Genomic DNA, 139,466 nt, shown 5'->3' with positions numbered 1-139,466 from the left:
AATCTGGCAGGCCCAATATACCTGAAGGGTGACTCCCTGGAAGCCCAGGGAAACAGAGCAGCAGACCAAGCAGTGAGAAAGACAGCCATGGGGGAAGTTCAACCTTCATGTCCACTAGTACTAACTCCTTCACCTGAGCTGCCACAAAAATCTCACTACACTGAGGAAGACCTGCAGCTAGAAGCCAGGAAACCACTAGAGACACTCCCTTAGGGAGTGTTAGAAGATCACTGCATCCTCCTCCCAAGAAGGCTGGGTAAAGAAACTTATGACAACTCCACCAAGGAACTTACTTGGGCAAAGCCCAATTGTATCAATTCCTTACTTGTACATTCTACATTCCCAAGCTAAAAGAAGCAACCCAAAATGTAGTATGCAGATGATCAAGTAAACTCTTGAACAGAACCCACCCCAGGTACGAATCAAACATCTCCAGGGAATTTGGGGGAGTAGACTTTATAGCATTAAAACCAGGAAAGTATGTTATAAATATTTACTAGTCTTTGTAGATATTTACTCAGACTGGAAGAAGCTTTCCCTACAAAAGGGGAAATAGCCTAGGGGGAAGTGAAAAATTGGTGACAGAAAATTTTCCCCTGATTCAGCCTGTCTTTGGATAATGGCCCTGCTTTTATAGCAAAGATAACTCAAATTATTTCCCAAGCTCTAAAAATTAGTTGGAAAATTCATTGTATTTATAGACTTCAGAGTTCCAGTCAGGCAGAATGAATGATTCGGTAACTTAGGAAACATTGACTAAATTAATAACAGACGCTGGCAGTGATTGGGTGGCCTTTTTGACTCTTTGGTGAGCTCATGTCATTCCCTATCATTTTAAGTTTACCCCTGTGGAAATATTGTTTGGAAAACTACCTCCTATTGTCCCAAATCTTCAGGAAATAGAATTAAATGAAATTGGTAACCATAACCTACTGGAGGCCCTCTACTAATATGGCCATGCTGCTTCTTCCCTTCTTTTATGTTTCCTGTTTCCCTCATTTATCTTACCTGCTTCTGGTTCTTCAGTGTATGGCACTTCTCCCTACTTCCTTATCCTTTTTCTCTGCCTGACCCTTAGTTTTGATGATGCAGTAGTGCTGATGAATTCAGTTCTGTACACCTGATTACATGAATCAGTAACTCCTATCCAGATTTCACCCCATACTTTGTCTCCTTTTTTTCTTCACAGTCATTTTTGTCTTCATTTAACCTGCTTTATGAGTGATACCATCAGCATATACAGAGCAACATTTGTGACATACGTATATAGTAAAGTGTATATTGTTCATAAACATTGGCTACTAATTCCCAATTGTTTTTCTCATAGTTCCTTTTATTTAATATAATTTGCTGTGTTAAGCAGAAAGCCATATATTTGTTCACTTCCTCATTTAAATTCCATAAAAATCCTTTAGGCAGGTAGTCCTGTCTTTCATACTATAGTACTGTACTTTGGTTACATAAATCCAGAGACCCAGATTCAAAGGTATTATTGTTACTCTTTAGATTTTAAAATCAGTAACTTTAGGTAATTATTATACAGTTAGGAACAATAACTACAGGTATCAGGAGTGAGTATCAACACTTCTGAGGTTTTAAAATAGTATATGAATCTACATTCTCATAATGTGTGACCAGTTAAATGGAAAACCAGGCAAGCAAAGCTTTTTGAAAATACTTTTTTATTATGAATTCAAAGGTGTCATTCAATTTAAGTAACTATTCTTGCTATCAACTTCAGTAATAAAAGTATTAGAAGTACTACAAAGTAAGGAAAACCAACAATATAAATATATATAAATATTGTATTTACACTTCAGGAAAATGTTAGTAAATTTGTGTAACCTCTTCTCCCACATTTACTAAACAAGAGCAGTATTACTAATATCTAATTCTCCATTTGGCAATTTTATTCTAAAATATAGTTCACTACTTTGTTGCCTGAATAGGCATGAAAAGGACAAACATACCATCTCATACATTAAATAAATGTGTGAGTGAATCTTTTATACAGTCTGAAAACACATTTTTCTCTTTAACTAAAAGTGAAACAACTAAGAAGACAATTCAAACATAATTCTGGTACTTACCTAAGCAAAAGATCACAAAGAAAATTATATTCCTGCTATATCTGAAAATCATCCTAAAGAGTTTGCGAAAAATCACTGCAATCTTGTAGGCAACAAGAAAATACAACAAAAACTTCAACAATTTCCAGGGGATACAGGTCATCTGACTGTTACATATTTTGCACACATATAGGTAAACATTCTTTTTCTATAGGAATAAATAATGGAGCATTTACTATTTATATCTGCTGCTTAAGAAAATGTCTTTATTAACTGATGTTTATTGAACATTATGGTGCTTGTGCCAGTCCTAATGCTTGAACTCAGGGACTGAGTGCTATACCAACCCCTGACCCCCTCTCTCTAAGTTATTAGCCCTGTACCACTTGAGGCACAACTACACTTCTGGCTTTTTGGTAGTCAACTAGAGTGAAAAGTCTCATGACCGACTTTCCTGCTGAGGCTGGCTTTGAATTTAATACTCAGATCTCAGTCTCTGAGTAGTTAGAATTACAGAGTCACAGGTACCTGGCTTAATGTTAAGTTTTAATGTGCCTCTAAAGTAAATGTTACACATTCTGAAAGTAAAAAACGGTTTGAATTCACTGGGAGAACCTGATATCTAAGAAGTAAAAAATAATAGAGGAATATCTTGAAAACAGCTATTAAAAAATATTTTTACCTCTTACATTGATGTTTTATCATTTAATATATCATTAAATATAATTTTTCTTTGTTTTAGCCTTTTATTTTGACATAGTAGTAGGATGAAGTTTAATGTGTTTCTGGAGGGTGCTGGTGGCTCACGCCTGTAATACTAGCTAATCAGGAGGCTGAGATCTGAAGATCATGATTCGGAGACAGCCTGTGCAGGAAAGTCTGGGCTTGAACTCTGGCCTGGGTGCTGTCCCTGTGCTCTTCAACTCAAAGCTAGCGCTCTACCACTTGAGCTAAAGCACCACTTCCAGTTTTCTTGTGGTTTATTGGAGATAAGAGTTTCACAGACTTTCCTTGCCCAGGCTGGCCTTGAACTGTGATACTCAGATCTCAGCCTCCTGAGTAGCTAGGATTACAGGCGTGAGCCAACGGTGCCCGGCTCATCAAAATATATATATTTTTTGTCTGTCATGGGGCTTGAACTCTGGGTCTGGGCGCTGTCCCTCAGCTCTTCAGCTCAAGGCAAGCACTCTACCACTTGAGCCACAATGCCACTTTCGATTTTCTGGTGGTTTATTGGAGATAGGAGTCTCACGGTCTTTCCTGCCCAGGCTAGCTTTGAATCAGGATCCTCAGATCTCAGCCTCCTGAGTAGCTAGGATTACAGGCGAGAGCCACCGGAACCCAGCTCAAAATATTTTTTTAAACACAAAATAAATATTAAATCATTTATTCTCAAGAAAGAAAACTGTGAACTTAAATTATTGCAACATTAGTAGTATTTTTTGTTTCTTTTGTATGTTCTTCACCCATTGTATAACCTTTGTTTTCACTGTATTTGATTCCAGAGCTCTGCATGTTGTTTATGCATTTTTCTATTTGGGAAGGTGAAAGGTAACAAAATGCTGAGATAACAATACAGGTGGACCAGTTGTAACAATAAGATGTACAAGACACTGTTGAAAACAGTGTACAGGGGTGTAGTTGTGGAGGTAGGAAGGGAAAGGATGGTGGGGGAAACAAAAGGAGGAGATATCAATGCTTGATAGGAAATGTACTCATTACCTTGCCCATGTAACGATATCCCCTCTTTACATTATTTTTACAATAAAAATATATATGCTAATAAAAATAATTATCAGTTGAAAGTCCTGTAACCAACATAAAAATAAAACCAGGTGATAAGCACATTGTTTATGTTGCTTTTTTGTCTCTTCTGTCACCAGCTCAAGCTAGTCACTGATTTCCAATATCATTTCCAGAAAACAATTAGAATGTTAAGGTCTTTGTACTTCTGTATATACTTGTGTTTTTTAATTTCTTGGTGCTGGCAGTAAAGTTTGAACTCAGGGTCCTGCATATGCTGAACAGGTACTCCCACTATTTAACTATTCAGCCAAGCCTTTTTTGCATTTGTTATTCTCAACATAGGGTTTCAGTTTACATTTGTTAGGAAATGGAAAGACTTGGAAAAAATTATATTAAGTGAAGTAAGCCAGGCCCAAAGAAACATAGGTCCCATGGTTTTCCTTATTTGCAATATCTAGTATATGAATGAGTCAAGCAGAAAAGGTCAGATAATGTGATGTTAGGAAAATGAACCCTTAGATATATATGCAAATTTTTTTTCTTTCATGCGATTGTTTCTAACACATTTATAAGATTATCTCTTTGTTGCTTTGTATGTCCCTCCCCCACAGTATAACCCCTGCTTTCACTGTATTTGATGTCAGTATAATTTGTGGAGGGGAAGGGGAAAAACAAATCGTTTAAATAATGATACAGGTGGACCCATTGCAACAATGAGATGTACAAGTCGTTATGTGGAAAAATGAACTTTACAACTTTGGTGGGGGACGATGGGATGGGGGGATGGGGGGATGGGAAGGGATGGGAAGGGTAAACAAAGGAGGAGGCTACAATGCTTGGCAAGCAATGTACTCATTATCTTGCCCATGTAATTGTAACTCCTCTGTACAGTATTCTCACAATAAAAAAAGATAGGGTCATATGTCCCCCTTGTTGCTGAAAAGGCAGGCCATACCATGACATCTAGTTATTAGTCAAGATGAAATCTCATATTTTTTTTTAAATGGATTGCCTAATTTTTACTTCCCAAGTGATAAGATTTACAGGATTGAGCCATTGCTCCCGGTCTTGTATTCACTGTTTATACTGCCCTGTGTTGCTTGTATTGATCTTAATTACATCATTAATGTATTCATAAAGAGTACAAATCTTCCTTGCCCAAGATTGCTCTTGATACAGTTGCTCAACTGAAGTGTCTCAAATTTTTAAGTATATATGTTAATTTTGAGCTTCTGCTCTTATGCTATATAAATCAGAGTTCCTGTTTGATATACTGTATATCTATTTCTAGTCACCATTTTTAATTGCATATACATTTTGTCTCCTAATTCCTAAACAGGGCTCTCTGATTATGTGTCAAATTCAATTACTCTACAGGAAAACTACATTTTCTTCAAGGTGCTCCCTCAAGATTTCCAAATGAAATTGGAACTTCATATTTTTGAAATAGACCTTCTATTTATTTCCTATTAATTTCAACATTCTATTGGTTGCCCAGCTTTGTGATAATGGAACTGGACCCTATATGCTTTATTCTATGGCCAGGTGGTGCAATATTCAAAATTCAAGTGACCAAAGGCCACTTCAAAGACGTTGCAATAGAGACTTTCCTCCTAAGGGTCAGGTTTCTGTTTCCTTCAAAAGTCTGCCTTTGAATCTGCTTGAGTTCCCATGACACCTCCCTATTGCTGACAGGAAGCATTGGACCTAAAAAGTCCTTAATGGGTCATTCAAGAACTTTAATGGCCGTTAAAAAAGCTATTCCCTCTGCCCCAGCCTAAACCTTCTGGCAAGTTTCTATGACACTGAAAGGCTAAGTGTTCCTATGCCAAACTCTTACTTACCAATAAGACCTGACTCCCACTTAGGTTGGGGATGGAAGGGTACATACCTTCTATTAGCTTAGTTCCTTCCTTGTTCACTTTTCTTAGGTCTCATTTGCTTAGTACTGTATTCCTAGCTATGTTGAATGATTGCAGAACAGAAAGTCTAAGCCTCCCAGGGGAAAAGAAATCTAGGAGGCATTTCCAAGTAACTAGAGGAGACAAGAGGCCTGAATTAGCTATGAGCAAGCAAGCCTACTATTTTGATGCACCTGAAGTTTGTGTGCCAATTATTTGTCACAAACAAAGAGGCTTCATACTTATTATCTTAGTTATTTCATGGTAGAAAGTAGGGCAATTGTGTTTCAAAAGCAGCCAAGAATAGGCTAGGAAGGAAGCTCAGTAGTAGAGTGCTTGCCTTGCATGCATGAGGCCCTGTGTTCAATTTCCCAGAACCACATAAGCAGAAAAAGCTGAGGTGTGCTGTGGCTAACGTGGTAGAACACTAGCCTTGAGCTGAAGAGCTGAGGGACAGCGCCCAGGCCCAGAGTTCAGGCTCCACGACTGATAAATAAAAATAAAAACAGCTGAGGAAAATGTTAGCAAACTAAGTCAACTAATTAACTGGATGAGTTAGTACATGCTTTTGGTCTCAGCTACAAATGAAGATGTCCTATGTTCAAATCCCAATAGTGCCAAAGAGAAGGCGAGCAGGGCAAGCTCTCTCTCACTCTTATCTATCTATCTATCTATCATCTATCTATCTATCTATCTATCTATCTATCTATCTATCTATCTATCTATCTATCTATCTATCTATGATAATAAGCTTGATACAGTTTATAAGTTCACAGATTCCTTAATGAAAAATGCTTACGACTGTTGGGTACAAGTGGCTCATACCTCTAATCCTACTTAGGCTGAGATGGCAGGAATGTTCATGAGACCGATGGTCTAAAAACTACCAAAAGCTGAAGTGGAGAGGTGACACAATGGTGAAACACTAAGATAAAAGGTACAGACAGCACCCAGGCCCTGTGCTAAAACCCCAGAACTGGCCAAAAAGAAAAGCTCATGGGAATTTTCTAATTTCTTACATCCTGGCAAAATAAATCCAAACACGAATTTTACCAAAAGTTGTTCATCTAGAATATTAACACTTCATAACACATAACAAAATGAGACAAGAAAACTACCATATTCTGGAAGCTCTATGTATGCCCTCAGACTTTCAGCTGCATTTGCTTTTAAAATTACATAACTTTGTTATCCTTAGAAATAAATAATCTTAAAAGTGCTTTTAGCAAATACTATCAATTGTTTCTTTTTCTTGTTTTTTTTTTCTTTTTGCTTATGTGGTGCTGAGGAATCAAACCTAGGGTCTCATGCATGCAAGGCAAGCGCTCTACCACTGGGCCACCTTCCCAGCCCCAAAGTGATACTTTTATACATAGTTATGCACCTCTAACTAATGAAAACAGAATGGATTTTCTCTCGTTTGTACTTATTGAAGGCTATGATTATTTACTTTAGTAGGCATCTTAAATTTGTAGCACATATTAAACAAGAGTTTGAATCATAACTCCTTCAATGCATGTCTCAATGTTTCACTGCCACACCAAGATTTCAATATATTACCTTTTTGGAAGTCCCAGAAGTTGAATTCAGGGACTTACACTTAGGAGGCAGTCTACAACTTTACACCCATTCCCAACCCCCGACTTTTGATTTATGTGTGTCCTCTATTTTAAAACTTAGTAAGTAATGGACCGGGGCCACTGCAATGTCTAGCTATAATGGCAGTTAACCAGAAGGTTGAAGCAGGAGGATCACTAAAGCCTGTATGTCCAAACACACACACTGGGAAATATCTTGAGATAATTTATCCCCACTCCAAGTAGAAGACAGCTGAGGTCTAAAGAACAATAGAATCCATGGTTTCCTTATTTGCAATAACTAGTATATGTCCAGGACAAGCAAAAAAGGTCAAAAGCTATGCACATATGACCATATAACCTGATGCTAAACAAAATGAACCCCAAGATAGCGACATAAGATTTTTATCTTTGTTGCTGTTGTTTTTAATAGTTACAATGTACTATGTAATTTTTTTGTTTCTTTTGTATGTTGTTCCCCCATGGTATAACCTGTTTTCACTGTATTTGATTCCAGTGCCCTGCATCTTGTATATATATTTTTCTAATTTGGGGAGGGGAAGGGAAATAACAAAATGCTGAAACAAGAATACAGGATGACCCATTGTAGCAATGAAATGTACAAGATAATATGTTGGTAATGAACTTTACCATTTCACAGGGGTGGGAAAGAGGGAGGAGTTGGGGAGGTGGAACAGGAAGGGACGGTAGGGGAGAAACACAGGAGGGGGTAATCATGCTTGATAGGAAATGTACTCATCACCGTACATATGTAACTGTAACCCCTCTGTACAGTAACTTTACCATAATATATACATATATGTATATTTAATAGAAAAAGAATAGACAGCTGGGGACCAGTGGTACATGATTGCAAATTGTACAACTCACACAAAAAGGTAGAAAAGGACCAATACATGAGTTGCAACTCAACTATGATAGAAGTATAATGTTTGCATATATTCAAAGATCAGTATTACAAATTTTAAAAACATTATAGAAATGCTTATAGAACAAAGGGAAAAGATGAGGTGAAAATTAATTATGTATGCTATATGTATAAATGGAAATGTCATAATGTAACCTTTCATAATCAATATATACAACTTTGGAAAAATAAGAAAGATGGCTTTGTTTATAAAATTAATGCACTCATTAAGAACATCACCATGAACTACGATGCTCATTTTAGAGAATGTAAAGAGTATTAAGAAAAATGGACAACTTAACTGCTTTATGAGAACAACAATAAAAATGCCAGCCATATCAATCTTATATCACTCTATGATGTAGGAAACTATCATTCCTAATGTGTCATATGGTTAACACAGACTTTTCAAATAAATGAGAAAAGAATGACATGATTTATCTAAATCTATTAGAGATGATTATTGCTACTGCATGTTTTATTTAAACTAATAGAAACAAAAATATTTTCCCAGAATCTCATGTAACACTAACAACTTTGGAAATTACTGTGAATAAAAATAATCTTGTGTCTTCAAGTTCAAATGGCTTTTAATATATATTCATGTCAATATGATGTAAAATCATATGGGATAGAATTGGTCACAGATGTGAATTCCATTACTTATGAAATATTAGTGACTTACTAAGTAATTAAGGCACAGTAAATTTTACCTAATAGTAACATAGACCAACTATTATAATGGTATTTATTCAAATCTATAAAAGGCAATTTATTGTGCATTAATTAAAAATATAAATAATAAATAACATTTAGATGTATCTTTTCTTTGCCCATTTTGGTAGAATTACCCATCAACAATTTGGAGATGAAAGGGAAATCCAAAGCAGTACGTCCCCAAGATGAAGTTCATCTTCGGCCATTCCCAAACTTGTGCTACAAAGAGAAATCTTCTTTCACACAATAAAGAATCATTTTTTAAAAGAATAGGCTATTATTAGGGGTGTAATTCAAAGTGAGTTCAGTTTGTCTACTATGCACAGTTATGGATTCAATCCTCAACAATAATAAAAAAGATTAAAGCAAAAATTCAAAAAAATTTTGAGTTCCAGGTATATTTTAGATATGAGACCCTTGTCCGTTGTATGGCTAATGAAAATCTTCTCCCAATCCGTGGGCTTTCTATTGATCTTGCTAGCTATGTCCTGTGCCATGCAGAAGCTCTGCAATTTCATGCAATCCCATTTGTCCAAACTTTCTTTGATTTGTTGTGTTTCTGCATCTCTATTAAGAAAACTTCGGCCTGTGCCAAGGAGACCTAGGGTTTCTCCTATTCCATCCTGTAATGTTTTCAGAGTGTCTGCTTTGACTCCGAGGTCTTTGATCCATTTGGAGTTGATTCTGGTGCAGGGTGATATACAAGGATCTAGCTTTACTTTTCTACAAGTGATTAACCCCATTAGCCAGCATCATTTACTGAAGAGGCTGTCTTTCTTCCATTCTAATTTTTAGCTCCCTTATTGAAGATTAGATGGCTATAGGTCTGTGGGCTGGTCCTCAGGTCTGTTCTTGTGCCAGTGCCAAGCTGTTTTGATTATTATAGCTTTGTAACAGAGTTTGAAATTTTGTGTTCAGATTCTTTCAGCTCTGTTCTTTCTGCTAAGGATCGTTTTTTGCTATTCGGGGTCTTTTATTAAGTTCCATATGAATTTTTGGATTGCCTCCTCTTCTTCTTTGAAGAATAAGGTTGTTAGTATAGCTCATAGTATGAAACCTGATTAGATACATGACCACTTTTTTCTAATTCCTTGCCAGTATAAAATTACAGAAAAATTGCAGTTCATACTGAAATGAGACCAAGTAACACAATTGATCTTTAAGATATTTCACTATCCAAATACATAAGAATTACCATCAAAAACAAACCATTCGATCTATAGAAATATAGGTCCTACCATTGGCTGAGTGTTTGTGTTGCAGAATACTTACATTAAAATCAACCCTTGCCTGGTGCCAATGACTCATGACAGTAATATTAGCTTCTCAGGAGGACTGTTTTCAAAGCCAGCTAAAGGAGGGAAGTCCATGAAATTCTTATCTTTGAATAACCACAATCTGGAAATGGAGCTATGACTTAATTGCTAGAACCCTGATCTTGAGCAAAAATGCTGGGGGCAAATACCAAATGCAGAGTTCAAGACTAGAACCTGCAAAATAAACAAGTCAATAAATAATAAAATGAAAGATAATCCTAATTATGAATACAAATTGCAGAATGTTGGTGGCTCATCTAGGTAGGAGACAATGACCTTAGGATCACCTTTTTAAGTCAGCCTGGGTAGGAAAGTTAATGAGGATTGCATCTCAAATTAATGAGGACTAAGGTAGAAATAAATCTGTGACTCAAGTGGTACATAGCCTTGAGGAATGCCCTGAGTTCATGCTCTACTACTGGTACAGAAAAACCAAAAAACAAACAAAGAAAGTATGCACATTGATGGGTCATTAAGAAAATCCTCATAAATGGAGTTTGTGCCCTTACAAAAAGATCTTAGAAAACACTTCCATCATTTTTAACATGTCATCACTCAAGTAACTATGATTCAGAAAGCAAGTCTTCACCACATATCCTCTGTCATCACTGATAATAGTTTCCTAAAGTGTGGTATGCTTTTCTTTATAAGCTACCATGCCTATTTTGTTATGCCAATCCAAATATGGTAAGATAGTATCATTAATTTGAAGAAAAATGAATCATCAGACTCACTTGTGTATTGATCATATATATCATATGACATATAAGATATATATACAATATATATCCTATGATTATTTATAATGCATATCTAATGATCATATATGTGATATATACACCCATATATATACTATATATAGAATACATATTTCCTATACAGAACTAAAAAATAGAAGCTGAGTTATAAAATCAATGTACATTGACTTCTCTAGGAGTTTCTGTAGCCTCTTTTCATCTAAAACAATGACTAGGCTATTTTAATCCTTATAGCAAACATTTAATTCACTTCAGACCACTTATTTTATAGACTTCTTTTATCTTATGTTTCCACAGTGCTACATGCCTAATAATATTTCTGGCAGGAATACAATAGTGATGGAGAAAATGATAATGATGAAGGATCTTCTGACTTTACTTTCTATATCACCATGTAAATTACTCTTGTATCAAGTTTAGTAAACATCACAAAAATTTTCTTCCTCTTATTTTAAATAAAATTACTTTATATAATTTTATTGTTTTACAGAGTGTTTACCAGTTCATTAGTCAGGTATTGAATACATTTCTCTTTTTGAACAATGTCACTCCTTCAATTTTAAAAGAAATTACTTTTATAGCAAACCCATAATAAGCAAAATAAAGGGCTAGGTTAGAGGACCTGAGTTCAAAGGCCAGTACTACCAGCACCAGCAACAAAAAGAATCCATGAAGTAAAGAAAATCCATATATGCACCTTTCCCTCAGCTTTACTCTTATATGGAATAACTTCCTTACATCATCAAAACACATTGCTTCCAATTGTTTATTTCCCAACATTTTAAATACTTATGTATTCTCTGAAGTAGGGAGCAAAATTCAGAATTAGTTTAACTTTAATCAAAAATCAAAAGGCTTCTAATTGTCCATACCTAACATGTTTATTACCTATACATACATACTGAAGGAATAAAAAGGTTTACACAACATTGGTTTGTTACAAACAATATCCAAACATATTGCTTTCCAGGCAAAGTAGTGGCAATTCTAGTTAATTAACCACATAGAGTGGGAGGACTGTGATTTGAGCAAAGTGTAGACAAAATGTTATCTAGATCCACCTCTCAATGAAGAAGCCAGGGAGTAGGGACATGCTGTATGCTATCAATGGAGTCAACATCGGTAGAATGATCCAGGCTACACCTGACAAAAACACTAAAATCTACCTGAAAATTATCTAAAGGGAAAAAGAGTGTGACACAAAGGTTAGACCATCTATTGAGCATGTGCAAAATCTTGAGTTCAAACAGCTGTACCAGCAAGCAGAGCATATAATGATTCCTGTCACTCCTTTCTAAACGTTCTGATTTTCTGCTAGAATTCTGAGGAAGGAGAGGCATTATAAAACCTTTGTTTCAATGTAACCTTTTAAGCTGTGCTCAATAATAATAAATCCTATGAGAATAAATCCTAACAGAATCATAGTAAATTTTATTTATGAAAAGATAGACCAAGAAAAATAATTATCTCCTACTCTAAGATCCATCTTTCAGGGACATACATTTTTTTTTTATTCAAGAAAGACAGAGAAGTTTTTACTTACCAATTTCTACCACTCTGTATTTTCACCATTGTATTTCTACAGCATGTAAACAATCAGGCAATATCTTAGGACAAGTGTTTTTCTCATGACAAGATATCGCTGTCACTATAAATATTTCAGTATCTATTCATTCTCAATAAATTGACTGCACTTTTATGCTTAGCTTTAAAACATCAGTGTTCCATTTAAAAATAAACCCTACTAGTCAGGTGGCTCTCACTTGTATTCCTAGGTACTCAGTAGGTTGAGAGCTGAGGGTTCAGCATCAAAGCCAGCCCTAATGGTAGATTTTATAAAAATCTTTTTTTTGTCAGTCATAGGGCTTGAACTCTGGGCTTGGGTGCTGTCCCTCAGCTCTTCAGCACAAGGTGAGCACTCTACCACTTGAGCCACAGAGCCACTTTCGGTTTTCTGGTGGTTTATTGGAAATAAGACTTTCATGGACTTTCCTGCCCAGGCTAGTTTTGAACCACAATCCTCAGATCTCAGCCTCCTGAGTTTACACAACATTGGGTTACAGGCATGAACCACTGGCTCCTGGCTCTATGAGACGGTTATTGGAAGGGTTATTACAAATTCACACCATTGGCTTGTTTATTTCCTCAATCATATACTCTATTTTATATATGTGTGTGTGTGTGTGTGTGTGTGTGTGTGTGTGTGTATATCACACACATATTTATATATACATATATATATAGAGAGAGAGAACATGTTTAGCTCAGAGTTTAGGTAAAGTGTGATGCCAAATTGTATTCCAGTCTAAGTCCAGAAATACCCTAAAACACAACAAAAATATATATTCATTCCTATAGCACAATTCAAAGTTGCTTTAATTTTTCAGGACACTGGCTAGGACATATTAACTTCCTTCTGGACCATGAGGTAAAAACTGTTTCCTACCACCTCTTTCCCAGTACCATGCTGAGAATTAGATAAGAATACTCACATGACACCATGTTACCAAAACCAAAATTATTCAGAGACATTGGTAGAACTTTGTGAAAGCAAAGACTTAGGTAGATGGAAGGAAGATGGGCAATGGTGATATCTGTCATGGAAACATATGCAGGAACAGGGTATTTAAATTCACCCTGCATTCTGTCTGAGTATCTCTGGACAGTAACCTTGTTTCAGTAGAATTAGCTCAGGCTTAATCTGTTTTTCACTGCTGTTTGGACATTCACATTTAGCCACAGTTCTCAAATGTACATGTGTGAAGTTAGTGTGTAGATACTTGACAAGATTTGCTGCATGTTCCAGCTACCCATGAACTCACCCTTTCTCTTTGCTCCTTCTTCAGGTGCTTTCATCCTCTTATATTAGTACTAAGTATTGAGCCACAAGTCTTTTCTGATGATCTCACACAGGTCTTTTGTGATGATGAAGGCTGACAGGAGAAGGAGAGGACAAAAATCACACACAGATTTTGCGTGTTAAGCCTTCTTTCATGTGTGTCACTTAACTGAAAAAGAAAAAACAAACCACAAGTCCTCCACAAAACTCTGGAAGAACAGAGTCTGAAAAATATTTTGAAATTATGAACTGCCACCTGTTGGGTCTTCTCCAACAAGGTCCGAGGAGAGGTAAGTGCAAAGTGTGGCCGCTCACCCATTCCCCAGCCTCCCTTAGCCCGGGAGACAATCAGACATAGCAGGGACCAAGCAGGAACTTGTTTACTAACATGGAGCATCCCCTTTCTAAAGCAAAAGACTGCGTGGGAGGAGAGGAAATGGAACCAATCACTGTAAAGGCCATACCTTATCATGCACCTAAGCTTCCATGAGTTGTTTACACACTGAACATAAACAAATCCCGTTCTGCCCACTCAACTTCCTCTCAGGGCCATCTTTGCTGCCTGTGTTCCCCACAGATTTCCCCACAGCCACCCATTTACCAATCTGTTGTACCAACAGAGAGAAAAGTTCTCAGTCAAACTTCTGTGCCAAGTCATACATTCAGTGTATCAGTTGAAAATAATATAACTCTGCAGCCACTATTTATAGAATTTCTGGGTCCATATCTCTCTTTATTCACCAGGGTTAGAGTTTCTATGTCTACTTTAGAAGCTTTGGTACATTAGTCTTCTCAGCCACCACAGTGGTTAGCATCCACAGCTCTTCTGTGCATTCTACTTACTTAATAAGCAGTTTTAGGATACAAAAAGCTGAACTCTCACAAAAAGCTCTACAAAGACATTTTATTCTTCTTCTTTTATGTACAGGAAATTCTGGCAGAAGAGTTTAAGTGGCTTTGTTGTGCTCAGAGGTCACAAGGAAGTTTTATTCCAGAGCTTGGTTCTCATAAACACTATACCATAATATATGGACTCATATTTCCATCTCTTGAAAATCCCCCAATGACAAATCTAGCGTTGAATTTTATCCTCTGTGCCCTAGCCATGACACACAATACCTGCTCATTTGCAAAAATATTTAAAAACCAGACATAATAAAATGGGTATATGGCTCATATAGGGAGTTTATTGAATAGGAAAGGGAGAGAGACACTTTGGGGGGGCATGGAAAAGAAACAGAGAAGGAGAAAAAGACAGAGAAAGAGAACCAGATAATCAAAGACATAGCATGATAAGAAATAAGGAAATCAGAAAATGTAAGAGAGAGATTTATCATTTTTTTTACCCAGGGTGATGCAGCTCACTCCCTATAGAGGAAAGTTTTCCTCTATAGTGCCAGTGTAGGTGCTGACATAGACATATATCTGCTGAATTCTTCCTTACTTAGGATTATTCTAATATTAAGCCAGGTGCCAGTGGCTATGCCTGTAATCCCAGCTACACAGGAGACTGAGATCTGAGAATTGCTGTTCAGAGACAAAAATATTTTAAGATCTAAGTGTTTCTAGGAATCATTTGGGGTTGCTTATGCATAGTATCATCCACTGTATTTTGATTCCAGAGCCATGCATCTTGAATAAAATTTATTTAATTAGCAGAGATGAAGGAGAATTACAAAATGCTGAAATAAAGAAATAGGATGACCCATTGCAACAATGATACTCATAAAACACTATGTTGGAAATGTAATTTACAATTTGAGGGGAGGACTGAGAAAAGTGGAGGAGGGAAGGGATATTTTAGGAAAATAACAAAAGAGTGGGTACAATGTTTGACAAGATATGTACTCATTACCTTATACATATAACTGTAACCTCTCTGTACAGCATCTTTACAATAAAATTTAAGAATGTGAAAAATGTATTATTTTGCCTTAGTTTCATTATATTAAAATTAATCAAGCCATCACATTGTGATGCATAATTATTAGTAAATTAAAATTATGTTTATTATTCAATTAAAATTTCATATGTATGAAAAGTAACTAATAATATTGTTAATATAATAAGGAAGAGGCAATATGGGAATACATGGAATTGGATATCTAAAATTTGCTTTGAGTATATTGATTCTTGTGTGTATGGCAGTACACACATATACATACACACATATGTGGTTTCTCCTTCCTGAAATGATGCTTATATATTTGTAAGCATCATAATATCATAATAATACCAAAACTCAAAGAAGCTCCAAGAATATTTCACTTAATCAAATGAAGCATGAAAGGGAGGAAAAAAGAATTAGAAAATGATTAGAAAATTAGAAAAGGATTAGAAAATGAATTTTATATGGTGCACTAAGAACCATCATAATTATATTGAGTATAAATGGTTAAATTCTCCATGTAGAAGACATAAAATAACAGAATGGATAAAAACCCAATTATATATTGCTTATCAGAACTTATTCCTCTCTAAAGACACAAGAATATGAAGTGAAGGAATAAAACATTCCAGATAAAATGAATTGGTACTAGAATGCCAGAACATATTAAATAAAATTAAGTCAAAAGCAGTATAAAAACACCAAAACTATTTAGTTATACATATAAACACAAACTTACACACACATATACCAACCCCCCTACCATTCCACATCAACTAAAAGGAATTACAAAATACAATGTAGTAATAGTTGAAGACATGTTACAATACTGTATTGTGCCAATAGATAAATTAGATTAAAAAAATCAATAAAGAGCAGAACTAGATTGTACCCAAAACAAATAGATCTTTTATACATTTATTATAGATTTTATTCAATACTGAGAAAATACATTTGTCCCCACAGCACATGAACCATTCTGTTGGATATATTAATTTTGGCCATAAAATAAATCTCAATGAACCACTAACAACTGAAACTATTCCAACTTTTGCCAGTCTAAGGGCTTGAAATTTGAATGTAGTCTCTCAGGGTTTTTATGCTCAAGGCTAGCACTCTACCATTTGAGTCACAGTTCCACTTCCACCCTTTTGTAGTTAATTGGAATTAAGAGTCTTATGAACTTTCCCACCTGAGCTGGCTTTAAAAGTGATTATCAGATCTCAGCCTCCTGACTAGCTTGGATTAAAGGCATGAATCACAGGTTCTCAGCTATACCAAATATCTTTAATAACCTGAGTGTAAAAAATTAGTGGTAAGCCCAGGCACTGGTGGCTCACACCTGTAATCCTAGCTACTCAGAAGGTTGAGATCTGAGGATTGAGATCGAAAGCCAACCCAGACAGAAAAGTCTGTGAGACTCTTATCTCCAATAAACCACCAGAAAATTGGAAGTGGCACTGTGGCTCATAGAGTGCTTGCCTTGAGCTGAAGGGATAGTGTCCAGCCCCAGGGTTCAAGCTCCATGACTGATCAAAAAAATTAGTGGCAAATAACATGTCAATTAATATACCAATTTAAACCAACCAATGGGCCAAGGGAAAAAAATCAAGGAATAAAACTAAAACTTATTGTTGGACAAATGATAATGAAGACAAAACACACGAAAACCTATGGGCTACTTCAAAAGCAGTAGTAAGAGGGAAGTTAATAGAGATTAGCCCCTGTGAAAAAATTACAGATTTCAAATGAACAATGAATAATTACATCTAAAAGAACATGACAAACAGAAACTCAAACCCAAACAACAAAAAGTATTCAAGGTCAAAGTCAGGCAAAACAAGATAGAAAACTAGATCCACCCAAAAAACTTTGCCACAGCACCACAATCAGAAAAAGAATTATGACCCACATTGTGGCACACAGAGGTCAGTGCAATATACAGAGTCTAGTAAAAGACAGAATTTGACACCAAACAGAAAACAGGTAGAGGCTAGGTGTCATCTAGAAGGACTGAATCCTATAGACTTGCAAAATAAAAACAATGTAGGATGATAATATCAGCTACTGGAAAGAGTATAGTAAATGGGATTCTCCCACAAAGTATTTAAAGCCAACAGAAAAACAAAAGCATCAGTGAGCTGCACAGATTCATGGTCTATCATCCTAGAAAACAATACTTTAAAGAGACCCAAGGTTCACACAATAAGTCCTAAAGAAGTAGCCTCCTACATAACTTGTCTTGGTCCCTGAAACATAGTAGGGAGTTACCTTATTCTTAATACTAAACCATGGGAAATGAGAAACATGAGACTCATCACTTGTGTAGCAGAAAGACACATCTGCATATGCTTTTACTTGCTAATCAGGTGATCAAACACCCAAGTACTGACAGTTTAAGAAAATGGGGACTTGGATGTACATGGTGATACAGGAAAACACCTTTCTGTTTGGGGATGTACTCAATACCTACTAAGAAAAATGAACTGTCTGTATGTGAATTTGGATGGCAATTGAACCAGAGATTGACAGGGCACAATAGTCAAGATCACTCAGTGACCATGTCTGGCTATCACTTAATGTGATTGGACTGCTTTCTACATTGTTAAGACTCCAGAGATTGATTATGGAAATGCAGCCACTTGGGTCAGGCATTTACCTTGCCCATACATAATCCAGCAGCATCCTTCATTCAATCTAGCTACTGGAGAAACTTAAACAGTTCCAAAATTTTCTGAATTGCCATATCTGCACATACCTAGAGAACATACCTAGAGGACATTACATTAGCAATACTAGTAGCAAAGACAAAATCAGCCTTCAAACAGTGCTCCATTCAAAGCATAGCAGTTAACTGAAAAAATCATTAGCTTAGAAAAAAGTGAACATCTTATTACTCTGTGTCAGTGGAGGAAATTATGGGTTTCCTTTCTTCTCTACTGTTATGATGGCCATAATTTCTCATCCTTCTTATTTATTATCTATTATTGCTACTTTTATACTTATCCAGATTTTCAATTATGACTTATCCCAGATGTTCTCTCCTTTGTTCTACAAGCCCTTTTCTTTCCTTTCCTTTATGGACAAACAGTTGTGGTAACTTTTAAGTCATTTAACAAAGCACTTTATGGTGATTTTTTTTAATGACTTTGATGCACTTCTCTTCATGTTTGGTAGTGTAGATGGAGACTCAGGAAGACTGTTCACTGAAGACAATCCATATAATACTGAAAAGCTGGAAACATCCCAACAAATAAAACAAATGACATCAAACCCAGGATGTATACAAAGGAAGACAATGTGAATCCCCCGAAAGTCCGTAAGTGAATTTGAAAATACCTGAATGATTGAAATGCAAGGAAATGATCCCACTAAATTGTGTAACTTGTTCTGATATTATTTCAAGACACAATTTTTTAACTTTTGTTTGAAAATTGTATTTTAAGCTAATGTACTAACTCTCAAGTAATAATTTTCCTACTTTGTGAAGAGTTGTTTTTATTTTTTTCTTGCAGTAAAATTAAGTATTCAACTGATTCTTGGATACTGTTCCATATTTCTCTGCATGAGCTATTGTTTTCTTTTTCTGAAACAGACAGCTGTACTGATGGTCCTTCTAGTATTCAATGTCTAACTTCCAAATATGGAAAGAAGAAAATGACATTAGGGGGAGAAGTATGAGTGTTTTACATTTCCAAGTCACTACATTTGCAATAAAAGCATTGGAAGGGTGGCTGCTGCCTCTTTCCCTCTCTGTAATAAGAAAAAGAAACATGAACCAGAGTGTCCTTGCCCATCCTGATTCCTGAAACCATGCAGTTATTCCAAGAATAGACACACAGCTAGCTGCATGTCAGGGGCTGAGGGAAGAACGATGAATAGCTGATGCTGGTTAAAGGGTTGTAATGGACCAAAATGAAATGTAGTTTATTAATGAATAATTGTTAATTGTAGGCTTTAATATCCTAAATTCAGGTATAATAGTAAATTACTACCGAGAATTTTAACATTACCAAAGAGAAAAAAAAAAGACGATCTATGATACTCAAATTGCATGAAGTACTCAACAGTTTAATTCATCTGTAAAAACATCTGACTTATGCTAAAAGTATGCTGCTTTGTAACAAGCCTAGGATTTTGTCACCTTTAATTTGCCCTAGAAACTCTATTTTTTATGGGAAGGATGTTTTTCACAAAATTAAGGACTAGCAAACATGAAGATTAGAAAGCATTTTAAACACAACTCAAGAGGTGTGAGAATGGAAAGGTCCTTCAATCAACTGTGTAATGAGAAGAAACACTATAAGGTCAATGTATTTGTGTGCATTTAATCATAGTTGGTCAAACCAGTTGCAATAAATCTAGAAATAAGCTGAGTTTTCAGAAATCATTTAGAATAGACTATGCCATTGAAAATGGTTTCAATGTGGGAAGACAAAATTCTGATGGGTTTTACTCTAACCATCTTCTTGAATCTCTGTATATTGTCTGTATCTTAAAACTATAATTTCCTGAATATATTGATTACAACTGTAAATGTTCATTTTATTTCAATAGCTCAGTGGACTTATCACTGTCAATTCTGGCTCTCAGAGAAAAAGGTTTTTAATTTTTCCAATATAATTTATATTCTTTACTTTTCTCCATGCCTGGTATACTTCAATTACATGTTAGTGTAGCAGCCCACCAAGGGATCTTGTCACATGTCCCAACTGCTGTAACATGAAGTTGTTGAGATTCCCAACTATGGAGTACCAGAACTCAGAGTATTTCTAAGTGAAATTGGGTATGTTGTGAGAAACGGTGGGGATGAGGTTGTTGCCACTGAGCCCCATTTGCCTACCTTGGTATATAAAACCCTCCATCTTGTTTTGGGTACAGGGATCCATCGTGCTATATAAGGCAGACTCATACCTGTAATCCAAACTACTCAGGAGGTTAAGATCTGAGGATCATGTTTCAAATCCTGCTGGGAAGATATGTCCCTAGAACTGATCTCCAATTATGTACAGAAAAAAATCCTAGAAGTGGGCCTATGGCTCAAGTGATAAATTGTGCTAGCCTTGAGCAAAAAATCCCTCACAGGGTCCAAGCCCTGAGTTTCAATCCCAAGACTGGATACAAAAAGAAGTTACTTCACAGGTTCATTTTTACTTGGCAATGTTCTTAATTTTTAATAATTATTGTTTCTTCTGCTAAGCTTCCATATGTCCCCAAACCAAATCTTATGTTTATTTCCTTTTAGGTATTTTGATATAAATGCAATCATATCTCCCATTACTGGGACACTGTTCTTTTTAAAGTGTTTAAAAATAAATGGATGAATTATCTTGCTATATGCTATAATTATCTGTCCTTCTATGACCTTTCTCAGACTGCTGCTCTGGAAGACAGGAGGTCTAGCAATCCTATGAAGAAGAAATATAATATGGTTGAGGAAGATGATAGTGTGAAAGGTGCTTTGTCTTACCATGTCCCCGCAATGTGTTTACCAGTATTGAATATATGTAGAGGCAGTGATACCTTTCAGTCTACCAAAGATTTAAAGGCCTCTATGTATAAACCCCTATCCAGGTTCCATGCATGGAATGAAGGCAGGTAGGTAAGCCTGCCTAGAGAGAGATCTGAAGAAGCTAGAGTATACATACAAGAATGAACATAAATGCAAAAACAATGTGCCAATTTCTAAGTGAGAACTTTACACAGAATTCATTATTCATTCCACCAGAACTTATATTCTTCCTTTTCATTGGGGAAGCTATAAAAATGAATTAATACATACAAAAAAATCTATCATGTCTCTACAGGTAATTAATTCAAATTCAGTTAAGGAAAGTATAGAGTCTCAACTCTTCCCCTAACATTAGGGTTGCCAGCTGGAAATAGAAAAAGCAGGGGGAGGGACTGCCCCAATGACCTTGTTATTATCTGTATTTCTCAGCAGGAAGGAAAAAAGAACAATCACTGTAGGTGAACAATCACCCACATTCATAGGTATAATCTTATTTATTCTTGTCTTGGACCTGGACAAGTCCATGCCACTTGTGTGGGACCACAAGTTTGGTCAAGTGTCACCATAGCTTACATAGTAGGGTCTTGTTCTTGATAGGGTCTTGGCCTATTATGGAATTTCACTAAGAAAATGACACACAACAGAGAGGTAACCCTTTATTATGAATTCAAGTTCTGAACAAGCAGAAAGCTCACAGACTTTGAAGTAGACTGAGGATTCAAGGTAGATCAGCGTATGATGTATTGTACATAAGGAACCTCGATGTCCTCTCCACTCTGGTTATTGCAACACAGCTCAAGGACCAGGGTCCGTACATGGCGGCCCAGCTCTTGCTTCGAAACAGAGCTCACAATCTGGGTAATCCTGAGTTAGACAGAAGATGAGGGGAAAAAATAAAAAAAAGGAATGACAGTGAACATTGGGTGGTACAGTTGGGTGCTCAGGATATCACACAAAGCCTCTTCCTCCCTGCCCAGATACCAACTCACCGCTGATTCAACCTTTCCTTAAGCTTGGTGGCGGGCATAAACATGGAATAGAGCATAGACACACCCTGGGATAGCATGGTAATCTCTAATTTGTGCTCCCTCTGGGGAGAGGAGGAAGAAAGGGAATAGTGGTGTCAGTGAGCTGGAACAGTATACAAGCACCAGATGAGTGGTAAGTAAAGGAGAATGGAGCCTTACCTTAAAATACTCAAGGAACTGTTTCAGGGTCATCTCCTCACCATCAGGCTGCATGCCTTGTACTTCAAAGCGATCCCACAAAGTCCACTCATGGTCATAATACTGAGGGACAAAAACATACAACAAATTGTTACCCTAAATGGCCCTCACATCTTATGAATTAACCACACAGCCCTTTTCTTTCTCAAAAATCTTTTCATTTCCCCTATCTTACTGCAACCAAGTAGGAAAAAATCTGTATACCAACCAGCAAGGTAATATATCCATCCGAGTCCTTATGTGTTCTTATCACCTACCACTTGCATTACATTTTCAAATCACAATGACCTTCCTTCTTTTGAAAACACAACAGTCATAGAACTACTTTCCATAAAGGTTTCAAAGGCATGATATGATTAATGAACTGGGCTCTACAAAACAGTACCAATTTACACAGTGTCTCATGTCCTAATCTTGGACTTAGAACTGGTTAACTTTTCTCTTTCTCTCTACACCAAATTCTAGAATGATAGTTAACATGGGAAGTTTCTATGCTGACAACATCCCTACCTGGTGATTCGGTGGAGGAAGGGGTGTAGAGAAGCTGAAGAAGGGCAGGGCCAAGTTGATGAAACTGTTTTTATATGACTCAAGCTGTTGATGTCCTTGGACCACTTTGTACAACTCCAGACACACAAGGCCAACTATAGCTGCTGTGGTGGTTGCAATGGCAGGGATGATCTTCCCTGCAATCAGCTTGCTCTGTGTGTGAGAAAGAACAGGAACAGCAGAGATGGAGATTCAGAGTGGACAGGGTCTGCAGGGTTTGGTAAAAATGTGGGAAGCCCCAGTGTGGGAGAAGGAGATCTAAACTGCCTTTACCTTATGCCGGTCTGCAGGGGAAATGTCATAGTTCTCTGCCCGGAGGTTGGATGCAGCCAAAATGAAATCCATATGGAAGTTACTGTCATCATCCTGTTAGAAATAGGAAAACTCACCTGAGAAAATACTTCTCTAGCCATTTGAGAAGAAAATTATCTACCTCCTCCATTATATGTAAACACATTGAACAACTTGGCTCTACCACAGGACCAAAATCTTGGAAAAAGCCGAGTTACACACCCCCCTTTCATTCCAATACCCCTCTTCAGCACCTTTTCAAAATCAATAGGGTACATCTTGAATCTAGGGAGCATAACTGGACTTGGAAGGGTCGCCATGAACTTTTCCAGGTAGACATCATCTGAGGAATGGAAGTATTTTACCATTAGCCTTGACAAAACCAAGCAAGTGACTAAGGTAAAGAGACTCTGGGTATAGCAGGTATTCAGCAGATAAAGTTTGCAAAAGATAATAGAGAGAAGGATAGAGACAAAAACCACACAACCAAAAGGACAGCAAGAGGTAGTTTAGTTGTCAGAATCACAAACAGATGCTAACAGGAGGATCTGTGGAAGAGAGATTATAGAAGCATGTAGAATTTTTCACAGGGGCCAAGAGGATTCATTAACACATTAAATACAATATATACATACAGTAGAATACTATTCTGCCTTACTAGGAAAGGAACTTCTTACACAAGGAATAATGGTATGTACAAAAAATCAGTAGGGAGTATATATCTTGGCAGCTGTCTAGGCACAACTGTGGCTACTTGACTACATGAAATAAGCAAGACACACAAAGGAAAAACCTTGTATGATTTTACTTACATGCCATATACAGATTAATGAAACTATTTAGATTAATAGACACAGAAAGTCTGTACAAGTTGCCAGGGACTCATCAAAAGTTAAGAGATGTGTTGCACAGAAAATGTTAATACATTTAACATGAATGGAAACACACAGAGTTAATATTAAGATGGTAAATCATACATTTTTTGACTGCAAAAAATAAAGAATAAGAAAAATAGAATGAAAATGAGAGATGGGATGGGAGACCTTGAAGAAGTTAACAGAGGGAAATAAGACATGGGAAGTTAAGTCAAGTTTGAAATGGAGACTAGAAAATGTGAAAGACAATTTCAGGTATATTCAAAGAAAATATAAACAAAACATTGGAATGAGATAAATGTGAAAAGTTCTTTAGTGAAAAAAGTAGAAGAGCAGCACGGCTAAGGGAATGAATTTTTACTCAGCAAAATACAGAGGAAAGGAAACGTGAAGATTTATGTATTGAAGTGACATAGGAAGGACTATTAGGGGACTAGATACTTGAAAAAGGAAATGTTGGAAAGCGAAAAGGTCAGAGTTAAGAACAAGAGATAAGGAAATAAAAGAAAACATGGCATGATACATAATGGAAGAGAAAGTGGGATACAGAGTTGAGCAATGAGATAGAGCATAATACCATGTGTAAGGTATACAGATAGGCAAAGCTGAGGTAGGTATGCAAATACCAAGTAAGCTATCAAGCAAGATATCAGGCAAAGCCCTGGCAGAAATCGTCTTCCTTTCCCTTCTGGGAAAAAAAGGCAAGAAGAAACACAGGAAAGGAGACCTAAAGAGGCTAATGCAAATATGAAAAGGGAGTAACATGCCAAATGGGTGCATTCATGACTTTAATTCCAGCACCTGGAAGTCTAAAGCTGGAGGATTCTAGGTTTAAATCAGCCTGCAACTGAAAAATTAAGTTTCTGTTTTCCTGAAATCTTACAGAGGAAGAAAACAGTGACAGTTTGCCTCAACTAACTTGATCCTGATTTTAAATACTTTATACATCTCCACAATATATAGAAGATGGAGGTTCCAGAGAAGGATATGCCAGTAAATATTGGCCAAAGGGTCACAAAGTGTGACCAATGGCAGAGGATACTGAGGAGGCTTAAGACAGGTAACAGGTAAGACAGGTAACAAGCAGCTTGATTATTTCTGTATATCTGTATGTCCAAACACTCTCACCAACAGAAGCACTGGCACTCTGTTGCTCCTGGTCAGAAACATGGATCTTGATGTCAGACTTGGGAGTAAACTTGGGGACTTGAAGGGACTGTAGGAGGGTGGCTACAGCAGTGCGGTCCTGAGAACCTGTCAGTCCATACATTTGGGCAAACAGGTTGGCAGCAGCCATCACATAGTCCAGATGCAGGGTCTGGGGGAGAAAGCAGCATTTACATATACCAACCTACACAAGCAATCTCTGCCCCCTTATCACCCATCCAAATCCCACTGAGGAGACTTACATTGTTCACATCAAAGATGAGTGGATGGGGACAGCGTTTGGGCCCAGACCAGAATAGTGTTCCTGAGCTTGAAAGCTACAAGAATACAAAGATGTTGGGGAGAGGTTGTGTTGTTTCTGGTTTTTGGTTCTTACAGGTTATCAGAGAGAAGACTCTAGGAATCATGACTTATCATCTGGCTCTTCAAAATCCAAGCTATTTCTAGCACTTCACACTGGGTCAAACATAGTTTGTTAACAAACTTGCAGACTTGTTAGGTTAATCTTAACAGATGTAAATTTATCCTCACAAATCTATAAGATCAACAATCATCAATGGATATACAAGTTCCCCTAGGCTCAAATGCACCTGAAACTTGAGTCTACATATGTAATTGTTCTTTTATCTCAAAAATATCTCAATTGTAACATGTACAGCTCTATTAGGAAAGACCCAGCCCACCCTAACATGAATTGGAAATGGGGGACAGGGCAGGCAAAACCTGTATTTGATCAAAAAAAGCAAAACTGGGTATTTACAGAAAGCACTAGCTTAAATAATCACTGACTTGCAGAGGGTGTCAGTTTGATAATCTGGCAGAAGACATGCTGAAAGCTTAGGTTAAACTTCCTCTTTCCAGAAAATTTCTGTCACAAAGAGACCCAAGAAACAGTACCTGGTTAGGAGGGAAGTTGTACAGCAACTGCTGGATGTTTTCAGAATATTGGGTGTGCCAGTGATGGTAGGCCCAGGTTACACAGTCAGACCAGCTGTGGGGCAACTGTAGCACCAAGCTACGCTGCACAGCCTCTAACACTTCCAAAGGTTGGTTCCCTGCCAAATGCAGTGTCTGATCCATAAACTTAGGGTCCCTATTAGGTTTTTGAGAAAGAAAGCACATACAGGATTATTCAATAGGCAGCACTTGGGGGAAGAAAACACTTTTTCCAACAAAAGCCAGTCTTAACCCCAAAGAACTCCATGAAGGAAAAATGCTAACATATGATTAGATGAAGCTAGCATTCTCCTGACACCAGAACCAGACAAGAATACAAGAACAACAATAGACCTGGAACATGTTCTCTGACAAAAACAGACACAAACCATGTCAACAAAGTACTGGTGAAACAAACACATTGACAAGATCATGTACCATGACCTATTTGGGAGACTGTTTCAGAGATGCAAAGTTGGTATAATATGCACAAGTCAATAAACATAGTTCCAACAAATAAAGAGAATAAAGTGCAAATATCACATGATCATAACAATTCTTGCAAGAAAAAAAGCGCTAAAGAAAGTAGAAATAGTAGAAATATACCTGCATGCCATTATTATGATAAACCTACAGGCAACAGCATTCTACACTGAAGAAATCACTGAAACCAATTCCTCAAACCCCAAAATGAGATAAAGGTATTTCTTCCCTCCACTCTCCCAATATTCTGCTTGAATTATTAGCCAGCTCAACAAAGCAAAAGAAATACATAAAAAGAAATAGGATGGAAAGAAGTCAAGTCAGTGTGCAGATAAGACTCTACATACTTGTGTCTCTAGATGCTCCTCCACACCCATTATCCTGAGATTAGGCCTTCTCATGGTGTCTTTTAAACATTAAGTAGATCTATCATTTTCTTTGATTTGTCTTAAACTGTTCTTTGTTCTTGATATCCCCTATGACCCAGCAATCCCACTATAGCCATCAGCACAACGATGTTTATCACAGCATTATTTACCATAGCTCAGATATGGAACCAACTTTTATGTCTCTAAGTAGATGAATGGATCAAGAAAATGAGGTATAATATACATATACAATGGAATTCTATGCCTCCATCAGAAAGAATGAAATTGCCCCATTTGTTAGGAAATGGAAAGTTTTGGGGAAAAAGCCAGGACAAAGAAACGTAGGTCCCATGGTTTCCCTTATCTGCAATAACTAGTATATGTCTAGGACAAGCAGAAAAGGTCAAAAGCTATGTACACATGATAATATAGGCTGAAGCTAAGCAAGATGAACCCCAAGATAGGGACACAGATTTTATCTTTCTTGGTGGTTTTTTTTTGATATACTAATAATGTACTATGTGAATTTTTTGGTTTCTTTTGTATATTCTTCCCCCATGGGAATATACACACAATGGAACTCTATGCCTCATCAGAAAGAATCACATCATCCCATTTATTAAGAAATGGAAACACTAGGAAAAAATTATACTAAAGGAAGTTAGCCAGAACCAAAGAAACATAGGTCGCATGGTTTCCCTTATTTGCAATAATTAGTGTATGTTTAAGGACAAGCAGAAAAGGTCAAAAGCTCTGTACCTATGACCATATAAGATGATGTTAAGCAAATGAACCCCAAGCAAGATAAGGACACAAGTGTTTTTTTTCTTTCTTGCTGTTGTTTTTAAGGTATTTGTAATGTACTATGTGATTTTTTGTTTCTTTTGCATGTTATTCCCCCATGGTATAATCCCTGTTTTCACTGTACTGATTCCAGTGACCTGTGTCTTGTATGTACATTTTTTCTAATTTAAGGAGAAGAGAAAAAATAAAATTCTGAAACAAGGATACAGGTTGACCCATTCTAAAAAAATTTCAAGACAGTATGTTGAAAACAACTTTACAACTTCCAGGAGGGAGGAGTTGGGGAGGGAAAGAATGGTAGGGGAAAAACAAAAGAGGAGGTAACAAGGGGAAAAAAAAGGAGGTAACAATGCTTGATAGGAAAAGTACTCATTACTGTAAGCTCTCTGTACAGTATTTTTACAATAAAAATTTTAAAAGACTCTATACATTACAGTGGCCACCAAATGAAAGCTCCCTACATCCCATAGACACTTCCAGCACAGTTCTAACAAAGTTAATATATGAAAATCAGCAGCATTGATACATACCAAGAACAAACAAGGCTGAGAAAGAAATAAGGACAATTCTCACAATAGCCTTAGAGAAAACAAATACCAAGAATCAACTTGACTAAGGAGGAAAAGGCATTCACAACAAAACTGAAAAACTCCAGAAAGGGCAGAATTGAAGACACAAGAGAAACAAAGACCTGCTATGTTCATAGATTGGCAGAAGTAGATCAAATGGCAGACTTCCTGCCTACCAAACAGGGGTTTCTGATTTTAAACCAAGTATTACCAAAAGGAAAAGAAAACTGAAGTAAAAGAATAAATTAAACAAACAGGAATTAAAAGAAAATGTACAATGTCCCATACACACCTGCAGAAATGGTCAACATTCCTAGCCATAAAAAAATGCACACCAAAAGAACACTGAGATTCAATCTCACCCCAGTGAGATGGCTAACTAATCCAGGAAACAAACAACAAATGGTTTCTAGGATGTGGGATAGAAGAACTATCATATACTGTGGGTGGATATGTAAATTAGTGTTGTCTCTGTAGACACAGGTATCAAAGTTCCTTGAAAAAAAAAGCACAGCTGCTGATGGCATTTGCCAGTAGTCCTAGTTTGTTTCCTACTCAGGAGATGCCCATCAGAAAAAACCTGCAAGACTCTATTTCAAATTCACCAGGAAATGGCTTGACCAGAACAGCACTATGCCTGCCATGAGTAAAAAAAAACAGATTTTGAGTTCAAACTGTAGTACCAAGGCCAATACCTGTGCTCATGTGTGTACACACGTGTGCATGCATGCATGCGCGTGTGCACGCACATACACACACACACACACACTCCTAGAAACAGAGCTACCATGTGATACCACCTGACACACAACTCTATACCATATGAGTACGTGTAAGTTAGAGTACCAAAACCAAGCTACAGTTAATCAGCCTATGTGCCAGCAACTGATAAATAAAAGAAAATATATATAATTCACAACAGAGTATTATCTTGTCATAAAAAAGATTGAAAATAACACTTTAATAAAATATTACTACTACAGTTGTAATAACTATTACTACAATTAATGAAACTTTGAGTGTAAAACAGAGAGAATGAGGAGGCAGTAGGAAAAGAAGGGTGACAGGTGGCAAACAAAAGTAATGCACACACACAAAACACCACAGACACACATGTATACACAGATACATGTATGTGTTAAGATATAAGTGTATGTACATACACAGATGTACACATACACGAATACACAAATATGGTGTATAGATGTGTCTGTATAAACATATGTATAAATTTCTACCTGATGACAGAATAACAGTTACCTTTTAAAAAGGTAGGGAGGCTGGAAGGGGTTAAGAGAGTATAATGGGGAGGAGTGAATCTGCTCACAGAACTTTCTATGGGTATGTGATACTACTGTATAAAATTATAAACAGAAAATAAAAATGCCTACTTCTGAGTGTGTCAAGGATAAGGAAAAAGTTATGAGGACATACATGAGGTAATGGTTGACAATTTCTGCCGGCTTCTTGAAGAGTCCTTCAAACTCATCCCGAGCCCACTGCAGACAGAGCAAACAGCACACCAGCTGACAACATGTTTCCATAGGTATCCGAAAGATCATCAGTGAACATGGAGGAAGAGCACACAGTGCTTCTGGGTGGGAGAGATGACTAAAACCTCCCAAACACAGTCCCCCAAATTTCCCTTGTATTTCACCTAAAACCTTTAAAAAATGGCCTGTACTTGCATAAGTATGTGTGAAAACTTCAGTAACTGTTTTGCCTCAAATTACTTAATACAAAATGGAAAAATTATAAAAGTTAAAATAATGCCATACACACTTGCTATTCCTGCATTGTGTGTATAAGACAAAACAGTTATCTTCATGGGGCTTGGTTTAGGTTTCTGAGACATACATGAACACTGAGGCTGGCAGCCTCTTTCTAAACTCTGGATATTCAGGCTCAATTCCAATTCTCCACACAGAACCTGCCTTTGTGACTTCAGCAGGCACTCAAAAAAAAAACCTGGTCTTAGTATTTCAGGATAACACCTGCCTAGTACATTTTCAGCAACAGTGAAATCAAAATATGTACATAATAGTGTAGGAAATCCTAAAACAGTAAAAGTTATCTAGACACCACAATGTTTGCTATTTGTGAAGATGAGATCTGGAGCTAGCACAGCTATTTTATGACCCCGTTTCAGCAAATATCTGGGTGTGATGGTACATTGTGACTATACAGCTAAGGTAGAAAATGGAGGCAAAATTGAGACCCTGCCTCAAAACTAAGTTGAACAGGCTGAGTGCCAGTGGCTTACGGCTACAATCCTAGCTACTCAGGAGGACTGAGTGCTGAAAGCCAGCCTGGGCAGGCAAAGTCCGTGAGATGCTTATCTCCAATAAACCACTCAGAAAACTGCTAGTGGTGCTGTGGTTCAAGTGGTAGATCACTAGCCTTGAGCTGAAGAGCTGAGGGACAGTGCCCAAACACAGAATTCAAGCCCCATGACCAACAAAACAAAACTGATCTGAACAAGAGTTTTGGTTGGAAGTGGACCTCAACACATGCCTCCTAAATAGAGAATCTCCAGTTCATGGCCACCAAAAAAAGAGAATTCAGAAATTTGTTTTTAGCTTAAAAAAAGTACTCCATGCATAGATACATTCTCAATTTTCAATCTGGTCACCAGGGGCTCATACCTGTAATCCTAGCTATGCAGGAGGCTTAGATCTGAGGATCTGGTTTAAGGCCAGCCTGTGCAGGAAAGTTCATGAGACTCCATCTTCAATAAACTACTCAGAAAAAGCCAGAAGTGGCACTGTAGCTCAAGTGGTAGAACACTAGTCTTGAGCATAGAGAGGCTCACCTTGAGTGGCACATAGCCCAGGACTGGCAAAAATGGAACATTCTCAATTTTCATATATGCAACGAATTTTATCCTTTACATATTTTCAAAAATGAAAAATGAGGCAGACTGGGAGTGTGGCATAAGAATGAGGTTAAAATGACAACCTATTATAACACAGACCCAAGTTGAAACCCTAGTACCACTAAAAAACAAATTTCTAAAATTTAATATGCTACTGGAATCTCAGAAGTTTGGACAATAAAATTCATATGATACCTTCATTGCTACACCTGATTGAAAAAGCATTTGGTGACAAAGATATCATCTATCTATCAATTCAATGTCCACTCCCAAGATTGTTTACCTGCAGGGTGTGCTCGATAGCATTGGGGAAGTTCTTCAGTGTGCAAATAGGGACAGACTTCTCAGGTGGGTCCTGGCTAGAGCTGTAAGACTCAGTCAGGTAGGGGATGATCACCTGCACATTTCCTTTGGTGCCCAGAGTACCAGATTCCAACAGAGGCTTACGATAGTACACACAGCGGCGGTCCATGTATAAGCCTTCAGGGAAGGGACAGGAAGCATGGCATACAAACAGGAGGAACATTTGGATGAGACAGAAAGGCAATAATTCCCCAGTACCCTCTTACAGACATCTGCCCTTATTCTTACCCACCAACCACCAAACTTACGTGCATCTACGTTGTCCAGGGCATTGGCCACACCATCCAAGTTTTGGAAAAAGTCATCATCATAGACATGCTCTGTGTCAGGGCCCACGTGGTTCTGATGACTCATCACTCTAATGAGGGGGTTAATCTGGCGCACTGCTGCTGCGGCCGTGTCAGACTTTAGTTTCTGGGTGGTAACAAGGGAACAGACATTTTTCCCATGTAACCACATACATACACACTTACTCTGAGAACAGTTTTACTTAATGATGACTCCAAGCTTAGCAGGCTCCTGAGTAAGAGATGACAACACCTGAAAACGTCACAAGACTGCAGCTATGAAAAAGGTGGCAGGAGAAAACAAAAGGAAACAATTCACACAATTATGAATCAATGGATCAGACTCATGGTACAAATTATTTCTTGTTTCTATTTTAGTTAATGCCCCTGAGAGTTGAATTAGGTTCACCCCAAGAAAACTAAGTGAATCCTCTCAGAGCCCAAGTCATCTTCATCTTATCAAAAATGTCCACTGGTTCCCACCATTATTTAGGGTATCATCTTCCCTCAAATGTCCTCTTATTCTCCTCCATCCAGGTGTTTGAGCAGATGCTTTTTCCCAAGCAGTCTCTCTTGTCCACAACTGCATAGCAGTACCCTCCATGGTACTTCAACTGTTGTTTTCTCATTTATTGGAATTTAAAAATAAGTTTGTACCTGGTCATCATATTTATCTATGACAGCAGTCAAACAAATCTTAAGGAAAACTTCATGTGTGTGTGTGTGTGTGTGTGTGTGTGTGTGTGTGTGTGTGTGTACGCGTGCACGCACACATGCTGGCCCTGGCGCATGAATCCAGGGGCAAAAGGCTTCCTTCCTTAATGCTAGCACTCTACCATTTAAGCCACAACTCCACTTTTGGCTGTTCGGTGGCCAACTAAAGATAGGATTGCACCAAGTTCCCACCACAGGAATGCACTAAACCAGGATCATCAGATCTCAGCCTCCTGCATAGCTATGACTGTAGGAATGAACCACCATCACGTTTCAGAAAGTGCTTTAGTTAAATGCATTGTAGAGCTTGATTTTTGAAAAATGCGAAATTGAAACATAAGACAGGAGAAGCACAAAAAACATAGACATACTCTGTATGTTCCCATGTCTATGCACACATGGGAACAACATGATTTAATTTGGGTACTGTTTACCAGGATAAAGACAATGGAATGGAGTAGATCAGGAATTGAGGGAGTAAATTTTCAAAATGCAGTGTAACTATGTATGAAGACTACACAAAAATCTTAAAGAGGTTGCTGACCAATGGAGGTGTAGAGGTAGGAATTGAGAGACCTATGAACAGAATTATTCTGGTTAAAATATAACATATGGAAATAAGATGGTCAAAGCCCTTTGTACAACAACTGATATGCCATTTAAAATAACAAGAAAGGAAAACAAACCTCCAACAGGCTCTTGGGGTGGGATACCACTGAGAGGTAGGAGGACAAAAGGGGCATGGTAAATGATAAATCTGATGATCAAAAAAGGTCACAAGACCTTCTTTGAAACTACCTAAAGTATTTTTTAGGAGAGGTGGAGGGGACAAATAAGGATGATGAAGGAAATCAGTGCTGACAAAATATATTACATGCATGTAAGGAAATGGTGTTTGTAGAACTAAACTATGCTAATGAAATTAGCATATACACATTTGGAAAATAATACTTCACTGATTTATGGAGACTTCCTATACTTTTCTTCTAATTGACAAGTGGATTTTGAATGAGAAAGCACTCACCATCTTTGGCCAGTTGTGTATTGTTGGAAGTGGGGTTAGAACATGGAACCTGCATGAGCAGATACAACATGCAAGGAAAGACCCAGCTCTACTGGCTTTAGTTATATTTCACAAAAAGGCTCAAAGACAGGCCTTGACCACCATGCTCCCATCTGTACTCAAACTTTCAAGTTCCCACTATGCCTTATTCTTGCAGGTATGAGTCTCTCTAACTTTTTACCCTGGCTGGCCTCAAACAAAGGTCCACTAGCTTGGGTGACACATTTGAGCCAGTGGATCTCCCAACCTACATGAAATACTATCATCATGTGGAAAAGAGTTACCAACCACAAGACTCAGGATACACTTTGAGAGCTTCACAGTCACTATGCAATCTTCTCATGAAAAGAAAGCCAGGAAACTTCTTTTTGGCTCCATTACATATTCTAAATGTCTAGAGTCTAAAATATGGAGTATAAAACAAATCAAGGGAAAGTAAAAGTAACATTCCCTAGAAAATGCTGTCACAACCTTGTCCCATACTCTCACATTAGTGTCCAAGAATTGAAGACAACAGGTTGCGAGAAAAGGAGTTATGAAAACTGACAAATTCAAGAACATAGAAAACTAATCACTAAACATCCATCTAATTAGAGACTGGAAGGCTGAGAAGAAATGGAGTAAAGGTCAAAAAACAAAAGAAAATCTGTTATAAAGAAAAAGGTTGGGAAATGAAAAAGGAAACTAGAACTCCATCATCTCATCACTTACTGTGACATCCCAGGGACGGAAGAGGAACTGTCGATTCAGATTAGACTTCTCAATGGTGTCCATGTCTGTAACTGTGATTTGACCATCTTCCCCACAGCCTAGCCCAATCATGGCAAAGTTCTTGAGTAGCTCACAGCCAAGAGCACCTGCACCCACCTGGGAAATAAAAGTCTAGTTAGACTGAGTGAAGACAACACAAGGCCTCCCACTATTGTTCTCTTCCACTGTATATGTTCCCAGCAGGTGAGAGGATCAAGTGGCATAGATGCAGTTCCTTGGGACCGTAAAAAAAGTATGGTTGCCTGAGACAGAAGTCATCATACAGGAGAAACCATAGGATGTGTCAGCCGTTTCCCCAATGTTCACAGACAAAACTCACATGATCAACTATAATGACACCCCCAAGAATGACACCCCCAAGAATCAAGACCAGCGCCCAGAAAGAATAGTCAGGGATAAGAAAAGATAAAGGTAATGAAGGTCCAATAGTGTCATTCACCAGGAAGTACTTCTGCTTGCCCAGCTTCTCTTGCAGGTCTGACCCAAACACAGCCACTTGTCCATCATAACGGTTCTGGCGCTGGTTCATGTGAAAACAGGCAGTTTAGATAAAATCTTCCCCAGAGATGTTACCTCCAATCACACTGCTTCTCCCTGACATACCGGCAGACACCTGTCTTCCATGAAGGCTGCTCTGTCCTCAGGGAGACATTCAAGGGCATCAAAATATAGCCACTGCCTGATGGGCATGAATTTTCCAGAACAGGCCTGTGGAAGGAAGGCCATCCAGTCAAACAGACCCAGGTAGACAACAAGTCATGGAGTCATTGGGGCTCTTGAGTAACATCAAGCCATGCCTTTCCCCATATGTGCTGACCTTCATGACCTCCTGGGCAGCCAGGCCTCCAATGAAGGCATTCATAGGTGCTAAATCCCCAGCAGCTACATAAGACAACTTCCGGATGAGGTCTTCATCCAGATTTTCCTGCTGGACTGCTGGTGGGGCTTGAGCATTCACAGCTTGAGCTAGGGCTACTAGTTCTGTTGCATCTCCCTAGTGGACAAGAAGGATCATGAGAGAACCCAGAACATTACCATGGCAGGAAGGCGGGAGGAAAGAGAAGCACAAGCATGATAAATTTCAAGCCAGGGACCCTGGATGGCTCACCTATCCAACTACTTACCTCATTGTGGGGCCTAGGTGCCCTGCTATGCTGAGCACAGAATTGATGGAGAGCCTGGAAGCCAACATGCAGATGAGCTGGGCGAGAATACTTAGCAAAGTCTGTTATCACAAAGTCTGGCTCTGCCAGTGAGGCTCCTAAGGACTTCTGTGGAAAATGAGATATCATGGCCAGATGTGTAAAAACAAAAGCAAAACATCTGGAAATGCATAAAATTCCAGCTTGCCTGCCAATCCTTAAATCCCCATACTCACAAAAGTAATCTTCTGAGACACTTTGACTTGACTGACAATGCCTCCACAAATATAGTCAGAGAAGTTAGAGGTGTCACAAATACTAAAGGTGTAAGGACCTGGGGAGTAACAAAATGTGGAGAGACAACTGGTCAGTCCATGCAGTAACACTTCTACCCTCACAAAACCAGGAGCAACTTCAAGACAAGAATTAAATAACAAGCTATTTTGTCCTACGTGATGCAAGGAAATTCTTTAGGCCAAGACATTTCAAAGCATCTCCCATCTGAATGTATGCCATACCTTTAACAACAGTGCTAGTACTCAGGAGGTTGAAGCAGTGGTATATTGAGGTATATTGAGTTCAAGCCCACTTGGCCTATCCAGTGCCATGCTGTGCCAAACCTTCAAATCAACCAACCAACAAAAAAGGAAGCATACTGTCTGTCAAGGTACAGGGTCTACATCAAAACCCCAGTATCACCAAAAATAAGAACAGAAACAACAGGATAGAAACAAATACTCTCCCTCTGCTGTGAATCTAGGCCAACACCCTCAGAGACCCTTGCAGCCTGGAGTATTTTCTGGGTTCGAGCTTCTTCCTTCTCCAAACTGATGTTATGTCACTTCAGAACTTGTGCCTACAAGACTATTCTGCTCAGATGCAAAGAGGCCTTTACCCTTGCTGCAATGACCCTTGCTACTCAGACTCTTCACTAATGAAAGCAGTAACTCTCCATCATCCCAAGTTGTCCAAACATAACTCAAAATTCTGACCCAGAAACTGAATTTTCTAGACTGTATCTTAGATCTTATCTCTGCTTTCCCTCACCTCAGTTTCCAGAGACATGCTTCCTTACCAACATCTGGTGTGAAACAAAAAAACCTATGGCTTTCTCTTTAGCTCCAGGTTTTACCCAACCCGGACCCCAAAGTAGCCCTTTTAATCTCAAGGCTTATATCAGACCCAGACACACTTAATAGGCAAGCCTGTCTCAGAAGTCCTCACTAACTCTTGGGTACCTTACTTACTTCAAACAGCTAGTACAGATTGGACCTCAGATTTCCACTATTGGTTATTATCTTTCCACCTTAGGAACTATGATGCAAAAACAACTTTCCTTAGTTAACAGGAAGCATAATAACAGAAGCCCAAGATACAGAATCCTGAGATGGTAAACAAGATTAGTTGAAACTGCTCCCACATTACTGTTGAGGCACAGAAAGCAGGAAGGAGGAGAAAGTCAAGTGAACTCTCTCAGGTTGAGACTTACCAGAGACCAAAGAGTTCAGAGGCTAAGAGATATGAGTTCACAGAACTCAGCACCATAGAACAAAAGTCAGGAAGGCCAGTATAGGGACCCTAACACTAAAATAGCCACCTCACAAAACAGCTTGAACCATGGCGTGGTGGGTAAGCCTGGTAGGAATGAAGTTCAAAACCCCATCATTGGCAGGTATGAAGTTCAAAACCCCATTATTTCCAAGAACTAAAATGCTCAACAATAGCAAAAGAAAAAGGAAACAGCACCAGTACACTTGTATGATTTTTGCATCAAGCTGGTTCTTACTTGTGTTGAGCTTTGGAGGATGTGGTTTCTTCTAAAGCCTTCTTTGAACTCAAAACCTGTCCATCTAGGATTCTTTACATTTGGTCACCAATTACACTCCCTGTAACTGGTAGTTCAATATGTATCTGGTTCCAACCTTAACACGTTCATGGCTTTCTATGCTTTCTTGTGCAGTTAAAATGTGTTTGCAATACTTGTTTTCAAATTCTTTTCTATTAAATTTCATACAGTCAATGGGATTAGAAGACTTAAATCACTACATTAAATCTGACACAACTAATCATTCCAAACACCAACAAAAAGGAAAGAAACCTAAAACAATTGACGAATATGCCAGAAAGACATTACGCATGTTGTGTAGCAGAGAGAAAGCAGTTATGTTTTAAAAACAGAACCAAACAAAAATTTATCAAAACTAGATACAAAGTAAATCCACATATATGCCTCTATTTATGGTAAATGAAGAAACCACACAGGGACACACCAAAGTCATAATACTGGCAACAATTATAATTACAGAAGAACAAATTAAGAAAATAAACACAACACTAGCAAAATTTTAATAAAGCAATGAAGGAATGTAATTGTCAACCTGGAATTCTTTTTCTTTTTTTTTTTTTTTTGCTGGTCAAGGGGGTCTGAACTCTGGGCCTGGGCACTGTCCCTCAGCTCTTCAGATCAAAGCTAATGCTCTACTACTGGAGACACAGTGCCACCTTTGCCTTTTTTTCTGTTTATGTGGTGCTGAGTAATCGAGCCCAGGGCCTCATGAAAGCAAGGCAAGCACTCTACAACTGAGCCACATTCCCAGCCCCTAAACTGGAATTCTATTATACCCAGAAGAAAGCTCCAAAGAGAGAGAAAGAGAAGTGAAAGAGGCAAAATAAAAGCAACATAAAAGGCAAATAGCATAAAACTAAATACAAATATAAATGCAAAAATAAAAGGCAAAATAAAGAACAATATTAAATCTAAAAGAATTATCAGTAAACCCATAAGATAGAAGTTAAAAGTTACTGTTATAGCAAAAGGAATTTTTCCAGACATAAATCTGGGTAAATGCAAAACAGCTAAATATGAAAATAATTGGGGTGTGAGTACAATACTTATGAAAAACCTGGTTATAAAAAGTTAATTTTTCACACTAAACAATAAAGAAGCAAATGGAAACACTTTGTTGTAAGGTCCTTTTATAACAGGATTTGCCTATTCAGCCTTCTTCCATAAAACACTTGTCCAATACCAGATATGTATGAACCTCAGTAAAAAAATAAAATAAAATGATTGAAGTGGTAAATGATTGCCATGTACAAAGCAAAGACAAACTTTACTGATTTTGAAGCAAATACTCTAAAAGAATGAAGCTAACAAAATTAAAATACAGAAAAGAAGGAAAACACTAGTTGCCATAAATTGTTTCTCTACTTCTTTTGGGGTGGGGGTAATTTCCCACGATTCCATCTTTTACATTCTACCTTAGATTCCAAAAACACACACTTCTCTCTTGGCCTCTGGGACTTTCCAAATCCAAGGACAAGGATCCTCTTGTTCTATCAACTATATCTCACCCCTACAGCTTTGGCATACCCAGCACTGTGATCTCTGTGGGATGGAGGCCATTGAGTTCACTCATTCCTTTCACTTCTGTGAATGACACGAAGTCGCCACTCTCAAACCCATGCCGAGATTCATCCAGGCAGGTGACAACCCCAGGATTATCCTGCTTGGAAAAGGAGTAACATTTAGAGGCAGACAAGGTCAAAGTGCCTATGGACAGAAAAGATGGGTCACCAAACACCCGCTACAAGAAGAACTCCCAGAACTGGCTTCCTTACCTTGGTGATCATGGAAACCATTGCACTGAGAGGCTGCTCCCCAGTGGAATCTACCAGAATCATTTCCTTGCCAAAGTCACAAAAGAGTTGCCTGCACGGGAAGGTAATAGGACTGAAACATGAGATCCTTCACAAGGCACTCTCTGGCCCTTCAAAGCACAGTGAACATTTGCATAATGTACTCAGCTATAATCAGCAGGAATCAGATGGCTCCCATCATGAACAAGTTTCAACAAGCAGAACTGGAAACTGGCTAGCCTAGGAAGAGGGCCTAGTGGGAGCTTGGCTTTGGGATATGGCAGGGGATGAAGAAAGAAGCAAGAGGAAAAGATACTCACCCAAACAGGCCCCAGGTGTCTGCCACCACCAGCTTAATTCCATGGTTATGACAGATCTCACCCACCTGCAGCTGATACTCCAGAGGTGTGTTAGTGAGAACCACTACCTATAAAGACAGTAGGCTCAGGCTTAGGATCTAACAATGGAGTGAAAGGGAATGACAGACTAAAGAGAAAGGCTAACAGTAAAAGGGGATGTGATGAAACCAACACCCAGATTCTCAACCTTCATCCAATATGGAAGCCTCAATAAGAAAGAAAAAAAATTAGTCTCCCACAGATAAAGGATAACTTGAAGAACAGAGCCTGAACATCACTTTGGTATATATGAACTGCCAGCCACTTACCAACCTGTTGAAATATAAGAAATGAAAATTCACAAACTCATGGGGTTTCCTCCCAATATATATTACAAATGTGTTCCACTTCTTAAGAAAATACCACTTCATATATATGTGAAATTTGTCTCCATATCTGATTCAAGGTGAGAGTTTCTGTTTTAGAAGCTTTGATGCATTTGTCCTCTTTAATACCACATGGTAGAGAATAAGCACTCAGAGTTCCTCTATAAATTCCACTTACTTAATAAAAACCTATCAGACATAACCCTCACAAAAGCTGTACAAGGAAGATTATTTTATCTTTCCTGTTGTATGGTCAGGAAATTCAGGCAGAAGAGTTTAAGGGACTTTGTCATGGCCATGTGATTATAAGAGCTCATGACTACAAATCAAAGCAGTATGGCTGTGGAGCCTGATTCCCATAATGACCATGCCACAATGTATAGACACTTTACATGCATCTCTGAGAAAATGTATGAATACCCTAAGCCAAATCAAAGAAAATTTCATCTTCTATGTCCTAGCCAGACACAAAGACATTACATTGCACAAATCTTTTGATGTCAGACAATAGATAGAGATGTGGCTCATTTTGTAGGGAATAGAAAAGGGAAAGAGACAATTCCACAAAGGCTGCGGGAGAGACTGAAGGGGACAGGAGATGAAGACGGTAAGAGAGAGAACACCAGACCATCAGAGATAGAATGAGAGATTTATAATTCCTTTAACAGAATGATCTTCAGTACCTGAAAACCAATGAGGAAGTCTTCCACCAGGGGCCCAGTGTAGGTGCTGACAGGCACATAGCTGTTGAGTTCAGCAAGACGGGGCTGTGATACTTCAGCTCGATTTTTACCAATGTCCTCCTCTCGAAGGTAGAACTGAGGGTAGTAAAAGGAAGGACTAAGTTAGGTGAAATGGATCTCATTATAGGCTATCTCTCTGGCAAGGGGAAAGGAGCCACAAAAAGAAGTACCTGAGAGGACAGGTCAATCCACTGGGCAGTGCCCTGGTCATGCAGGGTGACAGCCTTGACCCCTGCAAGGATGATATTCTTGGCAATTTCAACACCCAGACCCCGGAGACCGGATACCAGCACACTGGATGACTGGAGATGCTTCATTGCCTCATGACCCAGTACATACCTGCATAAATGGAGACCTCTATATGAGGATCAACACTGCATCCTCCCACAGGCTAATCCCATACCTGGCAACACTTACAGCTGCCGAGAGTAAAGACCTTCATCAATGTGTGTTTCACCAGCTTTTGGCATTTCCTAGGGATGCAGAGAAACAACTTCAGGGAAGGTAAGTGGTAGGTGCTGGGAGAGATGGACAGAAGAGGAGGGGAGGGGTAGAGCCCACCACCCAACCAACCATTCCACCACAGAAAGACACTCACTTTGGCTGTTACAGAGGCCATTCCAAACATCACAGAGCATGCAGTACAGCACTCAGAACCCAGCTGGAATCAGGTTCAAAAAAATCAATGTTTCTTAGAAAGCAGTGTGCAGGGCATCTGGAGTGTAAGGGAGGATCACAGTTGAGGCACACAAGAGCAGGCCCTTTCTGTGAAAGAAATTCTAGGAGATGGGAGATTAATTAAAATCCACATCCCAGGGGTTCAGTAACAAAACACTAATTAAACCCATTATTAAGCTTATGTTTCTCTGACCATTCTGAACCCATTGTGAAAGTTGCCATGAAAAGAGGCGGCAGGGCCCAGATAAAGTTTTGAAGGTTGAGACTAGAAGTAGTAGGCTAGGGGATGGTCTCTAGAAATTGCTAGGAGTGACAGTGGGTGGATTATGTGCTCAAACAACTCCTGTTTTATATCTGGTCCTTTGGGGTGGTTAGGCCACAGGGAGATATTAAATGTTATCTGAGAACCATGAAAGGCAGAAAAAACTGCATTAGAATAAATGTTGAGTGTATTTCCCTATAAAACAAATTTTGACGAATTTGGACTTCTGGTATATCAGCTATACTGGGAGAGGCAGACCAACATCCATGGTGTTGAGACTTTCAGAATTTTCTATATAAATTACTCTTCTGAGAAGTAGAAAATTTAGAAAAGTAAATTTTCATGGAAATCATCTAGACAGAAAACCTGGACCCATAAAGGCCCTTTAGGACAAACGTATCTGAATAAGCAAGTTCTGAGGGAAGAGAATAATGACAAATATAGTCCATGTCCACATTGTCCTTCTCTTCTTTAGTTTTGTAGACTGTGTAGGAAGGCAGGAGAGGGAGTGATATCTGAGCTAAACAGTCAAAAGAGCTTGTTTGTAGTAAAAAGACAAATGAGGGCAAGTAGATCGCTCAAATAGTTATCTGTCACTCTGGGAAAGAAGAAAACAAGCACTGGAGGATTGCTTGTTTGTGCTCTTACTTTGCTGGCTGTATGTATCCCTGTCACGACACTTTAAGGCATCTCAATTGCCCAAATTAATGGTGTGATCTGTGATATTTAAATTAAGTTCTCTGTTTTGCTCTAAACAGGTCCACCCACCTTCCTCCACTCACATGAGGATCTTTAAAGGCACAAAACAAGGACCAAGTAAGTACGTGGCTAACCAATGCTCCTGATAACCAAACCAACTGATTGTGAGAATTTCACATTAGGCCCATGAGTGTGGGGAGGTTCTGAGTGTCCCTGTTGTGACTGAAACTGCAAGCTAACCCTGGGGCAGGCTGTTGCAAGGTTCCCAGCATGTGTTAAAGATCTTCAGAAAACTAAAGCTAGATCCTTATATGTCACTTTGCACCAGAATAATCTCTAAATGATTAAAAGTACTCAAAGTAAAAACATTACAGAAAGGAATAGGAGAAACTCTAGAGTTCCTTGGCACAAGATGAAATTTTCTTAATAAAGTACCGGAAACGTAACAAATCAATGACAGGTTGGACAACTGGGATTGCATGAAACTACAGAGCTTCTGCATGGCAAAGGACATACCTAACAGTATCAGTAAAAGGCCCATGGATTGGGAGAAGAGCTTCACTAGCCATACAACAGACAAAGGTCTCATATCTAAAATATACTTAGAACTCAAAAAATTAAATCTCCCAAAAACAAATCCTCAAAGAAACTACTGCCCAATAAATAAATGGGCTAAAGACTTAAAGAGAAACTTCTGTGAAGAGAAAAGAAGGATTGGCAGTAGACACATGAGGAAATACTCCACCTCCCTAGACCTAAAAGAAATGCAAATCAAAACAACATTGAGATACCACCTCACCCCAGTTAGAATGGCTATAATCAAGAACTATCATAACAATAGATGCTGGAGGAGATGTGGACAAAAGGGAACCCTACTGCATTGTTGGTGGAAGTGTAAACTTGCTCAACCACTTTGGAAAGTAGTATGGAGGTTCCTCAAAAGACTCCACATAGAGCTCCCCTGTGACCCAGCAATCCCATTTTTGGACATTTACTCAAACAATCACAAACTAGGCCATACTGAAGCTACCTGCACAATTGTTTGTGGCATCATTATTCATCATATCTAAGATATGATGCCCCTCAGAAGATGAATTTGTCAAGAAAACCTATCCATCTATGTATCTATCTAGAATTCATATGCTTCTATCCCTCCAAGAAAAAGAGTGACATTGTCTCATTTGTTAGGAAATGGAAAGACTTGGAAAAAATTAAATAAGCTAGGTCCAAAGCAGTATAGGTACCATGGTTTCCCTTATTTGCAATAAATAATCTACGTCTCATAATCTTACCAGACAAGTGAAAAGGTCAAAAGCTATATACATATGACCATGTAAGATGATACTAAGTGAAATGAGCCCCAAGATAGGGACACAAGGGGCTTTATCTTTGTTGCTGTTGATTTTAATGTATTTATAACGTACCATTTAATTTTTTTTTGTTTCTTTGGTATGTTCCTTCCCAACAGTAAACCCCTGTTGTTACTGTATTTGAATTCGGTGTCCTGCATGTTGAATATATATTTTTGTAATTTGTGGAAGGGAAGGGAAATAACAAAATGCTTACATAGAGTTACAGGTTGACCCACTGTAACAATGAGATGTACAAGACACTATGTTTAATACTAAGTTTGCAATGTGTTGGAGGAAAGGGATTGTAGAGGAAAAGCAAAACAGATAGAAAATGTACTTATTACCGTTATGTAACTGTAACCTCTTTGTGTGTGTACAGTACCTTTACAATAAAAAATACATAAAAAATTTAAAAAGATTCCCAGCACATCCGTTAAGCAAGAAAACTATGACTCTGGGAATTCAAATGGTTAGTGAGACGAAACTCATGTCCTTAGTTCCCAGTCCTGGAACACTCACATCCCCTTCCCCACTGTGATACAGCAGCGTGGGAACCGCCACAGCGGACTCAGTAAACACTCAGGCCCCTCCCTCAAACCCCTCCCAAAGCCCCTCGCTATGGTTTGCATGCGGAAAAAGGCCCTTGGTTACCGCGGTCGCCGTGCTGAGGTAACTCACACCCAACTGGATGCCACCATGTCCCTAATCTTCTCCCCGGACACTGCACCACCCATCCCACAACTACCCAACCCAAAACTGTGGCCTAGGCTTACCCCTCTGCGACCACCGCACGACTGTGGTGGTCCCTTACTCGGATAACGCCTCTTGAGCTCTCTCCACAACGCTCCACCCGCGTCAAAATGGCGGCCTCAACTTCCGTTGACGCAGGAAACTCAGGAAGCCGGAAGCCAGAGGCAGAAGATCCAGCCCACTCCTAAATCACTTATGACAGCGATTCGCCTCACGTGACTCGGTCTGTAAAGGCGGGGCTGGTAGGAATGAAAGGACTGGGCGGCACTCAAGTGCTCCTTTCTAAGTATTGTTGACATTACAAGATTGTAAGTTGATTCACGACTGAAATCATAGTGAGTTTTCTTGCAGAAAATAGTATTTGTTGTTGGGGCTGGCATGGTTGCTCTTGCCGCTTCCTAGGCTATTCGGGAGGTGGCGGTCAGGAGAATTCCAGTGGGACTTGGCAAAATTTAGAGAGGCCGCACTTTTCCCCTTTCATCAGACCATGCTGACAGGCATGCTTGGGATCACCATTAACAGGGAACATAGTAAGATTGCTGTCCCCAACCGGCACCTGGCAAAAACACTAAACTCTGTAGGACAGACACTGGGGACAACACCACCCATCATCTTCAATAACATTTTTTTTTTAAAGAAACAGAAGAGAAACATGATGGTGTGTCTCCAGCACAATAAAAATCTTCAGAGGTTGAAATATCTCAAGTTCCTGGGACCAATGGGACTTGAACCCACAATCAGTGAAAGTAGTCACCAACACCTGGTCAATCGGGCTAGTCATCTTTATTACATATAGGGTGATTGACCCATTATGGGTACAGTGAAGAACAGCCTTGAACTCAGATAACTCAGGGAATATAAAGGCAAAAACCATAGAGTCCTCTTGTAGGTGCTCAGTGGTAATTTCACAATTAGCAAGGAAGCAAGTTTGCTCTTCTTCTGTAAATAGTGATTACATTTTCAATAATCAACACAAAGTTCTCATCTTGATCCTGTCTGTTGCCAATTTTGGGGTTTACTGATATTGACCACAATACACTCAATCTATCCATAGTTTTTACCTGTTAACAAATCTCAGTAACTTGGTGTTTAAACGAGTTAATGATTTACTCAAGACTTTTTCTCTGAGTTTTTCCGTTTTTTAATTTTTTAATTTTTTATTGTGAAAATACTGTACAGAGGGATTACAGTTACATGGGCAAGATAATGAGTACATTTCTTATCAAGCACTGTAGCCTCTTCCTTTGTTTCCCTTTTAATGACTAATCTGGAGGTTTTCTTCTAAAGTGAGATTATACTTTTCAAGTTTGGCCTTATTAAGCAATAAAAGCTAAATGCAATCATAATTAAAAAAAAAACAGACATTGTGACATTGGTGGTTATCTTAGTAGACTGCTGACCTATTGTTACTTGCTTTGCAAGTCTCAGTAAATGTCAAGCCAATTTTGTTCCTCTTTTTAATTTTGCAATTATTATTTTTAGGTCCGGGACTTAATTACCTCAGTAAATTTCCTTCTTCCTTAGTCTAATACTCTGTTGGTCTAATCTTACCTGGTCCTAACAAGTTAACTCAAAAAATAAAAATAAAAATAAAACAGGAAAGAAAATAGAGGGAAAGAACAAACGTGCATCTCCCTAATGATAGTGTGAAATTGGCCATGATGCTCACTAATTATTTATAGCACATTGTTTAAAATTCAGCTACCACTTCCTGTAGTTAGTACCCTGCCTTTCTTCTCAGCTAAGTAATAGACAACTTTGTTTCCATGGTCAGGAAGCAGTGTGAAATACAAAATAGTAGCTTTGGGGGGAAATAACAAATGAAATCCCATCACATTTCAAAAAGTTCTGGCTGCCTATACAATAAACACCAGCTATCAAATTTTAAAGCGAAATTCTTACCCAATTCACAGATGAGCCACTTCATAGTTTTCTCAGTTATAGTGTTATAGTGTTCACGTTCTTGTAGGAATAAATGATGTTTTTCCCCACATGCTCTTTTTCCTGATTCTGTGTGTTTTTAGGGAAGAAGGAAATGCCACATGATAGCACCATGATCTTGGATTTCCTGGACTCTACATTTGTGAGGCATTAATGACTGCTGTGTCTCAGTTTGTCTATTACATGGAGGAAAAAGTGACCTAGATATTCTTTCCTACTCTTTGGCAGCTTTCGTTCCTTAGCTCAATCTTCTATTTCCAAATATATCACTTCATATTGTTAGTGTTCCCTTATCCTTGGACTTTGACTCCTCTTGCCACCTATATATAAGAACCAATTTCTGGCCATTTTGTCAACACTTTTCACATCTTTATATTCCACTTGAAAACTACATTTTTCTACATAAGGCAATGTCCACATAGTTTAGGTTTAGAAGTGGAGTTTGGGGAGTAGTTATTTAGCTTTCAACACTCAGAAAAAATACAGCACTAAAATGTCTTCTGAATTTACATAGCACTTACCTCTACCCTTGCCTTTTTCCTTCATCCAGTAAATTGCTATCATTTGCTACAATCTCCTGTTCTTGTCAATAAGTTCTTTAGTTTTGAATGATTGTCTTAATTTCGCATCTCTTACATTCCTAGCTTCTTTCCTTCTTGCCTTTTCTTTCCTTTCTGCTTTCCTTTATTTTTTTCTGTGAGTCCTATAGTTTGAACTCAAGGTCTGAGCACTCTTTCTGAGCTTTTGTACTCAAGTCTTAATCCACAGATCCACTTCTACCTATTTTGATTGTGAATTGAGATAAGATTCTCACAGACTTTCTTGGCTACGCTGGGCTTCAAATTGTAATCTTCAAATCTCAGCCCCTAAGGAGGAATATAGGTGAAAATCATCAAGGCTCAGGCTGGCTTTTATTTTCAAAAGGCAGTATGATGAATGTAAAATAACATGCTTGTGTGACTATTTTACACTTTCAGCACTTTGTTATTTCTGGCTTCCCTTGTTGCTAATGAAAAAGACCATTGAAATTCCTTGTTTCACTGGTTTTGTCTCTCCTTTGTCTGGTCTCTAGCAGTTTATTACAAAACTTCTTATCTTGGAGCTTTTTAAGCCTCTTCTTTGACTTTGTCAAAATGAGGAGAGTATATGTGTATACATCTTGTTGCTTTCCACTCCATCTAGAGAGTTTCCTCTCATTGTATCTTCAACTTACAATTCTATTCCTGTGATTATTTTTGCAAACAGACAAAAGCTCATTGGATCAGTTCTGAGTCTTGTCAACACACCTTGTATAGTAGATGGCAATATCTTCAAAATGTCAGGCAATACACATTTGGAGAAATGCAGGACCTAAAGCAATTCTCTTTTTTCTTTGGTGGCGGCAACCTGCCGCTGTTGGAACAACTGTGATCATTTTTCAAGGCAACTGTAAACCTGTAATGACAACTAGATTTAACGTCTTTAAAAAGATATGGAGTTCATCTCTATCCAGATATTTGTCCATCATAAAAGCTTCCCCAGTTGGTCTGAACACCTCTTTAGGTTTCTGAAATTTCCTGCAAAGATGATGAATCATTTTGCCAGCCTTCCCATTATTTTCATGATAAGGAAAAGTTTTAGATATCATTACCACACTCTGTTCACCAGTGAGATTTTTACCAAAAGATATCTCAGATTAGAAGTGAACCTGGGATGATCTCAGCTCCATTTCACAGCAATGATTTCTGTCTACTGTTTACTATCTAGTCATCTCACCTCTTGCAACTTCAGTTTTCTGTAAATGTACAATTAATCTGAAAAATAGGACTAATAATAGTAAAATACTTGGTGGTGCATGACTAATGAGTTTGTCACCTGATAATGAAAGCAATTTACAGAAGAATTAAGGAATATATTTTCTATGAGGCAAATTGGGGTCTTAATACAAGAAAACCAGAACTTGCTGACATTTTTTTAAAACAGTGGCTGTCCTGAAAGCTGAAAATACAAGAGGTGCTCTACATAATTTGTTGTCAAGTATAGTGATTAGTGGCTGGCTGAATTAAGGCATCTTATTTGAAATCAACTGGGCACAGGTCTACCTCCTGGGACATTTTGGGGAATCAGGAGAGGCTCACAGATGTCTACAATGATGCTGTGTGTCCAAAGTTCCTCAAACATGCCTGACATGCCTGACATCAGATAGTATAATATCTGACTACATTTGTAGTAGGCAGTTTCATCTTTTAGGAGAGTGAGCTGTGCCTGCACTTCAATTCCTCATTAATATTTTACTAAGGTTTTGTTTTCTTTGTGGTCTCTTCACAAAACAATTACATATGGTGCAGACATACCAAATTATGATATATATTTCAAGTAGAAGAGATGATAAAACTCAGTAACCTTGTTGGGGTGTATGTGATTATAAAGCACAGCTTTTGATACCTAACACTAAAGATATAAGCCTAGAGGAAATATCAAACAGGATATAATTCCATGCAATAGAGCACTTTGATTACATGTACTTCAGTTGTGGGTTCATTCACTGTCTTAAAAACTTACTACATATTTCCTCATATCCAGGCAGTAAACCAGACTTGTTTAAATGGATCAATCTTGCCTACTACAAATGTAAACTATTCTTGTGATTTAAATTCCTTTTCCAACACCCCCTCATTGGCATTTTTTTGTGCCATTGATCTATTCAACCATTTTTCAGGTGCATTTTCTTGGGTTTCATTTAGCTAAACTGAAAGAAATTAATCAATATATGTAAATATGTTGCTATTCTCTTCCAGTAATGCTAATTCAGTATATTTTACAGCCATTCTTTTAATTTTCAAAGGTGGAAAGATGATACTCACTCAAAGATGACTTTCCTCTCAATTATGTTAATATGTAAAAAGCCAAATGGTTTGATTCAGACCTTAAGCGGTCAGGTCTCAACACCATCTAATATCACTTTATTATGTAAAACCAACCTATTGCTCCTTTTGTTGACAATGTTCTTTGCAAAGCTTAAAAAATGGCACTCCACTCTTCCACTGTATTTGGAAAAATAGAGTAATCTAGAGATCATCTTATACTTTGAAATGGACAAGTGGGAGATAAAGTGAGGACAATCTCAGACTTGTAGATGTCTCTGAACAATTTCTTTAATGCCATCAAATTAGTTTGTGAATTCAAACTTATCTGTCTTCTTGGTCTTATCAAGCCACAACACATAATGTCTCTCCATTGTACCCTATGCTTTGTCTCAGAATAGAGGCAGAAAAGTTTCATTGTTGTCTGTTGGTGGCTTTATGCTGAGCTGACTCTCCTGGGCATTATGAAATTCTAAATCTTGGGCTGTGTGAAGGATGATAAGTTACCTTATGTTGGTTTTTTGTTTGTTTTTGGATGAGTGACGGGCTTGATTTTTGTTTATTGTTTTCATTCTTACTTGGAACTGCCTGAATGACATAATCTCATATGTTCTCCATCACAGGGGTAGAAACAATGACCTAGTCCCAGTGAAATGCAGTGCTTAAAGAATTACATAGGCAATGACAGAAGTGGCTAGAAAGACCACATTCCTTTTTAATTGGGAAGGTACCCAATAACTATCCACATTCCAAACAGATTACAATAGTATTCCTTTTTTGTAGATTACATCACTTTTTAATCTTTATAGATTAATCTGGTGGCATACACAGGATGAGACATCTCATAATACCTTACTTGTCTCCCTTTCCACATTAAGCTTTCTGTGTTTGAATCCAAAGGGCTTGTATTTTTAGTAAGGATTATCCTAGGAAAAATAAATTTCCATTGCAGATGAGTTAGAATGGAAGGACATGAAAGCTACTTACTCTACTTAATTGTTTCTTAATAAAATGATATTATAGGTCCTTCATGCTTTGTAGGTCCACAAATATGAGCCCAGATTATCAAGATTAGTATATGGATTTTTCTGGTGCTGTAACTCCTAATATACCAAGGAGAAGAAAAGAACTCCGATGGCACAGATGATATTTCCTCAGTTTCTAAATTGTCCCTCCTCTCCACTTTAGACATGATAGCAGTATTCAAAAGTGCTCAATTTCAATCTCTTCTCAATATTCATATATAGAGACATATATAAGGCATACTATGAGAGTAATTTTCTTCTGAAGTTTCCACTAATATGTTTATTTCCTTTGAATATATATGTATATACATATGTATATATACATATATATTATATTAAGTAAGGAGGTCAGGTCTGGCTGGCACCATATTGCCCACATGGTGGATGGTGGGTCTGGCATGTTGTCTTCATGCTGTGGAAAGGAAATGTCCCTGCTTCCCAGCTGATGAGCATGCCCAGAACCCTGGTGAGAGGGTGGGCATTTGGGTTATAGGTTACTGAACATGTCAGTCCAGTGCCAGAACTAGGAATTTACTGTGGACCTGGCCCCCCTGCCTGGACACTATTTAGGCCCATCCATCAAAACACCATGTCACATATGTGTCTGTGATAGAGTACTGTTTCCTGTCTCCTGGCTTGTCATTGGTCAAGATGCCATTCCAATTCAGCTCTCCATCAGAGCTGAGTTTGTTTGTTGGTATGTTTTTCTTTCTTTCCTTTCTGGACTGTTTACTAACCTTGTTAAGTGTATTTGGGGCTGTAGGTAGGCCTTTGTAACAACTAGTGGCCTGGCACTAGTGTTGTAATAAAGACTCCAATATTCCATCTTCCAAAATGTGGCTACTGGGATAATTCCATCTTACAACATATGGGGGCTTATCTGGGATCCCATTGCCAAGGGGTAAATCTGGGTTCCTTTAATTCACTGGCAGATGGCCTAGGTGGGCCAGCTGCCAAGTGACAGAAATTTCTATAGGGGAGGCATGCCTGCTGAGATGTTCCAGGGCTCTGTGGTCTTTCTGCCACTCAGAAAGCCAACTTGTTGATCCCAAACATGCCATCCAAAGATCTTTCTGGAATCAATTAGAAATCTTCCAAAAGTATGTTCCTATTTCTCTGCCACGTATTATAAGTTTATATGTGAAAGGAATCCTTCACATGTGTCCTGGGGACCACGTGGAGGCAGGCAGCCACAGGAGAAAGATTATTTAAAGGTTTATTAGAGGAGATATAGTTCCCCAGGAGAGAGAGCACATGATGTCTGTCCCTATTAATATAGCAGGTGAGTCTGGGGGCAGGAAGTGAGATGGGTGCTCAGGGGGGTCTGGGCAGAGAAAGGGAGTGGCCAACTGTATGGTCGGAAGTTTAGTCCTGGGAGGAGCTCTGGTCTGGGTGGAGCTGAGGGCCAAAGGTGGGCATAATGCTTACCACGTTTTCTGAAACCTGGAGACCACCTGGAAATTGAAGAGGTAAGGGGAAGAGACATGTTCAAGACCTACCCTTCTTCTACTCACCCTGTGTGAGGCTGAGAAATTCTGGTGGTGCTAAATGGGAGTGTTTCACTCAGCAGACACTCATACTGTGGAGACTTCTGCACCCTCTGTTGAGAAAATATGTGGATCAACTTCCCACCAAGAGTGATTTCATACAGTTCTAGTTCTGTACATGGTTGTGTTGGGGTTCAACTCACTTCAGTCAGCTTTTTCTGTGTTTTTCTTGGTCTTGGATCTGTGGGAGGTGGAATCAGAGCATACTATGTGGTGTGTCCCCTGCTGCAAGGAGGCAGTTGGGAAAGTAAGGCAGCTCAGGACCTGCTTAAAAACAACTACATAATCTTAGCAGTTTAAAAAATGTGAAGTGCTCTGGGCTAAAATTGGCAAAAGAATTACCAGGTCAGGTGAGATATTAGCTTGATGTAACCTCTATCTTCATCAAACAGCAGGTATTCACAAGTGCAGTTGATATGTAAAATGCTGTAGACAATTGGACAAAAATACAGGTGAAGTATTGGGAGGGCTCCAGGGAATTCCCACCAACCATTCTTCAATAGAAATATTCTTCAATACAAGTATTAGCCATATGCTAATATGGCTGTGTAGAATAAGCAATCCCTGGAGAGATATTGCTTAGCTAAAGTAATTTGTTTAAAGTTTGTCTTAAAAGATCTCTTGCCATTAAAAATTCACAACAATATATGGATGGTATTAATTTTGGGCACATTTTTTGTGCCAAAACTAAACCAAGAAGAGTTAAACCAATTTAACAGAGCCATATCAAGCACTGAAATAGAAACAGTAATATGAGAACTCCCATCTAAGAAAAGCCCAGTACCTGATGGATTTACAGGGAAATTCTACAAGGTCTACAAAGCAGGACTCACACCAATACTCCTCCAACTCTTCAATGAAATTGAAAGAGAAAGTTCACTATCAAACTCTTTTTATGAAGCCATCATAAGACCCATTTCTTTGAGGAACATTGATGCAAAACTTCTTAACAAAATTTTGGCCAATTGACTTCAACAATTTATCAAAAAAATCATACACCAAGATCAAACAGGATTCATTTCAGGGATGCAAAGCTTGTTCAATATATGCAAATCAATTAACATAATCACATCTTCAAAGAACAAGGATAAGAACCACATGGATATCTGAATATATGGAGAAAAAGCATTTGAAAAGATCCAGCATCCCTTTATGATGAAGGCTCTGGAAAAATTAGGAATCCATGGAACATTCCTCAATACAATATGACAAACCTATAGCCAGCATTATACTTAGTAGTGAAAAACTAAAACCATTTCCTCTAAACTAAGGAATGAGACAAGGATGTCCACTCTCTCCACTTCTCTTGAATTTAGTATTAGGATGTCTAGCCACAGCAATAAGACAAGATGCAAACATAAAAGGGATTCAAATAGGGAAAAATGAAGTAAAATTCTCCCTCTTTGCAGATAACATGATCTTGTATTTAAATAATCCCTAGAACTCCACTCAAGCTGATTCAAAACTTTTGCAAAGTAGCAAGTTATAAAATTAACCCCCCAAAATCAATGGCTTTTCTGCATGCCAACAATGAGAAAAGCGTGGCTGGAAAGCAACTCCATCCATAATACTCCACAAAAATAACATATCTAGGAATTAACTTAACCAAAGAAGTGAAGGATCTCTATGATGAAAACTTTAAAAACCTGAAAAAAGCAATCAAAACTGAACTTAGAAATTGGAATAACCTCCCATGCTCCTGGATGGAAAGGATCAAAATCATGAAAATGGTGATACTTCCCAAGACGATCTCCAAATTCAATGTGCTACCTATCAATATTCCAACCTCATTCCTCAAGGAAATGGAAGAGGCAATCCAAAAATTCATATGGAACAATAAAAGACTCCGAATAGCAAAAATGATCTTTAACAGAAAGAACAGTGCTGGAGGAATATCAATACCAAAAACAGCTTGGACCTCAGGACCAATGGATTAGAATTGAAAACCCAGGAATGAACCTACAGACATATAGGCATCTAATCTTCGATAAGGGAGCTAAAACAATAGAATGGAAGAAAGACAACCTCTTCAGTAAATGTTGCTGACAAAATATGTTAATCACTTGTAGAAAACTAAAGCTAGATCTTTTTTATCACCCAGCAACAGAATCAACTCCAAATGGATCAAACACCTCAGAGTCAAAGCAGACACCCTGAAAACATTACAGGAGAAACCTTAGGTCTCCTTGGCACAGGCCGAAGTTTTCTTAATAGAGATGCAGAAACACAACAAATCAAAGAAAGGTTGGACAAATGGGATTGCATGAAGTTGCAGAGCTTCTGCATGGCAAAGGACATAGCTAGCAAGATCAATAGAAAGCCCACCGATTGGGAGAAGATCTTCACTAGCCATACAACGGACAAGGGTCTCATATCTAAAATATACTTGGAACACAAAAAATTAAATCCCCCAACAAGAAATCCTCAAAGAAACAACTGCCCAATTAATAAGTGGGCTAAAGACTTAACTAGAAACTTCTCTGAAGAGGAAAGGAAGGCCAATATATACATGAAGAAATGCTCATCCTCCCTAGCCGTAAAAGAAATGCAAATCAAAGAAATGCAAAAGAGATACCACCTCACTCTACTTAGAATGGCTGTAATCAAGATCTCTAATAATAGATAGGGATACAGGTGGACCCATTGCAACAATGAGATGTACAAGTCATTATGTTGAAAATGAACTTTACAACTTTCATGGAGGGGTGGGCAGGTACAATTGGATGGGGGGCAGGTGGAGGATGGGAAAGGATAGAAAGGGGAAACAAAGGAGGAGAATACAATGCATTATCTTGCCCATGTAATTGTAACTCCTCTGTACAGTATTTTCACAATAAACAAATGATATATATAAAAAAGAACTCTAATAATAACAGATACTGGAGAGCATATGGGAAGAAGCCTTACTGAATTTTGGTGGGAGTGTAAACTTGTTCAGCCACTTTCGAAAGTAGTATGAAGCTTTCTCAAAAGACTCCACATAGAATCCCCTATGATCTAGCAATCCCACTTTTGAGCATTTACCCAAATGATCGCAAACTTAATGAACATACTAAAGCTACCAGCACAACTATGTTTATTGCAGCATTATTTACCATAGCTAAGATGTGAAACCAACCCAGATGCCCCTCAGTAGATGAATGAATCAAGAAAATGTGGTATATATACACAATGGAATGACATTGCCCCATTTGTTAGGAAATGGAAAAACTTGGAAAAAATTATATTAAGTGAAGTAAGCCAGGCCCAAAGAAACATAGGTCCCATGGTTTCCCTTATTTGCACTAACTAGTGTATGTCTGAGTCAAGCAGAAAAGGTGGTTAGGGAAATGAACCCTAAGATATGTATTCAAATGTTTTTGCTTTCATTCAATTGTTTATAGTATATTTATAAGATGTTTTCTTTGTTGCTTTGTATGTCTCCCCCACATGTCTCCCTCACTGTATTTGATGTTGGTATAATTTGTGTAGGGAAAGGGAAAAAACAAATCCTTTAAACAGGGATGCAGGTGGACCCATTGCAACAATGAGATGTACAAATCTTTATGTTGAAAAATGATCTTTACAATTTTGTCTGGGTTGGTTGTGGGGAGATGGGAAGGGATGGTAAGGGAAAACAAAGGACGAAGCAACAATGCTTGATAAGAAATGTACTGATTTTCTTGCTCAAGGAATTGTAACCCCTCTGTCAGGTATTTTACAAGAAAACAAAATTATGAGCCAAAAAAAAATTAGTGTACTGGAATAACCTGGAGTAACATGTCCAGTATTTAATAGGTATGTAGGCAAAAGAAGCTTGTTGGTGAAAATCAGATGTTTATGTAACTGTTCCTATGGCTCCATGTACAGTTATAGTAACTAGGCCTAATTAATATATCAAAAATGCTTCTTTTATTTTTCTTTTTTGTTTTTTTGTCTGTCCTGGGGCCTGAACTCTAAGCCTGGGTGCTGTCCGTGAGCGCCTCAGTTCAAGGTGAGCACTCTACAACTTGAGACATAGCACTATGCCATTTTTCTAGTGGTTAATTGGAGATATGTCTCAGAGACTTTCCTGCCTGTGCTGGCTTTGCACCAGATGTCAGCCTCCATGTAGTTAGTATTATAGGCCTGAGTCATCAGTGCCAGCCTTCTTCTTCTTTTTTCTCCTCTTCTTGCTCCTCAGCTTGCTCCTCTTCCTCTTCTTCTTTTAATAGGTGACTCTTAAAAGCTCCTTTTTTTAAAACGGTTTGGTTTCTTGTTAATTTCAATTTTGTACAGTAGCCACTTTGAATCCTGTTCTATAAGAATTAGGAAAATCCATTTGTAATATTATAAGAGAAGATAACGATACCCTGCCCTCTGCAGAATGTTGAGTAAATCAAACTACTGTTCTTTCTGGAACATGCAGCTGAAATTGGGCTTACGGATGAATTACACCATTTCTGCAGGCAGCAAGGCTTCTATGGGAAAGCCTTTGGGGCTCACAAAGAGAAGGGGACTGAGTGAGACCCCAAAAACAAGATGTCTGTGCTGCTGATTGGGTGTGATCACCTCCTGCTGGACATCAGGCCTTACTGCAGGCTCCCTCACTGGTGGGCACAATGGGAATGGAAAGCCATGGGTATGGCCTGTTTCTCTGGGTGTCCAAGATGCAGTTTGCTAGACAGTAGGGCTGGAGGAAATTACATCTGAGGCAAATAAGTGTCTGCACAGGAAGCCATTAAGGAACAAGGTCTCTTTTGGCTTGGCTCAAAAGTCCTTTTCGCTGGACACTGGTGGCTGATGCCACCAGTTATCCTAGCATCTCAGGAGGCTGAGATCTGAGGATCCTGATTTGAAGCCAGGAAAAAGAATAAAATTCTTTTTTGTTTTTTTTTGTTCCAGTCATGGAAGCTGAACCCTGGGCCTGGGCTTTGACCCTCAGCTCTTCAGCTCAAGGCTGGCATTCTACCACTTGAGCCACAGAGCCACTTCCGGCTTTTTTCTTTTTGCTTATGTGGTACTTAGGAATCAAACCCAGTGCCTCAGAAATGCAAGGCAAGCGCTCTACCACTGAGCCAAGCTTCCCAGCCCCTAGAGTAAAATTCTTAATTTCCAATCAACCACTAAAAAAAGCGATCCTGAAGTGAAGCAGTTGAATTTGAGTGGTAAAGCCCCAGGCTTGAGTTCATGTGACTGCTCTTACTTGCATTCCTGCATCCCACAGGGTACTGTGCTAGCAACCCTGTGTGTGTTTGATGCCGATGTTGTGCCAGCATCCAGGGAGATGGTGAGGCAGTATACAAGCCTTCTGCTCACCAGGGACCCCTGGGCTCAGCAGACCTTCCGTGTGGAACACTCACCCAACCAGACGTTGGTTCAAACAAACAACAGCTCAGTGCGGGCAACCCTACACTACTACAGTAAGTAGTTGTTGGGATTTCCTGTGTGGTCACACAAAGCCTTTATGTACTATATACATGGGAGTGCATGATTATTCATTCTTACAGTGGGCTGTGAGACCTGTTAACATAGGCACGTGTGTGTCTATGGGGTTGTGTGGTTGTGTGTGTAGAGGAGGTGTGTGGGACTGTGGCCTGGGGGAGGGGACAATCCTGGACCACTGAGACTTGGTCATCATCTTGCCAACCTGCCTCCACAGAGCTAGTTCTCCAGCGGACCCTCCCCATCTCAGAGAGCCGAGTCTTATCATTGGCTGTGCTCATCAATGACTCTGACTTCCAGGGCCCCAGATCAGGGGTTGTCATCCTCCATTTCAATGTCTCTGTGCTGTCTGTCAGCCTGTACCTGCCCAGGACCTACTCCTTTTCCCTGAGCAGGATGGCTCATCGTTATGCTCAGGTGAGCCTGGGGTCCGCTGCATACCTGGGGTCCCAGTAATTCCAGTGGTATTCCACTCTATTTGGCAGATTGCAGGCAGGGCAAGGAGGGGGTGAGAAAATGCCCCATAGCCAATGTCCCTGCATTAGCCCACCAAATACAGATTAGCCCAAGTATAGCCATGGGCACAGGGACAAAGAGGTAGCGGCCACGGTGCCACCCTTATGCAATTGGGGTCCCTTCCTTTTAGGAGAGTGACCATCCCCTCTGAGCTACTTGTTATTCCCAATGACAAGATTTTTTTTGACCCACCTGATAGCAATGTGGGGCTGGGTGTTCCACATAGCTACTTATGGTACTGAGATCTGAGGACCAGAATTCAAGCCAGCCTGGGTAGGAAAGTCCATGAGACTTGTAGTTCCAGTTAACCATCTAAAACTTAGAAGTGGGACTAAGACTTAAAGTGGTAGAGTGCTAACCTTGAGCAGAAGAGCTCTGGTACAGTGTGCAGACCCCTAGTTCAAGCTTTATGATCAATTGAAAATCACACAAAAATAATGCTGGATGAATTGATACAGTCCTACTTGGAAAGATATTCTTGTTTAGATTGTTAGGTGAAAAAAGTCATTTTCACAGCCATTGATCTTGAGTCACTCTAATTTGGACAAAAATAAATCTTCTTTGGTGAGAATTTCTAGCAGAGAAGGTGAGTTCTTGCAGTTTTACAATCTGTAAATACATTTGCTTGAGAATTTACAGTGTATTCGTGTGTGAGTGTGTGTGTGTGTGTGTGTGTGTGTGTGTTGGTACTGGGGCTTGAGCTCAGCCTGGGCACCACCCTTTAGCAATTTTGCTCAGATCTAGCACTCTACCAGTGGAGACACGATTCTACTCCCAGCTTTTTGGTGGTTAGAGATAAATTTCAGGGACTTTCCCGCTCAGACTGGTTAGAATTGTAATCCTCAGCTCACAGTCTTCTGAGCAGCTACTGGCATGAGAACTAGTGCCTGGCTGATGTATTTTTATTTGTCTTTAGAATATATTGATTAAAAATGATAAGTACAAAAGGCTTAGAATATAGCTCAGTGGTGGCACATATCTAAAATATGTAAAGCCCTTGGTTTCATCCCTAGCATTGCTATAATAAAGAAGCGGAGAAACAAGTCATAAAAGTTTATAAAAGATAATGAAAGGAGTGGACATAAAGCTCAGTGGCAGATTTGCCTAGCATGTGCAAGATCCTGAATCTGATTCCCAGCACCACCAAAGAAAAAGTTCGATCACAGCAACATCATAATGCATTAATTCTGTGCAGTGGTGGCTCATGCCTATAATCCTGGCTACGCAGGAAGCTAAGATCTCAAAATTAGGGTTCAAAGCTATGCCACGCAGGAAAGTCCAAGTGACTCTTATCTCCAATAACCACTAAAAATTTGGAAGTAAAGTTGTGCCTCAAGTGGTAGAGCACCCACCTTGAGTGAAAAAGTTCAGGGACAGTGCATAGTGCTGAATTCAAGCCTGACTACCAGAACAAAAAGTTAAAAAGATAAGAAAATCAGAAACCAGGAGGCAGTGGTTCACACTTGCAATCATAGCCTTTTAAAAGAGTGAGATCTGAAGGTTTGTGACTTGAAACCAACCCATGTAAAAAAATACATTCCTCAAGATTACATTTCCAGTTTTTTGGAAATTAACTATGAAAAACTAGGCTGGAGATGTTGCTCAAATGGTAGAGCACCAGCTCAAAAAGAAACTGAGGAGAGGAAAGGATACTATGATTCTACCCCATTGCCCACATCCACTCACTAATGGAGAACATTTCACCATTAAAGACTCGTCCTTAGGTATTTTTCTTATTTTGCTTTCTGAGTTTCTTTGCAAATTCAGCAGGTGAAACTTTCCAGACCACAGCCTTTGGTGTGGTCTGGAAAGAGTCTCACAGACTTCCTGCCCTCTCTGGCTTCAAATCTCAATCCTCAGATTTCAGCCGCCTGTGTACTAGGGTTACAGGCCACTGGCTCTGTCTCTGAGCTTTTTGCTCAAGGCTAGCATTCTACCACTTGAGCCATAGCTCCACTTCCAGGTTTTTGGTGGTAAATTGGAGATAAGAGTCTCACAGACTTTCCTGCCTGGGCTGGCTTGAACCATAATCCTCAGATCTCAGCTTCTTGAGTAGTTAGGATTACAGGTGTGAGCCATGGCTCACGTGGCTCTCATGGCTAGCACCTGGCTCTTAATTATGAAATGGCAATGCTTAACTCCAGTGATCAAGTGGAATGGAAAGTCCAAAAAGCGCAGCTTGAGGGCTGGACATTGCCAGAGGAAGAAGCCTGTGGGGAAGTGGAGCTGGGGCTCCAGCCTTGCATGAAAAAGCTAAGGAACAGAGCCCAGGCTCTGAGTTCAAGCCCTGGCACACACACTCACATGTGTACAGACACACACCCACACACAGCCCATGGCTGAGGCCAGAGGTTGGGTGGTTGGGGACAATGACCTAGGCAGTCCTGGGTGGCAGGACTAGGAAGGCAGGTGGGATGGACAATTTGCTATCCAGGGGGACTCAGATCTCCAGACCAAGTTGGAGTGTGGGTGGGGACAGTCTGGTAGCTTTTGGAGAGCCTCTCCAGCCACTGGCTAAGCAGGGGGTGCTCTGTAACCACTTTCCACCCCAGATTGGAAAAGTGTGTGTGGAACATTGTCAGGAATTCAGCGGAATCCAATTGCAGTACAAGCTTCACGCCTCCAACACCAGCTGCAGAGCCCTGGGTGTGATCACCTCCTCAAAGGACATCTCAGGGACGCTGTTTGTGAATGACACTGAGGTGCTACAGCAGCCCGAATGTGGGGAACTCCACTACACCTACACTGTGGTGGCCACCGACCGCCACACCCGCAGGCAAGCGCAGGCCTCACTCATCATTGCTGTGCAGGGGACATGTGAGTTCTGGGTGTCATGGAGCCATTCTGCCCCTTCCCCACATTCCCCCCAAATCTGGCTGTTTCCACAAGTGGGAAAAGCGTTGCCTATAAAACAGCCTTGCTGGGAAGATGGCATTATGAGGCATCTACCCCGAGAAAGCCCTTTGGCAGACATCCCACTTCTTACCACCCTGCCAGCGGTCTTTACACATGCCTGCCTACAGGCTGCTAGCTGCAACTCAGGCCTCTAGCTGGGCTCTGTGGATCACACCTGTAATCCCAGCTATTCAGTGATCTCAGCCTGGGCAGGAAAAGCTGTGAGACTTATTTCTATTTAACCACCAACAAGCTGGGTATGGAGATAGGGAGATGTGGCTTAAGTAGTAGCATGCTGGCCTTAAGTAAGAAGCTTAGGGAGAGGGCTCAGGCCCTGACACACAAGACAGACAGACAGACAGACAGACAGACAGACAGACACACACACACACACACACACACACAACTACCACCATCAACAGAAAACCTAAAGCCTCTGGCTAAATTTGAATTTCAGAAAAAATAGAAACAACTTATTGGTACAGGTTGAGTATTCTTAAATCAGCAAATCCAAACTCTTTGAGATGCTCTAAACCCTAAAATTTCCCAAGTGACTCTTAAGTGGAAAATTCCAGACTTTCAGGCAAGTAACAAATTGCAGATGCAGGAAAGCTGGATGCTGGTGTCTCCGTCCCATAATCCTAGCTACTTAGGAGGCTGAGATATGAGCATCAAGGTTCAAGGACAGCTTGGGTAGATAAATCTGAGACTCCTATCTCCAGCTTCCAGTAAAAAGCTAGCAGTGGAGCTGTAGCTCAAGTGGTAGAGTGGTAATGTTGAATGAAAAAGAAAGCTTAAGGGACAGCCCCAGTCCCCGTGTTCAAGCCCCCAGAACTTGAAAAAGAAAGAGAGAAAGGGGCTGGGAAGGTGGCTCAGTGGTAGAGTGCTTGCCTTGCACGCCTGAGGCCCTGGGTTTGATTCCTCAGCACCACATAAGCAAAAAGAAAAAAAGCCAGAAGTGGCACCATGACTCAAGTGGTAGAGCACTAGTCTTGACCTGAAGAGCTGAGGCAGAGCATCCAGGCCCAGAATTCAGGATTTTAAAAAGGGAGAGAAAGAAAGGAAAGATGGAAGGAAGGGAAGAAGGAAAAGAAGAAAGGAAAGAAGTAAATATCGACAAGGTAAAAGACAACATGCCTCTGTTTAAACAAGCACAGAGCAAGTGCTCATTGATTATCTGAAATTCAGGATACTGGTAACCCTATTGAATGTCTTTCCCTGACCCTGATTTTTATTCTTTCTCCTGTGTTTAAGTGTGACCCTGATACCACACCCTAAGTCCAGTGTTCTCAAGTCAACCGTAATCTTCCCAGGACTTAGCATTTTGGGGGTCATGTGGCTGCAGCACCCCCCCCCATCTCTGGATGTTGGGCGCAGACTGGCCTGTGACCCTTGCTTGGCTGTCTTCCCCAGATGTAGCTGAGGATATTGGCTGTCCCCTGTCCTGTGCGGTCAGCAAGCGGCAATCTGAGTGTGAGGACTGTGGCGGCCTTGGTTCTCCAACGGGCAGATGCAAGTGGAGGCAGGGAGATGGGAATGGTGAGGTAAAAGGAGGCCATGGCTGGTCACCAGAAGCAGGGAGGGTGGCCAGTGAACTGGGAAATGCCCTTCTCCCATCCTGTTGCTCCTTGGACCTTGTTCCCTGTGGGTCTAGTGCCAACAAAGGGGGTGGGGTGCATGGTCCCAAGGACTAGTGCCATCTTGGAACTATAGTTGCCCTGAGTTGCATTCACTGCAGGCTTGGAAAGGTTGGGGTATATAGAAGACCAAGTGGCTTATCCAGAAGCTTCTAGGCCAGGGGACATAGCTTTGGGCACAATGGACCATTCCATAAGAGTAATCACTGCTGTGGAGATCCTGAACCAGGGACAGTCTTTTTTGTATATTTATTTGCTTATGTTTCAGTACTCATCTTGGGACTTGAACTCAGGACCTACGTGCTGTCCCTTAGCTTTTTTGCTCAATACTGGCACTCTACTGTTTGCACCACAGCTCCACTTCCATCTCTTTGCTTGTTAGTTGGAGCTAAGAGTCTCATGGATTTTCTTGCCTGGGGTTGGCTTCAAAGCCCAACCTTCAGATCTCATACTCTTGCATAGCTAGGATGATCGTGCTGAGCTAGAGGTGTGACTTTGACACTATTTCAACCCCCTTGAGCTTCCTTGATGGAAGACTGCCCATACTGATGTATCATCCACTGCTGGACAAGATTTGTGGGTTGTGTCTCTTCTTGGGGTTGGGTTTCTTTTCCCTTAGGGGAGCAGAGCTGGCTGGAGATGCCATCAGACAGTGTAACCAGGGCAGGACAGGCCCACGTGGGGCGACAACCTGTTGTGTTTTGTCCCATAGGGATCACCAGGAATTTCTCTACCTGCTCCCCCAGCACCAGCACCTGCCCTGACAACCACTGTGATGCCGTGGAGATCCGGGACATCAACATCTGCCCTCAGGACTGTCTCCGTAAGCACCCCTAGACTGTGGGTAGAGCATTCTATCTCTCTGGATACAGCCAGAAAGGCCACATCAATTGTTTGTGTGGCATAAGTGAAGCTTGGGTGTGACTCAATGGTAGAGGACTGTTAGTGCATAATCAGCCCGGCCTGCAATTTTTTTTTAAATTTTTATTATTTTGCCAGTCCTGGGGCTTGAATTCTGAGCCTGGGTGCTGTTCTGAGCTTTTGTGCTCAAGTCTAGCTCTCTACCACTTTGAATCACAGCTCCACTTCTGGTTTTCTGGTGGTTAATTGGAATTTTCCTGCTCAGGCTGGCTTTGACCCATGATCTTCAGATCTCAGCCTTCTGAATACCTAGGATAAGAGGCATGAGCCACTGATCCCCATGGGACCTTTAATCTGAGTTACTAAGAAGGCTGAGAGCTGAGGATCATAGTTTGAAACCAACTCTAGCAGGAAAATCCATGAGACTCTTACCCACAATTAACCAGCAAAAAGCCAAAAGTAGTGGGCTCAAGCCAAAAGGGCTCAAGTGGTAGAGCCCTAGCTTTGAGCAAAAGAGCTAAGAGACAGTGCCCTGCCGAGTGCAAGTCCCAGTATGGCGCGCGCGCGCGTGCGCTCGCACTCACACACACACACACACACACACACACACACACACACACACTCACAATGCTGATAGTTCCTTGAGCATATGTGAAGCATAAGTTTTAATTTGGAAAGTGGTTCTGTGCCCCGTAAAACAATGAGGCCTGCCTGGAAGCCTGACCTCTGCAGTATCTGCATGGCCCACTAGTGCCCATATTCTATTGACACACTCAAGTCCACAAACCCCTTACTATCGTATCACCCCTCTTGGATCCCAAGAAATCACTTGTAGTCTCTTCTGGACAGTCTGTGGCTCCCCCTCCGTGGCTGAGTAGCCAGTAGGGATGGAATGGTGATGACCTCTGGCCAGGGGATCTGCCGTGGCTGCCCTCCAAGGGGCAGAGTGGCTGGTGCCTCCTGGCAATACAGCCCTTTTAGTCTAGGAGCCCTGAGTTGACAGGTCACTCTAGCTGATGAACAGGCCCTTATTTGTTCTCAGGTGGCAGCATTGTTGAGGGGCATGAGCCAGGTGAGAGCTGAGGGATTAAAGCTGGCTATGGCATCTGCAACTGCTTCCCAGAAGAGAAAAAATGCTTCTGTGAGCCTGAGGAACACCAAGGTGAGTGGGGAATAGCAGCTAGCACAGTGTCCAGCCTTCCCTGAGTGCTAGGGAGATGTGCTGCTACATCCAGAGGCCATGGAGGGAGGGAACAGCAAGGAGGTGGTCCCTTCTTCCTTATGGCCCCATTTCCCCATTGACATAGCCCCTGGAGAAGATTGGGTTCTTCAGACTAATTGCTGGTCTAAGGTCTCAGAGATGAATTGGCCAGGAGTCAGGCACTGATAGTGCACACCTGTAACTCTCAGGAGGCTGAAATGGGAAAATCATGATTCAGAGCCAGTGTGGAAAGTAACTCCCAAGAAAGGACTTATCTCTAATTAGCCACAAAATACAGGAAATGAAAGTGTGTTATCAAGCAGTAGAGTTCTAGCCTAGAGTAATATAAGCCAAGCAAGAACCAGGGCCCTGAGTTCAAACCCAAAGAGAGAGATACACACACACACACACACACACACACACACACACACACACACACACACACACACACACACACACACACACACACAAATATGAATTGCTTTTGGGATTGTAATCTTTTTGTACAACTATGTAAAAATAAATTCTTTTTAAAATAAAAGAATTGGTCAGGAAAGCATTCTTCCTCCAAAGGACTTCTTCCCTAGTCAGACTGTCCTTGTGCCAAGTTGCTTGCCGAGCCCTGGGCACCATCTGACACCACATCTTTCCTGCTAGAGCCAGGGCAGCATGTGCGGTAGGAGGCAAATGGTGCCAACATGTAGCCCATGTCCAGGGGCCCTCTCTTGATATCTGAGTTATCATAGATCCTTTATTTCTCTCCTCCTACCTTCTATGAAGAAACTTCTAGATATTTGGAACAATATCTAGACCCACCAATTTCAGCCTTCTGGAAGCATCTGATGGATGTTACTGGCACCCTGCTTCTGCTGTGTGACCTCTCTGGGCTGCCCAGCCTTGCTGGGCCTCAGTTTCCACCACTAGACAGCACTAGCGAGCTTTGTAGGATAGAATGCACTCAGTGCCTGGAGCCAGTAGGTACCCTTAGCTGGCTCTCTGGGCATCAGGCCTTTGAGGGGCATATGTCAGGCTATTGTACCTTGCCAGATGCTCCAGCTGGAGGCCCACTGTGTGATGAGCTGTGCTTCATGGTGATCGCCACCACCGTCCTGTTCTCCTTCATCGTCTCCATCCTGCTGTCCACCTTCTGCATCCATTGCTACCACAAGCATGCCCACAAACCACCCATCGCCTCAGCCGAGATGACCTTTTTCAGGCCCACCCAGACCTTCCCCATCAGCTACTCTGCGTCTGGTGCCCACCAGCCCTCACTGGACTCCATGGAGAACCAGGTGTCTATGGACACCTTCAAGATCCCGGTGAGGGTCCCCCAAAAGCCCTAGTACAGGGAGAGTCAGAGCAAAGATTGTTGAGTGAGGCACTGGTGGCTCACATCTGTAATCCTAGCTACTCAGGAGGCTGAGATCTGAGTATCATGGTTTAAAGCCAGCCCAAGCAAGAAAAATCTGTGACACATCTCGAATTAAGCACGTGAAAGTGGTGCTGTGGTTCAAGTGTAGAGCACCAACCTTGAACAAAAGAGGTTCAGAGATTGTACCCAGGCCCTGAGATCAAGCCCCAGGAGGGGGGAAGAAAGGAAGATGGAGGGTGGGTTGACCAGGTTTTCTTGCCAACTTGAGGCAGGCCTGTAGCCCTGCCAAGGGAACTTTGAGGCAGGGGGCTGGGGTGTCCAGAGTGAGAGGTCAGTGATGGGTCATCATTTTATACAGCACTGGGGTGGGGAACTGCATCCTATCTGGCAGGAGAGTTGATAACAGAGAACCCTAGCCTGGTAGCTGAGCAGTCAGGACCCCACAAAACCCCTGCACATTGTCTTCTCCAAGGCCAAAGCTCTTGGGGTAGGAAATGAGCAGGAGAGACCTGAATTTTGTGGTTGTTCCTATGTGAAGGATTTGGGGAGATGTGAAGCCAGTGGGGCTGGCAAAAGGCTGTCCCAAAAGACTGGCACTGGCTCAAATGTTGGCAGCTCTGGGCAAAGTAATACCCTGGGCATGAAGAGAAGTCTCAGCCAGCACCCCAGGGGGTTGTTCCCCCCCCACCCTATGGGGCTGTGCTGCTATAAATGAGTGCCTTGGAGCCTACGGGTCCTAGGCCTTCTGAGCCTCCTTGGGCATTCTCCTTTCTTCTCCCCTGCCAGATGGGCTGGGCCCTTCATTGTCCTACTGAAATGGAAGTGGATATGCAGGATCTGGGAGGGGCCTACGCATGGAAAGAATGGATTTCTTATCTGAGTACCCATGGCTCATGCCTGTCATCCTTGCTATTCCGGAGGGTGGGATCTGAGGATTGCAGTTCAATGTAGCCTGGGCAGGAAACTGGTGAGACTCATCTCCAATTAATCATCCAAAATCTAGAAGCTGTAGAGCACTGGCCTTGAGCAAAAATGTGCAAGAGTAGTGTCCAGCTCCTGAATTTAAGTCTCAGGACTAGCATAAAGAGAGAGAAAGAGAGGGTGTCGGGGAAAGCAGAATAGATGTGTAGTCTAAATAATCCAAGCTATCATCTATATGACTACATTAAAATATAAAATATTCCTCCCTAAATTCATCTTTCCGCTTAAATTCTTGAAGTCAAATTTCAGTATGTGTTGGGGTGTGTATTTGTATGGTTTTGTTTCTTGGGTACATGAACAGGTTATAAAAATGCAATTAAAATAAAGGCAGAAGAAAAAAATGGAGCTGTCAACTGGGTGTGGGTGTATGGCAGATTGAGGTTTGATGCCAGCCTGGGCAGAAAAGTCCATGAGACTCTTCTTGAATTAGCCAGCAAAAAGCAGAAGTGGAGGTATGGCTCACATGGCAGATCACCAACCTTGATTGGAAATCCAAGGAAGGGCACAAGAGCCTGAGCTCAAGCTCCAGTACTAATGCGCCCTGACATGCGCGCACACACAGACACAGACACACACACAGACACACACACACAGCCCCCCCCCCCCCCACACGAATCACAAGGCCTAAATTGAGTAGGACAGACTGTGCTGGAAGTTTTATGTGGCCTTAGCCCTAAAGATGCTCACCTAAGATTAGAAGACAGTTGGGATTGCTTGCAGTTGTAATGCAAAGGCTTAGGGCAGCCTCAGCCCCAGGGTCTATTCCAGTAATGCTTTGATGTTGGCCATTGCCACGTCCTGTGGAGTTTTGCTGTCTAGTCCCTGTTACCAGAAGCAGCTGGTCGACACAGCTTGCCTCTGGGAGGACTCAGAATCTTCCACAGCCCATAGTATGAGGTAAGGTTGCACAAGCAGGCTAACATCTGAGCATGGAAACAACACCCCTTCCTCTGCCACAGAGGAAGCCTTCTGACCACACCTGCCAGCTCTAAGTCTTAGTTCTGACTGAACAACTCAACCTGTTTCTCTGATTTATGTGCGTGTGTGTGTGCGTGTGTGTGTGTGTGTGTGCGCGTGTGCGTGTGTGTGTGCGTGCGCACGCGCGCATGTGCGCACGCACCTGTATCCATACTAGGGATTGAATTCAAAGTCTAGGCTCTGTCCTTTAGCCTTTTCACTCAAGGCTGATGAGACATACTCCACATGTGGCTTTTTGATGTTTTTCTGGATATGAGTATCACAGAGTTTCCTGCCTTGGCTAGCTTTAAACCATGACCCCCCTCCACCCCCGATCTCAACCTACTGAGTGTGAATTGTGTCATATTTTTAAGACACGCAAGTAGATGTCATTTGTTCATGATTAGTGAGGCCCTGGGCCCAATAGAGTGGTACTGACAAGGTGACTATTGACTTCTGTTATTGGTTCTGATGGAGTGAGAGACAAACTAAGGGTGACCCATGAACCCATCGCACAGTGGTGCGATGGCACCACTGTGTAGAAGAGGCCATCCCCAGACCACTTGCATAATACAGAGCATGGCCACAGCCTGGGTCATGAATCCCTAACAGACCAGATCTGTGATTGGGGAGCCTGGGAGAGCCATAATGAGCAGGACCTCAAGGCCCACACCCAGCTTTGAGGACACTGTGGAGTAACAGGCATCTGGTCCAACGCCAGTAGAGCAGATGGGAGGGCTCTTACAGTCTTGAATTCACATACATGGCAATATTCAGAGCAGTCATGATGACCTGTGGGGCTTAGCCAGAATGGTGAGGGGCATTGAATGTCAGCAAGAATCTGGACCAGAACCTGATGAGCCGCATATGCAGGATAGTCAGAGGCAGGCTCAGCTACCTACATTCTACAGGTGGGGACTCGCAAAATGGTCAGTGATACCTTTCTTTGCAGGAATACAGTCAGGGAGGGGTGTGTGTGTGTGTGTGTGTGTGTGTGTGTGTGTGTGTGTGTGTGTGTGTGTGTGTGTGTGTGTGTGTGTGCATTGGTCTTGGGACTGGAATTCATGGCCTGGGCATCATTCCTAAACTTTTCCACTCAAGGTTAGCACTCTACCTCTTGAGCCACAGTTCCACATACAGTGTTTTCTGTGGTTAATTGGAGATAAGAGTCTCTCAGATTTTCTTGATTAGGCTGCCTTTGAACTGCTCTCCTCAGATTTTAGCCTCCTGAGTCGTTAGAATGATAGGCATGAATTACAGTGCCCAGCCTATGCACTAAGAGACCTGTTGGAGTCCACTGGAGAGTCAGGACACAATATGTCTTAGTCTGCATGAGACGACATGGGTGCTGCTAGGTGACCCTTGCATCCCACAACTTGAAACCAGATTGGCTCAGGAACTATCCAATGAGAATAACTGGGGACAGTTTGGGCTCTCAGCTGTTCCCAAGGGAAGAATGTCACTTCGCTGCCCTCAGAGCTGGCCTGGTGAACTCAGTCATCAGTAAGATGGTGGTGGTTTTCTGTGTACTCGCATCTTGTCAACAACATCTTCTCAATTGTACCCATTATCCTTTTCTTCCCCCTTCTCCCTCCCCAATACAGGAAGATCCAAAGTGGGAGTTTCCTCGGGAGAACTTAGTTCTTGGGAAGGCTCTGGGAGAAGGCGAGTTTGGAAAAGTGGTTAAGGCAACCGCCTTCCACCTGAAGGGCAGAGTGGGGTACACCACAGTGGCTGTGAAGATGCTCAAAGGTACCATCCAGATGTGGGAGCCCCCAAGGCAGGGAAGGGGCCAAGCTCCTGCTGCATGTGCAGCTGCCTCCAGCTGCCACACCTGCCTATAGTCAGTGATCTTGGGGTGGCTTCCTGGTGCTGTAGCCTCTCAGAAGGTGCTGGTGTAGGGGGATGTGCTGTTGGACTATATTTATGAAGAACTCAGGACTTAAAATTTTAGCCCTTAATTTATTTTTGTTTGGGTTTTCTTTTTTGTGTTCGGGTTTTGTTTACTTCATATTTTTGCCACTCCTAGGATTTGAACTCAGGGCCTGAGCTCTGTCCCTGAACCTCTTTGTTCTGAAGGCTAGCACTCTCCCCCCCCTTGGGCCACAGCACCACTAACAGCTTTTTCTGAGTGGTTTATTGGAGATAAATGTATCATGGACTTTTCTGCCCTGGCTGGCTTTAAATCTCAATTCTCAGATCTCAGCCTCCTGAGTAGCTAGGATTATAGACTTGTGTCATTGGCACCCAGCTGCTTTTGTGTTTTAGTTGTCATTGCTTGGGTGGTTTTTTTGTCATTCTTTTTTTTTTTTTCTAGTAGTGAGACAAACTCAGAGTTTGAGTGCTGTCCCTTAGCTTTTTTTACTCAAGGGTGGTACTCTACCAGGTGAGCCATAACTCTGCTTCTGGCTTTGGGATAGTAATTGGAGATGAAAGTCTCCAAGATTTCCCTTTCCAGACTGGTCTAGAACCATATCCTCAGAACCCAGCCTCCTGAGTATCTAGGGTAACAGATGGAGAATGGAAATAGATAGCAATGGAAAACTTAGGTGGAAGCTTGCTCCAGGGTGTGGAGCATATAAAGCCCTTTTGTTTGAGCCCAGGCCCTGGGAGGACCTGGGTGCCTTAAACTTCCCTGTGTCCTGAGCTGGGTACTGGTAGAGCGGTTGAGGTCTGTCTGCTATAGCATAGCTTTCTAGAAGGACCCATGTGGAGTCAGGCATCTGTGCTGTGTTTCAGAGAATGCATCCCCCAGTGAGCTGAGGGACCTGCTGTCTGAATTCAACCTCCTGAAGCAAGTTAACCACCCTCATGTCATCAAGCTATTTGGAGCCTGCAGTCAGGATGGTAAGGCAGTTTCCAGGTGCTGTCAGCCACCCCTGGGCTCAGGGCCCCCATGCTCTTTCTGTCTTCTCTCATTTCCATGATTCTGTTCATCTTCCTCTGGAGGCCTAGGCTTCCGGCCCATCCCTGGGTTAGCGTGACCCTGTACACAGGCAGGTAAGCATGTCCAGCTGAAGCAGCTGCTGCCTGTAGCCCTCCCACCAGCCAGGACAGCTCAGCTCCACATTCAGTGTGCCATCCCTCTTAAGGCAAACGCCCATGGCACAGATTCCCAAGATGGCTCTTTGCCCTGGATGTAATGGACATTTATTAACACCCTACCAATCAACAGCCAAATACACATTCTGTTCAAATGTAAATATCCTTCAGGTCTTCAGGTGAAGACTAGTGCTCTACCACTTTCACTACAGCACCACTTCTGTTTTTCTAGCAGTTTATTGGAGATAAGAGTTTCACGGACTTTCCTGCCTGGGCTGGCTTTAAACCATGATCCTCAGATCTCAGCCTCCTGAAAAGCTAGGATTATATGCATAAGCCACCACCACCCAGCTTGCTATAACATTTTGAGCCATAACACCACTTCCAGTTTTCAGGGGGTTAATTGGCAAATTGAGTCTCAAAGATTTTCCTGTCCCAGCTGGCTTCAAACTGCATTTCTCAGTTCATAGGTTTCTGAGTCTCTAAGAGTATGATTCACCAGTGCCTGGCTAGTTAATTTTAATCATATGAAATATATTCTATAGGTACATGGAGTTAAGTTAATAATTAGTAATACAAAGGAACAATAGTAATTTTTTGAGAATTGAAGAAGCTACTTCTAAATAACCTGCAGATTGAATTCTATTAAAAACATGTAATCTGGGTACTGGTGGCTCATGCCTATAATCCTAGCTATTCAGGAGACTGACATCTGAGGATTGCAGCCCAGGCAGGAAAGTCTGTGAGCCTTTTCTCCAATAAACCACCAAAAAACTGGAAGTGGCACTGTGGCTCAAGTGGTAGAGCCTTGAGCCGAACACCTGAGGAAGAGTGCTCAGGCCCAGAGTTCAAGCCCCATGACCAACAAAAAAGAACATGTAAAATATTTTTATTAAATATTTTTGCTTATTGTAAAAGTGATATACACAGGGGTTACAGTTACATAAGTCATGTAAAGAGTATAGTTCTTTTGGACAATGTCACTCTTTCATATTCTCCAGTTTTTTTTCCTTCTTTCTGTACTACAAGTTGTATTTTTAAAATAGTATCTAGTGAGTACCACTGCTGCATTTGTTCACCCTTTGTCTCTCCATTCATGTATCTCCTCCTTACCTTCCCAAAGACAAACAAATAAGCACACAAGACAAAAAAGAAAGAAAAAAACCTTCACTTTTCCATTTACTAGAATTGATTTTGTGTGATCAGGGGCACATGGACACTGTGCCTTTGTTTTCCTCCCCTAAAAATGCACTCCTTTGGTTGCTCTATGTGGGAATGCCTATATTTCTGTATCACATATCATGTCCTGGTGTAATTTAGATCTAATTTCCACATAAAATATTTTATTAACTATTTTAATTGTTATAATGTATTTTATACATTATAAAGTATTTTAATTGTTATAATGGAGGCTACAATCATGTAACAAGTACATTTCTTCTTAGACAATGCCACTCCTTTCTTCACTCTCTCCCAAGACAATCCCAAGATTTAAGCAGGGTTACATTCTAGACACCCTAAGAAACATGAAATGTTGTCAACCACAGATGACCCCAACCCACTCTTTGTGTGTGCGTGCGTGCGTGCGTGCGTGTGTGTGTGTGTGTGCGCGCGCATGCAGGTATGTAAAAGCAAAAAAACAATTCAAGAGTAAACTGGACCTTTCAGATCTAGAGAGTGCCTACAGCCTCCCCTTTCCTGAAATCCCTCCCTTCAGTAGCTGGCTGTATGTCCCATGCCTTAAGCTCCTACTTCCTGTCTCCAGGGCCACTTCTCCTCATTGTGGAGTATGCCAAGTATGGCTCCCTGCGGAGTTTCCTGCGGGACCGTCGCAATGAGTGGGCACTGACCATGGGCAACCTCATTTCCTTCGCCTGGCAGATCTCCAGGGGAATGGAGTACCTGGCAGAAATGAAGGTACATGTCCACCTGTGCACAGGGGTGTGGGCCCTGATTGCCATGCTGCACTTCCTGAGGTTTGTCTGGAGATTTGCTGTTATTTGTTTTGCTTTGTTTACCTTGTAGCTCATCCATCGGGACTTAGCAGCCAGGAACATCCTGGTGGCTGAGGGAAGGAAGATGAAGATTTCTGATTTTGGTCTATCCCGAGATGTTTACGAAGCAGATACCTATGTAAAGAGGAGCAAGGTAGCTTGCTGGGTTGGTGTGGGGGCTCACAGCTGGTTTGGTGTTGCTGATTCCTCAGCAAGACCTGGGAACTCAGTGCTGGGTAGGCAGAAAGTGGACCACACCATGCGGGTATGGACAAAGTTTACTAGGGGAAACTACGCACTTAGTATATATGGCATACACATAAAGAAAGTAAATCTTAGTGGGCAAGTCACAGTTTCACAAGGCCACCAGTTTACAGGAGATAAATGGGCCAAAAGGATGCAGGAGATAGGTGAGGCCTAAAGGTTATAAGATATATATCAGATCAAAAGGTGACAAAAGATATACAAGACACAAATGTTTTACACATAGGAGAAGTGTGAAGGGATTGTTTATGTGTTTATGGTGCCATTAGGAGTGGGCACAAAGAGCACATCCTGGTGCCTTCCCTGAGGCATACAAACTTCTTATTCAGAGTTGGAAAGAGTTTTCTCCTTCCCCCTGAGACTTTTGGCTAGATGTTCTGTTGGAAGAGTTTTCTCTTCACCTTCTCGCCCACATAAACTCATATAGCATACAAATGCTCAGGAAGGGTCACATGTTTCTGTGTCTCTGACAGTTCAGTACCCTTAGAACATCTGGAGATGATGAAGCAGCTTGTTTATAAACTTTTTTGTTGTTACATCAGTACAGAGGGTGTACAGTTATATAAGTCAGGTAATGAGGTCATTTTTTTTGAATGTTATGCCTTCCCTCACTCTCCCACACCCACAAGTTTGCATAGTTCATTTTCAACAGAGGTATCATGCATAGTTTGAAAGAGCTTTTCTGGACATTAGTTCCAATGCCCTCCTCCCCTTGGGTTTTAGAGACTCCACTCAGGTTCTTCCCGCATCTGTTCCTTCATTCACAGGTAGCCCCTCTTGCTTTTATTCATTGTCCCTTTTAAAGTGACACTTAGCCTGAGGCTAAGAAATTGACTGCCCCTACATCATCATTTATTGCTATTCTACACAAACAAGAGCCACCATTTTGCTGAGCATTGTGGCTAATACCTATAATCTTTGCTATTTTGGAGGTTGAGGATCACAGTTCAAAGTCAGCCTAGGCAGGAAAGTCTGTGAGATTCATATCTACCAATTTAGCAGCAAAAAGGTGGAAGTGGAGTGTGACTCAAGTGGTAGAGCACCAGTCTTGAGTGAAAAAGTTAAGGGACAGATCCCAGACCCAACCACCACCAAAAAAAAAAAAAAAAAAAAAAAAAAAAGCTACCGTTTCCCTTCTAGGAAACTTGGGCTCTTTTGTCAAAGGAGAATCAAACAAAATGAACTAAACATATTAGTGGACATTCTTTGTAGTAAGAAAGGGACTACATAACAAGTGCCCTCCTCCCCCAGGGAGTTTGGAAGGCACAAGTGAACCCCTAGAAAAAGGCCCCCTCAAGACACAGTTCAGAGGACCTGGGAGTTTCAGCTTCCTCCAAGTCTAAGAAATAGGTGGGTCATCTGATTTTCCAATGTTGTCCTGTTGCCATGGCAACCACATTATTGTGTGTCTCAGCTGGCCTCCTGAAGCCTCCCAGGACCCACAGCCTATATGACTGGTAAGGGTTTCTGCTGACCATGCATTCAGAACTGCTGCGCAAAAAAGAAAAGCTGAACCTAGGTACCAGTGGCTCTAGTTAATAATCTTAGCTGCTCAGGAGTCTGAGATCTGACGATGATGTCTGAAGGCCAGCCAGGACAGAAAAATCAGAGTGATTCTTATCTCTAATTGGAAGTAGATTTGACACTCAACTGGTAGAACCCCAGACTTCAGTGAAAATGCTCAGGGACAGTGTTGGGTTCAATCCCCAGGACAGGCACACAAGAAAGGAAAGAAGGAGAGGGAGGGGAAAGAGAGGAGAAGACAGGGCAGGGGAGAAAGGAGGTAGGAGAGAAGGAAGGGAGGAGAAGGGAAATGGAAGGAAGGATGATGGATGGATGGGCACTGGTAGCTTACACCTGTAATCTTAGCTATTCAGGAAGCTGAGTTGTGAAGATTGCACTTTAAAGCCAGCCTAGGCAGGCATTGGTGACTCATACCTGTAATCCTAGCTACTCAGGAGGCTGAGATCTGAGGATCATGGTTCAAAGCCAGCCTGGGCAGAAAAGTCCTTGAGACTCTAATCGCCAATAAACCACCAGAAAACTGGAAGTGGTGCTGTGGCTCAAGTGGTGGATCCTAGAGCTGAAGAGCTGAGGGTCAGCACCCAGGCCCAGAATTCAAGCCCACCCACTGACAAAAAAAGCCACTGCTGGCAGGAAAGGAAGCCCATGAAACTCTTACCTCAAATTACTCACCTGAAAGTCCCAAGTGGAGCTGTGGCTCAAAGTGTAGAATGCTTGCCTTGGGCAAAAGAATTCAGGGACAACTCCTAAGCCCTGAGTTTAAGCCCCAAAACTGACAAGAAGAAAGAAAGGAGGGAAGGAGGGAGGAAGGTAAAAGAAAAGAGAAGAGAACACTATACACATTGTCTTGTAGGGGTTGGGATTCTTTCACCATGAGCTGTAAAATCATTTGGTACAGGATTGGACAACCTAATATGTTTCTCATTGGCTGTTTGTATCAATAATTTTTTAGGAGGTACAAAGGATGTTATTAATGTCCAAATGACAGAGGAAAGATCCCCCTGTCCTTCTGTGTCCTGTAAGGGCTTGTTGGTGTTACAAAAGGTTATAAGGACTGTATGTATTTCTTGTGAGGTTTCTATGGAGATGACATGTTTCAAAACTACTAAAAGGAAAATTGCAGTGGGTGTTTCCTGGCCTAGTGAGGGTGTGGTAGAGCCTTCCTGTTCTCTGTCTCTCTATTTCTCTCTTTCTCACACACATACACACATACACATACACATACATATACATTGTTATTTAGGAGGCCGTGGAGGCAGAGGCATTGCCCACATGCCCTGCTATGGCTCCATATTGGCTGTTACACCACAGCTAGCTTTGTTAGGAACATGGTTACATGTCATTAATGATAAATGTCCTAAAGAATGCACAACTCTAATCCTAGCTACTTAGGAGGCTGAGATGTGAGGATCATGGTTCAAAGCCATCCCAGGCAGGAACATCCATGAGACTCATTTCCAGTAAACCACCAGAAAACTGATAGTGCACTGTGGCTCAAGTGGTAGAGCACTTGTCTTGAGCTGAAGAGCTGAGGGACAGTGCCTCGGCCCAGAGTTCAAGCCCCATAACTGACCAAAAAAAAAAAAAAAAGAGTGCCAGAGAAAGTGCAATGTGTTGGGTTCTGACTTAACATACACATTTCAAAAAATTGATATGCACCTAAGACTTGCCCTAGGATCTGCATGTGTATAGTACATATCTGCAGTCCCACCTTTACTTGGGTCTGAGGTAGGAGAATCACTTGATCTAAAAACCTATGACCCAATATGAGCGACATAGCAAGAACCCATCTTAACAACAACAACAAGAGAAAAACAGGAAAAGACAGAGAGAAGGAGACATTGAAGAGTAACAGGTTACCTTGTGTGATCTTAGGCTATCCATCATCCTATCAGCAACTCAGCAAAGTCTGGAGGTTCAGGCTAGAACTCAGTCTCTTCAAGGCTCTACTCAGCTAGATCTAGCCCCAGGACTTGGTATTTCACCCTCTGTACAGAGTCAAACTCAAGCTGGGCACTATTGGCTTCTAGCCTTTAATCCTAGCTACTCATTCAGGCTAAGAGCTGAGGACCACAGTTCAAAGCCAAGCTAAGCAGAGAAGTCCATGAAACAAGTCTTATCTCAAATTAACTATCAAAACTCATAGTGGAGCTTTGGTTCAAGTGATAGAGGACTAACCTCGGGCAAAAGAGCTTGGAGATAGTGCCCAGGCCCTGAGTTCAGTTCCTAAGACTGGCAAATGTGCACGCACCTGTGCATGCACACCCCCACAAGACAAAGCAGATCTCTTCTGATCTGGTTCAAGGGCTTCAGTTTTGTGTGTGGGGGGGTCCGGTCATGGGGACTGAACTCTGGGCCTGGGCGCTGTCCCTTAGCTCTTCACCTCAAGGCTAGCGCTCTACCACTTGAGCCACAGTGCCACTTCCGGCTTTTGTCTTTGTGCTATGTGGTGCTGAGAAATCGAACCCAGGGCCTCATGCAAGCAAAGCAAGGGCTCTACCACTGAGCCACCTTCCAGACCCTCCAGGCCTTCTTATTAACATTAAAGCTTTTCTTTCTACATCCTCTTTAGGGCCGGATTCCTGTCAAATGGATGGCAATTGAGTCCCTTTTTAATGACATCTATACCACCCAAAGTGATGTGTAAGTGTGGGTGTTGCCATACTAGGGTGGGGTTTACAGAAGCCCCCAGTGAATCTGGCTGAGGAACAGCACAGGACCAATGAAATTCCAGCAGCAGTTCCACAAGGCCAAGTTGGAAGTGTAGGAGAGGGCACCTGGGCCACCACCTGCCACTCTCCTCCCTTCCCTCGTCCACTCCTACCTCCTGAACAGGTCCAGCCAAATCACTCCCCTCCTGGGAGTCCTGCAGTGACTTTAGCTCAAGAAAGCAACCCTACAATGCCCCCTTCCCACAACTAGTGTGAGTTTGTAGACAGAAGGGTCCCAAATTACTCAAAGATTGGATGTTAGGAGCCAAAACTCACTCTTCCAGGTCAGAAGACAAGATGTGATCATTTGTAAAATGGAGACACTGGCTTCTGAAGTGTTCTGAAATCCACAGACATGCAAAGTTTCAATAACATAGGCTGTGGATGATTTGATTGCTAAACAAATTATAAGCTATCACCTATAATTCTAGCTAGGCAAATAATTTGCTAAGCAAATTATAGGCTATCACCTATAATTCTAGCTTCTTAGGAAGCTGAGATTTGAAAAATCCCACTTAGAAGGCAGCATAGGCAGGAAAGCCCATGAGTCATTTACCTCCCATTAGCCATAAGAAAGGCAGAAGTGGTAGATGTGGCTTAAGTGATAGAGCACCAACCTTGAGTGAAAAAGCTGAGACAGGGCTTGGAAGGTGGCTCAGTGGTAGAGCACGCCCTGGGTTCAATTCCTCAGCACCACATAAGCAGAAAGAAAAAAAGCCAGAAGTGGCGCTGTGGCTCAAGTGGTAGAGCGCTAGCCTTGAGCTCAAGAGCTGAGGGACAGCGCCCAGGCCCAGAGTTCAGGCCCCACGACTGTACACCGACCCCCTCACCGCCTGGCAAAAAAAAAAAAAAGCTGAGACAGCACCTAAGCCTTAAGTTCACACTCCAGTACTTGTACAAAATTAATAAATAAATAAGGATAAGCAGTAGTCTGCTGATTGCAGAACGGTGAGTGTAAAGGAATTGAAAAGTGCTAGGAGGAGACTCTTGATTCCCTAAGGCCACTGTAGCCCAGCCTCTTCTGCTGTCCTCTTCCCAGCCATGGAATCTTCTAGAGCTTTCTGTTGTATGCATGCACACAAGTCTTACCTCTACAAGTGGCCTCAAGTGACCCATGCTGTTTTGTGTTCATTTTATTTCCACTTCATTGTTAAGTTTTCTCTTGCACTGAAATATTTTTCTAGACCTTTTGTGTTTTAAGATTTTTTTCTCTTTTAGTTTGGTCGTGGGTCTTGATCTCAGCTTGTGCACTGTCCCTCAGCTCTTCAGCTCAAGGCAAGCACTCTACCACTTGACCCATAGCACCACTTCCAGTTTTCTGGTGGTTCATTGGAGATAAGAGTCTCACAGAATTTCTTGCCCAAGATGGCTTTGAACTGTGATTCTTAGATCTCAGCCTCCTGAGCAGCTAGGATTACAGGGGTGGGCCATCAATGTGTGACTATTTTTGAGGCTTACTGGAAGTCTTGTGGCCCACAGGAAAGATGAAAGAATTGTTCAGAATCCCCTAAACCCCATCATCACACACAGCCTGGAAGTTTAAACCAGCTGCTCTTGGCACTGGGCCTCACTGAGTAGGCCTTGGAGCCAGGGGGAAGCGTTCATGTATCTGCTTCTTCCTGCAGATGGTCCTTTGGGGTTCTGCTGTGGGAAATTGTGACACTGGGGGGCAACCCCTATCCTGGGATTCCTCCTGAGCGGCTCTTCAACCTTCTCAAGACTGGCCACCGACTGGAAAGGCCCTACAACTGCAGTGAGGAAATGTGAGAGGGGTTTGCCTTATCCAAACACCCTCCAATGCTGAGACCTGGGCGAGGATTTCTGGAGTCGGTGGGGGGAATGTAAGCAGAGGTTATAGTAGGATGCACCCTCTGCTGTGAGGCAGATACTGGAGACTTGGGCAGCAAAGTGCGGGGACGGGGGCGGGGGAAGCTTCTTCTGAGAATAGACTGAAGCAGGAATCCTTTGATGTGAGCTGAAGCCCTTGAGGAGGATGTTGGGGAGCACTCAAATAGAGGTGCCAGTTACAAGCAGGGCACTCTGGACTTTGGCTCGAGGGTGCTCTCCTCTCCAGTTAATTCAGAGGGTTTAGAGAGGCCAAGTCAAAAATAGATACTTCCAACCCAGTGAACCCAGTGGCAGCACCTATAAGGAACTTTCAAGGTTGCGATCTGAAGGACCACTGTTTGAGGCCAGCCAGGACAGGAAAGTCATTGAGATTTGTGTCTCAACGATAGCTAGCAGAAAGACAGACTGGGAGTATTGAGGTATGGCTCAAGTGATAAGAGTACTAGCTGAATGAACAAGTGGACCAAGCTTCAGGCCTTGAGAGGAGGAAGAAAGAGGAGAGAAAGAGGGGGAGAAGAGAGAGGAGAGGGAAGAGAAAGGAGGAGAGTAGAGGAAGAGAGGAGAAGGAGAAAAGGAGAGGGAAGGAGAAGAGAGGGAATGGGAAGGGAGAACAGAAGGGGAGTGGAAGAGAGAGAAGGAAAGGAACAATTACTCTCTTGCCCAGAGAGCAGCTCCTCCAAGATGCTGGACAACTGTGCTGGGCCCTAGGGGGTTCACCATGCTGGAGAAGGTCCCAGTGGGCCTAGATGTCTGTGCCAGCTAATCACTGCCAGTTAGCTCTTTCTTCTAGGTATTCTCTGATGCTGCAGTGCTGGAAGCAGGAACCAGACAGTAGGCCAGTCTTTGCTGACATCAGCAAAGACCTGGAGAAGATGATGGTGAAGAGCAGAGTGAGTCACAGAGCTGCTGCTCAGAGGCTTTTGGTTCTGACACCCCAGTGTGGGGATCAGGGTATAGCTGGCCAGGGAGAGAGCCATGTGTCCCTGCTCAGAGGAGGCCTCAAACCGTCTCTTAGGCTTCTTTGCAAATCAGAAAGAAAACAGCAAACAACAACAACAAAACAAACCAATGTAATTCATAGTTTGACACAGGCACTCATAGGAAGAGAAATTACAATCCCCAAAGGATTATTTGCAATACTGAATGTTACGAGGTTACCTAGTTGGGGAAGTAGTGCTGTGGCTCAAGATGCTAGAGAACCAGCCTTGAGCCAAAGAGCTCGGCCCTACGTTCAAGCCCTCCTATGATAAAATAAACATCAAGCAAACTCTAAATAGAAATTATTTATTGGCTGGGCATTGGCTTACTGGTAGAGTGCTTACCTAGCATTAATGAGCCTTGAGTTCGATTCCTCAGTACCACATACTCAGAAAAAGCCAGAATTGGTGCTGTGAGTCAAGGGGTAGAGTGGTAAACCTGAGCAAAAAATGCTCAGGGACAATTCCCAGGCCCTGAGTTCAAGCCCAGGTCTGGCAAAAAAAAGAAAAAAATTGAAAGGTACCTAGTCAGTATCCTGAATATATAGGTCCCATGGGAAGTGACTCAGGAGAAGGGGGAGAAGGGAGTGTGGATCCCAGAAGTGCTTAGTCCCCCTAATACCTCCTTGCTGTCACTACCCACAGCCCATTAGAATGCAAACCCAGCCACACCAAGTCTTTTGACTGTTAAAAGGTTATTTATAATGCCAAAAGTCCAATAAGTTCCACATTCAACTTGTCCTAACATCTGTCAGCCCTTCCTCCTTCAAGTTATAAACCTGTAAGTAGCTAGGCACCAGTAGCTCACAACTGGTGAGGTTCAAAGCTAGCCCAAGAAGAAAAGCCTATGAAATTCTTACCTCTAATCAAACACCAAAAGTTGGAAATAAAATTGGCTCAGCTGCTAGTGCCAGGCTTGAGGAACAATGCCCAGGCTTCAAGTTTAAGCCCTATTGGCACACAGAAAAACAGGCCTGGTTCTGCGCTCTAAGCATGCCTGGGTGTGGCAGGCCTGGGAGGGGCTTTGGCCTTGCCAAGAGGCCAATATTGAGGATGAAGACATAGCCAGAACTGGGAACTTGAAAACGTCAATCTTGGGGTGTCCTTAAAAGCAGCCAAGGGAGCAGGGCACCCATATCCTGTACCTGTAATCCTGACTACTCAGGAGGCTGAGATCTGAGGATTGTGGTTTAAAGCCAGCCAAGGCAGGAAAGTCTGTGGGACTTTTATCCCCAATTAGCCACAAGAAAACCAGAAGTGGAACTGTAGCTCGAGTGGTAGACCACAAAAGCCTTGTCACAAAGGCTTGGGGACAGCAGCCAGGCCCTGAATTTAAGCCATCCAGACCTGTACACACAACCCTCGTAGCTCCCCACTATATATTCTTTCTCTTTCAGGATTACTTGGATCTGGCTGGCTGTATACCTTACGACTCACTGCTTGAGGATGATGGCCTTTCCGAGGAGGAGACACCCTTGGTAGATTGTAATCACGTCCCACTCCCATGTACCCTTCCCTCCACATGGATTGAAAACAAACTCTATGGTAGAATTTCCGTACATTTACAAGATTCTAGCAGCTAGTGTTTCCTCTGTATTCTCCAGTCTGTAATGCTTTTATTTTTAAAGAGTGTCTCTGTCGGGCAAGAAATTAAAATGCCATCAAACCTTTGTTAAATGTATGACTTTGGGTCCAGTTTTGACATTCAGGTGTTTTTTAAATTTATTTTTTCCTTTAAAAGTAAAAACAAACAAGCAAACAAAAAAAAAAAACAAAATAAAACAGGATGTGGGAATAAATATTACCAGACAATTTAAGATGACAAAGGAGAAACATAATTAGATCAGGGCAGAATTCGCAGGGGATATGGAGAAGATTGAAGTTGTTTCCTGAGTAGGGAAACAACTTTTGATTTTGTTACTTGGATGAACTGATTTGATTTGGAGATGAATTTAATTAAGGAGGACCTAGCACCCCAACTTCCAGTAAGAACACAGCCAGGAACTTCCAGAGACTACTCCTGGGCTAGATTCTTCCAAAAGGCCACCCAGGTCTCTTCTTGCCAGCCAAAGGGTGGATGGTGAATGTAGTCTGCAAGCACGCCCAGGCAAAGCAGACCCTGGCTGGGTGGGGCTGGAGCAGCCATCACGAGTTGTGGTCAAGAAAGGGTTGTGGTGACCACAGAGTCGCTCCTCTCCATTCACTACCGTTTGGGTCCTGTGAGGGCTCACACAGACCCAGACTGCCTGCCTAGTGGCCTGCAGCAAGCAGGTACACAGCTGGGGCACAGGTGGGGGAGGGAGGGTCTGGGAACCACCTTGCAGCCTGGCAACTGGTGGAGGGTGGGGCCATGGCTGTCCTCCCCATGACTACCCAGAAAAGCTACTGACCGGAAAACGATCCCGTCTCAGAGCGGAAAGTCCAGGCTCTTTTCTTAAAGACTGAGGTAGTCCAGGATGGAGTTAGCTTGGGAGAGACTATGGGCAGTATTCATAACATATTTAAGAATTTGCAAAGATACCACTTCAAGGCATAGAGAGGACTCAGGGCCCACTTACAGCTCTGTGCCCTTTGCCAACTCACTGGCTTAGACCTCGATTTCCCTACTCTTCCTGGACAAGGGAAAGAGCCTTGGCGAGTGTGGAGTGCTTTGCCCATGTCCTGGGAGCTGGGTGCCTAATCTGGCCACTGCACTGTGTAAGTGCCAGGGCTCCAGGACACCGCCTTAGTTCCTCCCCAGACAAAAACCTCCCACACAGACAGTGAAAGAGGTGAAATCAGTGGACACTTCCTGGAGTCCCTGGCAGGAAGTGGGCTGTGCAGAACCTGGCAGACGGTAGTGTGGGGGCAGTGATGTCCAGGTGGCAGGCCCGAAGATCAGAGAGGAGCACAGGTCACTGTCCACCCAACCCAGGAGCCTTCCAATGAGAAGCAAAGCAGCCACTCATTGCTGCCTGAGGAAAAGAAATCATTCTCTGCCTCCTTTCTAAATCTCTCCAGAGGAAGAACTGCTTGAGAAAAGTGCAAAGAAACCTTTCATGAGTTGCTTTTTTCCCCCTAAGTTCACATTTTTCTAAAGACTAGAAAGGAAAGCTGGTTGATGTACATGTGTGGCCTTAAAATTAGTGGTATTGGGGAGTTCAGAGGAATATGGTGTAGGAGAAGCTGGAGGCTAAACAAGCTCTTGCATAGAAAGCAGTTGTAGTGTTCCAATGAACAGTCCTAAACTAGAGAATCACACCAAGTGTGCCATCACAGTACAGAAAGTTTGGCCAGAGAGGGAAAATCTAGGCAAGAGACAGATCTGAGCAATTGCTGGTAACCCCAGCTTCAGCATACCTGTGATGGCTGTGGCGGCAGTGGCAGCAGCTGTAGCTGCCATACCTACAACAGAGAGAGTCTGGGACAAAGGTGCCAGTCATGACATCTGAGCGGATTCTACTCATCACCAGCAAGAACTGACAAGGAGCAGATATCTTCACCATGCAGATCGCAGACCAGAGACGGCCCAGGAACCAAGACTGGTGTGAGTAGAAACCTGACATCCTCACTCCATCTCAGGGAGCACAGGAGGGAAGGCTGCCCCTCCCCCACCACCGGAGATCTCCATCTTTGTTACTGACAAATGCCCAGCTAAACAGCTAGCTCCCACTCAGGCCTTAGAAGAAAGCAAAAGAGTCATTTAGCAGGTCACAGGAACCTGATCTGACCTGCCAGGCTCAGCTCCACCCAGGGGAAAGTCACCCAGCCCAGGCAGGGAAAGCTCTAACAGAGGAGGAGTGACTTTCTTCACTGGGTAAACAGAGCCAGAGGCTGCCCCTCTCTACAGCAGTGTAGACAAACAATTGACATTCAGTAAAGCCTGAGAATGGTTTTAGGCTGGGCTCTGTGAGTGTCTAGGTAGCTAGCCTAGGGAAAAGCTACTGTTGGCTGAAAGGCCTCAACCCTATCCAGAACCTAGCCTCATCACAGCATCTCCAAACTAGAGGAAACAGCCATCTCTCTCTTTTGTGATACTCAAAGCAGATCTCCCTCCCACTGAACTAGCCTGGGAGGAGGATCACAAAATTCTGGGTAACACAGATCATTTTTCTGCCTGCTCAAACTGACTTAAGAAACCAATCAAGCCACAGGAAAACCAAACACCACAGCAGACCACAGAGTCCACAGAGAGACTGGTTATGGACAAAGGGGAGACACAGGATCTTCCCATTTCCACCCCCTAAAAAATATCAAAGAACTAAGCCAGGCGCTGATGGCTCATGCCTGTAATCCTAGCTACTCAGGAGGCTGAGATCTGAGGATCGCGGTTCAAAGCCAGCCCGGGCAGGAGAGACTGTGAGACTCCTATCTCCAATAAACCACCAGAAAACCGGAAGTGGTGCTGTAGCTCAAGTGGTAGAGCGCTCGCCTTGAGCTGGAGAGCTGAGGGACAGTGCCCAGGCCCACAGTTCAAGCCCCACGACCGACCAAAAAATAAATAAATAAATCAAAGAACTCTGTTCTTTTTTTTTTTAATTTTAATTATTTTGAAAATTTTTTTTCTATTGATCGGGTTTTTTTTCCTCTCATATTTCTTTTTAGGTGTATATGTATGTGTGTGCTTTTTAAAAAATCTCTTTTGATCATTTGGTCCTATTTTTTCTTCTTTTCATATTTTTCTCTTTCTTTCTCTTTTGTGTGACTAAATTGCTGTTCTGCTCATCCCCAGATATATACCTGTTGTTGATTATTAGACCTTATTCTCCATTGTGTACATACTTAATCTAGCAATTTATTAATCAATGAACAACCTCTTAGTCCTAACTTCTTTTTTTGGGGGGGGGAGGGTTCGGGTACTGGGGTCTGAACTCTGGGCCTGGGTGCTGTCCCTCAGCTCTTCAGCTCAAGGCTAGCACTCTACCACTTGAGCAACAGCACCACTTCCGGCCTTTTTTCTTTTTGCTTATGTGGTGCTGGGGAATCGAACCTAGGGCCTTGAGCATGCAAGGCAAGCGCTCCACCACTGAGCCACCTTCCCAGCCCCCAGTCTCTGTATTATCTCTGTATACCTATATAATTTTCAAGTAACTAATTTTAAGGATTTTTTTATTTTTTCATGTTTCCTTTCTATCCCACCTATCCTCTCATCTTATACTTTTCTTCTCTCAATATCATTTATTTAAACTTACACAATTTTTGTGTTTCACTTTTTAAATTTAAATTTTTGTTTTTTCCATTTTTTTCTTTTTCTTTTTAATCTCTCTCCTATCATTCTGTCCAATCCGTTTCCCTCTCACTTTTTAAATTTAAATTTTTGTTTTAACATTTTTTTCTTTTTAATCTCTCTCCTATCATTCTGTCCAATCCATTTCCCTCTCTGAGATTAGGAGTTGGTTAAATTCACTCTCTGTTTACCTCTACACATCCCTCTAATGCTATTTTCTCCCACATTTCTCTCTAAACCTAATAATTTCTGGTTTGCCAAATTCTTCTTGGCTGTTTTTAGCCCATTAATCCATAGTTATTTGATGTTGAATAGATTGTATCTGTTTGTATCTGTAGCCATTTTCTCTTTGCAACTACAGGACTCTGGTGGATGCTTACCTGAAAATAGTGTGCTAGCATAAAATTGGTGTTACTTCCATACCAAATCAGCAGAACATGCCAGAGAAACGCAAGAAAAATGGCAAGTCCAGGTATCTCAACTCCCACTCATGATAATCGAGTGACAGAACATTTAATGAATAATCCAGAGGAGAGTTCCCCAAAATCTCTACAAACATTACTGGTAAATATAGTGAATGAAAAGACTAAAAAGCTGCAAAAGGAGTGAGAGGAGACAAACCAAGATTAATACAGGAATCTCCTGAGCGTGAGGAAGCTACTCAAAGATCAACACAGTAATTGCATAAGCAGGCTTAGAACAGCTAAAGAGAAATAAAGGAATTGGATGAGCAGGCTGAGCACAGTCAAAGAGAAATACAGGAATTGTTTAAGCAGGCTGAGAACAGTCAAAGAGAAACACAGGAATTGCATGACCATGAGGAAGCTAATCAAAGAGTAATACAGAAATTGCAAGAGCAGGATGAGAATAGACAAAGATCAATAAAGGCATTCATGGAATCTATCGATTGACAGCTGAAAGAATTCAGGAAGATAAAAAAGGGAATGCTGAATGGAGCCTGACAGAAAGAATGGGACTCCAAGGAAACCATAATCAATCAACTAACTGATTTGAGAACACTGAACACCAAATTAAGGAAGTAAAGAAGTTCATAAAAGATGTAAAACAAAGCTCCAACAAAGAATTTGAAGCCATCAAGCTAACTAATTAGGCCATGCAGAAGATCGAATCTCAGGAATTGAAGACAGCCTAGATATCACAGAGAAAGAACACAACTATCCAAGACATAGAATAGATCTCTCTATTCAACATTTGGAACACACCATCATGAAAGACGCCCTCCCCAACCAACCAGGCCCTGAGCCTCTTTGTAGGGGAACAGAGTTTTGTATCTAACCAAGCTATTTCTGGCTTCTGTAACATGCTTTGCTAAGAAACTTATATTACCCCCACACTCCCCTTTGATAACTAACCTCACCAGTTAATCAATAAGCCCACACCCTACTAACTAATCCCACCCCGCAGTCAGCCCCCTGGTGTAAGCGAATGACAGGCACTGACTTGGAGCAAGGTCGCTTCCTCATACCAAGGGCCGGAGACACACAACTCGGCAGGTACACCGAGGGACCCCCTCGAACAGTGATTAGCCAAAGCATATGATTTGTTTTAAAAGGATTGGCTGCCTGCGTGCAGACCAGGTTGTAACACTTTAGATTTACTGGCTGAAAAAGAGCGGGCTCTACTGTAACGGACTGAGGGGGTCCCATAAAAGGACCATCCCCGGGACTGCTCGGGGCTCCCAGCGAGTTACCCGAACCTTGCGGATCTTGAGGTCACGTGCACCTGGGAGCCTTGGGCATGCCCAAATAAAAACCCTCTTGCCTTTGCATCTGGTGTCGTCTGACTGGTGCTTAGGGCAGGGAGGTCCTGACTTGGGGGACACGCAAAGTCGGGGGTCTTTCATCTTGGTGCATTGGCCGGGAAAGCCCCCTGACCCACTCCAGCTCGGGCCCACCAGGAGGTAAGCCGGCCGGCCTTTGTCTTTGTCTCTGTCTGTCTGGTGTTTGTCTCCGCACAGCGTCTGTACTATTACGAGTAATAGCTCCGTATCTGGGCGGATTGAGAAAGAGCTGACGAGCTTGGACTTCTCCCCCGCCACCCTGGGGGATGCCTCAGGGATTAGAGGGGCCCGATTTTTCAGGGCTCAGAAAGAATCCGCCTGATTCGCTCGTCTGGAGGAAGGAGGGAACGTGGAATCTCTCTCCTTTCTAGGGAAGGAGGGAACATGGAATCTCTCTCCTTCCCGGGGATTCGCTTCCCCGTCTGAAAATCTGCTTTTGGTTTGTAACCGGAGCCACACAGCGTTTGTCTTAACCCGTTCGTTGTTGGTTCTTTTTGTGTTCAGTGTTGGTTTAAATCTTATCTTTCTTAATATGGGTCAGGTTGCTGTTACTCCTCTGTCTTTAACTCTAAACCATTGGAAAGAAGTTAAAAAAATTGCTCACAATCTCTCCATAGAAATAAGAAAAGGAAAATGGCAGACTCTCTGCGCTTCCGAGTGGCCAACCCTTAATGTAGGATGGCCTAAGTAGGGGACCTTCAGTCGCCAAATTATTTCACAGGTCAAACAGAAGATATTTCTCCAGGGACCTCACGGACACCAGGACCAAGTCCCGTATATTATAACCTAGCAGTCCCTGGTGGACTAGCCCCCCCCCCCCTTGGCTTGCTCTCCTTATACCCCACCCTCTTCCTTCCCTTCCTTCTCCTGCGCCATCCGCTCCCCCTCCTTCCACGCCTCTTCCTCTGCCAGAACCTCAGCCCTCCGCACCTTCCACCTTCCGCTCCCCCTCCTTCCACACCTACCGCTTCCCTTTACCCCCTTCTGAAACAATAACCTACAAAAATACCGGGGAAGCCAGAACCGAAGCCCGTTCTAACCTCGGATAACACCCCCCCTTATTAACCTTCTCTCAGAAGAACCTCCCCCTTTCCAGGGCCCTCCATCAGGGCCAAGAGGGCCAAGAGCAGATCCGCAGCCGGCCACAGGGTCTCCCATCGCAGGCCGCCTCCGAGAAAGGAGAGATTGGGGCCTGGAGGAATGAAGCGGTGACACTGCCCCTGTGCCCGGCGGTGGGACCAGGACATCACCAGCAGTATTGGCCCTTCTCTGTGGCTGACTTGTATAATTGGAAAACACATAACCCCACTTTCTCTCAGGACCCGGTGGCTCTTACGGCCCTAATAGAATCCATTCTGACCACTCATCAGCCCACTTGGGATGATTGTCAGCAACTTTTACAGGTTCTCCTCACTTCAGAAGAAAGACAAAAGGTGATCCTGGAAGCGAGAAAGAATGTGCCGGGAGGTGATGGCCGCCCCACCCAGCTCCCGAACGTCATAGATGACGCCTTTCCCCTGACCCGCCCCAATTGGGGTTTTAACACGTCTGAAGGTAGGACCCACCTACGTCTGCTCATAGCGGGTCTCCATAAGGCAGGGCAAAAGCCCACCAATTTGGCCCAGGTAAGGCAGGCGGTTCAGGGAGCAGAGGAAACCCCCACCGCTTTCCTAGAAAGACTGAAAGAAGCTTACCATAGATACACTCCGTTCCATCCTGATAGTCAAGAACAGCGGGGAAATGTGTCCATGGCTTTTATCTGGCAGTCCGCCCCAGATATTAGGGCAAAGTTACAGAGGTTGGATAATTTGCAGGATTACTCCCTACAAGATTTGTTAAAAGAGGCAGAAAAAATCTATAACAAGAGAGAGACCCCGGAGGAAAAGGAAGACAGACGTAGGAAGGAAAGCGAGGAACGAGAGCTGAGAGGGCTCGAAAGAGAAATAGAGAGCTTAGTAAAATCCTGGCCACTGTAGTCTCAGGTAGACAAGACATAGGCCAGGCAGAGGAGAAGGGGGGTGTAAGGCGGCCTCGAGTGAACCGCGACCAATGTGCTTATTGCAAGGAGACAGGACACTGGGTAAAAGACTGTCCACAGAAACCAAGAAATTCTAGAAAGAGGACCCCAGGTCCCCCTACCCAGCTCCTAGCCCTGGACGAAGATTAGGGAAGTCAGGGCCAGGAGCTCCCCCCTGAGCCCAGGGTAACCCTAACTGTGGGGGAGCAACCAGTAACCTTTCTCGTGGACACTGGGGCCCAGTACTCAGTCCTAAGCAAAGATCAAGGCCCGCTTAGTGGCCGAACTACCTGGGTGCAAGGTGCAACTGGCAGCAAGCGATACCACTGGACCACAGACAGAAAAGTTCTCTTGGATTCCGGTAAGGTCACCCATTCTTTTCTTCACATTCCTGACTGTCCCTACCCATTGCTAGGGAGGGATTTACTAACCAAACTAAAGGCACAGATTCATTTCGAGGAGAAAGGGGCCTCTGTGATGGGACCGGCAGGCCGACCCCTACATGTTTTAACTTTCCAATTAGAAGAGGAATATAGACTTTTTGAAAAACCAAAGAGTGAGCCCAAAGAAATGGGGCAATGGCTAAAAGCAATTCCAAATGCCTGGGCAGAAACAAGCGGAATAGGACTGGCTATACAACAGCCCCCCCCCCAGTGGTCCAGTTGAAAGCAACCGCTACGCCAATAAAAGTTAAACAATACCCTATGTCAAAGGAAGCCTATGAGGGAATAAAACCCAATATTCGGCGGTTCCTGGATCAAGGCATACTTGCCCGTTGCCGTTCCCCTTGGAACACACCTCTATTGCCTGTTAAAAAGCCAGGCACCAATGATTATCGGCCAGTTCAGGACCTGAGAAAAGTAAATGAACGGGTAGAGGACATCCACCTGATAGTTCCTAACCCGTATAACCTGCTTAGTACCTTGCCTCCCACGCACACCTGGTATACTGTTATAGACTTAAAAGATGCCTTCTTCTGCCTCCGGCTTAGTCCCCAGAGTCAAAGCTTATTTGCCTTTGAGTGGAGAGACCCTGAACAGGGCATCTCAGGACAACTCACGTGGACAAGATTGCCACAAGGATTCAAAAATAGCCCGACCCTGTTCGACGAAGCTCTCCACAAGGACTTGGCAGATTTTCATCTTCAACATCCTTCTTTAATAATGCTTCAGTACGTGGATGATCTCCTCGCAGCCACCACGAGAGAGGCATGCTTGAGAGGTACTGAGGTATTGCTTAAAACCTTGGGGGAGCTTGGGTATCGGGCATCTGCTAAAAAAGCACAACTTTGTCAACAAACTGTGACCTACCTGGGGTATGAAATTCGAGAAGGGCAGCGCTGGTTGACCCCTGCCAGGAAGGAGGCTATATGTAACATCCCTTCTCCCCAAAACTCAAGGCAAGTAAGGGAGTTCCTGGCCACAGCCGGCTTTTGGCGCCTGTGGATTCCTGGTTTTGCGGAACTGGCGGCCCCCTTGTACCTGCTCACCATGCAGGGGGTTCCTTTTCAGTGGAACAGTGAACAGCAACAGGCTTTTGACCAAATTAAAAAGGCCCTATTGACTTGCCCTGCTTTGGGACTCCCGGATGTGACTAAGCCCTTTGAACTGTTTGCTGATGAGAAACAGGGCTATGCAAAGGGAGTATTGACCCAAAAGCTGGGGCCCTGGAGGAGGCCAATTGCTTACCTCTCCAAAAAACTAGACCCTGTGGCTGCAGGATGGCCCCCTTGTCTACGAATGGTAGCCACCATTGCAATGCTAGTCAAAGATGCCACCAAGATAACCTGGGGACAGCCACTGACTCTACTGACTCCCCATGCCATTGAGACCATAATACGACAGCCTCCGGAGCCGTGGCTATCCAACGCGCGATTGACTCACTACCAATCTCTCCTACTGGACTCTGAATGAATCCAGTACGGGCCACTGGTGACCCTCAACCCAGCCACCCTATTGCCTCTCCCGGGAAAAGCGCCCCTTCATGACTGTAGCCAGATCCTTGCCGAGGCTCATGGGTCTCGGCCAGACCTCCTGGACGTTCCCTTATCGGATGCTGAGATAACGTGGTTCATAGACGGCAGTAGTTACCTGGAAGATGGAAAAAGACGGGCTGGGTCACCACGGACTCAGAGGTAATAAGGGCTAGCGCGCTCCCAGAGAGCACCTCTGCCCAAAGGGCTGAATTGATAGCTCTGACCAAGGCATTACGCATGGCAGAAGGGAAGAGACTAAATGTGTATACCGACAGCAGGTATGCATTCGCCACTGCTCATGTACACGGGGAGATGTATCGGCGTAGGGGCCTTCTAACTTCAGCGGGAAAGGAAATAAAAAATGAGGCTGAAATTGTAGAATTGCTCCAAGCCTTGTTCCTCCCTAGCAAGTTAAGTATTATACACTGTCCCGGGCATCAGAAGGGGAGCAGCCCGGGGGCGAGGGGAAACAGACTGGCAGATGAAACTGCCCGGCAGGCAGCTCTGGGACCACAAATACTTCCCCTGCGGTCTAGTGCTAAGGAAGCCACCCAACCGAGTGGGGATTGGGACTACTCTGATGAGGACTTGGACTTAATTCAAAAATTGGATGCTGATTTTGACCCTACGACCCAAAAATGGTTATATCAAAACAAGTATGTCTACCCTATTAAAGAGACCCGAGAAATGTTCCAACATTTACATAATCTAACCCACCTAAGTGCAAGAAAAATGAAAGAACTAATAACCAGGCGAGGATCCCTCGGGTACTTCCCCAGAAGAGACCAAATTCTCCAACAAATAGCGGACAAGTGCCCCGCCTGTGCTCAGGTCAATGCAGGAAGAACCAGGCTTGACCCAGGGGTACGTTTACGAGGGCACAGCCCTGGCAATCAATGGGAAGTAGACTTCACTGAAGTTAAGCCTGGGATGTATGGCTACAAATACCTGCTAGTCTTTGTAGACACTTTTTCAGGATGGGTAGAGGCCTTCCCCACCAAGACAGAGACTGCAATGGTGGTCGCTAAGAAGCTACTGGAAGAAATTTTCCCCAGGTATGGACTTCCTAAAGCACTCGGGTCGGATAACGGGCCAGCCTTCACCTCCCAGGTAAGCCAGCAGGTGGCCAGGGTACTGGGGATAAATTGGAAATTGCATTGTGCATATAGACCCCAGAGTTCAGGACAGGTAGAAAGGATGAATAGAACAATCAAGGAGACTTTAACCAAATTGACGCTTGCAGCTGGCAATAAAGACTGGGTACAGCTCCTACCATTAGCACTGTATAGGGCCAGGAATACTCCTGGCCCCCATGGACTAACCCCGTTTGAAATCATGTTTGGGGGACCCCCCCCTTGCAGTAACCTTTTATGACTCTGACCAGGTTAAAGCACCTTCTTTGCAAAGCCATTTACAAGCCCTACAATGGGTACAGCAAGAGGTCTGGAAACCACTTGCCCAGGCCTACAACCAGGAACTTAAAACCCCCTCACTGCCCCATTCCTTTCAGATTGGTGACTCAGTCTGGGTCCGTAGGCACCAGACCAAAAACCTGGAACCTCGCTGGAAGGGACCCTACACTGTACTCCTGACAACTCCCACCGCTCTCAAAGTAGACGGGATTGCCTCTTGGATCCATGCGTCGCATGTAAAAAGAGCTCCTGAAATAAACAACTCCTCCATCCACCAAGAGCCTCAGCAATGGCGAGTCCAGCGTTCTCAAAACCCTCTAAAGATAAGACTTACTCGAGCCTGATTCCCTTCTTTTGCCTTGTACTGTTATCTAAGTTGTACTTAGCCTCTCCCAACCCGCACGGGCCTGTACAACAGACCTGGCAAGTCATATCAGGTACCTCAGACGTAATTTGGCAGGTTACCTCTGGGAGCCATCCCTGGGGTGCTTGGTGGCCAGACCTCACCCCTGACTTTTGCCAATTAGTGGCCGGTATAAACTCGGGTTTCCCCCGGTGGGACATTCCGGACTCGACGCATACCGACATCCCCCTTGAGGGACACAGTTGCCCTAGTACCTGGGAAATGAAAGCTGATGACTATTATGGTTGTTGTTCACCCCAGAAGAGACTTGGCAAGCCATGATTTCTATGTCTGTCCTAGGGATGGCGTGTCTCGGGCAACCGCCAATAGATGTGGAAACGTAGGGGAATACTATTGTGCCAAGTGGGGCTGTGAAACAACGGGAGATGCATATTGGCGGCCTAGCTCCTCCTGGGACCTAATTAGTGTCAGAAAAGGCCACTCTTGGGCCACTCAGTGTAATACCAACACCACCTGTATGCCTTTAAACATAACCTTCACAGGTAAGGGAAAGGCCCAATCTCCAGCAGTTTGGATGACAGGAAGGCAGTGGGGACTGAGGTGGCATATGACTGGACCTGACTTGGGAGCAGTCTTCCAAATTAGGTTGCGTAGAGGAACAGCCTCAATTATCCTCCCCATCGGACCCAATCCAGTCTTACCAGACCACAGGGCCCCTCCTGCCCCCAAACTTAAGACCACTCCTTCCCCTGCACCCATGGTTTCTTCACTTCCTTCTATGTTCTTGACCGTCTCCGCCTCACTTGGGACAGGAGATAGGCTCATTAACCTGGTAAAAGGGGCCTATACCGCCCTAAACTATTCAGACCCAGACCGCACTGAAGACTGTTGGCTTTGCTTAGCCTCCAGCCCACCTTACTACGAAGGCATCGCTGTGGTTGCAAATTTTACTAACCACACCAGCCCTCCCATCACCTCTAACTCCCTACCTAGCCACCAGCTGACCCTTCCAGAGGTATCAGGGAATGGAATATGTTTGGGTAACATACCACCATCCCACAAAATCTTATGTAATCTAACCCAGGTTATTACCTTCGGCTCTTATTACTTGGCCCCCCCCCCCCGATGGATTTTATTGGGCTTGTAACACTGGAATCACCCCGTGTGTGTCTGCAGCCGTTTTTAACCAAACTAGGGATTATTGTGTACTAGTACAGCTTTGGCCCCGCATCATCTACCATCCCGATGACTTTGTCTTCCAGTATTTCGAGAACCCCACTCATCGGAGTAAAAGAGAACCTGTGACCCTCACACTGGCTGTGCTCTTGGGTTTTGGAGGAATAACAGCAGGAATCGCTACAGGAACCACAGCCCTGATGAAGGCAGATCAATATATGGTCCTCCAACAAGCCATGAATGAAGACCTGAGAACCCTAGAAAAGTCCGTCCAGACATTGACAGACTCCGTAAGCTCCCTAGACAAAGTAGTCCTCCCAAATCGGAGGGGGTTAGACTTGCTTTTTCTAAAGGAAGGGGGCCTATGTGCAGCTTTAAAAGAAGAGTGTTGTTTTTACGCTAACAAAACAGGGGTAATAATCGAGACCCTAGACAAACTCAAAGAGAGGCTGGATAAAAGAATGCGGGAATTTGAGTCTCAGCAGGTATGAAGGATTATGAAACAAGTCTCCATGGTTCACTACCCTATTGTCCTCCCTGATGGGACCACTTATAGTGCTTATACTAGTCCTTACCTGAGGCCCTTGTGTTGTAAACCGCTTGATACAATTTGTTAAAGACCGCCTATCGGTAGTACAGGCCCTAGTTTTGACCCAACAATATCAAGCCCTCAGACAACAGGAAACTGGTAGTTAAAAATTAAAAAAAAGGACAACGTCGGCCTCTAAGGTTAGAGGCACTAAGAAAAGAAATGGGTGAATGAAAGGCCCCCTCCCCAACCAACCAGGCCCTTAGCCTCTTTGTAGGGGAACAGAGTTTTGTATCTAACCAAGCTATTTCTGGCTTCTGTAACATGCTTTGCTAAGAAACTTATATGACCTCCACACTCCCCTTTGATAACTAACCTCACCAGTTAATCAATAAGCCCACACCCTACTAACTAATCCCACCCCGCAGTCAGCCCCCTGGTGTAAGCGAATGACAGGCACTGACTTGGAGCAAGGTTGCTTCCTCATACCAAGGGCCGGAGACACACAACTCGGCAGGTACACCGAGGGACCCCCTCGAACAGTGATTAGCCAAAGCATATGATTTGTTTTAAAAGGACTGGCTGCCTGCGTCCAGACCAGGTTGTAACACTTTAGATTTACTGGCTGAAAAAGAGCGGGCTCTACTGTAACGGACTGAGGAGTCCCATAAAAGGACCATCCCCGGGACTGCTCGGGGCTCCCAGCGAGTGACCCGAACCTTGTGGATCTTGAGGTCACGTGCACCTGGGAGCCTTGGGCATGCCCAAATAAAAACCCTCTTGCCTTTGCATCTGGTGTCATCTGACTGGTGCTTAGGGCAGGGAGGTCCTGACTTGGGGGACACCCAAAGTCGGGGGTCTTTCAATCATAAGGCCTAAGCTGAGGATAATGGGTGTACAGAAGCACCTAGAAACAGAAGTTAATGATCCAGGAAATTTAGCAGGATCCTAGTGGAGAACTTCCCAAACATGCAAAAAGATAGGCCTATTCAGATACAAGAAGCTTTTAGAACCCCAAATTGACCAGACCAGAATAGGACATCCCACCATCAAATTATAATCCACACAGGATCAATTCAGACCAAGGAAAAGATCCTTAAAGAGGTCAGGAAGAAAAGATCAATCACCTATAAAGGGAAACCAATTAGAATCACCTCAGATTTCTTGGCAGAGTCAATTAAAACAAGATGATGGAATGATGTATGCCATGCCCTAAAGACAAACGACTATCAACCAAGAATACTGTACCCAGCTAAGCTCTCCTTCATAACTGAAGGTCAAATATTCCATAGCAAAGAGAAACTGAGGCAATATATCTCCACCAGTCCAGCCCTACAAAAGATACTTAAGGAACACAATAAAGGCCAAGAAACTGTATCCAAACTGAGAATCCAAGAACCATAGGAAGAGCCCAGTTGTCGCGCGCAACCCCAAAGAAGGGGAATAACATGGCAGGAACTACCAAACACCTCTCAGTCCTAACTCTCACCACTAACGGACTTAACTCTCCAATTAAGAAACACAGAGTGTCTAGTTGGGTTAAAAAGCAAAATCCTTATATCTGCTGCCTTCAGGAGTCACACCTTGCTCACGAAAACAAACGTTTTTTGAATGTGAAAGGCTGGGACAAATATCTCCCAAGCGAATTGTCCCCATAAATAGGCGGGAGTTGCAATCCTATTATCTGCTAAAATAGAGTTCAAATTAAGATTAGTGAGGAGAGATAAAGAAGGTCACTACAAACTAATTAGGGGATCTCTCCTTCAGGAGGATATTACAATTCTAAATATATATTTGCCAAACAATGGAGCACACAAATTTATCTCAGAAACACTACTTTCCTGCAAATCTCACATAGATCCAAAGAAATTAACTGTTGGGGAATTTAACACACCACTATCTCCACTAGATAGATCAACTCAGCAAAAACTCAACAGATAAATAGCAATCTAGGCAACTGTATAGATCAACTGGATTTAGCAGACATCTACCATATATTTCACCCAGCAGCATCAGAACACACGTTTTTCTCAGCACCACACGGAGCATTTTCCAAAATAGACCACATTTTACATCACCAGGCAAACTTGTCCAAATTCAGAAACATTGAAGTTACACGTTGCATTCTCTCAGACCACAAGGAATAAAATTAGAACTCAACACCAAAAGCCACCAAAGAAAGTCCTGTAACACAAGGAGGATGAACAACACACTGTTGAGCCACCAGTGGATCATGGGGAAGTTTAGAAAGGAAATTCAAATGTTCATGATATTCAACAAAAATGAACACCCAAACACCACCTCTTCTGGGACACAACAAAGGCCGGCAGTACTCAGAGGCAAGTTTATAGCTCGGGTTCCTACATCAACAAATTGGAGAGATCTGACACCAACAATTTAATGAGATTTCTCAACCTCCTTGAAAAAGAGCGGCAAGATAAACCCCAATTCAGTAAATGTAATGAAATAATTAAAATTAAATCAGAATTAAAAGAATTAGAATCCCCAAAAAACATAGAAAGAATAACAAAACACAGAGTTGGTTCTTTGAAAAAATTAACAAAATTGACAGATCCTTAACAAATTTTATCAGAAAAAGAAGAGAACACACCAAAATGAACTCAGAGATGAGAATGGAACCATCACTACAGAAACAAGCAAGAACTTGGCAGAAATGGTTCTTTTCCTAGCAAATACAGACATAACAAAACCAAACCAAGATGAGTTAAATCATCTTAACAGGCCCATATCAAGCATTGAAATAGAAACAGCAATAAAAGACCTACCATCTAAGAAAAGCCCAGGACCTGATGAATTTACAGCAGAATTCTACAAGGCCTTCAAACAGAGCTCACACAAATACTCACTACCGAAGTCATTCTATGAAGCCATCATAACCCTCATTGCCAAACCAGGCAGGGACTCATCAATGAAAGAGAATTATAGGCCTATTTCTTTGATGAACATTGATGCAAAACTTCTCAACAAAATTTTGGCCAATCGACTTCAACAATTCATCCAAAATATCATACACCATAATCAAACAGGATTAATTTCAGGGATGCAAAGCTAGTTTAATATACACAAATCAATTAATAAAATTCATCATATCAACAAGAGCAAGGATAAGAAACACATGGTTATCTCAATAGATGCAGAAAAAGCATTTGACAAGATACAACATCCCTTTATGATGAAGGTTCTGGAAAAACTAGGAATCCAGAGAACATTCCTCAATACAATAAACCCTGCATATGACAAACCTACAGCCAGCATTATACATAGTGGTGAAAAACTAAAGCAATTTCCTCTGAATTCAGGAAAGGGTCAAGGAGGTCCACTCTCTCCACTTCTCTTGAATTTAGTATTAGAATGCCTAGCTACAACAATAAGACAAGATGTAAACATAAAAGGGATTCAAATAGGGAAAGAGGAAGTAAAACCCTCCCTCTTTGCAGATGATATAATCTTGTATTTAAAGAATCCCATGGACTCCACTCCCAAATTCCTCAAGCTGATTCAAAACTTTGGCAAAGGAGCAGGGTATAAAATTAACCCTCAAAAATCAATGGCTTTTCTGTATGCCAACAATGAGAAAAGCATGGATGAAAACAGGAAAGCAAGTCCATTTGTAATAGTCCCACAAAAATAAAATACTTAGGAATTAACCACAGAAGTGAAGGACTTCGATGATGAAACTTCAAAAGTGTGAAAAAGGAAATCAAAACTGAACTTAGAAAGTGGAAAAACTTCCCAGGCTCCTGGATTGGAAAGATCAACATCGTGATTTTCACGATGGCAATACTTCCCAAGGCTATCTACAAATTCAATGCGATACCTATCAATATTCCTACCTCATTCTTCAAGGAAATAGAAGAGGCAATCCAAAAATTCATATGGAACAATAAAAGATCCCGAATGACAAAAATGATCCTTAACAGAAAGAACAGTGCTGGAGTATCAATACCAAATTTCAAACTGTTCTGTAAAGCCATAGTAATCAAAACATCTTGGTACTGGTACAAGAAGAGACTCAGGACCAATGGACTAGAATTGAAAACCCAGACATGAACCCACAGATCTATAGCCATCTAATCTTTGATGAGGGAGCTAAAAAATTAGAATGGAAGAAAGACAGCCTCTTCAGTAAATGGTGATGATAAAATTGGATACTCATTTGTAGAAAACTAAAGCTAGAACTTTATATATCACCCTGCACCAGAATCAACTCCAAATGAATCAAAGACCTTGGATTCAAAGAAAACACCCTAAAAACATTACAGGACAAAATAGGTAAACCATAGGTCTCTTTGGCACAGGCCAAAATTTTCTTAATAGAGACTGAGAAACACAACAAATTAAAGAAAGTTTGGATGATTAGGATTGCATGATGTTGCAGAGCTTCTGCATGGCAAAGCACATACCTAGCAATATTAGTAGAATGCCCAAGGACCCGGAGAGTACCTTCACTAGCCATCCAAGGGATAAGGGTCTCATATCTAAAATATACGTAGACCTCAAAAAATTAAATCCCTTCCAACAAACTGCCTGATCAATAAGTGGACAAAAGACCTAAAGAGAAACTTCTCTGAAGAGAAAATAAGAATGGCCTATAGACACATGAACAAATGCTCAACCTCTCTAGCCATAAAAGAGTTATAAATCAAAACAACATAGAGAATCTACCTCACCCCTGTTAGAATGGTTATAATGAAGACCTCTAATTAAACAACAGATGCTGGAAGGGATGTGTACGGAAAGGAACCATACTGCATTGTGGATGGGAGTGTAAACTTGTTCAAACACTTTGGGAAGCAGTATGGAGGTTCCTCAAAAGACTCCACATAGAGCTCCCCTATGAGCCAGCAATCCCACTTTTGGGCATTTACCCAAATGACCACAAACAAGACTATGTTTATTGCAGCATTATTTACCATAGCTAAGAAATGGAACCCACCACGATGATGAATAGATCAAGAAAATGTGGTATATATACAAATAGAATTCCATGCCTCCATCAGAAAGAATGACATTGCCCCATTTGTTAGGAAATGGACTTGGATATGATAGGACTTGGAAAAAATTATATTAAGTGAAATAAGCCAGGCCCAAAGAAACATAGGTCCCATGGTTTCCCTTATTTGTAATAACTAGTATATGTCTGAGACAAGTAGAAAATTTAAAAAACTATGTACATATGACCATATATAAGATGATGTTAAGTGAAATGAACCCGAAGATAGAGACACATTTGGTTTTCTGTTTCTTGCTGGTTTTAATGTACTTATAAAGTGCCATGTGATTTTTTTTTGTTTCTTTGTATGTTCCTCCCCAAGTTATAACCCCTATTTTCACTGATGCTGGTCTAATTTAGGGAAGGGAAGGGAAAAAATTGTTTAAATAGTGTTAGAGTTTGAACCATTGTAACAATGAAATGTACAAGACACTATGTTGAAAACAAAGTTTACAATTTAGGCCAGGGCGGGGTGAGGACTGTAGTTGTGGAGGTGGGAGGGAAGGGAAGGTATGGGAAAACAAAGGAGGAGGCAAAGATGCTGGAAAAGAAATGTACTCATTACCTTGCTCATGTAACTCTAACCGGTCTGTACAGTATTTCCACAATAAAAAACATTAAAAAATATCCACTGTGTGCACCATAGCTTGCAGAAAACAACACACTTCCCCTCTTGTCCACACAGTGGTACTAAAGAGTTGAATGCCCAAAATTCTTATTGGCCGGCAGCATGTTTTGCATGCAAATTTTACTGGGTGGCAGCAGAGATCTACTGCATGCAGGGGAATTCCTCGGGTTACCACAGGGCTGCACTAGAGATCTCAGTTCCTAGTATGCCAATCTTCTGCTAGATAGTTGTGCGCCCAATGTTCCACTGGGTGGCGCCACAGATTTAGGGAATAGTTTTCTTCTTTCTTCTTTCCTTTTTTTTTTTTTTTTTTCTTCTGGAGACTGCTTCTGGGGCTGCAGCTGAGTGCCTCCCTGGCTGCTAGCATTTATTTCACAGATCCACTTTCATGCTCTGTGTGGTGAATTCAATGTTGTGGTCTCAGATTATTTTTATTGTTGTTGTTGTTGTTGTTATTAACCAGTGTTGGTTGTCAAATCTAGATCCTCATATCTCAGAATCCTGGGTATTTGGGTTACAGTCATGAGCCACCAGTGCACATTCAGATGGGATTACCAGGTAAAGATTGGTGAAAGCAAATTAAATGTGAGAAGGTTTTGAGATGTGTTTCCTCTTGTGCCACACATCAGAAGCCCGAGAGCTCGTTTCCAACAACGCCCAGCAAGGGACACAGTGCTCTTCCCCCATATCTCCACATTATGTCAACAGAAAACGGATTTTCCATAATGCCCTGCAGACAGCTGAGAAGTATTCTTGCATTTTGCTATGGAGTTGCACCAGAGAGCACATTTCCCACAATGCAGTGTTGAGATCCTGACACTTGACGCACGCATTTCCACAGGATGGTTCATGAGAGCTGACTCTCCAAAGTGCCTGGCAGCCAGTTGGGTGCTATCATCGCACATCTCCATGGTTTCGCACTAGAGAGTTCACTCCCCAACATACTCATAGGAGAGCCCTATTTTATCCCTGCACATCTTCATGTGATGGCACCAGAGAGCTCATTTCCTACAGTACACTGATTATGGCCTGGTTCTATGCCAAACATCTCTGGGTAATCACAGATAACTCACATCTTACAACTCTCAGTGAGCACTGGGATATTATGCGTGCATCTTGGCACCAGAGAGCTCACTTCCCACCTGCCCTGCTGACAGCCAGGTGGTTTGCCTGCATATCTCCATGTAGTTGCACCAGAAGCTTCATTTCTGACAATGCCATGCCAATGGCCCAGTGTTAGACCCAGTATATTCTCTGGGTGCCATCAGAGAGATAAGTTCCCACAATGCACTGCTTAAAGTCCAGTGCTCTACCTGCATGTGTCCATGTGGTGGCAACAGAAAGTTCACTTCCAAACTGTCCTGCTGATGGTCAGGTGGTTTGCCAGGGTATCTCTATGGAGTTGTGGCAGAGAGCTAACTTCCCACAATGCCATGCCGTTGGCCCAGTCTTATGATTGCACATCTTCGGGAGGGGGGCATCAGAGCACTCACTTCCCACAATGCCCTGCTGACAACCCAGTCCTATGACCGCACATGTCCACATGTGGCAACAGAGAACTCATTTCCCACAATTCCATGAGATCAGCATGTTCCTATGACCACACATCTCCATGGGGTATCACCGGAGACCTCGTATTCCACAATACTCAGTCGCTGTGCCAGTGCTTTTCCTGCACATCTCCATAGGGTGGTGCCAAGGAGGTTAGTTCCCACAATACCCTGCTAAAGGCCCAGTGCTATACCCACATGTCTCCACGTGGTGGCTAATGTAGTGCTGAGGAATCAAATGGAGGGCCTCATGAATGCAAGGAGAGCACTCTACCACTGACCGACTTTCCCAACCCTATAGGACTTAAACTGACACTATTCAACCATTTCAGATTCACAACTCCCTCTGAAACATGGACACAATCAGAAGAGTATGTCTCTTCCATTAGAAGAATTTTATCATTCCACTGTGTGAACTAAAGCATACTTACAGATAAATGGGAAATATTTTGAAAAAAAGGTGAAGAAAATATAAGGAATCAATGGAGAAGAGAATTGAGTTTTGAGGTAATTATTCATCTAAAATTCACTAACAACATAATTCTCTATAAATAAATTCACTCTGATTTTTCCATGCTGATTCAGCCTTTGGGGCAAATACTAGTGTTTAAGCATGAATAATAGTGCCAATTTCCAACAATGTCATGTTATACTCACACATATTATATATATATTTCACACAATGCTGTGCAGTAGCTTGGATGGTATGCTGACATTTCTCTATGGGGTGGCTGCAGAGAGGTCATTTCCCACAAAACCAGCTGGTGGACAGGAGCTATGCTCAAACCACCACATGGAGTGAAAACCAGAGAGCTCACTTCCGACAGTGCCCTGGCTGACAGCCCAGTGCTATGTCCTTACATCTTTATGGGGCGGCACCAGAGAGCTCACAGCCCACAATGCCCTACTGAGAGCCCAGTACAATGGCCGCCCACCTTTATGGGACCGCACCAGAGAACTCACTTCCAATAACGCTTACAATGCCCACCCAACCGATTGCACAGCATTGTGGGAAGTGACCTCTCTGTGCTACCCGGAGGAATTTGCAGACAGAGCAGCAAGTCGCCCACTGGGCATTCTGGGAAGTAAGCTCAAGGTGCTACCTAATGCTATTGTGCAGCACTAGCACTGGCCAACAGCAAAGCATTGTGGGAAATGAGCTCTCTGGTGCCATCCCATAAAGATGGACGGCCATAGCACTGGTTCTCAGTAGGGCATTGTAGGAATTGAGTTCTCTGCCACCACTGAATGCAAAGTTTTGGCACTATTCCCGGGTTGTCAACTCAGAATAGTGGGAAATAATCTCTAAAGTGCCACCCCATGGATATTTGCAGGCAGAGCACCTGGAAACCTGCTGGGCATTGTGGGATGTGAGTTCTTTGGCACCACTGAATACTGGTTCTGCACTAGCACTGGTCGACACCAAAGCATTCCGAGAAATGAGCTTGCTGGTGCCATGTCATAAAGATGCAAGGGCATAGCACTGGGCTGTCAGCAGGGCACTGTGGAAGTGAGCTCTCTGGTACCACTCCATGTGGTGGTTTGAGCATAGCTCCTGGCCATCAGCTGGTTTTGTGGGAAATGACCTCTCTGCAGCCACCCCATAGAGAAATGTCAGCTTACCATCCACGTGATTGCACAGCATTCAGAAACTGAGCTTTCTGTGGAACTCTACCAAATGGAAATTTGCAGGCAGAGCAGCTGGCTGACCAGTAGGTATTGTGTGAAGTGAGCTGTCTTGGCCCAGCAGTTTTCAAAATGCTGTCTCTGGTGTAACCCCGGGGAAATGTGAGGACACAGCACTGGGCAGTCAGCAGGGCATTGTGGGAAGTGAGCTCTCTGATGCCACCCTGTGGAGATTTATGGGAATAGCACTGGGCAGTTAGAAGGGTTTTCTGGGAAGTGAGCAGTCTGATGCCATCCCGTGGAGATGTGTGAGCATAGCACCTGGCCACACGCTGGGAATTGCGAGAAATGTCCACTGTGCTGACATCCCATGGAGATGTGTGGGCATAGCACCCAACCTACAGCACTGCATTGTGGGAAGTGAGGTCTCTTTGGAGTTCCACCTGTGGAGATTTGCAGGCAGAGGAACTGGCCATCCTCTGGGAATGGTGGGCAGTGAACTCTTTGGCGCCCCCACATTCAAAGTGGGGAATTGTCACCTGGTTGACAGCACGGTATTGTAAGAGACGAAGTCTCTGGGGACACCTCCCTACAATCTGTGGGCATACCTCCCAGTGGATAGCACGGATTTGGAGAATATGAGCACTCTGGTGCCACCACGTAGAGCTTTGGAAACAGAGCAGCTGGCCACCTCCTGGGTATTCTGGAAAGTGAGACCTCTGGCATCACCTAATGCCATGGTTTGGCACTAGCATTGGACTCTTTTCCTCCTCCTCCTCTTCCCTTCCCCTCTTTCCTCCTCCCATTGCCTTTTCTCCCTAGGCTCCCCTCCTCCCAATTCCCTTAACCTCTTACTCCGCCTCCCTCTCCCCCTCTTCGGTCTCTCTTGCCCCTCTTCTTCCCCTCCCCACGCTCTCCCCTACCCTCCACTTCCTCTTGCCTCCTCTCTCTACCTCTTACCAGCTCCTCTTCATTTTCTTGTTCCCTCTCTCCTCACCTCTCCCTTCCCTTCTCCCTTCCCAGTTCCTTTACCTCTCCCTCCCCCCATCCTTTTCTCATTTACCTCTCCTTCCCTCTCCCTGTCTTGGTTTTCTCCTCTTCCCCTCTCCCCTTCCCCTGCCCCTTTCTTTGCCCCTCCCCTTATCATAGCAAATGACTTTCCTTCCCTCCCTACCCCCTACCTCAGAAAAGGGTCACCAGACCTCTACACAGCCCCTCCATCCTGAAGGCCCAGCCTGCCCTTCTCTTGCCCTGAGCACCTGTGGTTAACCTGCAGCTGTGGAAGGGCATCCTAGAAGGGGCAATGTCTCTCTCCTCCCACCTCACTTGATCACAAGTCAACTCACAAACAGCCCCCTTTCCCAGAGATGAGCTCTCCTCAGCATTCCCCCTACTCAGGGATCTGCCCTCCCCAGAGGTCCCCCTACCCAGGGTCTCCCCAGGCTTGAGAGTTTCTGGTCTCCTGGTAGCCGTCTATCCAGTGTGATACTCCAGGTGGTTCCAAGAGGTGCTGGCTCTGCCCCTCTAACCTCAAACCTTTTCTAGATGTTTCTAGATCCTTCCATACAGAGTTCTTCTAGGGAAGGGGCTCTCCATGGATGTCATTCCCCCATCCTTGGACTATGCCCAGGCTTACTAGTACCAAGCAGTTTCTGCTCCCCTCTGTATGGCTGGCCTTTCCAGGATGGCTTCCCTGTCCCGCTGTCTGTGCATTTTCCCTCAAGATACACCTCACATTTGGACCCCAAATATTTCCTAACTTGCTTTGCCTCAGTCAAACAGACACCTATTTACTCCTCCACCCTCCACACACCAGACAGGTTTAAAGGACTTTTATTGTTACACTTCCCTCCACCCCCACTTCTTTTTAATTAGCTGAGAGGCCTACAATCCTAGCCCAGGAAGCTGATATCTGAGGATTGCAATTTGAAGCCAGCTAGGGCAGCAAAGTCTGTGAAAATCTTGTTTTTTGGTCTGTCATAGTGGCTTTAAGTCAGGGCCTGGGCATTGAGCTGTTCTCTTCAAGTTTATAATCTATCACTTAACCCACATTACTACTTCTGGCTTTCTAGTTTAACTGGAGATAAGAGCCTCATGGACTTTCCTGCTGGGCTGGCTTAGAATTGAATCCTCAGTTCTCAGCCTCCTGAGTACCTAGGATTATAGGCATGAGCCACCAGCATGCAGCAGCCTAGGATTTTTGTGCTCAAGGCTTCCATTCTGCTACTTGAGCAACAGTTGTACTTCTAGGGTTTTTGTTTGCTTTTATAACAAAGAAAAATATTGTTTTCACTTTATGGTCTACTTCTACTATTTTCTGGTTAATTGGATATAATCTCTCACACTTTCCTGCCTGGGCTGACATAGAATTGCAGTCCTCTGATCTCAGCCTCCTCAGTAGCTAAGATATCAGGCAGGAGTCCTCGACACCCAGGTTGGAATTTTAAGTTAATGACAATTTGGTCTTCAAATAAGCCAATGTCTTACCCTCCCTGTCATACTTCCCTGCCTCCCCAGCCCCTCTAGGCCTCTACTTCTCTAGAGATGTTTACTGGGAGCAGCTATATGTGGACCAGCCAGCTGGCATGCCCCTGCTCTACATCCAAGCCCTTCTGGACACACCCAGTGAGGTGCCCAGCTACCACCTGGGCCAACATCTCTATGGGGCCTACCACAAGCAGCTGCATGAGAATGACTGGATTGGGATCCAAGAGAACACTGGCCTTCTGTACCTCATCCAGAGCCTGGATCACAGCTCCTGGGAGAAACTCCGCATCCAAAGTAAGGGGATGGCCACATCCTATCCCCACCCCTGCAACATTTCCTTCCTGAAGCCTGGAGGCATGGCAGTCATGAGAGTCAGAGGCCAGGCCATCTGGTTACTTTTGTATCTGCCTAAGGAAGGGAGCCAGGAATTTGGGAGTGCTGGCACCTTGGGAGGCAGCTGGTGATGATGTGAGTTGAGGATGTTATAGGTTGATGGGCTTGTCAATTCTGGAGCAGAGGCCATTTATTCTGAACTGATCAGGTTGAGAGAAAAGGGCAGGTACACAGGCCTGGCCGGGATTGGCTACAAGGGAGTGGAGTCGAAGGAAGTGCCAGCCATGCAGGGCCACGGTTCGAGGCAGAGGCAAAGCCATGACATGGTGTCTTCTGGCCGTCAGCTCCTGCTCATGGTCAAGAAGCAGGTGTGTGCTGTGTATAGCCCAGGCCAGGGCACTGTGACCACCAATGTGTCTGTCAAATGCATCCAGGGTTCTGAGGTGCAGAGGGGTCTCAGGACAGCTCCAAGGAAACATAGTTTGTGCAATTTTAGCTCCTCTGTGTCTCCCTTTCATCATGCCTTTGTCACCAGGCCCTTTCTTCTATGTCCCTGTGGGGAGCTGAGGCATCAGGATCCCTGAAATTGGGCAGTGGGCATGGGATAGAATTTACTGTAGGCCTGTCTTCCCTCAGAAGGCCAAAGAAATCCTTTTTGGCTCTTAACAGGGGAGGTACAGAAATGAAGGGACAAAGGGTGAGCACAGAGCAGGGCACTCACTGGACACTATGAAAAATGAGCTATTAAAATTGTGGGTGAAAATGGGAAGGAAAAGCTGGGAGAGAGTGCGAGGAAAGGAATGACACTGTCCAAAAAGAAATGTACTCTACCTGACTAATGGAACTGCAATCCCTCTATGTATCCCCTATATGATAACAATAACCATTCATTTCTTTAAAAAAAAAAAAGAGGCTATGTAGTGATTTGACAGGGAAAGCTTGGAGAAAAAAAATTGACTAGTGGTGAAGCCCGATAGATACCAATGGTTCATGCCACAATCCCAGCTATTCTGGGGGCTGATATCTGAGGATCACAGTTGGAAGCCAGGCCAGGCAGCAAAGTTTGTGAGACAGTTCTCCAATTAATCACCAAAAAAGCTGAAAATGGAGCTGTGGCTCAAGTGGTAGAGTGTTTTTCTTTAGGAAAAGAGGCTCAGGCACAGCACCTATGTCTCAAGTTCAATGATTGGTGTGCACGCATGCTGGCACACACACACGCACGCACGCGCGCAAGCACACACACACACACACACACACACACACACACACACACACACACACACACACAGAGAATACTTCCTAATAGCAACAAGGGGCACTGTAGCCATACCATATAGTGAACCAATGACCAAGAAGCTGGGAGGCACCAAGGAGCTGCAGAGAGTGCCATTCCCAGCCCTTTCTGAAGTTGCTGTGTTATCGGTGATAGAAGTTACTAGAAATTCCTCCTCTAGATGCTGAGGGAAGGCAGTCTATGACCAGCCCATCTAGGAGAGCTGCTGAAAAGGGGACACAGAACAGGCTATAAAAGCACCACCGATGGTGACCATCCACAGAATTGGAGAGGGACTCTGGGCACCATATTTGGTCTCCTCACTGAAGGGAGACCATTTGAACTGAGGCCTGGCTAACGAGAGGTGTACATGGGGAGCATGGGGAGTTGGGAGGATCCAGCCCCTCCTGGAGTGTCAGTACTCCTCCCCAGGCCCTGACAGGTGTGATGGCTACCCCCAGGTGTCGGCCTTCTTCTCTCTTGTCCTCTGCAGATGGTGGCGTCCCTCTGTTGACTGTCTTCCTCCAGATCTTTCTGTCATCCTTACCCATGCATGAGGAGGGGTGCCAGTGGCCCACCTGTGCCCGTGTGTACTTCTCCTTCATCAATGCCTCCTTCCCACCTTGTAGTTCCCTCACAGCCCAGGAGCTATGCTTCCCAGAGACAGGCCTCTCCTTCCGCATCCGGGAGAACAGGCCTTCTGGAACTTTTCACCAGTTCTGCCGTCTGCCTGTCCAATACCTCTGCCCCAACATCAGCGTGTCCTACAGGCTCCTGGAAGGTGAGTGTTGGCCTTTGTGTATCGGTCACATGTCCAGTTCAGCACTGTGCACTACCCTTTAAGTGTGAGTCATCTGCTTTATTTTTCACTACTGTTTAATATTGCACATAGATCACTGGGGCCCCGTCACAGGTCAAGTTTGATTCCAGGAACCAAGAATGCAAATGGGAGCAGAGTCTGGTATCTCACCTGCCTTGACTTCTATTTCTCTGGGGGCTAGAGCTCACTACTCTGTCAAGGAAATCAAGTAGCTTCTAGAAGTAGTGAAGTGGGAAGAGAATCCAGGGTTCTGGGGTCTGGAGAGTGGTGGAGAATGCTGTATTTGCTTGAATGGTTAGGGCAGGTGGTACTGAATAGAGATGAATTGGGGCCAGGAGGGTATAGGTAGCTCCTTAGAGGGTACTATTGTAGGACCCTGTGTTGCTGACAGCAGAGATCTCTACGAGGCAGGGTCAGGATCAGAAATATAGAGTGAAAACAGGGAGAGAGGCAGAAGCTTCTAGAAAGCCCTGAGTGGCAGAGACTAGAGGCCAAGGGACACAGGGGCAGGAAGCTCGGGTACTTGGCTTATTGGAGTCTTTGAGGCTTCAGGGCAAGTAGTCAGTACACACACATGTGATGATGTGTTCACTATCCAGTGCTGGGGAGAGACTGTCATGGTGCTCTCCTCCACCAGGGCTAGGTGCATAGTGCTGAGCCAGAGCTAGGCAACAAATGCATGGCAGGCTGCCCCTTCAGCTAACATAAATTCTGTTTTAAATCATTGTCTTTGTGGGCCAGTACTGGGACATGAGCCTGAGCTTTATTGCTCAAGGCTGGTGCTCTACCACATGAGTCACAGCTTTTCAGTGCTTAATTGGAGATAAAAGTCTCACAAACTCTTCCTGTTCACAGAAGCTTTAAACTATGATCCTATTAACTCAGCCTATTAAGGTAGCAAGGATTACAGGCATGAGCCACAGCACTTGGCTGAACCATGCCTTTATCACATTTTTCTAAAATGAGAAAATCTTATTTCTATAATTTAAAATATTGCTGCTGTGGTTTATTGTTATTACTAATGAATGTCTACAGTTGACTCTGTGCCTTGCTGCTTTAGCTGAGCTGAGCCACAGCTGTGCACAACACCCCCTCCTACTCCCCTATCTTGATGGAGGATGGAGGGCAGAAGTGAAGAGGGGATTGTCAGAGGGGAAGTAAATGTACTTGGGTCTTCTGACTGCCTCATGGACATGAGTAGGAGCGAAAAGGCAAGAGGCAAATAAGCATCAGTTTGGCTTGGAGCAGAGCTCTGGTGCACACTCTGTTATATAACCCTGGCTAGAGAGGAGTCTGAGATCTGAGGATCGTGATTTAAAGCCAGCCTAGGCAGGAAAGTCCACAAGATGTATATGCAACTTACCAGCACACAAAAAAATCCCCAAACACAAATTCAAAAAACAGAAGTGGAAATATTGCTCAAGTAGTAGAGCTCTCCAGAAGCTTCTGGAGAGCCCTGAGTGGGCTGAGATGAGACTAGGGATCAAGGGACACAAGTTTTGAACAAAGAAGTCAAGCAAGAGCATAAGGCCCTGAGTTCAAGTCCGAGTACACACAAAAACCTAGTTTGAGCCATGTGCTGGTGACTCACACCTGTAATGTTAGCTACTGAGGAGGCTGAGATCTGTGAATTGAAGTTCAAAGGCAGCTGGAGCAGGAAAGTCTGTGAAACTCTTATCTCCAGTGAACCACCAGAAAACTGGAAGTGGAGCTGTGACTCAAGTAGAAGAGCACTAGCCTTAAGCATCAAAAAGGTCAGGGACAGCACCCAGGCTCTGAGTTCAAGTCCCATCATTGACAAAAACAAACAAGCCTGGCTTGGCTATAATGCCCTTCTCCCCTTCCCTATGGGAGCTAGGACAGGGCCCCCAAGAAAGGCACTTATCTCGTCCCAGTGTCATGTGGTGTCCCTTTGCTCTGTAGCAGGTGAGAACCTGCCCTTCCAGTGCACAATGGACAGCATGGAGTTGAGTGTGCGCTGGAGCCTGGACCGTGAGCAGCAGGAGAAGTATGAGCTGCTGGCTGAGTGCATGGTGCACTCAGGCACACATGAGGAGAAGGTCAGGGTGCACTTTCCTGTGAATATCTATGATGAGGATGACTCACCGCCCACCTTGCCTGCTGGTGTGGATTCCACCAGTGCAGTGGTAGAGTTCAAACGGAAAGAGGTTTGCCTATCAGTCTGTCTGTCTGTCTGTCTGTCTGTCTGTCTGTCTTTGTGTCTATCTGTCTTCTCTCTCTCTTTCTCTGTCTCTCTCTCATGAGTGTGTGTGTCTGTGTGTGTGTGTGTGTGTGTGTGTGTGCTGGTCGAGGGATTGCAATCGGCCTGAGTGGTATCCTAGAGCTTCTCCACTCAAGGCTGGTGCTCTACCACTTGAGTCACAGCTCCACATCCAACTATTTTGCTAGTTAATTGGTGCTGAGTCTCCTGGACTTTTCTGCCCAGGCTGACTTTGAATTGAGATCCTGGGCTCTCAGCCTCCCGAGGAGCCAGCATTACAGGTGTGACCACCAACGTGCCATTCTATATTCATGCTACTCCTTGGTCTATTTGAGCCTGTGGCTGTGCACTGGTGAAATCATCTGCCTTGATGTCTGCAAGTGGTCCACTTGCCAGCAGACATCATCTCTCAGTGCTCAGCCTCTATTGCACCAATCATGGCTGGGCACAGAACCTTTGCTAACCTGTGCTGCTGCTGGACTGTGAAGTGATGCCTAGCTGGAGTGTCACCTACCAGGAGAGCAGCCCATTTCTGCAGGCAGCAAGGCTTCTATTGGAAAGCCTATGGGGCTCACAAAGAGAAGGGTACTGAGTGAGACCCCAAAAACAAGATGTCTGTGCTGCTGATTGGGTGTGATCACCTCCTGCTGGACATCAGGCCTTACTGCAGGCTCCCTCACTGGTGGGCACAATGGGAATGGAAAGCCATGGGTATGGCCTGTTTCTCTGGGTGTCCAAGATGCAGTTTGCTAGATAGTAGGGCTGGAGGAAATTACATCTGAGGCAAATAAGTGTCTGCACGGGAAGCCATCAAGGAACAAGGTCTCTTTTGGCTTGGCTCAAAAGACCTTTTCGCTGGACACTGTTGGCTGATGCCACCAGTTATCCTAGCATCTCAGGAGGCTGAGATCTGAGGATCCTGATTTGAAGCCAGGAAAGAGAATAAAATTCTTTTTTGTTTTTTTTGTTCCAGTCATGGAAGCTGAACCCTGGGCCTGGGCTTTGACCCTCAGCTCTTCAGCTCAAGGCTGGCATTCTACCACTTGAGCCACAGAGCCACTTCCGGCTTTTTTCTTTTTTCTTATGTGGTACTTAGGAATCAAACCCAGTGCCTCAGAAATGCAAGGCAAGCGCTCTACCACTGAGCCAAGCTTCCCAGCCCCTAGAGTATAATTCTTAATTTCCAATCAACCACTAAAAAAAGCGATCCTGAAGTGAAGCAGTTGAATTTGAGTGGTAAAGCCCCAGGCTTGAGTTCATGTGACTGCTCTTACTTGCATTCCTGCATCCCACAGGGTACTGTGCTAGCAACCCTGTGTGTGTTTGATGCCGATGTTGTGCCAGCATCCAGGGAGATGGTGAGGCAGTATACAAGCCTTCTGCTCACCAGGGACCCCTGGGCTCAGCAGACCTTCCGTGTGGAACACTCTCCCAACCAGACGTTGGTTCAAACAAACAACAGCTCAGTGCGGGCAACCCTACACTACTACAGTAAGTAGTTGTTGGGATTTCCTGTGTGGTCACACAAAGCCTTTATGTACTATATACATGGGAGTGCACAATTATTCATTCTTACAGTGGGCTGTGAAACTGGTTAACATAGGCACATGTGTGTCTATGGGGTTGTGTGTGTATAGGAGGTGTGTGGGTCTGTGGCCTGGGGGAGGGGCCAATCCTGGACCACTGGGACTTGGTCATCATCTTGCCAACCTGCCTCCACAGATCTAGTTCTCCAGCAGACCCTCCCCATCTCTGAGAGCTGAGTTCTGAAATTGGCTGTACTAGGGACAAGAAGGACAATCAGGACAGAAATTGGATAGACAAGGGGCAGGAGGAAGGAATAGACAGGGTGAGAAGGATGGGATGAATGGGGGGTAGTGGAATTGAATGGACAAGAGGCACTTAGGTTTTCAGGACAGTGGTTTTGTGTTCCTAAAAGTAGAATGTAAATTCATGGCCTACAATCATCCCATTGCACAGAATATGCAACACTGAGACAAACCCTGAGGTAAATGTCAGATATCAGATATCAAAACTCACAGAGGACCAGTTTTTGTGTATCACAGATGTAAACCACAGTACAAAGGGAAAGGTGGTGGATAAAGGGTCATGGTTACACGGTATATTTTCTGCTCCATTTTTCTAAAATGTTTCTAAAATATTTTCTAAAATGTTTCTAAGGTGTTTGCAGGCTAAGTAGGCACTCAGGAGTTGTCTATCTCTGTCTGTCTGTCTCTCTCTCTCTCTAACCAACTGAATCATTGAGCTTTGTCTAAGCTGCTCACAGGTTTGAGTGTCAGCCTGTTTTTGTGTTGGAGCTCTGAATGACATTGCCAAAAACAGGCCATGGTTATGTAATGATCAGATGGGTAGGTTGAATGTCCAATTACCTTTTCCAGACTTGGTTAATAGCTGTTCTTGGATAATACAATGTAACAAATGCCAGCTAGTGCAGCACAGTGGACCATATCCATTTCTGATGATTTCCTAAGATATCAGTAACTGGCTGGAGAAGGAACCTGATCAGAGTCTGCTGGGTGACTGCACTGAAGGTGAGAGGCCACATGATAGTCCAAGACAACAGGCACCAGCACACCCCTTCTACTCTTCAGGAAGGTAGAGGTAGAGGCCCTGCTTGGAGTGGGCATGGGGGGTGGTTGAGGGAACCCAGCGAGGACTCCTCTGAACAACCAATTTGTCCACAGATCTGAGGTGGTTCCAGACCTATAAAGAGACATCAGTGCGAGATCTGCTCCATGCCATAAGTAACAAAGTGTGTTTTGGGGGCCTGGAGGACGTGAAGGGGTGCCTGGATCCCAGGAAGCCTGCCATAGCTAAGCCAGACTCCTCACTCTCCACATACTCCAGAAGCACCACACAGGGAGCTGCCTACTGCCATGCAGAAAGCCTTAGGCCCAGTCCCTGAAAGTTTTGTGAAATACTTCACACAGTGCTTCCCCAAGCTGCTTCTGCTCACCACCATAACATGAGGAGCTGTGCCCTCGAGAGCTTCTTACTGCCTTACCCATCAATGTCAGAGGACATGAAGTCTCACCAGGGGCCAGGAGATACTGGTCCTTGGGCAGCTGGGAGCCATAGAGGTGTATAGCTAAGGCTGGTCACAGCATCTGCCAAGACCAGCAGCACCTGCTGAAAGAGGGGTCCATCCTAGAGGCTGTGCCCTAAGCAAGCACAAGATGAGGGGGTGTGGCTGGGAGAGAAAAAGTCACAAATGTTTAATATGTATAAAACCAAGAAAGAAAAAGACCCAAATTTAATATAAATATACTCTGTACACTTTACACAGTGTAGAGCACCCACACCCCCAACATGTAAAATAACTTAAAAACAGTCCCAATCTGCTATGGGGGAACCCAACCAGGACAACCCCAGTGTGGGATGAGGAGCAAAAGGTCACCAGTTCAGAGGCAGGCCTAGGAAGAGGCCTGGAGGTGTTTGCAGGCTAAGTAGGCACTCAGGAATTGTCCACCATGGTCCAAGCCAGCATGAATGGTGAGATGTGCCTTGCCTTTTCCAGATACTTGTCAAGACCCACGTCCACAGCTCAGGCCCTCACCTCACCAGGTCTTGCTCAGAGGGCTTGGATACATTGATGTTGTACTGCTGCTGTAGCATGTCAGCAAGGTGGCACTCACCAACCTCACCAGGCTCTAGAACCACTTCCTCTTCTTTTTCCTGGGGTCATTCTGGCCGGGGGTTCTCAGTGTCTACATGGCATGGCCATGAGCTAGGCAATGGATGAGGGGTAATCAGGACTACCAAACACAGCTAGCACTCTCCCCAGAGGAACAGCATCTAGCTTTCTCTGCTTTTAGCTTTCCCTTTTTAACTGCTTTGGGGAAATGCCAGGCTATTTAAGAGATGCTGTTGCCAGGCTCACCTATTGCTCAAAGCTGTTATAATTCAAGCAGAAGTGAAAGAATGTCAGCACTGAAGACTGGATCCAGGAGCACAGCAACAGCAACACAGGTAGATACCATAGACTTCTAAATAAAATCCTAAGATTTTTCTGCCCACCAAGTTGTTTTACATACTTATATATAGCCAGGATCTAAAAGGTTATGCATTGAAACCATGGACATTAGAATGAAAGAATTTTTTGTCTCTGTGTAAATGATCAGTATTTTTCTCACCAACATGCTTTCTCTTTGCATAAAAAGTTCTGTTTTAGCTGGGCACCAGTGCCCCACGCCTATAATCCTAGCTATTCAGGAGGCTGAGCTCTGAGCATCACAATGTGAAGCCAGCCTGTATGACTCTTTTCTCCAATAAGCTATGAAAGAGATGAAAGTGGAGCGGGGGTGAGTGGAGCTTCCAGACAAAAACAAATACAAAATCAGAAAAAGTGCCTACGTCCTGGGTTCAAACCTTAGGAAGGCACAAACTAATAAATACTTAAATAAAATACATAAAATATATAAACAGATTTCTCTTAGGAGCTGGGCATAATGATGCATGCCTGCAATCCTGCCACCTACCCAAAGGTTATTAAGAACTGAATCCTGAGGGATTCATTGTCCAGTTCTTTTTAGGTAAACTTTCAATGTTTTTGTAACAAAAATTGATTGTTTTGTTCTTGCTTTTAAAAATGTTTCATGTTTACCTCAGGAGACTGAGATCTGAGGATCGCTGTTAAAAGTCAGCCCAAGGGGATGGTATGGGGAAAACAATGGAGGGGATAACAATGTTCAAGAGGAAGTGTACTCATTACCTCACTCATGTAACTGTAACCCTCTGTATAGTATCTTTACAATAAAAAAATTGAGGGCTGGGAAGGTGGCTCAGTGGTAGAGCACTTGCCTTGCATGCATGAGGCCCTGGGTTCGATTCCTCAGCACCACATAAACAAAAAGAAAAAAAAGCTGGAAGTGGCGCTGTGGCTCAAGTGGTAGAGCACTAGCCTTGAGCTGAAGAGCTGAGGGACAGCACCCAGGCCCAGAGTTCAGGCCACACGACCAGCCCAAAAAAAAAATTGATTACGTGCTTAAATAAACAAAGAATCTATGTCACAATCACACACTGTATAAAAATGTTAATTCTCCTCAATAAAGATACACTCAGATGCAAAAAAAAAAAAAAAAAGTCAGCCCAAGCAGAAAAGTCCAAGAGACTCTTTATCTCCAAATAACCACCCCAAACTAAGAGCTGTGGCTCAAGTAATAGAATGCCAGCTTTGAGTGAAAAAGCTTAGGGAGAGTACCCAGGCCCTGAGTTCAAGCCCAAGATCAGCACAAAAAAAGAAAGGAGAAAAATAAGGACACAAATGGTTTTTCTTTCTTACTATTGTTTCTAACATATTTATAAGATGATTTCTTTGTTACTTTGTATGTCCCTCCCCAACAGTATAACCCCTGTTTTCACTGTATTTGATGTTGGTATAATTTGTGGAGGGAAACACATTGTATAAATTGATATACAGGTGGACCCATCGCAACAATGAGATGTACAAGGTGTTATGTTGAAAAACGAACTTTACAACTTTTTGAAGGGAGCTGGGGGGGGGTGGTGGGAGGGAAGGTAGAGGTAGAGGGGAGATGGGAGGGTAGGGATGGTAAGGAAAACAAAGGAGGAGGCAACAATGCTTGATAAGAAATGTACTCTTACATTGCTCAGGTAATTGTAACCCCTCTGTACCTATTTTTACAAAAAAAAAAAAAAAAGAAAAGAAAAGAAAGAAAAAGATGGGGCTAGGCAGTTGGCTCAGTGGTAGAGTGCTTACCTCATATGCATGAGGCCCTTGGTTTGATTTTTTTAGCACCACATTAGCAAAAACGATCCAGAAGTGGCAGTGTAGCTCAAGTGGTAGAGAGCTAGCTTTGAGCTGAAGAGCTGAGGGACAGTTCCCAGGCCCAGAGCTCAGCCCCCATGACCAAGAAAAAAAAAAAAAGGAAAGAAAAAGAAAAATAAAATATTACAATAACCATAGCCCAAATAATGAAAGTCAAAATCAATGAGTCCATTACTGTATGAATTATCAAATACATGGGAGAGAAAGGATAACTCTTCACTTTGGAAAAATACCACTGAACTAAAATAGGAGCAAGAAACAGAAAAATTACTAGTGTTAGCATGCATGAGTCTCTGTGTTCATTCTCCAGCACGAGAGGAAAAAACAACACTAATACTGTACACAACGGTAACTAAGTGTCCTGAACATTTCTGCGTGGTCTATATTTGAACCACCATGACCCTCTATGGCTCAACTTCCTGAGCATCTGAGATTATGGGAGTGAGTCAGAACCCTTCACTTGATTCTGCAGCATTCTTTATTCTCCCAAATCAAGAAAAGTTTATTGGCTCATTTTACTGAATTCAAACACATGTAACCAAAACATCAGGATTATTCTCCTACATGGATTCAGTGAGGCACTTTAATCATTATCATTGAATGTTAGTTCTGTAGCATTCTTGCAAGAAGTGTTTTTGAAAAGGCAGAAGCATCAAAAGGCATTGCAGAAGTAACTAATAGCATTATTTGGAAGTGTCAAAGTTCAGACAAGACCAGAAAACACTAGAAGAGATTAAGGAGACAAGATTAACTAAAATAGCCTGTGGAGTCCTGAATGGGATCCTTGCCCCTAACAAGGAGAAAAACTCAGTGGAAAAAAACTCAGCAGGTTGATCTGGGAATGTGTCTCAGTGGTAGAGTGCTTGCCTAGTGTGTATAAAACACTGGGTTTGATTCCTTAGAAAAAGCCAGAAATGGTGCTGTGACTCAAGTGGTAGAATGGCTCAAGGCTAGCATTCTACCACTTGAGCCAGAAGAATCTCAGGGACAGTACCCAGGCCCAAAGTTCAAGCCCCAGGATTGGCAGAAAAAGAAAAAGAAAAAAAAAAAAAAGAAAAATTCAGTGGGTCAAAGTCAGGGCTGGATTTTGTCATGTCTGTTATCCTAACATCAATGTTGTAGTCATTGTGTGTGTGTGGCAGGAATGCTGCTTGGGCAAGCCAGGCTATGGGGATCTGTAAATTGCTTGTGTATTTGATATGTTTTCTGTATGAACCTTAAAATTTTCCAAAATGCAAACAACCAAAGAATCTCTAAAAACTGCATTCTAATGGGAACAAAATGAATTTCAGCTCAGCACCAGTGGCTTACCCTTGTAATCCTAGCTATCCAGGAGGCTGAGATCTGAGGATCACGGTTCAAAGCAAGCCAGGGAAAGAAAGTCCATGAGATTCTAATCTCCAATTAATCACGAAGAGGTCAGAAGTAGTTCTGTGGCTCAAGTGGTAGAGAGCTAGACTTGAGCAAAAGGCACTCAGGGACATCATTCAGACACAGAGATCAGGACTCAAGACCGGTAAAATAAATAATAAGTAAATAAATAATAAATTTGAGTTCAATATTAATTTGTGGAGCTATGTGCAGAAATTATATGTAAACCAACATCCTCATGAGAACCATTTAGGGCAAACAGAACATGAAAGCAAAAACATTATTATTTAATAACAGACACTAGTTTGTCATTGTGGAAAATTGAAGGATATTAGTGTAAGAAAATACTTTAAAAGAAAATATGTACAAATTGAAAATGGTTAATAATATTTCAGAAGTACCAGCACTTAAAGATACTGAAAAAGAAGCAGTTAATTCTGGGGTCAGAAATGGTGGTATACACTCAGCAATATGGAAGGTGAATTCAAAGCCAGCGGGGGCAAAGTTAACATGAGACTTTATCTCCAACTGAAAATTCTGGGGACTTGGATAGGTAGAACACTTTCAAGTGAGAAACTTTGGGTTCATTACCCAGGTTTTTTAAAAGATAGGCTGGAAATGTGGCTTAGGAGGAAAGTGCTTGCATAGCATGCTTGAATCCCTGTACTCAATTCCTCATTAGCACATAACAGAAAAAGTTAGGAATGGAATGTGGTTCAAGTGGTATTAGTGTTAGCCTTGAGCAAAAGAAGCTCAGGGCCAGTGCCTGGGCCCTGAGTTCAAGCTCCATTACTGTCAAAAAACCTTTTCTCTTGATACAACTAATGTACACTTTAGTAAAGAATGTCCCAGACCTTGAGTTTAATCCCATAACCACCACCACCAACCAAAAAGAATGAAAAGTGGAAGCCAAGTAGATCACCTTGGTAATCCTAGCTACTCAAGAGGTTTAGATCTGTGGATCATGACTCAAAGTCAGCCTGGGAAGACAACTCCTCAAGACTCTTATCTTCAATTAGCTAGCAAAAAGCCAGAAGTGCTGGAATGTCTCAAGTAGTAGAGCACCAGCCTTGAGTGAAAAAAATCTGAGAGACAGTGCCCAGTCTCTTAATTCAAGCCCTAGTACCATCAAAATAATGACATGGAAGTAAAACCAGCTGGTGTGGGGGAGATGGGTACCATGGGCAGCACTTGCAAAGACAGTGAAGGGTGTGTACTTATTGGCATATAGAAAGACAGAACAATGAAATCTGTTGAAATGGTTTTAGGAAGGGAGATTGCAGCAAAGGAGAAATTGTTTACATGTGTGGAAATATCAAAATGTGCAAATAGCATGTCCTAATTTTAAAAAGAAAAGCATTGATCCTGTAGGAGAAAAAACCCATTAATTTTAAATTGCTTTAAGAATCAGATCAATGTAAAACATCTCAAATTTGACAATGGTGCCGACTGGGTTCAGAATCTTGTTTCAGGAAATATTCATTGAAGTATAAGTTAAGGATAAAGAACAAATGTATTCAATCTATTTTAAATGTGGGGAGAAAGGGAAGAATAGATAAAGTGAATCTGAAAGAGAAGGTAAATTTTTCTATTTTTCCTTTTTAAATATGAACAAGGCATGGTGGCTTCGGTTGGTAATCTTAGCTAGTCTGGAAGCTGAGGTCAGGAGATCTCAATCTGAGGCCCACCTGGACAAAAAGTTCAAGAGGCCCCATCTCCACAGGAAATAACTGGTACAGAGACACATATCTTATCCTATCTATAGCAGCAGGATGAACAAAATATAAAGGAGAGGAAAGGACTTTTCTCTCCAAGCTAGCTTTGGATGATGAGCCTTAGATCTCAGCCTCTTGAGTAGCTGGGATTACAGACATGACCCACTGGCACCAGCCTCAACAGAACTTTTTTTGGGGGGGTCCAGTTGAGGGTCCTGAAGTCTGGGCCTGGGTGCTGTCCCTCAGCTCTTCAGCTCAAGGCTAGCCTTCTACCACTTGAGCCACAGCACCACTTCTGGCTTTTTTCTTTTTGCTTATGTGGTGCTGAGGAATCGAACCCAGAGCCTCACGCATGCAAGGCGAGCATTCTACCACTGAGCCACCTTCCCAGCCCCTCAACAGACCTTTTTAAACTATCCCAAAAGGATTTTTCAGAGTTAGAATTCAATCCATTTTTGACATCTTGGGCCCAATGGGTTATCTGGACAATAAATTGTTTTTCATGACAGGGCAAAGAAGAAAGCGGCTGGGGACTAGAATTCATCCTACTAGAATTCAAGGTCCCACTCTACACCCATCTCTGTGGCTGTACCTTAAGACTGACTTGTCAGTTTCTCCATCTTATGCACACCCATGCTTTATATTTATTGAGCACCATAAGAGGCTTCCAGATGTTGCTGGGAGTGATGGAAAATCTGAGTGTGATGGTGAGGCAGGTGATGGGGAGGTAGGGAGGAATGTAAATAGAGGTGAAGAACTCATAGTACAGCAGCTTGTGAATGATGGTAGGCTGGGATCTGTCTGCTGTATCCTCTGAATGAGTTGAGGAATCCATTGGCCTGATATTAGACTACCATGTGGCAGATACTAGACTATCAAGACTTGTCTTGAGCAAGATAACATACACTTGGCTGAGCCTCAGGAATGTACGAAGATATTCAGATAACCAATTTGCCAAAGATCCAAAAACTGGGGAACATGTTCAAACAGACTTAAAAGACACAATTGATAGAATCTAGGCTGTGTAGAAAGACTTTGTTTTTGGTAACAAATACTTTTTAAAGAAAGGGGAAAGAAGTAAGTAGAATCTGTTGTGACATTATAGCTTATTGTTAGAGCTCATGATTAGCAATTATGAGATCCTGGATTCAATTGCTACCATAGAGATGGGGACAGTGAGAAAGGAGCTGGAGGGGGAAGAAAGGGGGGGGGAGAGGGATCAATAGATTAAAAGAGCATAAAAGACATATCAGCTCTCAACATGTGACCTTATTTGTAGCCAAATTCAAATACATTCTAAAATAAAAAGGCCTTCATCCTTTAAATTTAAAAATTATTGAATGTTGGGCACTTGTGGCTCATGCCTGTAATCCTAGCTACTCAAGAGACTCAGATCTGAGGACTTTAGTTCAAAGCCTGATTGGGCAGGAAAATCTGTGAGGCTCTTAACTCCATTAAACCACTCAGAAAATTGGAAGTGGCAGTGTGGCTCAAGTGATAGAGTGCTTGCCTTAAGCTGAAGAGCTGAGGGACAGCATCCAGGCACAGAGTTCAAGTTCCAGACCGACAAAAAAGAAAAAGAGAAATAACAATGAGTGATATTAAGGAATCATTGCAAAACATTTTAGATGTGATCATCTATCTTGTCTTAAAGAATCCTCTTTTAGAGCTATGAGTTGAAATTTTTTTCATTGAAATGTCATTTACTTGGGTTTTGCTTCCAAATAATATAGTAGTTGATAAATGGAAAATCTGTAGATAGACAAGAGTGACACTGAGCAAGTCATTTCTGAAGCTGGGTGAAGGGACTGGGGAGTTGTTTCATTATTCTATTGCTTAATTTTATATAGGGCTGAAACAATGAAGATTAAAACTTAATAATGGCCGGGTGCCGGTGGCTCACGCCTGTAATCCTAGCTACTCAGGAGGCTGAGATCTGAGGATCGCGGTTCAAAGCCAGCCCGGGCAGGAGAGACCGTGAGACTCCTATCTCCAATAAACCACCAGAAAACCGGAAGTGGCGCTGTAGCTCAAGTGGTAGAGCTCTCCCCTTGAGCTGGAGAGCTGAGGGACAGCGCCCAGGCCCAGAGTTCAAGCCCCATGACAGACAAAAAAAAAAAAAAAGAAAACAACAACAACAAAAAACTTAATAATGAAGTTTTTTGGATATAATTTTTTGCTCAGGCATTGGTGGCATAAGCCTATACTCCTAGTTCTTCATGAGGCTGAAATCTGAGGATCATGGTTCAAAGCAAGCCCAGGCAGGAAAGTCTGTGAAATCTCATCTCTAATTAACTACCCAAAACCAAAAGTGGCACTGTGGCTCACACTTGAGTACTGCCTTCAGATGAAGACCCAAGGGACAGTGCCCAAACCCAGAGTTCAAACACCATGACCGACCAAAAATAATTAGATATGTACACACACACACACACACACACACACACACACACACACAAATTCTTATTATTATGGTGTTGTACAGAGGAGTCACCATTTCCGAAGTCAGTTAAAAAGAAAATCTTTAACAAAATTAGTGTGTTCATCTTTCAGACAATATTGAAATATATAACGGAATGGGTGGATGTCTATTCATTTCTTTCTACCTTAACATTCTCTCAAGAAAATCATTTTAATTCCATTTTGTAATTATGTAGATTTAATATTTGTGATATATAATTATATGTGATGAATGTAATAAAATAGAGATGAAGTATTAGCTGTTAAGTTGGCTGTGGTCCTCTTTTGGTTGGTGAGTCCATGGTATTATAAGTTCTGGAAGTATATATACCAAACTATTCACAATGTGAGGAGAAGCTGGCATCATTGTTCATGTCAGTCTTGCCATTCAAACTGAAACTGAGTTCAGAGTGCCTCAATGGATAGAAGACACACACACACAAAGATATATGAAAATTCCAGGTTTAACAATCAAATTTGCATTGGATCATAGGTAGAATTTTCACCAAAAGTGACATCATTTTCAAACTCATGCAAATACCCATTTAGATTGAAATCAGGAGTCTTTATATAATAATCTTTGTAGAGAGTATGAGAATAACTGGTTAATCCCATTAACAGATTTTTAAAATCATCTAGCTTTGAACAGTGATCCTCATATCTCAGCCTCCTAATTAACTAGGATCACAGGCCTGAGTTCCTAGAGCCCAGCTTCTCTCTGTTTTTAAATAAGGTTCATGTAGGTAGATATTTAATTTCTATTTATATATTTATGATTCTTGAATTTTGTTTTATCTTTTTCTTTCCTGGAAAAGCCTACACAGTAGGCTTTGGAAAAGCCAAAAACCAAGGGGAATGGTGTGAGTATCCCTCAAGACATTCTCACTTCTTCTCACAGAATAGTGTTTGAAAGGTAGCCCCTCCTTCACCACCAGAGAAAAGCACCATTTTTGATACTGGCAAGGCCCAGGTCAGAGCAGCTAGCAATTAACTCGTTCTTAGAAGCAGACACTGATGAGCCAATTTTGAACAGGACAAAAGAACCCTGTGGGGCTCAGCTGCACAGGGGAAAGTTGCATTTTAAGGTGCAAGGAGCATAGTGGTGGTAGTAGAAGTGTTGGTCATGGTGGTGGTCTTAGGAAATTCACCTTCTCTACTCAAGACAGAAGTACCATAAGGAATCTCCTTTTCTTTGAAGGAGGCTCAGACAGGATTCAGCATGTCAGGGCAATGGGCTGTGCTGGTTCTGCTTGGTAGAAAGCCTTCTGCTAAGGAAATAAGTCTTCTTTTTGGCCATGTTACAATGTTGGCTCTCTCTGCCTCTCCATCCTCACAATCCTTGCCACTTTGGTTCAAGATTATGTCTTTTTGCTACAATATCTGTAAAATTATGGAAACATGAGACAGAAAAACACTTAAAGCTCTTCCTAAGCTCTTGAGTATATTCTAGCATTCTCTTAATTAGTTTTTTGCTTGAAAATCAGAGCAGATTCATAGCTGCTCCATACAAAGAGAAATTCTGAATTTCTTTCTATTTCAGATGTGCACATGCGCATGCACACAGGAAAATACACTTAGCTTTCAAGTTATAAAGTTCCTCTATCAACTAACTTATACTAGGTTCATGATACTGCTGTTGAAGAAAGTAGAGCAAACCTCACATTTAGAGTTTAGCTCATAACAAACATATGATTGTATATACATAAATGTGTGTGTGTTGGAAGTGGTGCTGTGGCTCAAGTGGTAGAGCGCTTGCCTTGAGCTGAAGAGTGCAGGGACAGTGCCCAAGCCCAGAGTTCAAGCCCCACGACCGAAAAAAAAAAGTGTGTGTGTGTGTGTGTGTGTGTGTGTGTGTGTGTGTGTGTGTGTAATAAGAACACACAGACTTGTCCTAAGACTTGAACAACATCTGCTATCCAAACCCCAGCAAGTGGGTGAGGATCCAAGAATCTTTTATTGTCAGCTTTTTCTTTCCTTTCTCTTCTTTTATATTTTGTTCAAAGTATAATAAAACATCCCAGGGAACGTTTAGAGCTTGCAAGTTTGTCTTTTGGTTTATTCTGAAACCCTTCTTTTTTGGGGGAGGAATACAATGAATATATGGATCTTTCTTAGATAGTCTTTACCTAAATGCCTCATTCATTCTTGTGTTCCGCCTGCTATGTTATCAACAAATAAAATGCAAACCTCTGAGTGCAACGTTTTATTAACACCTGGTCTGGCACCCAGAACCTTAAGCACTAAGGGCTATTGTGGATTCTCCAAATACTAAAATCAAATCGTTCATTGTATAGACCTTGGGTCTGCCAGCCCAGAAGGAACAGGAAGTTTGCCTATGAGTGGCAGGAATATGGAAGTAATTACATGCTTGGTATTTTGAGATTTCACTGGGAAGTTAGTAACAATAAATGAGGCCCATAATCCTAGTACCACCAAATAATAATATAATATTGTTATTATTATATATTATTACATAATATATTACTATATATTATTATATTATAATTATTTGGTGCTACTAGGATTATGGGTCTCATTTTTCCTCATCTTTCTTGTTTGAGTGGTATTCTGCCTGTTGAGTAACAGAATGGTTTTTTTCTCTGATTATTTTGAAGATGGATTTTCACAGATTTTTGTGACTAGGCTGGCTTCAAATCATGCTCCTCCACATCCTCCTGTGTAGCTTGTGTTACATGTGTTTACCACTGATGTCCAGCAAAAATGCTTCTTATAATTGCAGTGGTCACCAGGTTATCTTTGTACATTCTCAATATGTATTTCGTCACATTTGGCTTATTTATGAAATACTATCTCTTCTTTAAGTATTTAACCAATGAAAACCCCAGAAGTATTAGTTCCTTGTCTCAAAAAATTAAAATGTACCTGCTTTCTGGTTCTAGAATCTTAGAAGCAGAAATATGCTTGATCTGGCAGGTGTTTGTATAGCCAATGCCACCGAGGGAAAAGAAAAGCCAGGTCCTTTAATTATTACTTCCTTCTCCAACTTCCAAGAGGCAAAGAAGACAGAGATGAAGTTTTCTCCATTTTTATGTAGTTCCTTTGGACTTCATTATATGTAATAAGTTTTTTTTTTGAGGGGGTGGGGTGCAAAAAGGGAAGTGGGTGTTTCTCAAATTTTTCCTTTTCCCTTGCCTCCTGAGTAACTTTAATCAGATAGCTGGTGCTGAGGAATCGAACCCAGGGCCTCAGGCATGCAAGGCAAGTGCTCCACCACTGAGCCACCGTCCCAGCACCCCCTTTTTTTTGTCGGTCATGGGGCTTCAGCTCTTGGCTTGGGCACTGTCCCTGCACTCTTCAGCTCAAGGCCAGAGCTCTATGCATGAGTCACAGTGCCACTTCCGGTTTTCTAGTGTTTTTTTTTTTTTTTTGACATAAGGGTCTCATGAACTTTCCTGGCCGGGCTGGCTTTGAACCACGATCCTCAAATCTCAGCTTCCTGAGTAGCTAGGATTACAGGTGTCAGCCACAGGCTCCCAGCTTAGTAGTTTTTTAAGCGTGCTCTTACCTGGAGCTTATTAAAAGCCAAAGTTATACCTGATTAACCTGTAAGACTTCTCTGCTCTTCTCTGCAGGCCTGTTAGAAATTGTTACAGAAACCCTAGCAGAGCAAACTAAAATAGTAATTAAGAAATCATTTTGGTAGCCTTAATTTTTCTTTTGCCACTTTGAAATGAACATTCCAAAATTCATATCCAGGAATCCATTCTTGGTTTTTTAAAAAGCCTTTTACTAACCCCTGCTTTAACACTTTATACTTTAGTTTTAATTTTTTATTTGAAGGACGCTTTAAAATCTTGAGACTAGGAACACTGCCTAGAAAACAAATCTTTAGGAAAATTAGAAACCAAATAGCAGTTTTCTTTAATGCAAGAACTGCAAATGCCACAACTGTACCAAGAATCCAAATGTAGCAGCTTTTTTGCCTTTAAAACATACCCAACTGCAAAATAGCATTAAAACCAAATTACATCACACAAACTTTTAGCAATACCAATCACATCACTACATCACTCACTTTACTATGAGGTTTACAACATCCAGCTGTAAAGAAAGAAACAGGACAAAGACAGGCCATTCAGCCCCTTCTATGAAATAGGCTGATATTCATCCTGCTCCTTAGAGTTAGATCACCTGCCTTTGTGCCAGCTCACTTGCTCCTACCATGCATGGGCTGCAGAGCTGCACTTCTGCCTGTTCAACACTCACCTCTGAAGAGATATCCTTTATTGTGTCTAAGCTTTTCCTTTTCTCTTGGTTTTTAATTGAAGTACCTAACCCCCTTTAAACAGGAAGAGCTGGTAAAGTCTTTTAGTAGTGACAAAAGACTCTTACATTAAAATTTCTAATAGTTTTCCCCAAATTTCAGTCAAGGAAAACAAATACCAAATACTCAATGCCTTTTTGCTACGTCAGATAACCTGATTACAGTGTAAACAGCCTCATGCATTTCAAAACACCAGAGTTTAATATACCAAATTTTCTGATTTTTAAGTTAAGAATCCTTAAAAAGTCTTTTAAGCAATGCAAAAATTTTAAAGACCTTTGGCAACATACACACCTCATAACCTTTTGAACTGTAAACCTAGATCCACTCAAATCATTTACTGCATACCAACTGTTTTTAAATCTCAAACATATTCACAAACATGAAATCACATAGTCACAGGTTTTAAGGCATGCGAAAATGATAATTAGTTGTACATAAACCTTTTGAAACTTTTAGTGGTAAGAGATATTTTTCCAATCTTACTCTTGCAGATGATAAAAGTTTAAGATGATACCTTTTAACAAAATACTTTTTCTAGGTCATATTTTTTTCCCAGGGCTTGCTCATTTTCCCATGCATCTCACCAATTAGCATTTTCAGTACCTTTAGTTGGAGGAAGCTTGGGAGAAAGTCACCTGAAAGTGAGCTGGCCTGACTCAGAGTATTTTACAACTTTCTTTATTTTTCTGTTATTTATTTGTTTGTTTATTTATTTATTTTCTTTTTTTATTGTGAAAATACTGTACAGAGGGGTTTCAATTACATGGGCAAGATAAAGAGTACATTTCTTATCAAGCATTGTAGCCTCCTCCTTTGTTTCCCCTTCCTATCCCTTATTTTACAACTGTCTTCCACAGCCAAAACCAGCCAAATGTCTGAACCAAGTTCTCAGCTATCTGCACTGTTCCCTCGGGCGGCCTCCACAGGGAGAAAATGCAACATAAAGCTTGTATTCAGGTGACCTCAGAATTTTCAAGGTAACTCAGAAAATCACATCTTCCATTGACAAAGATCTTTTAACAAGCAAAATACTTAACAACCTTAAAACCATGACCGTTTTACACATTTTACATGTAGACAGACAGTCAAACACATTTGTGCACAAATCTAGAGAATGCTTAGATTTTAATATCGGCTGTTTAAGATATTTTTGGAATTTTAAAGGTGATATTTTGCCTAAATATAATTAACCACGTGGTCCATTATAAAAACAAAACTTTGACAGCAAGAAAATCTTTTCAGCAGACAGGAGACAGGACACAAACAGAGAGACATGTAGCATACCATAAGAAGAACAGAGGAACATTTTAGCTAAGTCTTCTCCTTGAAGTGATGAAGTATTCCTTTCCCCCTTTGTTTCAAACCAACAGTTTCTTTCTCTTCTTCTATCATCTCCATGATGGCACAAAGGAAAGCCTATGTCATCCCAAACTGAAGACTAATCTGAACTCCTTGCCTGTGAGCTCTTTGTATGTTATCCTTAACCTCCAGCCATATTCTCTCATCCAAAGTTTCTTCCTCAGGGAACTAAGGATTATATTCACAAACCATGCTGAGACATTCTAGAAGTTGTCCCCTAGACAACTTTGCTCCAAGTCTCTTAAGAAAGTGGTATACTAAACTGAAAAAAACAGCTGAGTTTGACTTTTCAATTGTCTCATAGTGAAATGAATCACCTCCTTCTGTGTGACACCGTGTCCTTCTAGCAGAACTTTCTCTACTTCCAGTCCTTGTTCCGGCACCACGTGTTTTTATACAGCAGGATCTGGGAATGTGATGTCTGGTATAGGCAGGAAGGGACTACACCATGTGGGTATAGACATAGTTTATTGAAACATCACATGCTTATACAGCACTCAAGGAGGAGAAGTAAATCTTCAGTCATGTGCAAAAAGTTCATCTTAAACAGTTTTATGGGAGCATAGAACACAGAGTTTAACTTTAAGTCAGTAAGCAGGAAAAGCTAATCCTTGCCAACAAATGTGGAGTATTTCCAGTAATCAAGGTTGTAAAAATAGGTAAAGCACATGTGGGTACACAAAGGGGTCTCGAGGCATTGTTCTACGGGGTTAACTAGGAGAAGCATGAATGGCACTTTCCACAAACCGTCACTTGATTCTGGCACCAGGTGCTGAACCTTTGCCCTGCATGAAGAAAGGGCAGTATTTTGGAAGGCAACAGCTCTTCTTTAGAAGGTTAGCCTACAATATGTAAGAGCGAAACCTAATGAAGTTTACTGACAAGTCATCTATAGGAAACTTAGAAGGATCTTTTTATATCTACCCAAATTCTCTGGTCTAACCTAAATACATATTGATACCTTCAATTGGCAGAGAGAAGTGCAACCTTCGATAATTGTAACCTTCAATAAGTCATGACTCTCACAATAGTTACTTTTCACTACTTAAATATTTGAATGACAACTCAGTTTCTCTGGTGGCCCATCTAAAGCTCTCTTTCAGTTCATAAAACTATAGCCCTGTGTCATTCTTCTACTTATGGCATCTGAAAACTCACTTCCAACCTTAGAGTGAAAGATAGGTTCCTACCTCACATTAGTAGAATTTTCAATCTTGAAGTCATTAACACAGTGTGAACAATCAATGGACAATTACCCTGGGTTTTCCACCTTTTAAAGTGAGCAGCAAAGGAATTATACTGCTAGAGGGAAACGATGGGACCTATGTTTCTTTGAGTCTGGCTCACTGTACTTAATATAATTATTTACAAGACTTTTCATTTTCTAACAAATGGGGTGGTGTCATTCTTTCTGAGACCTAGATTTCCATTCTATCTATAGCTATATCCATACTATCTCTCTCTCTCTCTCTCTCTCTCACATATATATATATGTGATATACATATATATATATATATATATATATATATATATATATATGTATATCACATGTATATCACATTTTCTTCATCCATTCATCTACTGAGGGGCATCTGGTTTGGTTCCATAACTTAGCTATGGTGAATAATGCTGTGATAAACATAGTTGTGCTGGTAGCTTTAGTATGGCCTTGTTTGTGAACATTTGGGTAAATGTCCAAAAGTGGGATTGCTCTGTCATAGGGGAGCTCTATGTGGAATCCTTTGAGGAAACACCCTAGAAACATTACAGGACAAAATAGGTAAACCGTAGGTCTCTTTGGCACAGGCCAAAATTTTCTTAAGAAAGACTCAGAAACACAACAAATTAAAGAAAGTTTGGATGATTAGGATTGCATGATGTTGCAGAGCTTCTGCATGGCAAAGCACAAACCTAGCAATACCAGTAGAATGCCCAAGGACTAGGAGAAGACCTTCACTAGCCATCCAAGGGATAAGGGTCTCACATCTAAAATATACTTAGACATCAAAAAATAAAATTCCTTCCAACAAACTGCCCGACATATACGTGGACTAAAGACCTAAAGAGAAACTTCTCTGAAGAGAAAAGAATGGCCTATAGACACATGAACAAATGCTCAACCTCTCTAGCCATAAAACAATTATAAATCAAAACACATAGAGAATCTACCTCACCCCAGTTAGAATGGATATAATGAAGACCTCTAATTAAACAACAGATGCTGGAAGGGATGTGTACAGAAGGGAACCATACTGCATTGTTGATGGGAGTGTAAACTTGTTCAAACATTTTGGGAAGCAGTATGGAGGTTCCTCAAAAGACTCCACATAGAGCTCCCCTATGAGCCAGCAATCCCACTTTTCGGCATTTACCCAAATGACCACAAACAAGACTATGTTTATTGCAGCATTATTCACCATAGCTAAGAAATGGAACCCACCACGATGATGAATAGATCAAGAAAATGTGGTATATATACAAATAGAATTCCATGCCTCCATCAGAAAGAATGACATTGCCCCATTTGTTAAGAAATGGACTTGGATATAATAGGACTTGGAAAAAATTATATTAAGTGAAATAAGCCAGGCCCAAAGAAACATAGGTCCCATGGTTTCCCTTATTTGTAATAACTAGTATATGTCTGAGACAAGTAGAAAATTTAAAAACTATGTACATATGACCATATATAAGATGATTTATGTGAAATGAACCCCAAGATACACATTTGGTTTTCTGTTTCTTGCTGGTTTTAAAGTACTTACAAAGTGCCATGTGATTTTTTTTGTTTCTTTGTATGTTTCTCCCTAAGTTATAACCCCTATTTTCACTGATGCTGATCTAATTTAGGGAGAGAAGGGAAAAAAATGTTTAAATAGGCTTACAGCTTGAACCATTTTATCAATGAGATGTACAAGACACTATGTTGAAAACAAACTTTACAATTTAGGCTGGGGCGGGGTGGGGACCATAGTTGTGGAGGTGGGAGGGAAGGGAAGGTATTGGAAAACAAAGGAGGAGGCAACAATGCTGCAAAAGAAATGTACTCATTACCTTGCTCATGTAACTGTAACCACTCTTGTACAGTATTTCCACAATAAAAAGCATTAAAAAAATATTCACTGTGTGGCACCAGAGATTGCAGAAAACAACATACTTTCACTCTTGTCCACATGGTGGTACTAAAGAGCTGAATGCCCAAAATTCCTATGGGTTGTTAACATGTTTTGCATGCAATTTTCACTGGGTGGAGGCAGAGATCTACTGAATGCAGGGCAATTCCTCGGGTTACCAAAGGGCTGCACTAGAGATCTCAGTTCCTAGTATGCCAATCTTATGGACAAAGTTGCGCCACAGATATAGGAAATATTTTTCTTTTTTCTCCTTTCCTTTTTTTCTTTTCTTCTGGGGACTGCTTCTGGCCACATGCTGGGAATTGCGAGAAATGTCCACTGTGCTGATATCCCGTGGAGATGTGTTGGCATAGCACCCAATCTACAGCACTGGGCTGTCTGCAGGCCATTGGGGTATGGCGCACCTTATGGTAAGGTGCGGCACTATCATCCTGCCGAAAGCACAGCATTATGGGAAATGACCTCTCTGGTACAACCCTGTGGAAATGTGAGGATTTAGTGATCAGGTGTCAGCAGGGCATTGTGGAAAGTGAGCTGTTTGGTGCCATCCCGTGGAGTTGTATGGGCATAGCAACTGACCACCAGCTGGGAATTGCGGGAAATGTCTGCTGTGCTGACATCCCATGGAGATGTGTGGGCATAGCACCCAACCTACAGCACTGCATTGTGGGAAATGAAGTCTCTTTGGAGTTCTACCGGTGGAGATTTGCAGGCAGAGGAACTGGCCATCCTCTGGGAATGGTGGGCAGTGAACTCTTTGGCGCCCCCACATTCAAAGTGGGGAATTGTCACCTGGTGTACAGCACGGTATTGTCTCTGGGGGCACCTCCCTACAATCTGTGGGCACAGCTCACGCCACAGAGCACGGCATTTTGGGAAATGATCAATCAGCTGCCACCCTATGGAACTTTGTATGAGGAGCAGCTGGCCCTCTGCTGGGCATTCTGGGAAGTGAGCTCACTGGCGTCACCTTTTGCCATGGTGTGGCACTAGCACTGGCCAACTGCAAAGCATTGTGTGAAGTGAGTTCTCTGGTGCCATCCCATAAACCTGGATGGCCATAGCACTGGACTGTCAGCAGGGCACTGTCCGAAGTGAGCTCTCTGGTACCACTCCATGTGGTAGTTTGAGCATAGTTCGTGGCCATCAGTTGGTTTTGTGTGAAATGACATTTGTGCTGCCACTCCATAGAGAAATGTCAGTATACCATCCAAGCGATTTCACAGTATTGGGGAATTGAGCTTTCTGTGTACCTCCATCCTGTGGAGATTTACAGGCAAAGGAAGTGGCCCACCTCAGGGCAATGTGGGAAGTGCACTATCTTGCACACAAAGGTTCAGCACTAGCACTAACTGACTGCACAGTATTGAGGGAAATGAAGTTTCTAGTGCAATCCCATGGAAATATGAGGGCACAGTGATTTGCTGTTAGCAAGGAATTGTGGAATGTGAGATTTGTGGTATCACCCTGTGTGATGGGATTTCCACCCAACCAACTGCACAGCATTGTTGGAAGTGAGCTGTCTGGTGCCACCCAATGGAGGTGTGCAGGCAGGGCACCTGTCAGCCCTTTGGGCATTTTGGTATGCTAGCTCTCTAGTGCCACTCCTAGGAGATATGTGGGGACAGCACCTGACCGCCCCATGGGAATTGTGGGCAATGCGCTCTTTGTTGTCACTATGAACAGTGTGGGCAGAGAACCCCTCAGTGAGCTGGTTATGGTTCCACGAGAGCTCTAGGGCACCACTCTGTCGAGATATGTGAGAATAGCACTCAGTTAACAACACAGCATTGTGTGATAAGGATCCCATGGAGTATATAGGAATATCACCAGGCAATAGACTAGGCATTGTGGGAAACGGGTTCACTGGTGGTGCCCCCATTTTAGATTTGACTGGTGGTGTACAGTGCAGAGCAACTGGACCCCACTGGGCATTTTGGAAAGTGAGTTCTCCATGGTGCGGCACTAGCATTTACTGACAGTAAAGCCTTATTGGAAATGAGCCCTCTCGTGCCACTCCATGTGGTGGTTTGAGGATAGTGCCTGGCCACCAGCTGGTTGACTGCACAGCATTTGGGAATTGAGCATTCTGTGGAGCTCCAATCTGTGGAGATTTGCAGGTAAAGGAACTGGCCACCCACTGGACATTCCTGGAAGGGAGCTCTCTGGTGCCACCCAGTGCCATGGTGCGGCACTAGCACTGTCCAACAGCAAAGCATTGTGGGAAATGAGAAATCTGGTGCCACCCCATGGAGCTTTGGAGGAAGAGCAGCTGGCCACCCGCTGGTCAATTTGGGAATTGAGCTCTCGGGCACCACCTAATGCTATTGTGCAGCACTAGCATTGGCCAACAGCAAAACATTGTGGGAAATAAGCTCTCTGGTGCCATCCCATAAAGATGGACGGCCATAGCACTGGTTCTTAGTAGGGCATTGTGGGCTGTGAGCTCTCTGATGACACATTCTGTGTGGTGGTGCAGGTATAGCACCAGGCCACCTGCTGGTTTTGTGGGAAAGACCTCTCTGCCACCACCCCATAGAGATATGTGGGCATACCATCCAAGCGACTGCACAACATTGTGGGAAATGAGTTCTTTGTTGCAACCTTGTGGAGATTTGCAAGCAGAGCAACTGGCCCCCTGCTGGGCATTGTGGGACGTGATCTCTCAGACACGACCAGATGCACTATCACCTGTTTGACAGCACAGCCTTGTGGGAAATGTTGTCTATAGTGCCGCCCCATGGAGATTTGCAGGCAGAGCAGCTGGCCATCCGCTGGACATTATGGAAAGAGAGCTCTTTGGAGCCACCTAATGCCATGATATAGCACTAGCATAAGCCAACAGCAAAGCATTTTGGGGAATGACCTTTATTGTGCAAGGCCATAGCACTGGGCTGTCAGCAGGGCACTGTCAGAAGTGAGCTCTCTGGTTTCACTCCATGTGGTAGTTTGAGCATAGCTCCTGGCCACCAGCTGGTTTTGTGGGAAATGACCTCTCTCCATCCAAGCTGGTGGCCAGTTGCTCTGCCTGCAAATCTCCACAGGATGGCAATAGAGAACTCATTTCCCACAGTGCCACGCTGTGGGCCGATTGGTATGTCTACAAAATGTGTCGGGGTGCCACTTGGGACCTCATATCCCACAATGTTGTTGGACATGTTATAGTTTCTCACCTTTGCAGGAGGTTGCTCAGCGGCCTCACTTCCCACCATTCCCAGAGGGTGGCCAGTTCCTCTGCCTGCAAATCTCCACAAGGTGGAGCTACACCAAGAGCTCATTTCCCACAATGCAGTGCTGTCTGTTGGGTGCTATGCCCACACATCGCCACGTGATGGCACCAGAGAGTTCATTTCCCACAATTCCCAGCTGGTGTTATGCCCCCACAATTCCACGGGGTGTCACCAGTGAGCTCACTTCCCACAATGCCCTGCTGACAGCCCAGTGCTATGCCCGCACAACTCCACGGGATGTAACTAGAGAGCCCATTCCTCAAAATGCTGTAATGCATTAGGTGGCAGCAGAGAGCTCACTTCACCCAAGGCCCAGCGGGAGGGCCAGTTGCTCTGCTGCAAATCCCCACAGGGTGGCACCAGAGAGCTCATTTCACACAATGCTGTGCGTTTATTTAGATGGTATGCTCACATATCTCTATTGGGCATCAGCAGGGATGTCATTTCCCACAAAACCAGCTGGTGGCCTGGTGCTATGCCCGCATCAGCACACTTGTTGGCACCAGAGAACTCACTACCCACAATGCTCCACTGACCAACTAGTGTTATGCCCATACATCTTTATGGGTTGGCACCAAAGAGCTCACTTCCCACAATGGCCAGCCGTTGTCCAGCAGCTCTGCCTACAAATCACTAGGTTGCATCAGAGAGCTCATTTTCCATAATGCCATGCTGTTGGCTGAATGGTGAGTCCTCTCATCTCCAAGAGGTGGCACCAGACAACTCATTTCCTACAATTCCGTGCTGTCATCCAGATGATAGTACCACAACTTTGCATTAGGTGGCATCAAAGGGCTCATTGCCCGCCATTCCCTAATAGTGGCTCATTCTTCTGCCTGCAAATCTCCACAGGCGGAACTCCAAAGAGAGCTCATTTCCCACAATGCTGTGTTTTCGGGCAGGTGATCTTGCCGCAGCTTTCCATGAGGTAGCACCAGAGAGCTCACTCCCCACGATGAGCAGCTGACAGCCAAGTTCTATGGCTATATATCCTTTCATGGTGGCACAAGAGAGCCCATTTCCCACAATGCTATGCTGTCTGCTGAGTGGTGTAACCACACATTGTGTTAGGTGGCACCAGAGAGTTCATGACCCACAATGCCATGCTGTCAGCCAGGTCATAAGGCCCACCTTTTCAGGAATAGCACCTAGAAAGCTCACTTCACACAATGCCCTGCTGATATCATAGTGCTATGTTCACAAAACCGCACAGGGTGGCACGAGAGCTCACTTCCCACAATGCCTTGCTGAAAGCCCATTGCTATGTCAACACAAGTCCAGGGGTGGCATAAGAGAGTCCACTCACCACAATTCTGTGCTCTTTGTCAGTGCTGTGCAGAACCTTTCCATTAGGCAGGGCCAGAGAGCTCACTTCCCACAATGCCCAGAGCATGGCCAGCTGCTCTGCCTCCAAATCATCATGGGATGACATCAGAGAGTTCATTTCCCACAATGCCCGCCTAATGGTCCTATGTTATAACCATTCATTTGCATAAGGTAGAACCAGAGAGGCCATTTCCCACAGTGCCTAGTGTAATGCCTGGTGCTATTCCTACAATCTCATTGGGATGGCACTCACTTATCACAATACTCTACTGTCAACCGAGTGCTATCCCCTTGCATCTCCACAGGGATGTGCCCTACAACTCTTTTCAAACCATGACCATCTCAAGGAAAGCTTCTTCTTCTTTTTTTTTAAATTGTGAAAATAACATACAGAGGGGTTACAATTACATGGCAAGATAATGAGTATATTTTTTATCAAGCATTGTTGCCTCCTCCTTTGTTTCCTCTTCCCATCCCTTTCTCTCTCCCCGTTTCTGGCTCCCCTCTCCCCACGTCCCCAGACCAAAGTTGTAAAGTTCGTTTTTCGACATAACATCTTGTACATCTCATTGTTGCAATGGGTCCACCTGTATCCCTATTTAAACAATTTGTTTTTTTCCCTTCCCCTCCACAAATTAAACCAACATCAAATAGAGTGAAAGCAGGGGTTATACCATGGGGAGGGACATACAAAGCAACAGAGAAATAATCATAAATATGTTAGAAACAATCAACTGAAAGAAAAAAAATTGAATCTTTATCTTGGGGTTCATTTCGCCTAACATCACCTTATCTGACCTTATCTGCTTGTCTCAGACATATATTAGTTATTGCAAATAAGGGAAACCATGGGACCTAAGTTTCTTTGGGCCTTTCTTACTTCTCTTAATATTATTGTTTGCAAGTCTTTCCATTTCCTACAAATGGGGCAATGTCACTCTGATGGAAGCATAGAATTCCATTGTGTCTATATACCACATTTTCTCGGTCCATTCATCTACTGAGGGGCAACTGGGTTGGTTCCATATCTTAGCTATGGTAAATTATGCTGCAATAAATATAGTTGTGCTGGTACCTTTAGCATAGTCTTGTTTGTGATCATTTGGGTAAATGCCCAAAAAGCGGATTGCTGGTCATAGGGGAGATCTATTTGGAGTCATTTGAGGAACCTTCACAGAGAGGTTTTATGCCCACATTTCTCGGAGTGGCAATGGAAAGCTCATTGCCCCAAATTCCCGTAGGATGATCAGGAGTCACCAGAATGCTGTACTGTTGGTTGGGTTGTATGCCCACACACCTTCACGGGGTGGACCTAGGCCACACATTTCCACAATGCTTTGCTGTCTTTCAGTGCTAGTGCTGAATCTTTCCATTAGTTGGCGCCAGCTAGCTCACTTCCTACAATGTCCAGCGTGTAACCAGTTGTTTGGCTGGCAAATGTCTACAGAGTGGCATCTGAGAGCTCATTTCCCACATTTCCCTGTTGACAGCCCAGCGCTATGACAACATGTACATGCGGTGGCAGAAGAAAGCTCACTTTCCTCAATTCCCAGCTGGTAGCTGGGTGCGGTGTTTGCATATCTCCAGGGGGTAGCACCATAGAGCTTATTTCCTACAATGCACTGCATAGGGCCTGGAGCTATGTCAGCACATCTCCAGGGGATTGCACCAGAGAGGTCAATTTTCATAATGCTGTGATGTGGGCTAGGTGATAGTGCCGTACCTTTGCATGAGTTGGCATCAGAGAGCTCACTTCCCAAAATGCCCTGCTGATAGCCCCGTTCTATGCCTGTACATTTTTACATGGTGGCATCAGAGAGCTCATTTCCCATAATGGCTTGTTTTTGGCCACGATATTTCTGCACCTTTGCAAGTGGTTGCGCAGAGAGCTCACTGCCCACCATTCCCAGAGTGTGGCCAGTTCCTTTGCCTGCAAATCTCCACAGGTGGAACTCCAAAGAGACCTCATTTCCCACAATGCAGTGCTGTAGGTTGGATTCTATGCTCACACATCTCCATGGGATGTCAGCACAGCAGACATTTCCTGCAATTCCCAGCTGGTGATCAGTTGCTATGCCCATTCAACTCCATGGGATGGCACCAGACAACTCACTTTCCACAATGCCCTGCTGACACCTGATCATTAAATCCTCACATTTCTACAGGGTTGTACCAGAGAGGTCATTTCCCATAATGCTGTGCTTTTGGATTGATGATTGTGCCACACCTTCCCATAAGGTGCGCCATTCCCCAATGGCGTGCTGGCAGCCCAGTGCTATGGCTGAACATCTTTACAGGTGGCACCACAGAGCTAATTTTCCACGATGCTTTGCTCTTGCACAGTGCTTGTGCTGCACTAAGGCATTAGGTGGCTCCAGAGAGCTTCTTTCCCACGATGCCCAATAGGTAGCCAGTTGATCAGCCAGCAAATCTTCACGGGGAGCCACCAGAGAGCTCATTATTCACAATTCCCATGGGTCAGTCGGGTGATTTCCCCACACTTCTTCACAGGGCGGCACCAAAGAGCTCACTTCCCAAAATGCTGTGCTGTGGTATGCCCACACATCGACATGGTGGCAGCAGAGAGGTCATTTTGCAGAATACCAGCTAGTGTCCAGGTACTATGCCCACAACACCACAAGGTGTGGCACTGAGAGCTCACTTCCCACAATGCTGTGCAGTTGGTTGGGTGGTATGCCCACACACCTCCTCAGAGTGGCACCAAATAGCTCACTTCCCACAATCTCCTGCTGACACCGATTGCTATACCCTCATATTTCCAAGGGTTTGAACCAGAGAGGAAATTTCCCACAATGCCTTGCTCTCAGCTAGATGCTTTGCCCGCATTACCACAAGGTGTGGCACCAGAGAAATCATTTTCCACAATGCTGTGTTGATAGCCCAGTGCTATGCCTGTCCATCTGTATGGAGTGGCAGCAGAGAGGTCATTTCCCACAATGCCTTGCAGATTGCCTGGTGTTATTCCTGCAATCTCCATAGGGTGATTCCATTGAGCCCATTTTTCACAATGCATAGAGGGTGGCCAGGTACTATGCCCACACATATTCACGGGATAGCACCAGAGAGCTTATTTCCAACAAAGCCCAGAGGGCAGCCGGGTACTATGTCAGCACATCTCCATGGGGTGGCTCTGGAGAACTCAAATCCCAAAATGCTGAAGAGCTCAGAGACAGCACCAAGGCCGAGTCCAAGCACTGCCAATGACCAAAACAAACAAAAATAATTAAAACCCAAATAAGAAATCCTCAAAAAACAATTGCCCTAAAAATAACTGCCCTATAAATAAGTGGTCTAAAGATTTAAAGAGAAACTTCTCTGAAGAGGAAAGAAGGATGGCCAATAGACACATGAAGAATTGCTCAACTTCTCTAACCATAAAAGAAATGCAAATCTAAACAACATTGAGATACCACCTCACCCCAGTTAGCATGGCTGTAATCAGTAAATCTAATAATAACAGATGCTGAGGGGATGTGACCAAAAGGGAAGACTACTGCATTGTTTGCGGAAATGTAAATTGCTTCAACCAGTCTGTAAAGCAATATGGAGATTTCTCTATAAACTAAATATAGAGCTCACCTATCATCCATCAATCTCATTCCTCGGACAATGCCACAGTAAAGCTACCAGGATATTTGTGTCAATTGTAGCAATTTTTACAAGAGCTAAGACATGGAACCAACACTAATGCCCCTCTGAATGGATCAAGAAAATGTATATATATATATATATATATATATATATATATATATATATATATATATATATATATATATATATACACACACACACATATACATATATATACATATATATGTATACACACAGAATGGAATTCTAAATTTCCATCAGAAAAAAATTACACTGCCCCCTTGGTAAGAAAAGGGAAAGACATGGAAAAATCATATGAAGAGAAGAAAGCAGACCTAAAGAAATATATGCTCTATGGTTTCCCTCATTAGTAAGTATTAGTACTCATCTGGTGGAGTCCCATGAGAGGATGACCTTAGCTCCATGGCTATGTACATATAATCATATAAAATGATGTTAATAGAAATAAACTCCAATATATGGAATCAAGGGTGTTTTTTTGTTTATTGTTTTTTTTTATTGTCATTTTCCACTTTTGTTTCATTTTCCACTTTTGTTGTCACTGCTTTTGATTTTGGTATAATAGCTTTTTGTGTATAAAATTATTTC

At 42.6% G+C, this 139,466-nt stretch overlaps 3 protein-coding genes across 4 annotated transcripts; 2 read left to right on the top strand and 1 right to left on the bottom strand.

The window, feature by feature from the left end:
• Nucleotides 1-21,951: 21,951 nt before the first annotated feature.
• Nucleotides 21,952-44,662, bottom strand: LOC138829983 (ubiquitin-like modifier-activating enzyme 1). Of its 2 annotated transcripts, none has more exons than XM_070026466.1 (26): nt 44,605-44,662; nt 41,439-41,555; nt 41,258-41,313; nt 41,011-41,179; nt 40,781-40,915; nt 39,694-39,800; nt 39,356-39,446; nt 39,108-39,240; nt 35,971-36,068; nt 35,717-35,863; nt 35,410-35,586; nt 35,196-35,300; nt 35,032-35,112; nt 34,533-34,688; nt 32,006-32,171; nt 31,678-31,874; nt 29,954-30,018; nt 26,257-26,452; nt 25,602-25,676; nt 25,321-25,510; nt 23,572-23,660; nt 23,300-23,392; nt 22,988-23,179; nt 22,439-22,540; nt 22,241-22,341; nt 21,952-22,115 (listed from the first exon to the last, which is right to left on the bottom strand). In XM_070026466.1, the coding sequence occupies exons 2-26, from the start codon at nt 41,466-41,468 to the stop codon at nt 21,980-21,982; spliced, it is 3,087 nt and encodes a 1,028-aa protein (XP_069882567.1). In that variant the 5' UTR covers nt 41,469-41,555; nt 44,605-44,662; the 3' UTR covers nt 21,952-21,979. The 2 variants fall into 2 exon arrangements, with proteins under 2 accessions (XP_069882567.1, XP_069882566.1); XM_070026465.1 differs by having other exon boundaries at nt 41,439-41,619; nt 44,605-44,646.
• LOC138830008 (proto-oncogene tyrosine-protein kinase receptor Ret-like) lies at nt 44,450-81,703 on the top strand. The gene is given in 17 exon segments (XM_070026481.1): nt 44,450-44,500; nt 45,066-45,158; nt 57,123-57,318; nt 57,558-57,757; nt 60,409-60,673; nt 62,165-62,290; nt 63,101-63,211; nt 64,292-64,411; nt 65,513-65,769; nt 69,365-69,512; nt 70,500-70,607; nt 72,568-72,719; nt 72,828-72,950; nt 77,157-77,227; nt 78,921-79,058; nt 79,934-80,033; nt 81,518-81,703. Coding segments are annotated over 17 exon segments (2,445 nt in total).
• An 11,799-nt stretch (nt 81,704-93,502) lies between these two features.
• LOC138830007 (proto-oncogene tyrosine-protein kinase receptor Ret-like) lies at nt 93,503-112,372 on the top strand. The gene is given in 8 exon segments (XM_070026479.1): nt 93,503-93,935; nt 94,108-94,402; nt 102,675-102,877; nt 105,936-106,199; nt 108,005-108,292; nt 110,258-110,499; nt 111,848-112,043; nt 112,275-112,372. Coding segments are annotated over 8 exon segments (2,019 nt in total).
• The last annotated feature ends 27,094 nt before the right edge of the window (nt 112,373-139,466 follow it).

The sequence above is a fragment of the Dipodomys merriami genome, unplaced genomic scaffold, assembly GCF_024711535.1.
Source record: "Dipodomys merriami isolate MVZ:Mamm:240054 unplaced genomic scaffold, mDipMer1.0.p SCAF_18, whole genome shotgun sequence".
Taxonomy (NCBI): domain Eukaryota; kingdom Metazoa; phylum Chordata; class Mammalia; order Rodentia; family Heteromyidae; genus Dipodomys; species Dipodomys merriami.
The sequence above is the reverse complement of the archived record's forward strand: the minus strand, read 5'-3'. Positions and strand labels throughout refer to the sequence as shown.

Excerpts from the sequence above, each read along its gene's own strand:
- LOC138829983 (XM_070026466.1), bottom strand. The coding sequence starts at position 41,468 with ATGTTTGGAATGGCCTCTGTAACAGCCAAA. Across the intron at positions 39,241-39,355 it reads TGGTTTCCATGATCACCAAG|GATAATCCTGGGGTTGTCAC; the intron begins GTAAGGAAGCCA and ends TTTTCCAAGCAG. Across the intron at positions 23,180-23,299 it reads CCCCTGCAGACCGGCATAAG|AGCAAGCTGATTGCAGGGAA; the intron begins GTAAAGGCAGTT and ends TCTCACACACAG.